A 144179-nucleotide genomic window follows, 5' to 3' on the forward strand; every position below is an offset into this window, starting at 1 on the left:
CATTACAAGGTGGGGTGGACTCAGTACATATCTTATATTACATTCTGTACAATACAAGGTGGGCTGGACTCAATCCGTATCTTATGTTACGTTCTGTATAATACAAGGTGGGGTGTACTCAGTCCATATCTTACATTACATTCTGTACAATACAAGGTGGGCTTGATTCAGTCCATATCTTATGTTACGTTCTGTATAATACAAGGTGGTGCAGACTCAGTACATATCTTATCTTACATTCGGTACAATACAAGGTGGGGTGGACTCAGTCCATATCTTACATTACATTCTGTACAATACAAAGTGGGCTGGACTCAATCCGTATCTTATGTTACGTTCTGTATAATACAAGGTGGGGTGGACTCAGTACATATCTTATATTACATTCTGTACAATACAAGGTGGGGTGGACTCAGTCCATATCTTACATTAGATTCTGTACAATACAATGTGGGCTGGACTCAGTGCATATCTTATATTACATTCTGAATAATACATGGTGGGGTGGACTCAGTACATATCTTATATTACATTCGGTACATTACAAGGTGGGGTGGACTCAGTACATATCTAAAATTACATGCTGTACATTACAAGGTGGGGTGGACTCAGAACATATCTTCTGTTACATTCTATACATTACAAGGTGGGGTGGGCTCAGTTCATATCTTATATTACATTCTGTATAATACAAGGTGGGGTGGACTCAGTGCATATCTTATATGACATTCTGTACAATACAAGGTGGGGTGGACTCAGTACATATCTTATATGACATTCTGTACAATACAAGGTGGGGTGGACTCAGTTCAGATCTTAAATTACATTCTATACATTACAAGGTGGGGTAGACTCAGTACATATCTTGTATTACATTCTATACAGTACAAGGTGATGTGTACTCAGTCCATATCTTACATTACATTCTGTAAAATACAATGTGGGGTGGACTCAGTCCATAAATTATATGAAATTCTGTACAATACAAAGTGGGGTGGACTCAGTACAGATCTTATATTACATTCTGTATAATATAAGGTGGGGTGGACTCAGTACACATCTTAAATTACATTCTGTATAATATAAGGTGGGGTGGACTCAGTACACATCTTAAATTACATTCTGAACATTGCAAAGTGGGGTGGACTCAGAACATATCTTACATTACATTCTGTACATTACAAGGTGGGGTGGACTCAGTCCATATCTTATATTACATTTTGTACATTACAAGGTGGCGTGGACTCAGAACATATCTGATATTACATTCTGCACAATGCAAGGTGGTGTGCACTCAGTACATATCTTATATTACATTCTGTATAATACAAGGTGGGGTGGACTCAGTGCATATCTTATATTACATTTTGTACATTACAAGGTGGGGTGGACTCAGAACATATCTTATATTACTTTCTGTACATTACAAGGTGGGGTGGACTCAGAACATATCTTAAATTACATTCTGCACATTACAAGGTGGGGTGGACTCAGTACATATCTTATATTACATTCTGTACATTACAAGGTGGGGTGGACTCAGAACATATCTTAGATTACATTCTGTACATTACAAGTTGTGGTGGACTCAGTACATATCTTATATTACATTCTGTACAATACAAGGTGGGGTGGACACAATACATATCTTATATTACATTCTGTACATTACAAGTTGTGGTGGACTCAGTACATATCTTATATTACATTCTGAAAAAATACCTGGTGGGGTGGACTCAGCACATATCTTATATGACATTCTTTACAATACAAGGTGGGGTGGACTCAGTACATATCTTATATTACATTCTGTACATTACAAGGTGGGGTGGACTCAGTCTATATCTCATATTACATTCTGTAGAATACAAGGTGGGGTGTACTCATTACATGTCTAATATTACATTCTGTACAATACAAGGTGGGGTGTACTCAGTGCATATCTTACATTACATTCTGTACATTACAAGGTGGGTTGGACTCAGTACATATATTACATTACATTATGTACAATACAAGGTGGGGTGTACTGAGTGCATATCTTATATTACATTCCATATAATACAAGGTGGGTTGGACTCAGTGCATATCTTACATTACATTCTGTATAATACAAGGTGGGGTGGACTCATTAAATATCTTATATTACATTCTGGACAATTCACGCTGGGGTGGACTCATTACATATCTTATATTACATTCTGGACAATACAAGGTGGAAATGACTCAGTACATAACTTATGTGACATTCTGTACAATACAAAGTGGGGTGGACTCAGTACATATCTGATATTACATTCTGTGCAATGCAAGGTGGGGTGAACTCAGTGCATATCTTGTCTTACATTCTGTAAAATACAAGATGGGGTGGACTCAGTCCATAACTTATATTACATTCTGTAAAATACAAGCTGGGTTGGACTCAGTCCATATCTTATCTTACATTCTGAAAAATGCAAGGTGGGGTGGACTCAGTCCATATCTTGTGTTACATTCTATACATTACAAGGTGGGCTGGACTCAGTCCATATCTTACATTACATTCTGTACAATACAAGGTGGGGTGGACTCAGTGCATATCTTACATTACATTCTGTATAATACAAGGTGGGGTGGACTCATTAAATATCTCATATTACATCCTAGACAATTCACGCTGGGGTGGACTCATTACATATCTGATGTTACATTCTGTACAATACAAGGTGGAAATGACTCAGTACATAACTTATATGACATTCTGTACAATACAAAGTGGGGTGGACTCAGTCCATATCTTATATTACATTTGGTACATTACAAGGTGGGGTGGACTCAGTACATATCTGATATTACATTCTGAACATGACAAGCTGGTGTGGATTCAGTACATATCTTACATTACGTTCTGAACATTACAAGGTGAGGTGGACTCAGTACATATGTAAAATTACATTCTGTACAATACAAGGTGGGGTGGACTCAGTACATATCTTGAATTACATTCTGTGCATTACAAGGTTGGGTGGACTCAGTACATATCTTATATTACATTCTGTACATTACAAAGTGGGGTGGACTCAGTCCATATCTTATATTACATTCTGTACAATACAAGGTGGGCTGGACTCAGTACATATCTTATATTACATTCTTTATAATACAAGGTGTGGTGGACTCAGTCCATATCTTATATTACATTCTGTGCATTACAAGGTGAGGTGGACTCAGTCCATATCTTATATTACATTCTTTATAATACAAGGTGTGGTGGACTCAGTCCATATCTTATATTACATTCTGTGCATTACAAGGTGAGGTGGACTCAGTCCATATCTTATATTACATTCTGTGCATTACAAGGTGGGGTGGACTCAGTCCATATCTTATATTACATTCTGTACAATACAAGGTGGGGTGGACACAATACATATCTTATATTACATTCTGTACATTACAAGTTGTGGTGGACTCAGTACATATCTTATATTACATTCTGAAAAAATACCTGGTGGGGTGGACTCAGCACATATCTTATATGACATTCTTTACAATACAAGGTGGGGTGGACTCAGTACATATCTTATATTACATTCTGTACATTACAAGGTGGGGTGGACTCAGTCTATATCTCATATTACATTCTGTAGAATACAAGGTGGGGTGTACTCATTACATGTCTAATATTACATTCTGTACAATACAAGGTGGGGTGTACTCAGTGCATATCTTACATTACATTCTGTACATTACAAGGTGGGTTGGACTCAGTACATATATTACATTACATTATGTACAATACAAGGTGGGGTGTACTGAGTGCATATCTTATATTACATTCTATATAATACAAGGTGGGTTGGACTCAGTGCATATCTTACATTACATTCTGTATAATACAAGGTGGGGTGGACTCATTAAATATCTTATATTACATTCTGGACAATTCACGCTGGGGTGGACTCATTACATATCTTATATTACATTCTGGACAATACAAGGTGGAAATGACTCAGTACATAACTTATGTGACATTCTGTACAATACAAAGTGGGGTGGACTCAGTACATATCTGATATTACATTCTGTGCAATGCAAGGTGGGGTGAACTCAGTGCATATCTTGTCTTACATTCTGTAAAATACAAGATGGGGTGGACTCAGTCCATAACTTATATTACATTCTGTAAAATACAAGCTGGGTTGGACTCAGTCCATATCTTATCTTACATTCTGAAAAATGCAAGGTGGGGTGGACTCAGTCCATATCTTGTGTTACATTCTATACATTACAAGGTGGGCTGGACTCAGTCCATATCTTACATTACATTCTGTACAATACAAGGTGGGGTGGACTCAGTGCATATCTTACATTACATTCTGTATAATACAAGGTGGGGTGGACTCATTAAATATCTCATATTACATCCTAGACAATTCACGCTGGGGTGGACTCATTACATATCTGATGTTACATTCTGTACAATACAAGGTGGAAATGACTCAGTACATAACTTATATGACATTCTGTACAATACAAAGTGGGGTGGACTCAGTCCATATCTTATATTACATTTGGTACATTACAAGGTGGGGTGGACTCAGTACATATCTGATATTACATTCTGAACATGACAAGCTGGTGTGGATTCAGTACATATCTTACATTACGTTCTGAACATTACAAGGTGAGGTGGACTCAGTACATATGTAAAATTACATTCTGTACAATACAAGGTGGGGTGGACTCAGTACATATCTTGAATTACATTCTGTGCATTACAAGGTTGGGTGGACTCAGTACATATCTTATATTACATTCTGTACATTACAAAGTGGGGTGGACTCAGTCCATATCTTATATTACATTCTGTACAATACAAGGTGGGCTGGACTCAGTACATATCTTATATTACATTCTTTATAATACAAGGTGTGGTGGACTCAGTCCATATCTTATATTACATTCTGTGCATTACAAGGTGAGGTGGACTCAGTCCATATCTTATATTACATTCTTTATAATACAAGGTGTGGTGGACTCAGTCCATATCTTATATTACATTCTGTGCATTACAAGGTGAGGTGGACTCAGTCCATATCTTATATTACATTCTGTGCATTACAAGGTGGGGTGGACTCAGTCCATATCTTATATTACATTCTGTACAATACAAGGTGGGGTGGACACAATACATATCTTATATTACATTCTGTACATTACAAGTTGTGGTGGACTCAGTACATATCTTATATTACATTCTGAAAAAATACCTGGTGGGGTGGACTCAGCACATATCTTATATGACATTCTTTACAATACAAGGTGGGGTGGACTCAGTACATATCTTATATTACATTCTGTACATTACAAGGTGGGGTGGACTCAGTCTATATCTCATATTACATTCTGTAGAATACAAGGTGGGGTGTACTCATTACATGTCTAATATTACATTCTGTACAATACAAGGTGGGGTGTACTCAGTGCATATCTTACATTACATTCTGTACATTACAAGGTGGGTTGGACTCAGTACATATATTACATTACATTATGTACAATACAAGGTGGGGTGTACTGAGTGCATATCTTATATTACATTCCATATAATACAAGGTGGGTTGGACTCAGTGCATATCTTACATTACATTCTGTATAATACAAGGTGGGGTGGACTCATTAAATATCTTATATTACATTCTGGACAATTCACGCTGGGGTGGACTCATTACATATCTTATATTACATTCTGGACAATACAAGGTGGAAATGACTCAGTACATAACTTATGTGACATTCTGTACAATACAAAGTGGGGTGGACTCAGTACATATCTGATATTACATTCTGTGCAATGCAAGGTGGGGTGAACTCAGTGCATATCTTGTCTTACATTCTGTAAAATACAAGATGGGGTGGACTCAGTCCATAACTTATATTACATTCTGTAAAATACAAGCTGGGTTGGACTCAGTCCATATCTTATCTTACATTCTGAAAAATGCAAGGTGGGGTGGACTCAGTCCATATCTTGTGTTACATTCTATACATTACAAGGTGGGCTGGACTCAGTCCATATCTTACATTACATTCTGTACAATACAAGGTGGGGTGGACTCAGTGCATATCTTACATTACATTCTGTATAATACAAGGTGGGGTGGACTCATTAAATATCTCATATTACATCCTAGACAATTCACGCTGGGGTGGACTCATTACATATCTGATGTTACATTCTGTACAATACAAGGTGGAAATGACTCAGTACATAACTTATATGACATTCTGTACAATACAAAGTGGGGTGGACTCAGTCCATATCTTATATTACATTTGGTACATTACAAGGTGGGGTGGACTCAGTACATATCTGATATTACATTCTGAACATGACAAGCTGGTGTGGATTCAGTACATATCTTACATTACGTTCTGAACATTACAAGGTGAGGTGGACTCAGTACATATGTAAAATTACATTCTGTACAATACAAGGTGGGGTGGACTCAGTACATATCTTGAATTACATTCTGTGCATTACAAGGTTGGGTGGACTCAGTACATATCTTATATTACATTCTGTACATTACAAAGTGGGGTGGACTCAGTCCATATCTTATATTACATTCTGTACAATACAAGGTGGGCTGGACTCAGTACATATCTTATATTACATTCTTTATAATACAAGGTGTGGTGGACTCAGTCCATATCTTATATTACATTCTGTGCATTACAAGGTGAGGTGGACTCAGTCCATATCTTATATTACATTCTTTATAATACAAGGTGTGGTGGACTCAGTCCATATCTTATATTACATTCTGTGCATTACAAGGTGAGGTGGACTCAGTCCATATCTTATATTACATTCTGTGCATTACAAGGTGGGGTGGACTCAGTCCATATCTTATATTACATTCTGTACAATACAAGGTGGGGTGGACACAATACATATCTTATATTACATTCTGTACATTACAAGTTGTGGTGGACTCAGTACATATCTTATATTACATTCTGAAAAAATACCTGGTGGGGTGGACTCAGCACATATCTTATATGACATTCTTTACAATACAAGGTGGGGTGGACTCAGTACATATCTTATATTACATTCTGTACATTACAAGGTGGGGTGGACTCAGTCTCTATCTCATATTACATTCTGTAGAATACAAGGTGGGGTGTACTCATTACATGTCTAATATTACATTCTGTACAATACAAGGTGGGGTGTACTCAGTGCATATCTTACATTACATTCTGTACATTACAAGGTGGGTTGGACTCAGTACATATATTACATTACATTATGTACAATACAAGGTGGGGTGTACTGAGTGCATATCTTATATTACATTCCATATAATACAAGGTGGGTTGGACTCAGTGCATATCTTACATTACATTCTGTATAATACAAGGTGGGGTGGACTCATTAAATATCTTATATTACATTCTGGACAATTCACGCTGGGGTGGACTCATTACATATCTTATATTACATTCTGGACAATACAAGGTGGAAATGACTCAGTACATAACTTATGTGACATTCTGTACAATACAAAGTGGGGTGGACTCAGTCCATATCTGATATTACATTCTGTGCAATGCAAGGTGGGGTGAACTCAGTGCATATCTTGTCTTACATTCTGTAAAATACAAGATGGGGTGGACTCAGTCCATAACTTATATTACATTCTGTAAAATACAAGCTGGGTTGGACTCAGTCCATATCTTATCTTACATTCTGAAAAATGCAAGGTGGGGTGGACTCAGTCCATATCTTGTGTTACATTCTATACATTACAAGGTGGGCTGGACTCAGTCCATATCTTACATTACATTCTGTACAATACAAGGTGGGGTGGACTCAGTCCATATCTTACATTACATTCTGTATAATACAAGGTGGGGTGGACTCATTAAATATCTCATATTACATCCTAGACAATTCACGCTGGGGTGGACTCATTACATATCTGATGTTACATTCTGTACAATACAAGGTGGAAATGACTCAGTACATAACTTATATGACATTCTGTACAATACAAAGTGGGGTGGACTCAGTCCATATCTTATATTACATTTGGTACATTACAAGGTGGGGTGGACTCAGTACATATCTGATATTACATTCTGAACATGACAAGCTGGTGTGGATTCAGTACATATCTTACATTACGTTCTGAACATTACAAGGTGAGGTGGACTCAGTACATATGTAAAATTACATTCTGTACAATACAAGGTGGGGTGGACTCAGTACATATCTTGAATTACATTCTGTGCATTACAAGGTTGGGTGGACTCAGTACATATCTTATATTACATTCTGTACATTACAAAGTGGGGTGGACTCAGTCCATATCTTATATTACATTCTGTACAATACAAGGTGGGCTGGACTCAGTACATATCTTATATTACATTCTTTATAATACAAGGTGTGGTGGACTCAGTCCATATCTTATATTACATTCTGTGCATTACAAGGTGAGGTGGACTCAGTCCATATCTTATATTACATTCTTTATAATACAAGGTGTGGTGGACTCAGTCCATATCTTATATTACATTCTGTGCATTACAAGGTGAGGTGGACTCAGTCCATATCTTATATTACATTCTGTGCATTACAAGGTGGGGTGGACTCAGTCCATATCTTATATTACATTCTGTACAATACAAGGTGGGGTGGACACAATACATATCTTATATTACATTCTGTACATTACAAGTTGTGGTGGACTCAGTACATATCTTATATTACATTCTGAAAAAATACCTGGTGGGGTGGACTCAGCACATATCTTATATGACATTCTTTACAATACAAGGTGGGGTGGACTCAGTACATATCTTATATTACATTCTGTACATTACAAGGTGGGGTGGACTCAGTCTATATCTCATATTACATTCTGTAGAATACAAGGTGGGGTGTACTCATTACATGTCTAATATTACATTCTGTACAATACAAGGTGGGGTGTACTCAGTGCATATCTTACATTACATTCTGTACATTACAAGGTGGGTTGGACTCAGTACATATATTACATTACATTATGTACAATACAAGGTGGGGTGTACTGAGTGCATATCTTATATTACATTCTATATAATACAAGGTGGGTTGGACTCAGTGCATATCTTACATTACATTCTGTATAATACAAGGTGGGGTGGACTCATTAAATATCTTATATTACATTCTGGACAATTCACGCTGGGGTGGACTCATTACATATCTTATATTACATTCTGGACAATACAAGGTGGAAATGACTCAGTACATAACTTATGTGACATTCTGTACAATACAAAGTGGGGTGGACTCAGTCCATATCTGATATTACATTCTGTGCAATGCAAGGTGGGGTGAACTCAGTGCATATCTTGTCTTACATTCTGTAAAATACAAGATGGGGTGGACTCAGTCCATAACTTATATTACATTCTGTAAAATACAAGCTGGGTTGGACTCAGTCCATATCTTATCTTACATTCTGAAAAATGCAAGGTGGGGTGGACTCAGTCCATATCTTGTGTTACATTCTATACATTACAAGGTGGGCTGGACTCAGTCCATATCTTACATTACATTCTGTACAATACAAGGTGGGGTGGACTCAGTCCATATCTTACATTACATTCTGTATAATACAAGGTGGGGTGGACTCATTAAATATCTCATATTACATCCTAGACAATTCACGCTGGGGTGGACTCATTACATATCTGATGTTACATTCTGTACAATACAAGGTGGAAATGACTCAGTACATAACTTATATGACATTCTGTACAATACAAAGTGGGGTGGACTCAGTCCATATCTTATATTACATTTGGTACATTACAAGGTGGGGTGGACTCAGTACATATCTGATATTACATTCTGAACATGACAAGCTGGTGTGGATTCAGTACATATCTTACATTACGTTCTGAACATTACAAGGTTGGTTGGACTCAGTACATATCTTGAATTACATTCTGTGCATTACAAGGTTGGGTGGACTCAGTACATATCTTATATTACATTCTGTACATTACAAAGTGGGGTGGACTCAGTCCATATCTTATATTACATTCTGTACAATACAAGGTGGGCTGGACTCAGTACATATCTTATATTACATTCTTTATAATACAAGGTGTGGTGGACTCAGTCCATATCTTATATTACATTCTGTGCATTACAAGGTGAGGTGGACTCAGTCCATATCTTATATTACATTCTTTATAATACAAGGTGTGGTGGACTCAGTCCATATCTTATATTACATTCTGTGCATTACAAGGTGAGGTGGACTCAGTCCATATCTTATATTACATTCTGTACATTACAAGGTGAGGTGGACTCAGTCCATATCTTATATTACATTCTTTATAATACAAGGTGTGGTGGACTCAGTCCATATCTTATATTACATTTTGTGCATTACAAGGTGGGGTGGACTCAGTCCATATCTTATATTACATTCTGTGCATTGCAAGGTGGGGTGGACTCAGTCCATATCTTATATTACATTCTGTGCATTGCAAGGTGGGGTGGACTCAGTCCATATCTTATATTACATTCTGTGCATTACAAGGTGAGGTGGAGTCAGTCCATATCTTATATTACATTCTGTACATTACAAGGTGGGGTGGACTCAGTCCATATCTTATATTACATTCTGTACATTACAAGGTGGGGTGGACTCAGTGCATAACTTACACAGAGGTGAATATTACACAGAGGGGAATATTTCACAGAGTGTGGGAGAGATTGAACAGGGAGGGGGAGAGATCGAACAGGGAGAGGGAGGGATTGAACAGGGAGGGGGAGAGATCGAACAGGGAGGGGGAGAGATCGAACAGGGAGGGGGAGAGATCGAACAGCGAGGGGGAGAGATCGAACAGGGAGGGGGAGAGATCGAACAGGGAGAGGGAGAGATTGAACAGGGAGAGGGAGAGATCGAACAGGGAGGGGGAGAGATCGAACAGGGAGGGGCGAGCCGCTAATTCAAACAAGAGAAAACAGTTGAGGGAAAAGCTGTTGACCTTTCGCTGACAGCAACTGACAGAACAAAAGTTGCAACAATGTCCAGAGCAGGTGTGTGCGGGGCCCAGGGACAGAAGAGAAAACACACCCAGGGGAGGGTTGGACCCTGCAGCAAACACTGAGCAGCTCAGACAGGCAGTGCGGCACCGGTTAGAGGCATTCAGAGGAAAGGCAGGGGAGAAACAAGCTGCAGACTTGGATTAGGGAGAGATTCTGTGCAAGTGGGGGAGTGTGAGAGAGGGAAAGAGGGAGGGAGAGAGACAGAGGGAGAGAGAGAGGGAGAGAGAGAGGGGGAGAGAAGGGGGGAGAGGGAGAGGGGTGAGAGGGGGAGAGAGGGAGAGAGAGAGGGAGGGAGAGGGGGGGAGAGAGGGGGGAGAGAGCGGAGAGGGGGGAGAGAGGGAGAGGGGTGAGAGGGAGAGAGAGGGAGGGAGAGAAGGGGGGAGAGGGAGAGAGGGGGAGAGAGAGGGGGGGAGAGAGGGGGTGAGAGGGAGGGAAGGAAAAAGAGAGAGTGGGAGTGGGAGGGAAAGAGAGAGAGGGAGGGAGGGGGAGAGAGAGAGGGAGAGAGAGAGGGAGAGAGAGAGGGGGGAGTGTGAGAGAGGGAGAGGGTTGAGAGGGAGGGAGAGAGAGAGGGAGAGAGACAGAGGGAGAGAGAGAGGGGGGAGAGAGAGAGAGGGAGAGAGACAGAGGGAGAGAGAGAGGGGGGAGAGAGAGAGAGGGAGAGAAGGAGGGAGAGAGAGGGAGAGTGAGGGAGGGAGAGAGGGAGTGAGAGAGAGGGAGTGAGAGGGAGGGAGGGAAAAAGAGAGAGTGATAGAGGGAGTGGGAGGGAGAGAGAGAGAGGGAGGGATGGGGAGAGAGAGGGGGGAGAGAGAGAGAGGGAGAGAAGGAGGGAGAGAGAGGGAGAGGGAGAGAGGGAGTGAGAGAGAGGGAGTGAGAGAGAGGGAGTGAGAGAGAGGGAGTGAGAGGGAGGGAGGGAAAAAGAGAGAGTGAGAGAGGGAGTGGGAGGGAGAGAGAGAGAGGGAGGGAGGGAGAGAGAGAGGGGAGAGAGAGGGAGAGAAGGAGGGAGAGAGAGGGAGAGAGGGAGAGTGAGAGAGGGAGTGAGAGGGAGGGAGGGAAAAAGAGAGAGTGAGAGAGGGAGTGGGAGAGAGAGAGAGAGAGGGAGGGAGGGAGAGAGAGAGAGGGAGAGAGAGAGGGGAGGAGGGAGAACGAGAGAGGGAGAGAGAGAGGGAGGGAGTTCTGGGCTCTTGCTGTGCCTTTTTAATCCCTTGCTTTTGTATTTTAATCAATTCCCTCTCTCTCTCTCTCCCTCCCCCCTCAGGAATCTTTTTGATGAAATGCTGCAAGGAGATGATCCAGAAAGAGACATTTTGCGAGGAGGGGGAGGAGTGGGAGAAATCCTGGGCCAAGAATCGTTCTCTCCGCTGGGGACTGACTGACTGAGACCTTCACCGCAGCCTGGACCCAATGGGGAGCACGTGAGTCATGCCTGGCTTACTCTGGGGTCACTGGGTGCACACTGGGATCACTGGGATATACAGGGGACAATGGGGGGGGGTCACTGGGACATTCAGGGGACACTCGCGGGGGGGTCACTGGGACATTGTTGTGGGAGTTCTTGTTGTTGTGGTGGTGGTCTGAACGTCAAGACCGTCACTCTGGGCTGACTGGGTTCACCCAGGCATCATTCTGGGTTCACTGCGGGATCACTGGGGACACTCTGTGGGCTACTTGCCGCCATCTGACCAAGATGGCGGCAGCGGCGCAGCCGCCATTTTTCCAAAATGTAGGCCTGGCTGTCCTCCATTTTGTCCAAGGTGGTGGCCAAGCTGGCCTCCATTTTGTCCAATGAGGTAGCCAAGCTGGCCTCCATTTTGTCCAAGGCGGGTGGCGACGCGGGCCTCATTTTGTACGGCATGGGAGCCGCGTGAGCGGCGAATTTTTTGAAAATGTTGGTCGCGCTCGCCCCCATTTTGTCCGGGACGGACTCCCCGCTGGCCTCCATTTGGTCCAAGCCCGGCTGCCGTCCCTGCAGCCGTGCTGCCCCTGTGCAAATACACTTCCAAATATACAAATACATCATAAATATACAGGTAATATATATATATTATAAACACAAGTTGTTGTTGTTGGTGGTGGTGGTCTGATGATAAAGACCGCCACTCTGGCATCACTCCGGCATGACTGGGTGCAACCTGGGAACCCTGGCTGCACCCTGGCATCATTCTGGGTTGACTGCGGGATCACTGGGGACACTCGGTTGGCTACTTGCCGCCATCTGACCAAGATGGCGGCAGCGGCGCAGCCGCCATTTTCCCAAAATGTTGGCCTGGCTGTCCTCCATTTCGTCCAATGAGGTAGCCAAGCTGGCCTCCATTTTGTCCAAGGCGGTGGCGACGCGGGCCTCATTTTGTACGGCATGGGAGCCGCGTGAGCGGCGAATTTTTTGAAAATGTTGGTCGCGCTCGCCCCCATTTTGTCCGGGACGGACTCCCCGCTGGCCTCCATTTGGTCCAAGCCCGGCTGCCGTCCCTGCAGCCGTGCTGCCCCTGTGCAAATACACTTCCAAATATACAAATACATCATAAATATACAGGTAATATATATATATTATAAACACAAGTTGTTGTTGTTGGTGGTGGTGGTCTGATGATAAAGACCGCCACTCTGGCATCACTCCGGCATAACTGGGTGCAAGCTGGGAACGCTGGCTGCACCCTGGCATCATTCTGGGTTGACTGCGGGATCACTGGGGACACTCGGTTGGCTACTTGCCGCCATCTGACCAAGATGGCGGCAGCGGCGCAGCCGCCATTTTTCCAAAATGTAGGCCTGGCTGTCCTCCATTTTGTCCAAGGTGGTGGCCAAGCTGGCCTCCATTTTGTCCAATGAGGTAGCCAAGCTGGCCTCCATTTTGTCCAATGAGGTAGCCAAGCTGGCCTCCATTTTGTCCAAGGCGGTGGCGACGCGGTCCTCATTTTGTACGGCATGGGAGCCGCGTGAGCGGCGAATTTTTTGAAAATGTTGGTCGCGCTCGCCCCCATTTTGTCCGGGACGGACTCCCCGCTGGCCTCCATTTGGTCCAAGCCCGGCTGCCGTCCCTGCAGCCGTGCTGCCCCTGTGCAAATACACTTCCAAATATACAAATACATCATAAATATACAGGTAATATATATATATTATAAACACAAGTTGTTGTTGTTGGTGGTGGTGGTCTGATGATAAAGACCGCCACTCTGGCATCACTCCGGCATGACTGGGTGCAACCTGGGAACCCTGGCTGCACCCTGGCATCATTCTGGGTTGACTGCGGGATCACTGGGGACACTCGGTTGGCTACTTGCCGCCATCTGACCAAGATGGCGGCAGCGGCGCAGCCGCCATTTTCCCAAAATGTTGGCCTGGCTGTCCTCCATTTCGTCCAATGAGGTAGCCAAGCTGGCCTCCATTTTGTCCAAGGCGGGTGGCGACGCGGGCCTCATTTTGTACGGCATGGGAGCCGCGTGAGCGGCGAATTTTTTGAAAATGTTGGTCGCGCTCGCCCCCATTTTGTCCGGGACGGACTCCCCGCTGGCCTCCATTTGGTCCAAGCCCGGCTGCCGTCCCTGCAGCCGTGCTGCCCCTGTGCAAATACACTTCCAAATATACAAATACATCATAAATATACAGGTAATATATATATATTATAAACACAAGTTGTTGTTGTTGGTGGTGGTGGTCTGATGATAAAGACCGCCACTCTGGCATCACTCCGGCATAACTGGGTGCAAGCTGGGAACGCTGGCTGCACCCTGGCATCATTCTGGGTTGACTGCGGGATCACTGGGGACACTCGGTTGGCTACTTGCCGCCATCTGACCAAGATGGCGGCAGCGGCGCAGCCGCCATTTTTCCAAAATGTAGGCCTGGCTGTCCTCCATTTTGTCCAAGGTGGTGGCCAAGCTGGCCTCCATTTTGTCCAATGAGGTAGCCAAGCTGGCCTCCATTTTGTCCAATGAGGTAGCCAAGCTGGCCTCCATTTTGTCCAAGGCGGTGGCGACGCGGGCCTCATTTTGTACGGCATGGGAGCCGCGTGAGCGGCGAATTTTTTGAAAATGTTGGTCGCGCTCGCCCCCATTTTGTCCGGGACGGACTCCCCGCTGGCCTCCATTTGGTCCAAGCCCGGCTGCCGTCCCTGCAGCCGTGCTGCCCCTGTGCAAATACACTTCCAAATATACAAATACATCATAAATATACAGGTAATATATATATATTATAAACACAAGTTGTTGTTGTTGGTGGTGGTGGTCTGATGATAAAGACCGCCACTCTGGCATCACTCCGGCATGACTGGGTGCAACCTGGGAACCCTGGCTGCACCCTGGCATCATTCTGGGTTGACTGCGGGATCACTGGGGACACTCGGTTGGCTACTTGCCGCCATCTGACCAAGATGGCGGCAGCGGCGCAGCCGCCATTTTCCCAAAATGTTGGCCTGGCTGTCCTCCATTTCGTCCAATGAGGTAGCCAAGCTGGCCTCCATTTTGTCCAAGGCGGTGGCGACGCGGGCCTCATTTTGTACGGCATGGGAGCCGCGTGAGCGGCGAATTTTTTGAAAATGTTGGTCGCGCTCGCCCCCATTTTGTCCGGGACGGACTCCCCGCTGGCCTCCATTTGGTCCAAGCCCGGCTGCCGTCCCTGCAGCCGTGCTGCCCCTGTGCAAATACACTTCCAAATATACAAATACATCATAAATATACAGGTAATATATATATATTATAAACACAAGTTGTTGTTGTTGGTGGTGGTGGTCTGATGATAAAGACCGCCACTCTGGCATCACTCCGGCATAACTGGGTGCAAGCTGGGAACGCTGGCTGCACCCTGGCATCATTCTGGGTTGACTGCGGGATCACTGGGGACACTCGGTTGGCTACTTGCCGCCATCTGACCAAGATGGCGGCAGCGGCGCAGCCGCCATTTTTCCAAAATGTAGGCCTGGCTGTCCTCCATTTTGTCCAAGGTGGTGGCCAAGCTGGCCTCCATTTTGTCCAATGAGGTAGCCAAGCTGGCCTCCATTTTGTCCAATGAGGTAGCCAAGCTGGCCTCCATTTTGTCCAAGGCGGTGGCGACGCGGGCCTCATTTTGTACGGCATGGGAGCCGCGTGAGCGGCGAATTTTTTGAAAATGTTGGTCGCGCTCGCCCCCATTTTGTCCGGGACGGACTCCCCGCTGGCCTCCATTTGGTCCAAGCCCGGCTGCCGTCCCTGCAGCCGTGCTGCCCCTGTGCAAATACACTTCCAAATATACAAATACATCATAAATATACAGGTAATATATATATATTATAAACACAAGTTGTTGTTGTTGGTGGTGGTGGTCTGATGATAAAGACCGCCACTCTGGCATCACTCCGGCATGACTGGGTGCAACCTGGGAACCCTGGCTGCACCCTGGCATCATTCTGGGTTGACTGCGGGATCACTGGGGACACTCGGTTGGCTACTTGCCGCCATCTGACCAAGATGGCGGCAGCGGCGCAGCCGCCATTTTCCCAAAATGTTGGCCTGGCTGTCCTCCATTTCGTCCAATGAGGTAGCCAAGCTGGCCTCCATTTTGTCCAAGGCGGTGGCGACGCGGGCCTCATTTTGTACGGCATGGGAGCCGCGTGAGCGGCGAATTTTTTGAAAATGTTGGTCGCGCTCGCCCCCATTTTGTCCGGGACGGACTCCCCGCTGGCCTCCATTTGGTCCAAGCCCGGCTGCCGTCCCTGCAGCCGTGCTGCCCCTGTGCAAATACACTTCCAAATATACAAATACATCATAAATATACAGGTAATATATATATATTATAAACACAAGTTGTTGTTGTTGGTGGTGGTGGTCTGATGATAAAGACCGCCACTCTGGCATCACTCCGGCATAACTGGGTGCAAGCTGGGAACGCTGGCTGCACCCTGGCATCATTCTGGGTTGACTGCGGGATCACTGGGGACACTCGGTTGGCTACTTGCCGCCATCTGACCAAGATGGCGGCAGCGGCGCAGCCGCCATTTTTCCAAAATGTAGGCCTGGCTGTCCTCCATTTTGTCCAAGGTGGTGGCCAAGCTGGCCTCCATTTTGTCCAATGAGGTAGCCAAGCTGGCCTCCATTTTGTCCAATGAGGTAGCCAAGCTGGCCTCCATTTTGTCCAAGGCGGTGGCGACGCGGGCCTCATTTTGTACGGCATGGGAGCCGCGTGAGCGGCGAATTTTTTGAAAATGTTGGTCGCGCTCGCCCCCATTTTGTCCGGGACGGACTCCCCGCTGGCCTCCATTTGGTCCAAGCCCGGCTGCCGTCCCTGCAGCCGTGCTGCCCCTGTGCAAATACACTTCCAAATATACAAATACATCATAAATATACAGGTAATATATATATATTATAAACACAAGTTGTTGTTGTTGGTGGTGGTGGTCTGATGATAAAGACCGCCACTCTGGCATCACTCCGGCATGACTGGGTGCAACCTGGGAACCCTGGCTGCACCCTGGCATCATTCTGGGTTGACTGCGGGATCACTGGGGACACTCGGTTGGCTACTTGCCGCCATCTGACCAAGATGGCGGCAGCGGCGCAGCCGCCATTTTCCCAAAATGTTGGCCTGGCTGTCCTCCATTTCGTCCAATGAGGTAGCCAAGCTGGCCTCCATTTTGTCCAAGGCGGTGGCGACGCGGGCCTCATTTTGTACGGCATGGGAGCCGCGTGAGCGGCGAATTTTTTGAAAATGTTGGTCGCGCTCGCCCCCATTTTGTCCGGGACGGACTCCCCGCTGGCCTCCATTTGGTCCAAGCCCGGCTGCCGTCCCTGCAGCCGTGCTGCCCCTGTGCAAATACACTTCCAAATATACAAATACATCATAAATATACAGGTAATATATATATATTATAAACACAAGTTGTTGTTGTTGGTGGTGGTGGTCTGATGATAAAGACCGCCACTCTGGCATCACTCCGGCATAACTGGGTGCAAGCTGGGAACGCTGGCTGCACCCTGGCATCATTCTGGGTTGACTGCGGGATCACTGGGGACACTCGGTTGGCTACTTGCCGCCATCTGACCAAGATGGCGGCAGCGGCGCAGCCGCCATTTTTCCAAAATGTAGGCCTGGCTGTCCTCCATTTTGTCCAAGGTGGTGGCCAAGCTGGCCTCCATTTTGTCCAATGAGGTAGCCAAGCTGGCCTCCATTTTGTCCAATGAGGTAGCCAAGCTGGCCTCCATTTTGTCCAAGGCGGTGGCGACGCGGGCCTCATTTTGTACGGCATGGGAGCCGCGTGAGCGGCGAATTTTTTGAAAATGTTGGTCGCGCTCGCCCCCATTTTGTCCGGGACGGACTCCCCGCTGGCCTCCATTTGGTCCAAGCCCGGCTGCCGTCCCTGCAGCCGTGCTGCCCCTGTGCAAATACACTTCCAAATATACAAATACATCATAAATATACAGGTAATATATATATATTATAAACACAAGTTGTTGTTGTTGGTGGTGGTGGTCTGATGATAAAGACCGCCACTCTGGCATCACTCCGGCATGACTGGGTGCAACCTGGGAACCCTGGCTGCACCCTGGCATCATTCTGGGTTGACTGCGGGATCACTGGGGACACTCGGTTGGCTACTTGCCGCCATCTGACCAAGATGGCGGCAGCGGCGCAGCCGCCATTTTCCCAAAATGTTGGCCTGGCTGTCCTCCATTTCGTCCAATGAGGTAGCCAAGCTGGCCTCCATTTTGTCCAAGGCGGTGGCGACGCGGGCCTCATTTTGTACGGCATGGGAGCCGCGTGAGCGGCGAATTTTTTGAAAATGTTGGTCGCGCTCGCCCCCATTTTGTCCGGGACGGACTCCCCGCTGGCCTCCATTTGGTCCAAGCCCGGCTGCCGTCCCTGCAGCCGTGCTGCCCCTGTGCAAATACACTTCCAAATATACAAATACATCATAAATATACAGGTAATATATATATATTATAAACACAAGTTGTTGTTGTTGGTGGTGGTGGTCTGATGATAAAGACCGCCACTCTGGCATCACTCCGGCATAACTGGGTGCAAGCTGGGAACGCTGGCTGCACCCTGGCATCATTCTGGGTTGACTGCGGGATCACTGGGGACACTCGGTTGGCTACTTGCCGCCATCTGACCAAGATGGCGGCAGCGGCGCAGCCGCCATTTTTCCAAAATGTAGGCCTGGCTGTCCTCCATTTTGTCCAAGGTGGTGGCCAAGCTGGCCTCCATTTTGTCCAATGAGGTAGCCAAGCTGGCCTCCATTTTGTCCAAGGCGGTGGCGACGCGGGCCTCATTTTGTACGGCATGGGAGCCGCGTGAGCGGCGAATTTTTTGAAAATGTTGGTCGCGCTCGCCCCCATTTTGTCCGGGACGGACTCCCCGCTGGCCTCCATTTGGTCCAAGCCCGGCTGCCGTCCCTGCAGCCGTGCTGCCCCTGTGCAAATACACTTCCAAATATACAAATACATCATAAATATACAGGTAATATATATATATTATAAACACAAGTTGTTGTTGTTGGTGGTGGTGGTCTGATGATAAAGACCGCCACTCTGGCATCACTCCGGCATAACTGGGTGCAAGCTGGGAACGCTGGCTGCACCCTGGCATCATTCTGGGTTGACTGCGGGATCACTGGGGACACTCGGTTGGCTACTTGCCGCCATCTGACCAAGATGGCGGCAGCGGCGCAGCCGCCATTTTTCCAAAATGTAGGCCTGGCTGTCCTCCATTTTGTCCAAGGTGGTGGCCAAGCTGGCCTCCATTTTGTCCAATGAGGTAGCCAAGCTGGCCTCCATTTTGTCCAATGAGGTAGCCAAGCTGGCCTCCATTTTGTCCAAGGCGGTGGCGACGCGGGCCTCATTTTGTACGGCATGGGAGCCGCGTGAGCGGCGAATTTTTTGAAAATGTTGGTCGCGCTCGCCCCCATTTTGTCCGGGACGGACTCCCCGCTGGCCTCCATTTGGTCCAAGCCCGGCTGCCGTCCCTGCAGCCGTGCTGCCCCTGTGCAAATACACTTCCAAATATACAAATACATCATAAATATACAGGTAATATATATATATTATAAACACAAGTTGTTGTTGTTGGTGGTGGTGGTCTGATGATAAAGACCGCCACTCTGGCATCACTCCGGCATGACTGGGTGCAACCTGGGAACCCTGGCTGCACCCTGGCATCATTCTGGGTTGACTGCGGGATCACTGGGGACACTCGGTTGGCTACTTGCCGCCATCTGACCAAGATGGCGGCAGCGGCGCAGCCGCCATTTTCCCAAAATGTTGGCCTGGCTGTCCTCCATTTCGTCCAATGAGGTAGCCAAGCTGGCCTCCATTTTGTCCAAGGCGGTGGCGACGCGGGCCTCATTTTGTACGGCATGGGAGCCGCGTGAGCGGCGAATTTTTTGAAAATGTTGGTCGCGCTCGCCCCCATTTTGTCCGGGACGGACTCCCCGCTGGCCTCCATTTGGTCCAAGCCCGGCTGCCGTCCCTGCAGCCGTGCTGCCCCTGTGCAAATACACTTCCAAATATACAAATACATCATAAATATACAGGTAATATATATATATTATAAACACAAGTTGTTGTTGTTGGTGGTGGTGGTCTGATGATAAAGACCGCCACTCTGGCATCACTCCGGCATGACTGGGTGCAACCTGGGAACCCTGGCTGCACCCTGGCATCATTCTGGGTTGACTGCGGGATCACTGGGGACACTCGGTTGGCTACTTGCCGCCATCTGACCAAGATGGCGGCAGCGGCGCAGCCGCCATTTTCCCAAAATGTTGGCCTGGCTGTCCTCCATTTCGTCCAATGAGGTAGCCAAGCTGGCCTCCATTTTGTCCAAGGCGGTGGCGACGCGGGCCTCATTTTGTACGGCATGGGAGCCGCGTGAGCGGCGAATTTTTTGAAAATGTTGGTCGCGCTCGCCCCCATTTTGTCCGGGACGGACTCCCCGCTGGCCTCCATTTGGTCCAAGCCCGGCTGCCGTCCCTGCAGCCGTGCTGCCCCTGTGCAAATACACTTCCAAATATACAAATACATCATAAATATACAGGTAATATATATATATTATAAACACAAGTTGTTGTTGTTGGTGGTGGTGGTCTGATGATAAAGACCGCCACTCTGGCATCACTCCGGCATGACTGGGTGCAACCTGGGAACCCTGGCTGCACCCTGGCATCATTCTGGGTTGACTGCGGGATCACTGGGGACACTCGGTTGGCTACTTGCCGCCATCTGACCAAGATGGCGGCAGCGGCGCAGCCGCCATTTTCCCAAAATGTTGGCCTGGCTGTCCTCCATTTCGTCCAATGAGGTAGCCAAGCTGGCCTCCATTTTGTCCAAGGCGGTGGCGACGCGGGCCTCATTTTGTACGGCATGGGAGCCGCGTGAGCGGCGAATTTTTTGAAAATGTTGGTCGCGCTCGCCCCCATTTTGTCCGGGACGGACTCCCCGCTGGCCTCCATTTGGTCCAAGCCCGGCTGCCGTCCCTGCAGCCGTGCTGCCCCTGTGCAAATACACTTCCAAATATACAAATACATCATAAATATACAGGTAATATATATATATTATAAACACAAGTTGTTGTTGTTGGTGGTGGTGGTCTGATGATAAAGACCGCCACTCTGGCATCACTCCGGCATGACTGGGTGCAACCTGGGAACCCTGGCTGCACCCTGGCATCATTCTGGGTTGACTGCGGGATCACTGGGGACACTCGGTTGGCTACTTGCCGCCATCTGACCAAGATGGCGGCAGCGGCGCAGCCGCCATTTTCCCAAAATGTTGGCCTGGCTGTCCTCCATTTCGTCCAATGAGGTAGCCAAGCTGGCCTCCATTTTGTCCAAGGCGGTGGCGACGCGGGCCTCATTTTGTACGGCATGGGAGCCGCGTGAGCGGCGAATTTTTTGAAAATGTTGGTCGCGCTCGCCCCCATTTTGTCCGGGACGGACTCCCCGCTGGCCTCCATTTGGTCCAAGCCCGGCTGCCGTCCCTGCAGCCGTGCTGCCCCTGTGCAAATACACTTCCAAATATACAAATACATCATAAATATACAGGTAATATATATATATTATAAACACAAGTTGTTGTTGTTGGTGGTGGTGGTCTGATGATAAAGACCGCCACTCTGGCATCACTCCGGCATAACTGGGTGCAAGCTGGGAACGCTGGCTGCACCCTGGCATCATTCTGGGTTGACTGCGGGATCACTGGGGACACTCGGTTGGCTACTTGCCGCCATCTGACCAAGATGGCGGCAGCGGCGCAGCCGCCATTTTTCCAAAATGTAGGCCTGGCTGTCCTCCATTTTGTCCAAGGTGGTGGCCAAGCTGGCCTCCATTTTGTCCAATGAGGTAGCCAAGCTGGCCTCCATTTTGTCCAATGAGGTAGCCAAGCTGGCCTCCATTTTGTCCAAGGCGGTGGCGACGCGGGCCTCATTTTGTACGGCATGGGAGCCGCGTGAGCGGCGAATTTTTTGAAAATGTTGGTCGCGCTCGCCCCCATTTTGTCCGGGACGGACTCCCCGCTGGCCTCCATTTGGTCCAAGCCCGGCTGCCGTCCCTGCAGCCGTGCTGCCCCTGTGCAAATACACTTCCAAATATACAAATACATCATAAATATACAGGTAATATATATATATTATAAACACAAGTTGTTGTTGTTGGTGAGAGTGAGATCACACTAATATTTGTGGTTTTGATTCACGGTGAGAGTGAGATCACACTAATATTTATGGTTTTGATTCACGGTGAGAGTGAGATCACACTAATATTTATGGTTTTGATTCACGGTGAGAGTGAGATCACACTAATATTTATGGTTTTGATTCAGGGTGAGAGTGAGATCACACTATTGTTTGTAGTTTTGATTCAGGGTAAGAGTGAGATCACACTAATGTATATGGTTTTGATTCAGGGTGAGAGTGAGATCACACTATTGTTTGTAGTTTTGATTCAGGGTGAGAGTGAGATCACACTAATGTTCCTAGTTTTGATTCACATTGAGAGTGAGATCACACTAATGTTTATGGTTTTGATTCAGGGTGAGAGTGAGATCACACTATTGTTTGTAGTTTTGATTCTGGGTGAGAGTAATCTCACACTAATGTTCCTAGTTTTGATTCACATTGAGAGTGAGATCACACTCATGTTCCTGATTTTGATTCTGGGTGAGAGTGAGATCACACTAATGTTTCTGGTTTTGATTCAGGGTGAGAGTGAGATCACACTAATGTTCCTGGTTTTGATTCAGGGTGAGAGTGAGATCACAATAATGTTCCTGGTTTTGATTCAGGGTGAGAGTGAGATCACACTAATGTTCCTAGTTTTGATTCACATTGAGAGTGAGATCACACTAATGTTTATGGTTTTGATTCAGGGTGAGAGTGAGATCACACTATTGTTTGTAGTTTTGATTCTGGGTGAGAGTAATCTCACACTAATGTTCCTAGTTTTGATTCACATTGAGAGTGAGATCACACTCATGTTCCTGATTTTGATTCTGGGTGAGAGTGAGATCACAGTAATGTTTGTGGATTTGATTCAAGGTGAGTGTGAGATCACACTATTGTTCCAGATTTTGATTCAGGTTGAGAGAGAGATCACACGAACGTTCCTGGATTTGATTCAGAGTGAGAGTGAGATCACACTAATGTTCCTGGGTGTGATTCACAGTGAGAGTGAGATCACACTAATGTTCCTGGTTTTGATTCATGGTGTGAGTGAGATCACACTAATATTTGTGGTTTTGATTCAGGGTGAGGGTGAGATCACACTAATATTTGTGGTTTTGATTTAGGGTGAGTGTAAGATCACACTAATGTTTGTGGTTTTGATTCACGGTGAGAGTGAGATCACACTAATATTTATGGTTTTGATTAAGGGTGAGAGTGAGATCACACTATTGTTTGTGTGTTTGATTCAGGGTAAGAGTGAGATCACACTAATGTTCCTAGTTTTGATTCAGGGTGAGAGTAATCTCACACAAATGTTCCTAGTTTTGATTCACATTGAGAGTGAGATCACACTCATGTTCCTGATTTTGATTCTGGGTGAGAGTGCAATCACACAAATGTTTCTGGTTTTTATTCAGGGTGAGAGTGAGGTGACACTCATTTTCCTGGTTTTGATTGAGGGTAAGAGTGAGATCACACTTATGTTCCGTGTTTTTATTCAGTCTGAGAGTGAGATTACACTAATGATTGTGAATTTGACTCAGGCTGATAGTGAGATCACACTAATGTTTGTGATTTTGTTTCAGTTTGATAGTGAGATCACACTAATGTTTGTGATTTTGATTCGGGGTGAGAGTGAGATCACACTAATGTTCCTGGATTTGATTCAGGGTGAGAGTGAGATCACACTAATGTTTGTGGTTTTGATTCACGGTGAGAGTGAGATCACACTAATATTTATGGTTTTGATTCAGGGTGAGAGTGAGATCACACTATTGTTTGTGTGTTTGATTCAGGGTGAGAGTGAGATCACACTAATGTTTATGGTTTTGATTCAGGGTGAGAGTGAGATCACACTATTGTTTGTAGTTTTGATTGTGGGTGAGAGTAATCTCACACTAATGTTCCGAGTTTTGATTCAGAGTGAGAGTGAGATCACACTCATGTTCCTGATTTTGATTCTGGGTGAGAGTGAGATCACACAAATGTTTCTGGTTTTTATTCAGGGTGAGAGTGAGTTCACACTAATGTTTCTGGTTTTGATTCAGGGTGAGAGTGAGATGACACTCATTTTCCTGGTTTTGATTGAGGGTAAGAGTGAGATCGCACTTATGTTCCGTGTTTTTATTCAGTCTGAGAGTGAGATCACACTAATGTTCCTGGATTTGATTCAGGGTGAGAGTGAGATCACACTAATGTTTGTGGTTTTGTTTCAAGGTGAGAGTGAGATCACACCAATGTTCCTTGTTTCGATTCAGGGTGAGAGTGAGGTCACACTAATGTTCCAGGTTTTGATTCACAGTGAGAGAGAGATCACACTAATGTTTGTGGTTTTGATTCATGTTGTGAGTGAGATCACACTAATATTTGTGATTTTGTTGCAGCATGAGAGGGAGATCACACGAATGTTTGTGGTTTTGATTCAGTGTGAGACAGAGATCACATTAATGTTTGTGGTTTTGATTCACAGTGAGAGTGAGATCACACTCTTGTTCCTGGTTTTGATTGGGTGAGAGTGAGATCACACTAATGTTTGTGATTTTCGTTCAGGTTGAGCGTGAGTTTACACTAATGTTTGTGGCTTTGATTCAGGGTGAGATTGAGATCACACTAATGAACCTGGTTTTGATTCATGGTCAGAATGACATCACACTAATGTTCCTGGTTTTGTATGAGGTTGAGAGTGAGATCACATTAATATTTGTGATTTAATTCAGGGTCAGAGTGAGATCAAAGTAAAGTTTGTGGTTTTGATTCATGGTGAGTTTTCATTGCACGAATATTTGTGATTTTGATTCAGGGTAAGAGTCAGATCACAATAATATTTCTGATTTTGTTTCAGCGTGAGAGTGAGATCACACTAATGTTTGTGGTTTTGATTCAGGGTGAGAGTGAGATCACACCAATGTTTGTGGTTTTGATTCAGGGTGAGAGTGAGATCACACTAATGTTTCTGATTTTGATTCACAGTGAGAGTGAGATCACACTCTTGTTCCTGGTTTTGATTCTGGGTGAGACTGAAATCACACTAATGTTTGTGGTTTTGATACAAGGCGAGAGTGAGAATGCACTAATGTTCCTGATTTTTATTCAGGGTGAGATTGAGGTCACACTCACGTTTGTGGTTTTGATTCAGGGTGAGAGTGAGATCACACTAATGTTTGTGGTTTTGATTCAGAGTGAGAGTGAGATCACACTAATGTTTGTGGTTTTGATTCAGGCTGAGAGTGAGTTCACACTAATGTTCCTGGTTTTGATTGGGTGAGAGTGAGATCACACTAATGTTCCTGGTTTGGATTCAGAGTGAGAGTGAGATCACACTAATGTTTGTGATTTTCATTCAGGGTGAGAGTGAGAGCACACTAATGTTCCTGGTTTTGATTCAGGGTGAGACTGAGATCACACTTATGTTCCTGATTTTCATTCAGGTTCAGCGTGAGTTCACACTAATGTTTGTGGCTTTGATTCAGTGTGAGATTGAGATCACACTAATGTTTGTGGATTTGATTCACGGTGAGAGTGAGTGCACACGAAAGTACCCGGTTTTGAATCACGTGAGAGTGAGATCACACTCATGTTCCTGGTTTGGATTCATGTTGAGAGTGAGATCACACCAATGTTTGTGGTTTTGATTCAGGGTGAGAGTGAGATCACACTAAAGTTCCTGGTTTTGATTCAGGGTGAGAGTGAGATCACACTAAAGTTCCTGGTTTTAATTCATGTTGAGAATGAGATCACACCAATGTTTGTGGTTTTGATTCAGGGTGAGAGTGAGATCACACTAATATTTGTGAGTTTGATTCAGGGTAAAAGTCAGATCATTCTCATATTAATTCAGGGTGAGAGTGAGATCACACTCATGTTTGTGGTTTTGATTCAGGGTGAGAGTGAGATCACACTAATGTTTGTGGTTTTGATTCAGGGTGAGAGTGAGATCACACTAATGTTTGTGGTTTTGATTCAGGGTGAGAGTGAGATCACACTAATGTTTGTGGTTTTGATTCAGGGTGAGACAGAGATCACACGAATATTCCTGATTTTGAATCAATGTGAGAGTGAGATCACAGAAATGTTCCTGGTTTTGATTCAGGGTGAGAGTGAGATTGCACGAATGTTCCTGGTTTTGATTCAGGGTGAGAGTGAGATTGCATGAATGTTCCTGGTTTTGATTCTTGTTGTGAGTGCGATCACACTAATACTTTGAGCTTGATTCAGGGTAACAGTCAGATCACACTCATATTTGTGATTTTAATTCACGGTGAGAGTGAGGGCCAGGTGATATTTGTGGTTTCGATCCAGGGTGAGAGTGAGATCACACTAATGTTCCTGGGTTTGATTCAGGGTGAGAGTGAGATCACACAAATGTTAGTGGTTTTGATTCTGGTTGAGAGTGAGATCACACTAGTTTTCCAGGTTTTGATTCACGGTGAGAGTGAGTTGACACCAATGTTTGTGGGTTTGATTTTGGGTGAGAGTGAGATCACACTCATGTTCCTGGTTTTGATTCACGGTGAGAGTGAGATCACACTAATATTTGTGATTTTGATCCAGGGTGAGAGTGAGATCACACTAATGTTCCTGATTTTCATTCAGGTTGAGCGTGAGTTCACACTAATGTTTGTGGCTTTGATTCAGTGTGAGATTGTGATCACACTAATGTTTGTGAGTTTGATTCAGGGTGAGAGAGAGATCACACCAATGTTCCTGGTTTTGAATCACGTGACAGTGAGAGCACACTAATGTACCTGGTTTTAATTGAGGGTGAGAGTGAGATCACACTAATGTTTGTGTTTTCGATTCTGGTTGAGAGTGAGATCACACTAATGTTTGTGGTTTTGATTCACAGTGAGAGTGAGATCACACTCATGTTCCTGGTTTTGATTCTGGGTGAGAGTGAAATCACACTAATGTTTGTGGTTTTGATACAAGGTGAGGGTGAGAATGCACTAATGTTCCTGATTTTTATTCAGGTGAGAGTGAGATCACACTAATGTTTGTGGTTTTGATTCAGGGTGAGAGTGAGATCACACTAATTTTTTTAAGGTTTTGATTCAGGGTGAGATTGAGGTCACACTAATGTTTGTGGTTTTGATTCAGGGTGAGTGTGAGATCACACTAATGTTCCTGGTTTTGATTCAGGGTGAGAGTGAGATCACACTAATGTTTGTGGTTTTGATTCAGGGTGAGACAGAGATCACACAAATATTCCTGATTTTGAATCAATGTGAGAGTGAGATCACAGATATGTTCCTGATTTTGAATTCAGGATGAGAGTGAGATCACACTAATGTTCCTGGTTTTGATTCTTGTTGTGAGTGCGATCACACTAATACTTTGAGCTTGATTCAGGGTAACAGTCAGATCACACTCATATTTGTGATTTTAATTCACGGTGATATTTGTGGTTTCGATTCAGGGTGAGAGTGAAATCACACTAATGTTTGTGGTTTTGGTTCAGGGTGAGATTGAGATCACACTAATGTTCCTGGGTTTGATTGAGGATGAGAGTGAGATCACACTAATGTTTGTGGTTTTGATTCAGGGTGAGAGTGAGATCACACTAATGTTCCTGGGTTTGATTGAGGATGAGAGTGAGATCACACTAATGTTTGTGGTTTTGATTCAGGGTGAGAGTGACAATGCACTAATGTTGCTGATTTTGATTCAGAGTGAGAGTGAGATCACACCAGTGTTGTGGGTTTGATTCACGGTGAGAGTGAAATCACATGAATGTTTGTGGTTTTGATTCAGGTGAGAGTGAGGTCACACTAATATTTGTGACTTTGATTCTGGGTGAGAGTGAGATCACACTAATATTCCTGGTTTTGATTCAGGGTGAGTGTGAGATCACACTAATGTTTGTGGTTTTGATTCAGAGTGAGAGTGAGATCACACCAATGTTCCTGGTTTTGATTCATGGTGTGCGTGAGATCACACTAATATTTGTGGTTTTGATTCAGGGTGAGAGTGAGATCACACTAATGTTCCTGGTTTTGATTCACATTGAGAGTGAGATCACACTAATGTTCCTGGTTTTGATTCAGTATCAGAATGAGATCACACTAATATTTATGGTTTTTTCCAGTGTGAGAGTGAGATCACAGAAATTTTCTTGATTTTGATTCAGGGTGAGAGTGAGATCACACCAATGTTCCTGGTTTTGATTCAGGGTGAGTGTGAGATCACACTAATATTTGTGACTTTGATTCTGGGTGAGAGTGAGATCACACTAATATTCCTGGTTTTGATTCAGGGTGAGTGTGAGATCACACTAATGTTTGTGGTTTTGATTCAGAGTGAGAGTGAGATCACACCAATGTTCCTGGTTTTGATTCATGGTGTGAGTGAGATCACACTAATATTTGTGGTTTTGATTCAGGGAGAGAGTGAGATCACACTAATGTTCCTGGTTTTGATTCACATTGAGAGTGAGGTCACACTCATGTTTGTGGGGTTTTTTCTGGGTGAAAGTTAGATCACACTAACGTTACTGGTTTTGATTCACATTGAGAGTGAGATCACACTAATGTTCCTGGTTTTGATTCAGTATCAGAATGAGATCACACTAATATTTATGGTTTTTTCCAGTGTGAGAGTGAGATCACAGAAATTTTCTTGATTTTGATTCAGGGTGAGAGTGAGATCACACCAATGTTCCTGGTTTTGATTCAGGGTGAGTGTGAGATCACACTAATATTTGTGACTTTGATTCTGGGTGAGAGTGAGATCACACTAATATTCCTGGTTTTGATTCAGGGTGAGTGTGAGATCACACTAATGTTTGTGGTTTTGATTCAGAGTGAGAGTGAGATCACACCAATGTTCCTGGTTTTGATTCATGGTGTGAGTGAGATCACACTAATATTTGTGGTTTTGATTCAGGGAGAGAGTGAGATCACACTAATGTTCCTGGTTTTGATTCACATTGAGAGTGAGGTCACACTCATGTTTGTGGGGTTTTTTCTGGGTGAAAGTTAGATCACACTAACGTTACTGGTTTTGATTCACATTGAGAGTGAGATCACACTAATGTTCCTGGTTTTGATTCAGTATCAGAATGAGATCACACTAATATTTATGGTTTTTTCCAGTGTGAGAGTGAGATCACAGAAATTTTCTTGATTTTGATTCAGGGTGAGAGTGAGATCACACCAATGTTCCTGGTTTTGATTCAGGGTGAGTGTGAGATCACACTAATATTTGTGACTTTGATTCTGGGTGAGAGTGAGATCACACTAATATTCCTGGTTTTGATTCAGGGTGAGTGTGAGATCACACTAATGTTTGTGGTTTTGATTCAGAGTGAGAGTGAGATCACACCAATGTTCCTGGTTTTGATTCATGGTGTGAGTGAGATCACACTAATATTTGTGGTTTTGATTCAGGGTGAGAGTGAGATCACACTAATGTTCCTGGTTTTGATTCACATTGAGAGTGAGACCACACTCATGTTCCTGATTTTGAATCTGGGTGAGAGTGAGATCACACTCATGTTTGTGGTTTTCATTCAGGGTGAGAGTGAGATGACACTCATTTTCCTTGTTTTGATTGAGGGTAAGAGTGAGATCACACTTATGTTCCGTGTTTTTATTCAGTCTGAGAGTGAGATTACACTAATGATTGTGAATTTGACTCAGGCTGATAGTGAGATCACACTAATGTTTGTGATTTTGTTTCAGTTTGAGAGTGAGATCACACTAATGTTTGTGATTTTGATTCGGGGTGAGAGTGAGATCACACCAATGTTCCTGGTTTTAATTCAGTGTGAGAGTGAGATCACAGTAATGTTCGTGATTTTGATTCTGGGTGAGAGTGAGATCACACTAATGTTCGTGATTTTGATTCTGGGTGAGAGTGAGATCACACTAATGTTCTGTGTTTTTATTCAGTCTGAGAGTGAGATTACACTAATGATTGTGAATTTGACTCAGGCTGAGAGTGAGATCACACTAATGTTTGTGATTTTGTTTCAGTTTGAGAGTGAGATCACACTAATGTTTGTGATTTTGTTTCAGTTTGAGAGTGAGATCACACTAATGTTTCCGGTTTTGATTCAGGGTGAGAGTGAGATCACACTCATGTTCCTGGTTTTGATTCAGGGTGAGAGTGAGATCACACTAATGTTCCTGGTTTTGATTCAGTGTGAGAGTGGGATCACACTAATGTTCGTGATTTTGTTTCTGGGTGAGAGTGAGATCACACTAATGTTTCCGGTTTTGATTCAGGGTGAGAGTGAGATCACACTTATGGTCCTGGTTTTGATTCTGGGTGAGTGAGATCACAGAAATTTTCTTGATTTTGATTCAGGGTGAGAGTGAGATCACACTAATATTTGTGACTTTGTTTCTGGGTGAGAGTGAGATCACACTAATGTTCCTGGTTTTGATTCAGAGTGAGAGTGAGATCACATGAATGTTCCTGGTTTTGATTCAGAGTGAGAGTGAGATCACACCAATGTTCCTGGTTTTGATTCAGAGTGAGAGTGAGATCACATGAATGTTCCTGGTTTTGATTCAGAGTGAGAGTGTGATCACAGTAATGTTTGTGGTTTTGTTTCATGGTGTGAGTGAGATCACACTAATATTTGTGGTTTTGATTCAGGGTGAGAGTGTGATCACACTAATATTTGTGGTTTTGATTCAGGTTGAGAGTGAGATCACACTCATGTTCCTGATTTTGATTCAGGGTGAGAGTGAGATCACAATAATGTTTGTGGTTTTGATTCTGGGTGAGAGTGAGATCACACTTATGTTCCTGGTTTTGATTCAGGGTGAGAGTGAGATCACACTAATGTTCCTGGTTTTGATTCAGGGTGAGAGTGAGATCACACTAATGTTCCTGGTTTTGATTCAGGGTGAGAGTGAGATCACACTAATGTTCGTGATTTTGATTCTGGGTGAGAGTGAGATCACACTAATGTTTCCGGTTTTGATTCAGGGTGAGAGTGAGATCACACTTATGTTCCTGGTTTTGATTCAGGGTGAGAGTGAGATCACACTAATATTTGTGGTTTTGATTCTGGGTGAGAGTGAGATCACACTAATGTTCCTGGTTTTGATTCAGGATGAAAGTGAGATCACACTAAAGTTTGTGATTTTATTTCAGCGTGAGAGGGAGATCACACTATTGTTTGTGGTTTCTATTCTGGGTGAGAGTGAGATTACACTATTGTTTGTGGTTTTGATTCTGGGTGAGAGTGAGATCACACGAATGTTCCAGGTTTTGATTCACGGTGAGAGTGAGATCACACGAATATTTGTGATTATAATTCAGGGTGAGAGTGAGATCACACTAATATTTGTGATTTTGATTCTGGGTGAGAGTGAGTTCACACTCATGTTCCTGGTTTTGATTCACGGTGAGAGTGAGATCACACTCTTGTTCCGGGTTTTGATTCAGGGTGAGAGTGAGATCACACTAATGTTCCTGATTTTCATTCAGGTTGAGCGTGAGTTCACACTAATGTTCCTGGTTTTGAAACTACCACCGTGCTAAATGGGATAGATTCAGAACAGATCTAGCAGCTCAAAACTGGGCATCCATGAGGCGCTGTGGGCCATCAGTAGCAGCAGAATTGTATTCCAGCACAATCTGTAACCTCATGGCCCGGCATATTCCTCACTCTACCATTACCAACAAGCCAGGGGATCAACCCTGGTTCAATGAGGAGTGTAGAAGAGCATGCCAGGAGCAGCACCAGGCGTACCTAAAAATGAGGTGCCAACCTGGTGAAGCTACAGCTCAGGACTACATGCATGCTAAACAGCGGAAGCAACATGCTATAGACAGAGCTAAGCGATTCCACAACCAACGGATCAGGTCAAAGCTCTGCAGTCCTGCCACATCCAGTCGTGAATGGTGGTGGACAATTAAACAACTAACGGGAGGAGGAGGCTCTGCAAACATCCCCATCCTCAATGATGGCGGAGTCCAGCACGTGAGTGCAAAAGACAAGGCTGAAGCGTTTGCAACGATCTTCAGCCAGAAGTGCCGAGTGGATAATCCATCTCAGCATCCTCCCAATATCCCCACCATCATGGAAGCCAGTCTTTGGCCAATTCGATTCACTCCACGTGATATCAAGAAACGGCTGAGTGCACTGGATACAGCAAAGGCTATGGGGCCCGACAACATCCCAGCTGTAGTGCTGAAGACTTGTGCTCCAGAACTCGCTGCGCCTCTAGCCAAGCTGTTCCAGTACAGCTACAACACTGGCATCTACCCGACAATGTGGAAAATTGCCCAGGTATGTCCTGTCCACAAAAAGCAGGACAAATCCAATCCGGCCAATTACCGCCCCATCAGTCTACTCTCAATCATCAGCAAAGTGATGGAAGGTGTCATCGACAGTGCTATCAAGCGGCACTTACTCACCAATAACCTGCTCACCGATGCTCAGTTTGGGTTCCGCCAGGACCACTCGGCTCCAGACCTCATTACAGCCTTGGTCCAAACATGGACAAAAGAGCTGAATTCCAGAGGTGAGGTGAGAGTGACTGCCCTTGACATCAAGGCAGCATTTGACCGAGTGTGGCACCAAGGAGCCCGAGTAAAATTGAAGTCAATGGGAATCAGGGGGAAAACTCTCCAGTGGCTGGAGTCATACCTAGCACAAAGGAAGATGGTAGTGGTTGTTGGAGGCCAATCGTCTCAGCCCCAGGGCATTGCTGCAGGAGTTCCTCAGGGTAGTGTCCTAGGCCCAACCATCTTCAGCTGCTTCATCAATGACCTTCCCTCCATCATAAGGTCAGAAATGGGGATGTTCGCTGATGACTGCACAGTGTTCAGTTCCATTCGCAACCCCTCAAATAATGAAGCAGTCCCAGCCCGCATGCAGCAAGACCTGGACAACATCCAGGCTTGGGCTCATAAGTGGCAAGTAACATTCGCGCCAGATAAGTGCCAGGCAATGACCATCTCCAACAAGAGACAGTCTAACCACCTCCCCTTGACATTCAACGGCATTACCATCACCGAATCCCCCACCATCAACATCCTGGGGGTCACCATTGACCAGAAACTTAACTGGACCAGCCATATAAATACTGTGGCTATGAGAGCAGGTCAGAGGCTGGGTATTCTGCGGCGAGTGACTCACCTCCTGACTCCCCAAAGCCTTTCCACCATCTACAAGGCACAAGTCAGGAGTGTGATGGAATATTCTCCACTTGCTTGGATGAGTGCAGCTCCAACAACACTCAAGAAGCTCGACACCATCCAAGATAAAGCAGCCCGCTTGATTGGCACCCCATCCACCACACTAAACATTCACTCCCTTCACCACTGGCGCACAGTGGCTGCAGTGTGTACCATCCACAGGATGCACTGCAGCAACTCGCCAAGGCTTCTTCGACAGCACCTCCCAAACCCGCGACCTCTACCACCTAGAAGGACAAGAGCAGCAGGTACATGGGAACAACACCACCTGCACGTTCCCCTCCAAGTCACACACCATCCCGACTTGGAAATATATCGCCGTTCCTTCATTGTCGCTGGGTCAAAATCCTGGAACTCCCTTCCTAACAGCACTGTGGGAGAACCGTCACAACACGGACTGCAGCGGTTCAAGAAGGCGGCTCACCACCACCTTCTCGAGGGCAATTAAGGATGGGCAATAAATGCTGGCCTCGCCAGCGACGCCCACATCCCATGAACGAATAATTAAAAAAAACAGGGTGAGAGTGAGATCACACTAACGTTTGTGGTTTTGATTCAGGATGAGAGTGAGATCACACTAATGTTCCTGGTTTTGATTCAGGGTGAGAGTGAGATCACACTAATGTTCCTGGTTTTGATTCAGGGTGAGAGTGAGATCACACTAATGTTCCTGATTTTCATTCAGGTTGAGCGTGAGTTCACACTAATGTTCCTGGTTTTGAAACAGGGTGAGAGTGAGATCACACTAATATTTGTGGCTTTGATTCAGGGTGAGATTGAGATCACACTAATGTTTGTAAGTTTGATTCAGGGTGAGAGTGAGATCACACTAATGTTCCTGGTTTTGAATCACGTGAGAGTGAGATCACACTAATGTTCCTGGTTTTAATTGAGGGTGAGAGTGAGATCACACTAATGTTTGTGTTTTCGATTCTGGTTGAGAGTGAGATCACACTAATGTTTGTGGTTTTGATTCACAGTGAGAGTGAGATCACACTAATGTTTGTGGTTTTGATACAAGGTGAGGGTGAGAATGCACTAATGTTTGTGATTTTGATTCAGGGTGAGAGTGAGATCACATTAATGTTTGTGGTTTTGATTCAGGGTGAGTGTTAGATCACACTAATGTTTGTGGTTTTGATTCAGGGTGAGTGTTAGATCACACTTAAGTTCCTGTTTTTGTTTCAATTGCGAGTGAGATCACACTAATGTTCCTGGTTTTGATTTCGGGTGAGAGTGAGATCACACTAATGTTTTGTCGTGATTTCCCTTCCTGCAGGGCCCAACTGGGAAGCCTGGTCTGCCTGGAATCCCTGGTGCTGATGGTCCTCCTGTAAGTATCCACAGTCGATCTATCCTACATTCAGTGAGCCCTGCACACTTTGTTGATCGACTCAGCGATAACGGGTCATTTCCTTTATGGACTGAATGGGGAGGGGGAGTGGGCGGGTTGGTCTGGGTACCGGACGTTTTAACCCTTTGAGCATCGTGGATGAGCCGACTGCTTGCCGCTCATCCTTGGAGAAGGCTTGGCTTTGTGATCATGTTGTCCCTGCGGTGAAAGGTTTGGAGCTTGGAACTGGGTCAGTGCTGTGTCGCCGTCTCCGCAATCTGAATCCCCAAGCCAGGCAAGGCTGCAGTGCCCCTGGGCACTGTTCATAATTGACCAGCCGGCTCAATGGTGGGGCCTGGAGGGGTAGGCCTGTCACGCGGGGTGGGTGGGGTGAGGCTGGTGAGAGGAGGCTGGGATCCTTTTAACTTGGCTTCAGATAGCCCTGTGAACCTAATGCGCCGTGTATTCCTGGTTGGACAAGCGGCAGACAGTGTGGTCACTGGCTGCGTCTCCTCCTGGGCCTGTCAAGGCTTGACACGGTCGAGCCAACAGTACGACATTGACATCGCAAGGACCTTCTGTTCAAGGCTCTTTTGGTGAAGTGGGAATGAAGGATCGATTTCTTGGAGCTCTCTGTGCTAAAAACCTTTCCCTGCAGTTCCATCAGGAGATTAACCGAATGGGCATTATGATGGCGTAAATTCGACACGAGGAACGAGCCAGATGGACCGAACAACCTCTTAGAGTCATAGAGTCATAGAGTCATACAGCACGGATAGAGGCCCTTCGGCCCATCGTGTCCGCGCCGGCCATCAGCCCTGTCTACTCTAATCCCATATTCCAGCATTTGGTCCGTAGCCTTGTATGCTATGGCATTTCAAGTGCTCATCCAAATGCTTCTTAAATGTTGTGAGGGTTCCTGCCTCCACAACCCTTTCAGGCAGTGAGTTCCAGACTCCAACCACCCTCTGGGTGAAAAAGTTCTTTCTCAAATCCCCTCTAAACCTCCCGCCTTTTACCTTGAATCTATGTCCCCTTGTTATAGTACCCTCAACGAAGGGAAAAAGCTCCTTAGTATCCATCCTATCTGTGCCCCTCATAATTTTGTACACCTCAATCATGTCCCCCCTCAGCCTCCTCTGCTCCAAGGAAAACAAACCCAATCTTCCCAGTCTCTCTTCATAGCTGAAGCGCTCCAGCCCTGGTAACATCCTGGTGAATCTCCTCTGCACCCTCTCCAAAGCCCTTGCTTCCTCCTCTTCTCCCTGAAAGGAACGTGGTGTCCTATAACACAGAAGGAGGCCTTTCGGCCCGTCGTGCCTGTGCCAGCTCTCTGAAAGAGCTGTCCAATTAGTCCCCCTCCTCACTGCTCTTTCCCCCTCTCCCTCAAATTTTCCCTTCTTAAGTATAAATCCAATTCCCGTTGATGGAATAAAAATTATTCCAGTGGCGTGGACAGGATTTTTTTGGCGGAGTGGTAGGGCTGGTGTTCGGAGCTTGTTAAACCAAACAAGACTAAAAATTGCTTCAAATAGTCTATTTTTCAAATCGGAATTTCATTAATCTTGACAATTCAAATAAAACAAATGAATCGAAAAACACAGTCTTGTCGGACAAATGTTCGCTGGTCTATCAGTAACTTTGCCACAAATCACTGCGATATCCCGGCGAACATTTAGATGCGCAAGTCCAGCTAATCGGCTTTGACTGGTCGAATTGCGGAACTGACTCGCTCTGGAAGAAGTTGCGATGTTTCTGCGTCCTGTCCAGTGAGCGAGGGCACGTCCTTTCAAAAGAAGGAGTTGTCCCATTTTTTTAAAAAAATAACAAACGGTGGCGATTTCAGGGTGTTCGAGCTCCCTGCCTGCGTTGCGAGTTTAACTCTTCGACTGCCAGTGGACAAGGGACATCTCAGCCTCCCTGGGCAGACCAGTTGTCAGCTCAGGCAGTGCGATATTGAAGCAAGCACTGATATTACTGTATTAAAGCCACTCAAAGATCAGGAGGCAGCTTTATGAGACTCGTGGGTTCGTGTGGAAAATTATAAACAGCATTATTAACACTTTCGTTTTCTCAAAATTAAGGGTAACCAAAAAATTAAGCTTTGACGATAAGTTTTCCAGAGTCTTCAACTGCCCCTCTTCCAGGAGCTGTGACATCATCTTATTAATTGTGGAGATTATTTACTGGTGTTACATTTTGTTTTGCTCGTGGTGGCCATGTGACCTCTGACCTTTATTGGTGATCTCTGACCCCCCCCCCCCCGACCTTTGTCAGTGCGTGCTCCTTTACCTCTGACCTGTGTTTTCATTCTTTACAGGGTCACCCGGGTAAAGAAGGCCCAACAGGTTCCAAAGGTAACCAGGTACGTCATCGGGGCTTGGCTTGGGCAAAGGAAGGGTTACTCGTTTTTGTTTACTTCACGGAGATGAGTGGAGACGTTTTTTTTTTAAATGAATCCTTGAAGGCTGTAAATTCAGACTCGTTCATGGACTGTGGGCACATAATCTATCTGACACTTCGTGCCCTGCTGGGGGAGTGCTCCATTGTCAGAGACACCGTCCTTTGGATATAAAAGATCTCACGGCCGCTATCTCGGAGAACATCAGAGGAGTTCTCCCCAGTGTCCTGGGCCAATATTTATCCCTCAACCAACATCACTAAAAAACAGATTATCTGGTTAGTCATTGATTTGTGGGACCTTGCTGTGCGCAAATTGATTGCCCAATTTGCCTACATAACAACAGTGACTGCACTTCAAAAAGTAATTAATTGGCTGTGTAGCGCTTAGGGATGCTTTTTTTTATTTGTTATTTAAAGGATGCCCTTGAGGAGGAACTTTCTCTGACTGTTATGATGGGGGAGGCTGTGTACATTTAGTTGTGATTTTGCTTTGTTTTTCGTATCAGTTTTCCAATTTTCTCCCCCACTGTCTTAGCTCCCAATTAGAGGCAGGTCCCCCAAACAGTATTATCAGAGGTCGGCCAAAGGAGGCCAACCATGGGGAATCTCACTGAAGGACACAGGGATTCAACTGCATGTGGTCCCAGGCTGTACCCAGTCAAGTCTCACGGAGGGACACAGTGCACAGTAATACCTGGGTTCTGAAGGTGTGCTCAAATGCCAAATGCATCTCATAAAGATATAATACCACTCTACTGCTGGTTGTACCAGGCTGTACGAATCCAACACAAGTCTCACAAATCTTCTTTTCTCTAGAAAAGAGAAGACTGAGAGGTGACCTGATGGAGGTCTTTAAGATTATGAAAGGGTGGACGTAGAGAAGATGTGGGGGAGTCCAAAACTAGGGGCCATAACTATAAAATAGTCACTAATAAATCCAATAGAGAATTCAGGAGAAAATTCTTTACCCAGAGAGTGGTGAGAATGTGGAACTCGTTACCACCAGGAATAGTTGAGGCGACTAGAATAGATGCATTTAAGGGGAAGCTAGATAAACACATGAGGGAGAAAGGAATAGAAGGATATGCTGATGGGGTGAGATGAAGAGGGGTGGGAGGAGGCTCGTGTGGAGCATAAACACCGGCATAGACCAGTTGGGCCGAACGGCCTGTTTCTGTGCTGTAAACTCTATGTCATTCTATGTAAACAGAAGGCATGTCACAGAGATAGTCAGACCTTCCAATTCCTGTGTTGCCAGGGTCTGTCCAATCAATTGTTCTTTTAGGTGGAAATCATGATGTTCTTTAGCTCTGCATTTCCACTATTCGATGTGAGTGTGAGGCCCCAGTATTTAAGTGTGAGGCCCCCGGACTCCCTAGTGACAGTTCTAGAGAAGTGACAATGTTAGTAACATACAAAGTGAGACAGCTCCCCCTCTTCTCTGGGCCATGGTTTGTGTAACCACCTCTCTCTTGTTTGTCTCAGGGTCCTTCAGGTCCTCAAGGTCCCATTGGCTATCCTGGACCACGTGGTGTGAAGGTGAGCATCATCATCGAGCGAGATTGCCTGTATTTGTGAGTGAGCCTGAACCTGGTTGAGCCATGGTTTGCAGTCATCGGTCACTCGTAACCGTAACTAACTGTCCTTCTGTCTCTTTTAGGGATCTGAGGGAATCCGAGGGCTGATGGGACACAAAGGTGAAAAGGTGAGAACGTTTTCATCCAATTTTTGGTCTTCTCCATTTGAACAAGGTGCCAACAAGAGTTTACTGATTGGCCATCCTTTTCTTAGTTCCATCCTCCAACCCCTTTCTCCATCGTTTCTTATCTCTCTCCTATGGTCTGTGCTCCCCTGAGCTTTCCTCTCTCATTCCTCTCTGAGATCCATCTCCCTGTCCTCACCCTCTCTTCGTCGCACGCTCACAGTGTCGGGATCGAGGCTCATCGGCACCGTCCCCTGCTCTCTAACTCGTCCTTTCCTGGGCCTCAACACTGTGGGTCTCCTCAATATTCTCCCCTTCCTACAGTCTACAGGCTCTTAAAACCCAGGCCTGGCTTCAAACAACCAGCTGTATACCCGCCTTTAGCTCGTCTTCCCGGCTACCGCCATCCTCCAGGGTGGTGCCCCGTGGGCCTCGGCGTCTCCGCTATTCCCGCACAGGAGCCAGGTCCGCCTGGCACCGACCCGAGAGCATCGCGCCTGGCACAGTGACTGAGGCACTTTCTGGACAGATGGGAATGGCACCAGTTGGCACCAACCTGACACCGCTGGCCCCAGGCCCACTGCAGACCTCAGGAGTTGCTGTTTTTGTGTCATAACTGTGCCCACGTGCGGATATTTTGCCTGGGCGCTCCAGTTGAACCTTGTGGAATGGGCCAACTAGGAGGCATGCGTCAGTGCCACTGGGAGCCAATAGCTTCACCTGGCTTCCGGCAGGGCCAGGCAAGTGTGTGAAGGAGAAACTATTGAGATGACTGTAGTTTGTGTTATCACTGGGCAACGATGGGTTTGGATAATAGCCCTGCTGGGTGATGCTGACCAGAATTGAGAGGTAAATCAAGAAGTGGTGGGGAGAGGGGTGGGGGGGGGAGTGTCACACAGGGTGAGATTGTCGTCTTTACCCTCTGGGTGATAACATCGCCTGGGCAGAGCGCAGAGAGGAGGATCTGGTGGGGAGGATGGCCTGGTCCTTATAGAACCTGCCAGTTCTTCCATTCCTTTCCATTAGTTTCACCCGTGCTCGTGGGTCAGACTCTTGCCTTGGAATCAGGAGGTCATGGGTTCACTATCCCACTCCAGAGGCTTGAGTACATATTCTAGGCTGACATTCCAGTGCAGTGCCGATGGAGGTGCTGCAGTGTCGGAGGTGCCACCTTTCAGATGACACATTAAACCCAGGCCCCATCTACCCTCTCAGGTGGATGTAAAAGATCCCATGCCGCTATTTTTGCAGGGGAGTTCTCCCCGGTGTCCTGGGCCCGATATTTATCCCTCAACTAACATCACTAAAAGAACAGATTATCTGGTGATTTGTCTCATTGCTGTTTGTGGGATCTTGCTGTGCACAAATTGACTGCCGCGTCTCCTACATTACAACAGTGACTACACTTCAGAAGTACTTAATTGGCTGTAAAGCGCTTTGGGACGTCCTGAGGTTGTGGAAGGCGCTATATAAATGCAAGTTCTAGCGATTGTTTGTCGAGAGAGGTGGTGAACTTGCTTCTTGTATAACTCTGTTTCGCTGTAACTCACTCCCAATCTGTTGTGCTGCTTTATCCTAGGGTGAAGATGGCTTCCCAGGCTTCAAGGGAGACATGGGCCTCAAGGGTGAACGAGTAAGAGCACTGATTTAATTAACTCAGCTTGCGTTTCCCAAGGACAAAGGAAAATGTAGTAGGCCATATTTTGGAGATGTTATTGGCGTGTTATTAGGCTCTGAAGTTTCACTGGCTTGAAGTTTGCAACACTTTATTTTCAGGTAAACTGAATGAGATGACCCTGACGTCACTTTGTGAGGAATCCCGACACACTGACCTGGTGATAAAGTTGGCCAACTCCATGTTGGGAATCCCGAAAGCTGGGCCCATGGTTTCTGGTTTACAGTCATTGCCGTGAAAGACAATAAAGGCCCTTTATAGGCCACACCTTTTGGGTCTTTTTTATCATACAAGGGGGGGAAGGGTGTCACCATGGAAACAGTAGCAACAGACCATAGAATGTCATCCCAATATAGAGCAAGCAAAAATTTAAATCGTCATGGGAACAGGAAGAGGCCACTCAGCCCCTCGAGCCTGTTCCGCCATTCAATTAGATCATGGCTGATCTGTATCTTAACTCCATCTACCCGCCTTGGTTCCGCAACCCTTAATATCTAACGAAAATCTATCAGTCTCTGTTTTGAAATTTTCAATTGACCCCCAGCCTCAACAGCTTTTGGGGGGAGAGAGTTCCAGATTTCCACTCCCCTTTGTGTGAAGAAGAGCTTCCTGACATCACCCCTGAACGGCCGAGCTCTAAACTTAATGTTCTGCCCCCTTGTTCTGGGCCCCTGCACCAGAGGAAATAGTTTCTCTCCATCTAACCTATCAAATCCATTAATCATCTTAAACACCTCCATCACCCGTTAGTGACTTATATTTGTGAATAACACCCCAATGCCATTGGGCCCTGCTCTGCTTTGATCAATGATTTGTTTACACCAGTGATTAGACGGAGAGTCATAAAACCAGGACAGGATAAAGGAAGTGCACTGGACTGGAAGAAAACTTCTCCAAGAAGAAAACCACGCAAGAGAATATCGAGATCCTTGAAAACCCTCAGCCTTGGGATCTCGCAGCAATCTTTCTTGACGTCTGCAGCACGATTGGACCATTGCAACTGCTCAGCAGCAACAACCGTGGGACACGAGGGTATGGTGCTCGCTTATTTATAGACCAGTGAAGACCTGGAGCATCTCCAAGCAGCAGTACAAGCTCTTCATGAGATGCGATCGCTTTTTCCATTGAGAAGTGTGAGGGGCTTTTAATGGGTTTCCATTGAAGACCGTGATGAGTGTATGGAGATGTTTCAGAGATTCCTATGAGGGACTTTATGGGACTTTATAAGATTCTTCAAGGGCTGCGCTGAGAAAACATGTGACCTGCAAAAATCTTCAGCTGTTTGATTCACTCCTGAAAGAGTTGGAACGACCGATTGCTTTCGTTGAGTTTTTCCAAAGCACGCATTCCTTTGTCCCCAAGAAGTTAATCCCAACTCCTCATTACACGGGACATACTGGGAGCTTGATAGCCACGAGGCAGCCTCACTTTTAATAGACCAAAAACCCTAGGCTGGCTCCATCAGTCACTAGCTGTCCTGCTGGCAACTCCTAGAAAGAAGTCAGATACTGCATACATCAGGTGTCAGCCATGGCTCAGTGGGTAGAGCTCTCACCTCTGAGTTAGCAGGTTGTGGGTTCAAGTCCCCACTCCAGAAACTTGAGCATATAATCCAGGCTTACACTCCCAGTGCCGTACTGTGGGAGTGCTGCATTGTTGGTAGGTGCCGTCTTTCGGATGAGATGTTAAACCGAGGACACGTCTGCCCCTCTCAGGTGGATGTAAAAGATCCCATGGCTGCTATTTTGCAGCGGAGTTCTCCCCAATGTTTATCCCTCAACCAACATCACTAAAACAGATTATCTGGTCATTATCACATTGCTGTTTTTGGGACCTTGCTGTGCACAAATTGGCTGCCGGGTTTCCTACATTACAACAGTGAATACACTTCAAAAAGTACTTAATTGGCTGCAAAACGCTTTGGGATGTCCTGAGGTCGTGAAAGGTCTATCTACATATCTACCTTCAGCTCCTGGATATGTCAGCTCAAGGAAGGGTCCTTGGGTTGAGATGTTAAAATGAGGCCCTGTTTACCTTTTCAGGTGGACGTTGAAGATCCTGTGTCAAATTTGGAAGACAAGCAGGGAATTCTTCCCGGTGTCCTACCCAACGCTCGTCCCTCAACTAACGACACCAAAACACAGATTAAGTCTCTTTGCTGCTTTTGTGGGATCTTGCTGTGTGCAAAATGGCTGCCACCTCTTGCCTACATAACAATGGTCACTGCACTTCAAAGCAATTCATCGTGTGAGGCGTTTCAGGATACAAGGGCTAATCAGGAATATTAATACCGAGGCTGCCCTTTGACCTCTTGGGCTGAGTGTAATATGGGAAACGAGTCAGTAATTGGGAATTCCTGGGAAACGAGTCTGAATGAAGATAACTCTCAATAAGACACTGCCTTTCGGATCACTGTTTATACTGAGCATCCTCATACTGGCAATGCTCTTCCTCGAAGATCCTGAAAGTCCCCCAACAAATATTTTTCACCGGGGAGGTGCAGGGAGGGGTGATGAAAAGCCTCGGCCCCTCTCCGTTGTGTCCCATTGACCGGTGACCTCTGTCACTGGAAATATCTCGTCTGAAAAGATTGCGATAGTGACGTATTTTTAATTGTCTTTTCCTCTCAGGGTGAGCTCGGGCCAAGTGGTCCTCGAGGAGAGGATGGACCTGAAGGTCCCAAAGGGCGGGTGGGACCTCCAGGTGACCCGGGACCATTGGGTGCGACAGGTGAGAAGGTGAGAGACACTGTGGTACGGTGCACCCCAACTGGGTGAAGCATTCTTGTCAAAGTTAATGTCACGTGAGAGGGTTCTCTTCCCTCTTTCTTTTTCTTTCTTTCCTTTCCTTACTTCCAGGGTGATCCCTTCCCATAGATGATGAAATTGACCCTGAGCAGGGTGTTGTAGATGGATTGGAATTGGAGTTGGATCACTATTTCCTTCTGACCTCATATCCCCTCCATCACAAAGTCCGCCTACTTCCTGCTCCATAACATTCGACTCCTCCTCCCCTCCCTCAGCTCATTCTGTTGTTGAAACCTGAAGCCATTCCTTTGTGCCCTCCAGACTCGACTATTCCAATGTTCTCCCGGCCGGTTTCCCATCCTCCCCCCTCCTTAAACTCTGCTGCCCGTTTCCTATCTCACGCCAAGTCCTGCTCGCCCGTCACCCCCGTGCTCCCCATCTCCCCACCCCACGCTTCCAATTTCAAATTCTCATCCCTGTATTTAAATCCCTTCATGGTCTCGGCTCTCCCTATCTCTGTAACCTCCTCCAGCCCTCTGAGAACTCTCTGTTCCTCTGACTCTGGCCTCTTGTACATCTTCTGTTCCTCTGCTCCACCATTGGCCACCGTGCTTTCAGCCACCTAGGCCTTAAGCTCTGGAATTCCCTCCCTAAACCTCTCCGCCTCTCTCTCCTCCTTTAAGATGCTCCTTAAAACCTACCTCTTTGACCAAGCTTTTGGTCACCTGTCCTAATATCTCCTTAGGTGGCTCGGTGTCAAATTTTGTTTGATAATTGCTCCTGTGAAGCGCCTTGGGACGTTTTACTATGTTAAAGGCGCTATATAAATGCAAATTTTTGTAGTTGTTCATGGACAATGAATGTACAAGTCATATATATAACACGGGGTACTCTGTGTGTTGTGATTATTACTGTTTAACACCAACTATTTTCCTGTTTTTAGGGTAAACTCGGAGTTCCTGGTCTTCCTGGTTATCCCGGACGTCAGGGCCCCAAGGTAAGAACATCAATCTATCCCCAACAGTCCAGCACTGAATTACACAACACTTACAATGATCAATATATATTACATTCTGTATATATGTCATCTATTTAGGCATGTCTTTGAGTAATACTTGTTCCTTTGTATATGCGAGTACATATGTGTGTACATGCCTCTGTTTGTGTTTGGTTATGTGTGTATACGTCTTCTTTATGTGTGTGTCTCTCTGTATGCCTCTGTATATATGGGAGTGTGTGCATTTCTGCACTTTAGTATATCTCTTTGTGTGTCTGTATGTGCCTGTGTGTGTATGTGTGTCATTATGTGTGTGTGTGTGTCTATGTGTTTGTGTGTATGCATGTACCTATTTGTGTGTGTCTATGTATCTGTCTCTGCTTGTCTATGTACGTGTGTGTGTGTGTGTGTGTGTGTGTACCTGTATTTGTATAACTGTATGTGTATATACGTGTGTGTGTGTGTGCGCGCGCATATACCTGTGTGTGTCTTTGTACATGTGTGTGTGTATACACCTGTGTGTGTCTTTGTACCTGTGTATGTGTATGTGTGTGTGTATACTGTGTGTGTGTGTGTGTATATACACCTGTGTGTGTCTTTGTACCTGTGTATGTGTATGTGTGTGTATACTGTGTGTGTGTGTGTGTGTGTGTGTGTGTGTGTGTGTGTCTGTCTATGTACGTGTAGGTAGATAAATGGGGAATAATTAATGGACCAAACATCGTGAGTTCCTGACACGAGTGACCGACAGGTGCAACTCGCTGCTGATAGCGGGTACTTCTAAAATCAGTCCTTTGTGTGTACCTCTAGATGTATTTATAATTGTGTGTTTATCTGTGTATTTTCACCTGTACCTCTGTGTGCACAACTGTTGTGTGCCTGTGTGCACCTTTGGCATCAGCCGTGGCTCTGAATCAGAAGGCCATGGGTTCAAACCCCACTCCAGAGCCTTGAGCACATAATCCAGGCTGACAGTTCGTTACTGAAGGAGGTGCTGCACTGTCGGAGGTGCCGTGTTTTGGATGAGACGTTAAACCGAGGCCCCGTCTACCCTCTCAGATGGACGTAAAAGATCCCATGACACTATTTTGAAGAAGAGCAGAGGAGTTCTTCGTGTCCTGGCCAATATTTATTCCTCAACCAACATCACCAAAACAGATGATCTGGTCATTATCTCATTGCTGTTTGTGGGATCTTGCTGTGCACAAATTGGCTGCCACATTTCCTACACTACAACAGTGACTACATTGGCTGGAAAGTGCTTTGGAGCATCCTGAGGTAGTGAAAGGTGCAACATAAATGCAAACCTTTCAAGTGCGTATGCTGTGTATGTGTCTCCCTTAACCTGTGTACGTACCTGTGCCTGTGTGTTCTTGCACTGTGCACATATCTATTACCTGTGTGTGTACCTCTACCAGTGTTGTTCCTGTATTACTATGTGTTCCAAACCAGAGCGTGTACCTCTACCTGTGCATGTTCCTGTGTGTGTGCTCCTGTACCTGTGTGTATACTCCTGTACCTGTGCATGCTCCTGTACCTGTGTGTGCTCCTGTACCTGTGTGTGTGCTCCTGTACCTGTGTGTGTGCTCCTGTACCTGTGTGTGCTCCTGTACCTGTGTGTGCTCCTGTACCCGTGTGTGCTCCTGTACCCGTGCGTGCTCCTGTACCTGTGTGTGCTCCTGTACCTGTGTGTGTGCTCCTGTACCTGTGTGTGCTCCTGTACCTGTGTGTGCTCCTGTACCTGTGTGTGCTCCTGTACCTGTGTGTGCTCCTGTACCTGTGTGTGTGCTCCTGTACCTGTGTGTGCTCCTGTACCTGTATGTATGCTCCTGTACATGTGTGTGCTCCAGTACATGTGTGTGCTCTTGTACCTGTGTTTGTGCTTCTGTACCTGTGTGCATGCTCCTGTTCCTGTGTGTGCTCCTGTACCTGTGCGTGTGTTCCTGTACCTGTGTGTGTTCCTGTACCTGTGTGTGTGCTCCTGTACCTGTGCGTGTGTTCCTGTACCTGTGTGTGCTCCTGTACCCGTGTGTGTGCTCCTGTACCTGTGTGTGCTCCTGTACCTGTGTGTGTGCTCCTGTACCTGTGTGTGTGTTCCTGTACCTGTGTGTGTGCTCCTGTACCTGTGTGTGTGTTCCTGTACCTGTGTGTGCTCCTGTACCTGTGTGTGCTCCTGCACCTGTGTGTGTTCCTGTACCTGTGTGTGTTCTCCTGTACCTGTGTGTGCTCCTGTACCTGTGTGTGCTCCTGTACCTGTGTGTGTGCTCCTGTACCTGTGTGTGTGCTCCTGTACCTGTGTGTGTGTTCCTGTACCTGTGTGTGTTCCTGTACCTGTGTGTGTGCTCCTGTACCTGTGTGTGTGCTCCTGTAACTGTGTGTGTGCTCCTGTACCTGTGTGTGTGCTCCTGTACCTGTGTGTGTGCTCCTGTACCTGTGTGTGTGCTCCTGTACCTGTGTGTGCTCCTGTACCTGTGTGTGCTCCTGTACCTGTGTGTGTGCTCCTGTTCCTGTGTGTGCTCCTGTACCTGTGTGTGTGCTCCTGTACCTGTGTGTGTGCTCCTGTACCTGTGTGTGTGCTCCTGTACCTGTGTGTGTGCTCCTGTACCTGTGTGTGTGCTCCTGTACCTGTGTGTGTGCTCCTGTACCTGTGTGTGTGCTCCTGTTCCTGTGTGTGCTCCTGTTCCTGTGTGTGCTCCTGTACCTGTGTGTGTGCTCCTGTACCTGTGTGTGTGCTCCTGTACCTGTGTGTGTGCTCCTGTACCTGTGTGTGTGCTCCTGTACCCGTGTGTGCTCCTGTACCTGTTTGTGCTCCTGTACCTGTGTGTGCTCCTGTACCTGTTTGTGCTCCTGTACCTGTGTGTGCTCCTGTACCGGTGTGTATGTTTCTGTACCTGCGTGTGTGCTCCTGTACCTGTATGTATGCTCCTGTACATGTGTGTGCTCCAGTACATGTGTGTGCTCTTGTACCTGTGTTTGTGCTTCTGTACCTGTGTGCATGCTCCTGTTCCTGTGTGTGCTCCTGTACCTGTGCGTGTGTTCCTGTACCTGTGTGTGCTCCTGTACCTGTGTGTGCTCCTGTACCTGTGTGTGCTCCTGTACCTGTGTGTGCTCCTGTACCTGTGTGTGTGCTCCTGTACCTGTGTGTGCTCCTGTACCTGTGTGTGCTCCTGTACCTGTGTGTGTGCTCCTGTACCTGTGTGTGCTCCTGTACCTGTGTGTGTGCTCCTGTACCTGTGTGTGCTCCTGTACCTGTGTGTGTGCTCCTGTACCTGTGCGTGTGCTCCTGTACCTGTGTGTGCTCCTGTACCTGTGTGTGTGCTCCTGTACCTGTGTGTGCTCCTGTACCTGTGTGTGTGCTCCTGTACCTGTGTGTGCTCCTGTACCTGTGTGTGTTCCTGTACCTGTGTGTGTTCCTGTACCTGTGTGTGTTCCTGTACCTGTGTGTGTGCTCCTGTACCTGTGTGTGCTCCTGTACCTGTGTGTGCTCCTGTACCTGTGTGTGTGCTCCTGTTCCTGTGTGTGCTCCTGTACCTGTGTGTGTGCTCCTCTACCTGTGTGTGCGCCTGTACCTGTGTGTGTGCTCCTGTACCTGTGTGTGTGCTCCTGTACCTGTGTGTGTTCCTGTACCTGTGTGTGTTCCTGTACCTGTGTGTGTTCCTGTACCTGTGGGTGTGCTCCTGTACCTGTGTGTGCTCCTGTACCTGTGTGTGTGCTCCTCTACCTGTGTGTGCGCCTGTACCTTTGTGTGTGTTCCTGTACCTGTGTGTGCTCCTGTACCTGTGTGTGTGCTCCTGTACCTGTGTGTGTTCCTGTACCTGTGGGTGTGCTCCTGTACCTGTGTGTGTGCTCCTGTACCTGTGTGTGCTCCTGTACCTGTGTGTGTGCTCCTGTACCTGTGTATGTTCCTGTACCTGTGTATGTTCCTGTACCTGTGTGTGTTCCTGTACCTGTGTGTGTTCCTGTACCTGTGTGTGCTCCTGTACCTGTGTGTGTGCTCCTGTACCTGTGTGTGTGCTCCTGTTCCTGTGTGTGCTCCTGTACCTGTGTGTGTGCTCCTGTACCTGTGTGTGTTCCTGTACCTGTGAGTGCTCCTGTACCTGTGTGTGTGCTCCTGTACCTGTGTGTGCTCCTGTACCTGTGTGTGCTCCTGTACCTGTGTGTGTGCTCCTGTACCTGTGTGTGTGCTCCTGTACCTGTGTGTGTGCTCCTGTACCTGTGTGTGTGCTCCTGTACCTGTGTGTGTGCTCCTGTACCTGTGTGTGTTCCTGTACCTGTGTGTGCTCCTGTACCTGTGTGTGTGCTCCTGTACCTGTGTGTGTGTTCCTGTACCTGTGTGTGTGCTCCTGTACCTGTGTGTGTGCTCCTGTACCTGTGTGTGCTCCTGTACCTGTGTGTGTGCTCCTGTACCTGTGTGTGTGCTCCTGTACCTGTGTGTGCTCCTGTACCTATGTGTGTTCCTGTACCTGTGTGTGTGTTCCTGTACCTGTGTGTGTGCGCCTGTACCTGTGTGCGTGCGCCTGTACCCGTGAGTGTACCTATACCCTGACTGGTGTTTCCCTTCCCTAGCCTGTGGCCAATTGTCATGTCCTACCCCGTGAGATCAACAAAATCAGCCCAGACCAGCAATCGCACCTTGCACCTTCCAGGTCAATATGGCTCCATACCACACGGGGGCAGTGAAGTCAATGGAGAGAAAAATCAGTCGGGGAGTAAAACCAGCGTTGGGCCCGAGCCCGTCAGTTTCCCACTGGGCAGGTTAGATTAAAATGTCCCCCCCTAAGAATTGAAAAGGCCCCTGCAGCGCTGGTGGGAGTGCGCTGGAAGATCAGTAACACCGCGCTGTCTGCTCTGTCTAACCATCCGCTTCCTTTTCCCAGGGCTCCCTTGGTTTCCCAGGATTCCCAGGTACTAACGGAGAGAAAGGTGCTCGGGTAAGTTTTGAGAGATGGGTCTCAACGTCTCACCATCAGAAAACATGTCAACAAATTCTTCAGCATCTTATTGTTAACAAGGAAAGCCACGTACAGCGATTGGAACTGATCATCTGTCTGTCTTTGTCTCTCGTTCTTTCTCTCTCTGTCTCTCTCTGCCTATCTCTCTCACTCTTGCTCTCTTTGTCTTTGTGTCTCTCACTTGATCTGTACCCTTTTCTCTATCTCTGTCTTTCTCACTATCTCTGCATCGATATGTACCTCTCCCTTTCTCTGTATTTCTTTCTGTGTATCTGTCTCTCTCTTTCTCATTCTCTATCTTGGTCTCTCTCTCTCTCTCTCTCTTTGCTCTCCTCCAACTCCCTCTCTTTTTCTGTATGTTCTCTCTCTGTTCTCTATCTCTATCCATCTCTCTCTCTGTCACTTTATCTCTCTTCCGATCCCTCTGCTCTCTACTTTCCATCTCTGTCTCTCTTTCTCCCCCTGGCTCTTCTCTCTCTCCTCAACCTGCTCTTTCTCATCCATTTATTTCTCTCCTGCTCTCTGCTCTATCTCTGTCTCTTTGTCCTCTATCTCTGTCTCTCTCCCTCTCTTTCTCTGCTCCTTCCCCTCGGGCTCTGTCTCTCTTTCTCTTTCTCCTTTATCTCTGTCTCTCTTTCTCTGCTCGTTTTCCTCTATCTCTGTCTCTCTCTCTTTCTCTTCTATCTCTGTCTCTCTCTCTTTCTCTGCTCTTTCCCATCCACCTCTGTCTCTCCCCCTCTTTCTCCTCCAACCCTGTCCCTCTCCTTCTCTCTTTCTCCCTCTGTCTCCTCTCTTTCTCTGCTGTTTCCCCTCTGCCTCTGTCTCTCTCCCCTTCTTTCTGCTCTATCTCTGCCTCTCTCCCTCTCTTTCTCTGCTCTTTCTCCTCCATCCCTGTCTCTCTCCATCTCTATTTCTCCTCTCTCCCTCTCTTTCTCCGCTCTTTCTCCTCCATCCCTGTCTCTCTCCATCTCTCTTTCTCCCCCTGTCTCCTCTCTTGTTCTGCTCTTTCTCCTCCATCTCTTTTTTTTTTGCTCTTCCTTCTATCCTCCCAGGGTTTGCAAGGCAAGTTGGGACCAAGAGGACAACGTGGACCAACGGTACGTCAGCTTTAAGAATTTGAATTGAATTCTTTCTCGATTTAGTAACTGCTCACAAAATGTAACCCAGGTTAACGGGAGTGAGAGGAAGCATAACAGCCGGCCGCCCAATGGGAGTGTGAGATAGAGCAGACATGGTCCCCCAGCTCTACTTTTACATTGGACCATTAGCGGCCAGGCTTGGGCGGTCACTGAGTGATTAATAACTTTGGTTTTCTCTCCCAGGGCCCAAGGGGTCAACGAGGACCAAGAGGCTCAACTGGAAAACCAGGGGCAAAGGTGAGTCTTTAGGAAAAGGGGGTTATCATGGTGGTCCGGGGGGAGTGGGAAACACTAAAGAACATGAGCTGGAATTCCTAACATCGTCAGATTCATATATTAATCATACTGGTGTATGATATTATAACACAACTGTATACTGAGAGTGGGGTGTGTAATAGAGGGAGTATTGCAACTGAGAGCCTTGTAATGGGGCCTGGGTATGTAATAGAGAGAGTATTACAACTGAGAGCCTTGTAATGGGGCCTGGGTGTGTAATGGAGAGAGTATTACAACTGAGAGGCTTGTAATGGGGCCTGAGTGTGCAATAGAGAGATGTTGTAACTGAGAGCTTTGTAATCAGGACTGGGTGTGTAATAGAGAGCGTGTTATAACTGAGAGCCTTTATAACGGGGCCTGGGTGACTAATAGTGCATTATAACTTTAGAGCCTTGTAACCGGACCTGGGTATGTACTAGAGAGAGTGTTGTAACTGAAAACGCTTGTAATAGGGCCTGGGTGAGTAATAGAGAGAGTGCTATAACTAAAAGCCCTTGTAATGGGGCCTGGGTGTGTAATAGAGAGAGTGTTATAACTGAAAGCCCTTGTAATGGGGCTGGATGTGTAATAGAGAGAGTGTTATAACTGATAGCCCTTGTAATGGGGCCTGGGTGTGTAATAGAGAGAGTGTTATAACTGAAAGCCCTTGTAATGGGGCCAGGGTGTGTAATAGAGAGAGTGTTATAACTGAAAGCCCTTGTAATGGGGCTGGACTGGGATGCTGATTTGCAGTGTTTTGGGAGGGTGCAGGTTTATTCCGTGTAATAAAGCATTGCAGCTCATTGTATTTTTTGCTCTCTCGAACAGGGAACCTCAGGAACTGATGGGCCTCCAGGTCCTTCTGGTGAAAGGGTGAGTCTGTCCAATTATATCAAACTGTAACCAGAACAGCCAGTGCCTTCAGAACAGGAAACACCCAATAGGTCTAACAGATGGTTGGGGTACTGGGGGGACCAGATTCAGTGGGAAAGTTGGGGTACTGGGGGGACCAGATTCAGTGGGAAAGCTGGGGTACTGGGGGACCAGATTCAGTGGGAAAGCTGGGGTACTGGGGGGACCAGATTCAGTGGGAGAGTTGGGGTACTGGGGGGACCAGATTCAGTGGGAAAGCTGGGGTACTGGGGGACCAGATTCAGTGGGAAAGCTGGGGTACTGGGGGACCAGATTCAGTGGGAAAGCTGGGGTACTGGGGGGACCAGATTCAGTGGGAGAGTTGGGGTACTGGGGGGACCAGATTCAGTGGGAAAGCTGGGGTACTGGGGGACCAGATTCAGTGGGAAAGCTGGGGTACTGGGGGACCAGATTCAGTGGGAAAGCTGGGGTACTGGGGGGACCAGATTCAGTGGGAGAGTTGGGGTACTGGGGGGACCAGATTCAGTGGGAAAACTGGGGTACTGGGGGGACCAGATTCAGTGGGAGAGTTGGGGTAATGGGGGGACCAGATTCAGTGGGAGAATTGGGGTAATGGGGGGACCAGATTCAGTGGGGGAGTTGGGGTAATGGGGGGACCAGATTCAGTGGGAGAGTTGGGGTCCTGGGGGACAAGATTCAGTGGGAGAGTTTGGCTAATGGGGGGACAAGATTCAGTTGGAGAGTGAGGTTGTGGGTCCTCACCTTATGCATGGTATTTGTGAGTCTGGGATCTTTAAGTGAAATATAAATATTTGTTGATTGGGGAGTCCTCAGCTCACTGCCCTACACAGTGTTAGAGAGTTGAGGTGCTCAGTTCAGACCTGCCCTCAGCATCGTTTCAATTAAACAAGCTTTTTCTTCTTCTTTCCTTTTCAATGTAGGGCCTTCCAGGACCTCAAGGTCCCACCGGCTTCCCAGGACCGAAAGGACCACCCGTAAGTGAATTTAAAACACTTCCGTCATTTACCGACTCCGGCCGCGAGCCCCAGTCTCTCGGGACCGTAATGTCCCTGAGAGCGTCCCTGGGGGCATGAGGATCTAGAGACGGTCGCGTACACTGGCTGAAAGATGTGCGTAACACACGGGTCAGTGTGATCGGATAAACTAAACAGGCTGAGATAGTCAGCAGAGGGGATTCACACCAACACATAAACCGATAAGATACCAAAATCAGACTGCAGGTCTTTAACCTCCCTGTGCCTTCTTTGGATTAAACGTCTCAGCACGGATCCATTGTAGAGGTGCTGAGAACAGGAGCCAGTCCTGGTCAGAGCTCAGGAGTGAAGGCTGAGAGTGAGTGTTATGGGGCACAGTTACAAGACATGTACTGGTCAGAGCTCAGGAGCGAAGGCTGAGAGTGAGTGTTATGGGGCACAGTTACAAGACATGTACTGGTCAGAGCTCAGGAGCGAAGGCTGAGAGTGAGTGTTATGGGGCGCAGTTACAAGACATGTACTGGTCAGAGCTCAGGAGCGAAGGCTGAGAGTGAGTGTTATGGGGCTCGTGAGATGCTCTTTCGGACAGACTGGTGAGTGTACCACCGTGTGAAACAATTTCCGGGCCTGTCTGCGGGACCAGGCACCGGGCGAACATCAAACGCAGACTGGCAGTAAAAGCGCTGGACTCTTTGGAAAGGACACCTCTCTCCCCCGATGGGCTTTACCGGCCCAGCTCCTGGCGAGGCAGTGCCAACCTCTGACTCCGCGCCCGGATCGTGCCATAACTCCAGCCTGTACCCAGCCTATTGGTGAGGGATCCATGCCTGCGGCTACAACACGCTGGCACAGTCGATCGGCAGCCTGACTCCGGAGTCCCGCGATTGCTGCGCCGTTGCCGTGGGAGGCAGGCAGAGATCTCCCTGACTAACTCCGCTTTCTTCTGTTTCCAAATGGTAGGGACCGTCAGGAAAGGATGGTCTCCCAGGACACCCTGGACAGAGAGGCGAAGTGGTGAGTAGATCCATCCGAAAGAGATGACAAAAGACAGAACTTGCATTTATATTGGGTCTTTCACGGCCTCAGTACATCCAAGAGCGATTCATTGGGAGAGCTAATGTACTGGAGGGATCGGGTTCATTGGGAGAGTTAATGTACTAGAGGCATGGGGTTCATTGGAGGTTTAATGTACTCGAGGGATCGGGTTCATTGGGAGAGTTAATGTACTAGAGGCATGGGGTTCATTGGAGGTTTAATGTACTCGAGGGATGGGCTTCATTGGAGAGTGAATGTACTAGAGGGATTGGGTTCATTGGGAGAGTTAATGTACTGGAGAGATAGGGTTCATTGGAGGTTTAATGTACTGGAGGGATGGGGTTCATTGGAGGTTTAATGTACTGGAGGGATGGGGTTCATTGGAGGTTTAATGTACTGGAGAGATGGGGTTCATTGGAGATTTAATGTACTGGAGGGATGCGGTTCATTGGAGGTTTAATGTACTGGAGGGATGGGCTTCATTGGAGGTTCAATGTACTAGAGAGATAGGGTTCATTGGAGGTTTAATGTACTGGAGAGATAGGGTTCATTGGAGGTTTAATGTACTGGTGGGATGGGCTTCATTGGAGGTTCAATGTACTAGAGAGATAGGGTTCATTGGAGGTTCAATGTACTGGAGAGATGGGGTTCATTGGAGGTTCAATGTACTGGAGAGATAGGGTTCATTGGAGGTTTAATGTACTGGAGGGATGGGGTTCATTGGAGGTTTAATGTACTGGAGAGATGGGGTTCATTGGAGATTTAATGTACTGGAGGGATGCGGTTCATTGGAGGTTTAATGTACTGGAGGGATGGGCTTCATTGGAGGTTCAATGTACTAGAGAGATAGGGTTCATTGGAGGTTTAATGTACTGGAGAGATAGGGTTCATTGGAGGTTTAATGTACTGGTGGGATGGGCTTCATTGGAGGTTCAATGTACTAGAGAGATAGGGTTCATTGGAGGTTTAATGTACTGGAGAGATAGGGTTCATTGGAGGTTCAATGTACTGGAGGGATGGGGTTCATTGGAGGTTCAATGTACTGGAGGGATGGGGTTCATTGGAGGTTTAATGTACTGGAGGGATGGGGTTCATTGGAGGTTTAATGTACTGGAGAGATAGGGTTCATTGGAGGTTTAATGTACTGGAGAGATAGGGTTCATTGGAGGTTTAATGTACTGGAGGGATGGGGTTCATTGGAGGTTCAATGTACTAGAGAGATAGGGTTCATTGGAGGTTTAATGTACTGGAGAGATGGGGTACATTGGAGGTTCAATGTACTGGAGGGATGGGGTTCATTGGAGGTTCAATGTACTGGAGGGATGGGGTTCATTGGAGGTTTAATGTACTAGAGAGATAGGGTTCATTGGAGGTTTAATGTACTGGAGAGATGGGGTACATTGGAGGTTCAATGTACTGGAGGGATGGGGTTCATTGGAGGTTCAATGTACTGGAGGGATGGGGTTCATTGGAGGTTTAATGTACTGGAGGGATGGGGTTCATTGGAGGTTTAATGTACTGGAGGGATGGGGTTCATTGGAGGTTTAATGTACTGGAGGGATGGGGTTCATTGGAGGTTTAATGTACTGGAGAGATAGGGTTCATTGGAGGTTTAATGTACTGGAGGGATGGGGTTCATTGGAGGTTTAATGTACTGGAGAGATAGGGTTCATTGGAGGTTTAATGTACTAGAGAGATAGGGTTCATTGGAGGTTCAATGTACTGGAGGGATGGGGTTCATTGGAGGTTTAATGTACTGGAGGGATGGGGTTCATTGGAGGTTCAATGTACTGGAGGGATGGGGTTCATTGGAGGTTCAATGTACTGGAGGGATGGGGTTCATTGGAGGTTTAATGTACTAGAGAGATAGGGTTCATTGGAGGTTCAATGTACTGGAGGGATGGGGTTCATTGGAGGTTTAATGTACTGGAGAGATAGGGTTCATTGGAGGTTTAATGTACTGGAGGGATGGGGTTCATTGGAGGTTTAATGTACTGGAGGGATGGGGTTCATTGGAGGTTCAATGTACTGGAGAGATAGGGTTCATTGGAGGTTTAATGTACTGGAGAGATAGGGTTCATTGGAGGTTTAATGTACTGGAGGGATGGGGTTCATTGGAGGTTTAATGTACTGGAGGGATGGGGTTCATTGGAGGTTCAATGTACTGGAGAGATGGGGTTCATTGGAGGTTCAATGTACTGGAGAGATGGGGTTCATTGGAGGTTCAATGTACTGGAGAGATAGGGTTCATTGGAGGTTCAATGTACTGGAGGGATGGGGTTCATTGGAGGTTTAATGTACTGGAGGGATGGGGTTCATTGGAGGTTCAATGTACTGGAGGGATGGGGTTCATTGGAGGTTTAATGTACTGGAGGGATGGGGTTCATTGGAGGTTCAATGTACTGGAGGGATGGGGTTCATTGGAGGTTCAATGTACTGGAGGGATGGGGTTCATTGGAGGTTTAATGTACTGGAGGGATGGGGTTCATTGGGAGAGTTAATGTATTAGAGGGATGGGCTTCATTGGAGAGTTAATGAACTAGAGGGAGAGACTATGATGGGAGGATTAATCTACGAGTGGGATTATCTTCGATCGGAGAATTAATGTATGAGAGGCTTTGATGGGTGGAAAGCTTTTTCTCATCCCTGACTTGTCTCATGTTTCCACATGTCCATGGGTAATGCTTGCTAATATATCGATTCCTGTCTCCAGGGTTTCCAAGGGAAGACTGGCCCTCCAGGCCCACCTGGTGTAGTTGGACCTCAGGTGAGTCCATGTTTTACAATTCACTGACCCCCCCCCTCCTGTCTGTACCAGGCTCTTCTTTTCCAAGTTCTGATCTTATTACAGCTCTTTGACTTTTACTCTAGGGTTCTAGTGGTGAATCGGGACCAATGGGGGAGAGGGGACATCCAGGACCTCCTGGGCCACCTGGGGAGCAAGGACTATCAGGCCCATCTGGGAAAGAAGGCACAAAGGTGAGTGAATCAACAGTCTGGATCATCTGTCCTTGGTTGGGTGGTGGTGCTGTGTTTGGATATTTACCAGGCTTTCCCCAGCTATCTGTCTTGCTCACAGTGTAGCTGTCTGCCCTTCTTTGTGGCTACCTAATTATTGGGCTTCCTGTTTGGGTAACTGTAGTTCTCTGCCTGCCCGTGTTCTTAGCAAGTTGTGTCTCCCTTTCTGTTGGCCTGTTTAGCTCTCCAGCTACCGGCTTGTCTGAGTGTTGATTTGGATCGCTGTCCAGCTGTCTGTCTGTGTCCCTAGAACCCCCCCGATTACCGTTGCAACACATTCCTGTGCTGGTGAGAGGTAGCAAAGGGAGACCAGTGAGAATGTCGTCAGCAAATCTGGTTTTTAAATTGTGCCTTTTAAGGTGGTAGGAACTGGTACTTGAGTGCCAGGATCGGTCGGGCCTGTACCGTGCCGGCTCTCAACAGAACGTGTTTTATAGACAGACCCAGCTCCGACTGAGCTCCAGCTGGTAAACGTGGCAGCAAGTGGGGCAAACACCTGCGTATCTCAGGTGGGGATTCCTGAGGTCAAAGTGTGCCAGGGGTAGCACACCCACCATGGGTGACAAATGGGTAGTTTTGCTTTTTGTTTTATGTGTGTGTCTCTCACTCTCACTCACTCTCACTCTCACTCTCACTCACTCTCACTCTCACTCACTCTCACTCTCACTCTCACTCTCTCTCACTCTCTCTCACACTCTATCTCCCTCTATCTCTCTCACTCTCGCTCTCACTCTCTCTTACACTCTCTCTCACTCTCTCTCGCTCTCTCACTCTCTCTTACACTCTCTCTCTCTCTCACTCTCTCTCGCTCTCTCACTCTCTCTTACACTCTCTCTCTCACTTTCTCTCACTCTCACACACTCTCACTCTCACACTCACTCTCTCTCACTCAATCTCGCTCTTTCTCACTCTCACTCTCTCACTCTCACTCTCTCACTCTCACTCTCTCACTCTCACTCTCTCTCCCTCTCACTCTCTCCCTCTCACTCTATCTCCCTCTATCTCTCTCACTCTCGCTCTCTCCCTCTCACTCTCTCTCTCCCTCTCACTCTATCTCTCTCGCTCTCTCACTCGCTCTCTATTTCTTCCTCTTCTACATTCTCTCCTCTCCCCACCTGCTCATGTCCATCTGTTGCTCGTTCTCTTCACTGAATTGTGCTGGGCCTATCTGAACAAGCCCTCGTCTTGCATGGACCATTGTTGAACCATTGCCCCCCTCTTGTCTACCACAGGGTGACCCTGGCCCCCCTGGATCTGCAGGCAAAAATGGACCCCCGGGACTGAGAGGATTCCCTGGTGAGATTGGATTGCCTGGAACCGCGGTGAGTAAATTGACACAAAAGTGCAACTCCAATAGTCTTAACGGGACAGGAATTAGGGAGGAACTCGTTCAACCGATCTGCGAGACTCTTTTTGATAGTTCCGGGTATCGGGAATTGACGTTACGAGGAAATATTAAGGAAGTTGGGCTGATTCTCTCTAGAAAAGAGGAGAGACTTTGAGGCGACCCCCTCCTCCTTCATCCTCCGGTTTGAGGTTTTCCAGATTTTGAAGGAAATTGATGAGCTGGGCAAACTTTACAAATCCCAGGATGTCTCCCGTTAAACATCGCAAACTTGGGAATAAGACGGGAAGTCAGCGGTGTTGGAGAATACACACATTTGCTTTTGTTGTTTTTAACACGGCACGAACGGCCAATGGAGGAATTCTGGTTGAACAGCATGAATTGGTTTAAACTGCGTGCTCGCAAATCCTATCTACGATCAGAGTGACACTCCTGAGTAAAGTCATGGTTCGGGAGGAGCAAAGACAAGAAGCAAAGGTTACTGGGATAAGATTGGAATTAGACAATGGAACGGGATATTGATACGGATAGGGCCCCTATGCCTGTGCGTATTCAGCAATCTGATCATTGACCCAAGGGTCATTAAGATGCCCAACAAAGTTAAACTCAATGACTTAAGGATCACAAGCTAAGTAAATTGTAAAAGTTACATATGTGACGTTTTACGGGCAATGAAGTGACTACAAAGTGGGGGACAAAGCTCTTGATATTGGTCACTTTGGGAGAGCAGGAGATAGCATCCGAACCCAGCCGCATGTCCCAAGCGTGTAAATCTGTAATCAGCTACTTTAATGCTGCTTGTATCAGAGTAGGTCTGAGAGACTCTTGTTAACTGTCGATTAATGTAATGTCCAATTAAGTTCACATGGGCTTTAATTACGAAAGCAATATGTCGAACTGACATCTCGTGAGTTAATTAGAACCCAGAACTTAACACATTGTATGTAGAGGCTTGTGTTTTATTATCTAATTGACTTGATTTAATAAGAATATTAAGCAGAGGTTTCAGTGTTTCCCAGTCTTTGCTTGTATTAAAGGTAAAGGATATATGACAATATCCTATAATATCCCACATAAGGGCAATAGGATATATGACAATACCCTATAATATCCCACATAAGGGCAATAGGATATATGACAATACCCTATAATATCCCACATAAGGGCAATAGGATATATGGCAATACCCTATAATATCCCACATAAGGGCAATAGGATATATGGCAATACCCTATAATATCCCACATAAGGGCAATAGGATATATGGCAATACTCTATAATATCCCACATAAGGGCAATAGGATATATGACAATATCCTATAATATCCCACATAAGGGCAATAGGATATATGGCAATACCCTATAATATCCCACATAAGGGCAATAGGATATATGACAATACCCGATAATATCCCACATAAGGGCAATAGGATATATGACAATACCCTATAATATCCTACATAAGGGCAATAGGATATATGACAATACCCTATAATATCCCACATAAGGGCAATAGGATATATGACAATACCCGATAATATCCCACATAAGGGCAATAGGATATATGACAATACTCTATAATATCCCACATAAGGGCAATAGGATATATGACAATACCCTATAATATCCCACATAAGGGCAATAGGATATATGACAATACCCTATAATATCCCACATAAGGGCAATAGGATATATGACAATATCCTATAATATCCCAGATAAGGGCAATAGGATATATGACAATATCCTATAATATCCCACATAAGGGCAATAGGATATATGACAATATCCTATAATATCCCAGATAAGGGCAATAGGATATATGACAATACCCTATAATATCCCACATAAGGGCAATAGGATATATGACAATACCCTATAATATCCCACATAAGGGCAATAGGATATATGACAATATCCTATAATATCCCAGATAAGGGCAATAGGATATATGACAATACCCTATAATATCCCACATAAGGGCAATAGGATATATGACAATACCCTATAATATCCCACATAAGGGCAATAGGATATATGACAATACCCTATAATATCCCACATAAGGGCAATAGGATATATGACAATATCCTATAATATCCCAGATAAGGGCAATAGGATATATGACAATATCCTATAATATCCCACATAAGGGCAATAGGATATATGATAATACCCTATAATATCCCACATAAGGGAAATAGGATATATGACAATATCCTATAATATCCCACATAAGGGCAATAGGATATATGACAATACCCTATAATATCCCACATAAGGGCAATAGGATATATGACAATATCCTATAATATCCCACATAAGGGCAATAGGATATATGACAATATCCTATAATATCCCAGATAAGGGCAATAGGATATATGACAATATCCTATAATATCCCACATAAGGGCAATAGGATATATGACAATACCCTATAATATCCCACATAAGGGAAATAGGATATATGACAATATCCTATAATATCCCACATAAGGGCAATAGGATATATGACAATACCCTATAATATCCCACATAAGGGCAATAGGATATATGACAATATCCTATAATATCCCACATAAGGGCAATAGGATATATGACAATATCCTATAATATCCCACATAAGGGCAATAGGATATATGACAATATCCTATAATATCCCACATAAGGGCAATAGGATATATGACAATATCCTATAATATCCCAGATAAGGGCAATAGGATATATGACAATATCCTATAATATCCCACATAAGGGAAATAGGATATATGACAATATCCTATAATATCCCACATAAGGGCAATAGGATATATGACAATATCACATAATATCCCACACATAAGGGTAATAGGGATATATAATATCCTGTATAAACCCGACAAGTGGAACGTACTATTTATAATCACTATGTCAGGCTGCGCTCACACATAGAAGCCCTGTGGCCTGCTCCTCAGGTTTGGTTTTAGCCTGCGATATATCACACGATGGTCTTTAATTCTCCCTTTCTCCTTTCTCCGCAGGGTGGATCAGGATTGAAAGGTGGTCAGGGTCCTCCAGGCCCACCCGGCCCAGCAGTAAGTATCTGACCTCACGATGCGGACGGGGTGAAGTGATCTGGAAAAGGTCGGTTGGTAAACGTGCCTTTCGTCTGATAGAGGGGATAAAAGAGCCTGGGTTGTTCATCAAGGACATTTTGGGGGCTGGATTTCCCTGATCCCGCTCCCCCTGCAGGGAATGGGTGGGACTTCCGCCCGCAGCCCCGGCCAATTTTCCTGTGTTTGAAGGTCACTATCGGATCATGGTGGGCTCCCGAGGGGACTGCTGCCAGTGGCCCCCCCGCCCAGGAAGCTGCAGGCTGTGTCAGGACCACTGCTGTAATAACCAAAGAGGCCCGGGGAAGACTTGAAAGGGATAGCAGGCCCCGAGGACTCCCAGGAGTCATCGACTGTAGACCACGGCCAGGCCTGAGGCCTTCAGCGGGTAAGGCGAGCTGTGCGGAGAGGAAGCCGAAACTGGGCCCTCACCATCCATTGGGAACATTGGGAACTGGAGGAGGCCACTCAGCCCCTCGAGCCTGTTCCACCATTCAATTAAATCATGGCTGATCTGTATCTCAACTCCATCTACCAGCCTTGGTTCTTTCACCCTTAATACTCTTGCCTAATAAAAATCTATCAATCTCAGTTTTGAGTTTTTCAATTGACCCCCAGTCTCAACAGCTTTTTGGGGGAGAGAGTTCCAGATTTCCACTCCCCTTTGTGTGAAGAAATGTTTCCTGACATCACCCCTGAATGGCCTAGCTCTAATTTTAAGATTATGCCCCCTTGTTGTGGACTCCCCCCATCAGAGGAAATAGTTTCTCTCTATCTACCCCATGGAATCCTTTAATCATCTTAAATACCATCAGATCACCCCTTATTACCCGTTTGATTGGCACCCCATCCACCACCCTAAACATTCACTCCCTTCACCACCAGCGCACAGTGGCTGCAGTGTGTACCATCCACAGGATGCACTGCAGCAACTCGCCAAGGCTTCTTCGACAGCACCTCCCAAACCCGCGACCTCTACCACCTAGAAGGACAAGGGCAGCAGGCACATGGGAACAACACCACCTGCACGTTCCCCTCCAAGTCACACACCATCCCGACTTGGAAATATATCGCCGTTCCTTCATCGTCGCTGGCTCAAAATCCTGGAACTCCCTTCCTAACAGCACTGTGGGAGAACCGTCACCCCACGGACTGCAGCGGTTCAAGAAGGCGGCTCACCACCACCTTCTCAAGGGCAATTAGGGATGGGCAATAAATGCCGGCCTCGCCAGCGACGCCCACATCCCATGAACGAATAAAAAAAAATCTTCTATACTCGAGGGAGTACATGTCCTCGTTATATAAGCCTTTTAGCCCTTTTAACATCTGAGGTCTTTCCCATCGCTACCCCGGGCCTTCTGTTAGGGTTCACCTGACAGTCCCGGGGACAGGGACTGACGGGAGGGAAACGGGCCGTAAACCTGCCCCTCCCCTCACCCCCTTCTACCCCGGAATTTGCGAGGAAGGAACGTCGAGCAGCGGTCCCAGAGGGGGCAGGGGTGGGGGAGAGAGAAAATCAAGCAGGCCACACTGTCCAATTTCTGCCCCTTTTCCCGCCGCGGCAAGGACGGAAGAGGAAAATCAAGCTCTTGAGGGCATCGCGATGCTGGCGCTCTCGCCCTGGATTAAGCCGCACGCTTCAGGGCAAGGGTGCCCAAGCTTTGGTCGTTGCCAAGCTGCATACCACGGACCCTCGGGGGAAGGGCGTAAAGTTTACCTCCACCTTCCCATTCGTCGGCAATTAGCTCCAGTTGCCGACGCTAACAGATGCCAATGTCGTGATTGAGGATTTACCCACTCAGGCGGCGACATTAAGAACCGCCCATTTCCAAATGTCTCCGGCCCACATGATTCAAACAGGAGGAACCAGCAAATAAGAAATAGGATGAAGGGCCTGGCTGCTAGGGTCTGGGGGCCGCCTTTGACTCCCGGGCTGCAGGTTGGAGACCCCTGCTGTTGGGGACGGTGTTGTGGGGGGGGTGGAGTTTAAATAGTCGACTCCTGTCTTTTCATTCTTCACTCACTCTGGAATCCCCTCTCTCACTCCTCAGGGCTCCCCTGGTACGAGAGGAAAAGCAGGTCCAGGAGGTCCCATCGGTCTCCCGGGTCGACCAGGCCCTCAAGGACCACCCGGCCCTGCCGGAGAGAAAGGAGTGCCGGTAAGTGTCCCCATTAATTCAGGGGGGGGGGAGTGTGCTCGTTGGTTCGGGGGGTAAGTGTGTGCCCATTGGTTCAGGGGGGTGAGTGTGTGCCCATTGGTTCAGGGGGTAAGTGTGTGCCCATTGGTTCAGGGGGGTAAGTGTGCCCATTGGTTCAGGGGGGTAAGTGTGCCCATTGGTTCAGGAGGGTAAGTGTGTGTCCATTGGTTCAGGGGGGTAAGTGTGCCCATTGGTTCAGGGGGTAAGTCTGTGCCCATTGGTTCAGGGGGGTAAGTGTGTGCCCATTGGTTCAGGGGGGTAAGTGTGCCCATTGGTTCAGGGGGTAAGTCTGTGCCCATTGGTTCAGGGGGGTGAGTGTGTGCCCATTGGTTCAGGGGGGTAAGTGTGTGCCCATTGGTTCAGGGGGGTAAGTGTGTGTCCATTGGTTCAGGGGGGTGAGTGTGTGCCCATTGGTTCAGGGGGGTGAGTGTGTGCCCATTGGTTCAGGGGGTAAGTGTGCCCATTGGTTCAGGGGGGTAAGTGTGTGTCCATTGGTTCAGGGGGGTAAGTGTGTGCCCATTGGTTCAGGGGGGTGAGTGTGTGTCCATTGGTTCAGGGGGGTAAGTGTGTGCCCATTGGTTCAGGGGGTAAGTCTGTGCCCATTGGTTCAGGGGGGTAAGTGTGTGCCCATTGGTTCAGGGGGGTAAGTGTGCCCATTGGTTCAGGGGGTAAGTCTGTGCCCATTGGTTCAGGGGGGTGAGTGTGTGCCCATTGGTTCAGGGGGGTAAGTGTGCCCATTGGTTCAGGGGGTAAGTGTGTGCCCATTGGTTCAGGGGTGTAAGTGTGTGTCCATTGGTTCAGGGGGTAAATGTGTGCCCATTGGTTCAGGGGGTAAGTGTGTCCCCATTGGTTCAGGGGGGTGAGTGTGTGCCCATTGGTTCAGGGGGGTGAGTGTGTGCCCATTGGTTCAGGGGGGTAAGCGTGTGCCCATTGGTTCAGGGGGGTGAGTGTGTGCCCATTGGTTCAGGGGGTGAGTGTGTGCCCATTGGTTCAGGGGGGGTAAGTGTGCCCATTGGTTCAGGGGGGTAAGTGTGTCCATTGGTTCAGGGGGGTAAGTGTGTGCCCATTGGTTCAGGGGGGTGAGTGTGTGCCCATTGGTTCAGGGGGGTAAGTGTGTGCCCATTGGTTCAGGGGGGTAAGTGTGTGCCCATTGGTTCAGGGGGGTGAGTGTGTGCCCATTGGTTCAGGGGGGTAAGTGTGCCCATTGGTTCAGGGGGTAAGTGTGTGCCCATTGGTTCAGGGGGTAAGTGTGTGCCCATTGGTTCAGGGGGGTGAGTGTGTGCCCATTGGTTCAGGGGGGTAAGTGTGTGCCCATTGGTTCAGGGGGTAAGTCTGTGCCCATTGGTTCAGGGGGGTAAGTGTGTGCCCATTGGTTCAGGGGGTAAGTGTGTGCCCACTGGTTCAGGGGGTAAGTGTGTGCCCATTGGTTCAGGGGGTGAGTGTGTGCCCATTGGTTCAGGGGGGTAAGTGTGTGCCCATTGGTTCAGGGGGTAAGTGTGCCCATTGGTTCAGGGGGTAAGTGTGTGCCCATTGGTTCAGGGGGGTAAGTGTGCCCATTGGTTCAGGGGGTAAGTCTGTGCCCATTGGTTCAGGGGGGTAAGTGTGTGCCCATTGGTTCAGGGGGTAAGTCTGTGCCCATTGGTTCAGGGGGTAAGTCTGTGCCCATTGGTTCAGGGGGGTAAGTGTGTGCCCATTGGTTCAGGGGGTGAGTGTGCCCATTGGTTCAGGGGGTGAGTGTGCCCATTGGTTCAGGGGGGTAAGTGTGTGCCCATTGGTTCAGGGGGTGAGTGTGTGCCCATTGGTTCAGGGGGGTAAGTGTGTGCCCATTGGTTCAGGGGGGTAAGTGTGCCCATTGGTTCAGGGGGTAAGTGTGTGCCCATTGGTTCAGGGGGGTAAGTGTGCCCATTGGTTCAGGGGGTAAGTGTGCCCATTGGTTCAGGGGGGTAAGTGTGTGCCCATTGGTTCAGGGGGTAAGTCTGTGCCCATTGGTTCAGGGGGTAAGTCTGTGCCCATTGGTTCAGGGGGGTAAGTGTGTGTCCATTGGTTCAGGGGGGTAAGTGTGTGCCCATTGGTTCAGGGGGTGAGTGTGTGCCCATTGGTTCAGGGGGGTAAGTGTGCCCATTGGTTCAGGGGGGTAAGTGTGCCCATTGGTTCAGGGGGTAAGTCTGTGCCCATTGGTCCAGGGGGGGAGTGTGCCCATTGGTTCAGGGGGGTAAGTGTGTGTCCATTGGTTCAGGGGGGTAAGTGTGTGCCCATTGGTTCAGGGGGGTAAGTGTGTGCCCATTGGTTCAGGGGGGTAAGTGTGCCCATTGGTTCAGGGGGCAAGTGTGCCCATTGGTTCAGGGGGGTAAGTGTGCCCATTGGTTCAGGGGGTAAGTCTGTGCCCATTGGTCCAGGGGGGGAGTGTGCCCATTGGTTCAGGGGGGTAAGTGTGTGTCCATTGGTTCAGGGGGGTAAGTGTGTGCCCATTGGTTCAGGGGGGGTAAGTGTGTGCCCATTGGTTCAGGGGGGTAAGTGTGTGCCCATTGGTTCAGGGGGGTAAGTGTGCCCATTGGTTCAGGGGGTAAGTGTGCCCATTGGTTCAGGGGGGTAAGTCTGTGCCCATTGGTTCAGGGGGGTAAGTGTGTTCCCATTGGTTCAGGGGGGTAAGTGTGCCCATTGGTTCAGGGGGGTAAGTGTGTGCCCATTGGTTCAGGGGGGTAAGTGTGTGCCCATTGGTTCAGGGGGGTAAGTGTGTGCCCATTGGTTCAGGGGGGTAAGTGTGCCCATTGGTTCAGGGGGGTAAGTCTGTGCCCATTGGTTCAGGGGGGTAAGTGTGCCCATTGGTTCAGGGGGCAAGTGTGCCCATTGGTTCAGGGGGGTAAGTGTGTGCCCATTGGTTCAGGGGGGTAAGTGTGTGCCCATTGGTTCAGGGCAGTTAACGTTTCATTGGTTCCCGACTGAACTCACAGACCAAGCAAGGTCCTTTCGTCAATAACAATCGAGGAGCTCCTCTTACAGTATCGATTCATTCTCTTGGGCCCTGTTTCAATTAAATCTATGTGAAGATACGTGTGGATGATACATTAACAATAAGCTACAGGGTGAACTAGGCTCCATTGATTCAGCCTTCTTAATCACCAGGTAGCCTAATAGTTGTGACGGACAATGAAATAATGGGTTCAAATCCCACCACAAGATGTGAAATTGAATTCAATAAATCTGGTTATTTTTGGGCTGGGACCAGAAGAATGACCATGAGAGCTTCCAGATTATAAAAACCCAGCGGGTTCGCTCATGTCGTTCGTGGGAGGGAACCTGTTACCCCCGACTCGATCTGGCCTACACCTGACTCCAGTCCCATACTACATGGTTGATTGACTCTTAATGCCTCCGTGGGCAACTAGAGATGGGCAATTAGTCCTGCCTCACCAGTGTCGTGCTCATCCCGAGAACAAAAGGTTCAGTGCTACCCTGGTGTGCAACTGGGAAGCCAAACACACACTTCACCTCGCGGAAAGGCTTTGGTGACGTTCCTTGTGTGAACGTAGGAGGGGGGCAGCGTCCGGTGTACCACTGGTCGGTTTATGGGTCGATTGACCGGCGATGATTTTTCTTATTGAGCCAAGCTCTCACCATTCACAGTTTGTCTCTTTCGTCTCTGATTGTAGGGTGAGAAGGGCCCGATAGGTCCGGCTGGTCGAGATGGTGTCCAAGGTCCCGTTGGTCTTCCAGGACCTGCAGGGACACCAGGAGTTCCCGGTGAGGACGGTGACAAGGTAGGGCCCACTGCGGACGCAGCCACCCTTCTACGAGGAAGAAATCGATTCGAATTCTACGGGACCCTGAGAATCCCACGGGGGTTTTGGGGCGGGGATGGGATTGCGGTGGTTTGAGGGAAGAGGGGCGGTCTCTCCTGGTCTCCTGCCAGAACCTCGGCTGGAGGCCAACACGAACACCACAGTGGAGGAGTGTAAACGCCTGTTAGCGTTCACTGTGTATGGTCTCCTGCCAGAGTTACGGTCGGAGACTGGAGGCGGGCGGTGGGGTGGGGGGGTGGAGAGAACCCATGCGTGATTTCAGGGTCCGTATGTTTAGGGGACCATGTGTTATTCTGACCTGTTGTGTGATGCGTTCGGCAGCATTATAACTTGCCATCCACTTTATAGTTTGGTTCTGAGCAACGGTTCGGTTTAGCTCAATTAGATATTTAGAACTGAAGTGTTACCCCGAGTTAGGCACTTAGCGATGGGGCGAGATCACGGTGCCTGGGAATATTCACAGTGCAGAAAACAGGGCTCGCAGGAGGTCTCACTGAGGAGTTCAAGATTCCAAGGGGTATAGATAAACTGAAGCTTAGTAGTCTGTTTGATGTGATCACTACGGCAAGGGAATGGGGCCTCATGGATTTGATAAGATAAATAGAGAGAAACTATTTCCTCTGGTGGGGAAGCCCAGAACAAATTAGAGCTAGGCCGTTCAGGGGTGATGTCAGGAAGCACTTCTTCACACAAAGGGGAGTGGAAATCTGGAACTCTCTCCCTCCAAAAATCTGTTGAGCTTGGGGGGGTTCAATTGAAAATTTCAAAACTGAGATTGATAGATTTTTGTTCGGCAAAGGTATTAAGGGTTACGGACCAAGGCGGGCAGATGGAGTTGAGATACAGATCAGCCATGATCTAATTGAATGGCGGAACAGGCTCGAGGGGCTGAATGGCCTCCTCCTGTTCCTAATGTTCCTCAATCTGAGAGGAGGGAGGGTGAACGGATTGGACTGTTTTGTACAGGGGAAGGTGAATATATGGAGGAGTCTGCGTGGGGAGGCAGATGTCCTTAGCAAATTCAACAAGGAACTGGATAGATATTTGGCAGAGAAAGCGATTGAGGGGCACGAAAGCTGAAGTAGTGTTATGCGAGTATTTGCTCGAAGGTAAAATAAATTAGAGTTGGGGGTCCTTGTGGCGGACTGTACCTGTGAACAGGAAGTATTTGTTGGAGGTCTCTCCTATTAACGAGAATTAATTGTGGTGCAAAATTTCACGCAAACACAAAGTTCAGGGATCAGTTGTAACAGAAAGATCCCGACCATCACCTTGGGTCACAGAGTGGGTTTGGGTGTGGAGCACAGGATCTGTTCACAATATAAATACATATTGAATTATTGCAGCAAACTGATGGGTTTTCTGGTTCAATTATTATGCAAGTCACTGGTAAATGTGTTACCCTTTGTTTTTCAGGGTGAAGTTGGTGAGGCGGGTCATCGGGGAAGGAAGGGCGACAAAGGTGAACATGTGAGTACAACTTTTAATTCACCAGCCTTCGTTACAAACGGACGCCAACAAACAGGGAGGGGAACGGTGTGGGTGCCTGAGGCCTTATCCGCGTGAATCTCCAGATGCCAAGCTAACCATGGGAATCGGAGGGAGGAGGGTCACTAAATGGACATTATCCTAAACCTACCCATGTCTACACCCTCACCAAACTATGGGATGGGCCTTGACGTCCAGGGGCCTGTGGAATTTCAGGGTCTTGGTGTCCCGGCCTACACGTGAATAATGTAGACTTGAGAAAGTACCAGGGGGCAGCTTTCACCTGTAGGGCTTACTCCAGAGAAGAGTCTGTGCCTTCAGGAGAGCAGGCCGGAAAACTAACAGCAAAATATAATCTGAACGTTGGTATTTAATTAGTAATATATATCAATCAGGATCTCACCATTGTCTCTGGCCTCCTCCCCACCTCTGGCCCAATACAATTTAGAGCTTCCAACAGCCACCACTATAATTTTAAATTAAATTAACTCGTTGGAAATAGAAATCCAGTTGGGTCATAAATATAAATTTACAGAAATGTGTGAAATGTTGAAGTGTCCTCTGCAATCTAAACATAACTGGTAAATCATTGCTGTGTTTCGTCACATATTTTTGATCATTTTGGTGCACAGATTTGTAACAGTTTCTCTGTGTTTGTATCTTGTTCAGGGCCCACCAGGTCCTCCTGGTCCCATCGGTCCAGTCGGTCAGCCAGGTCCTTCTGTAAGTATCCACCGTTATTGGAATTTTGTGATCTTTCAGGACCTTTTACCAATAGACAATCGGCTGCATTACATCGAATTTACATCGAGTTTACAGCACAGAAACAGGCCATTCGGCCCAACCGGTCTGTGCCGGTGTTAATGCTCCACACAAGCCTCCTCTTACCACCTCATCATCTAACCCCATCACCATATCCTTCTATTCCTTGCTCCCTCGTGTGTTTATCCAGCTTCCCCTTAAATGTATCTATGCTATTCGTCTCAACTACTCCCTGTGATAGTGAGTTCCACATTCTCACCACTCTGCGTAAAGAGGTTTCTCCTGAATTCCCTATTGGATTTATTAGTGACTCTCTTATATTTATGGCCTCTAGTTTTGGACTCCCCCAGAAGTGGAAACAATTTCTCCACATTTACCTTATCAAATCCCTTCATGATTTTAAAGACCTCCATCAGGTCACCCCTCAGCCTTCACTTTTCTGGAGAAAAGAGCCCCAGCCTGTTCAGTCATTTCTGATAGTTGTATCCTCTCAGTTCTGGTATCAGCCTTGCGCCCTCTCCAATGCCTCTACGTCCTTTTTATAATATGGAGACCAGAACTGTGCCCAGTGCTCCAAGTGTGGTCTAACCAAGGTTCTAAAGTTCAACATAACTTCTCTGCTTTTCAATTCTATCCCTTTAGAAATGAACCCCAGTGCTTGATTTGCCTTTTTTATGGCCTTGTTAACCAGCGTCGCTACTATTAATGATTTGTGTATCTGTACCCCTCGATCTCTTTGACTTTACCCCATTTAGACTCTATTATCCAAGCAGTATGTGACCTCCTTATTCTTCCTACCAAAATGCACCACCTCACACTTACCTATATTGAAATTCATTTGCCAATTGATTCACATCGATTACAGTGGATATCAGGGCCCCGGGTACAGCTGAATAATAGGATATTTGGCAGATCACAAGGTTCACAGTTCAGATAGTATTCTTGTTCCTGTAGAGACTAGCTACATACTGACATCTTTGAACAGCACTCTCAGATATGTACAGATCATTAAAATCGGTGTTTATTGCCTGAGGTTTTATTTTCAGTGTTTAAAAAGATGGAGAATGTCAGCGGGGGATTAAACATTGAATCCCCTGTATAAAAAGTGGGGTAATTTCAGAAAAAGTCAGCAAAGACACAGGGGGTAATTTTAAGCTAACTCGCCCGTCGGGAAACTGAGGGATTGGGAGTGATGCTGGTTTTACATCCTGCCATGATTTTACTGTCCGTTAAAATCTGTGGAGAGTGATATTGGGAGAGGGGAGGGGGGGAGAGGGGGAGAGGGGGAGAGGGGGAGAAGGGGGCGGTGAGTAGGGAGGGGGGGAGAAGTGGGAGGGGAGAAGTGGGAGGGGGAGAAGGGGGAGGGGGAGAAGGGGGGAGGGGGAGAGGGGGAGAAGTGAGGGGGAGAGGTGGAGAAGGGGGCGGTGAGTAGGGAGGGGGAGGAGGGGGAGGGGGAGAAGGGGGAGGGGGGAGAAGGGGGGAGGGGGAGAAGGGGGCAGTGAGTAGGGAGGGGGGAGAATGGGTGGGGAGGGGGGGAGAATGGGTGGGGAGGGGGGAGAATGGGTGGGGAGGGGGGAGAATGGGTGGGGAGGGGGGAGAATGGGTGGGGAGGGGGGGAGAAGGGGGCGGGGAGAGGGGGGCGGGGAGAGGGGGGCGGGGGAGGGGAGAAGGGAGAGGAGTATAATGGGAGGGGAGAAGGGGGAGGGGGAGAAGGGGGAGGGGGAGAAGGGGGCCGGGGAGGAGGGAGGGGAAGAAGGGGGTGGGGAGAAGGAGGCGGGGAGAAGGGAGAGGGGGGAGACGAGGTCAGGGAGACGAGGTCAGGGAGAAGGGAGGAGGAGAAGGGAGGGAGAGAAGGGAGGGTGGGAGACGGGGGGCGTAAAAACCAGCGTTCCGCCTGGCTCGTTAGGTTAAAATTACCCCAGAGTTTCTACTTTGAATTTGGTTAAAATGCGAGCAAGAGTTCGGCAAAAGGTCGAACGGGACTCACGGACTAGCGACGATTATTCGCAGTTGGCGCACAACACTTGTTTGAGGCTCACCACCGAACAGTCGTTTAACCCCTGGACGGTTGATGAGAAATACATTTGCGGCACTTGTCTGGCCCCTGCAGTCCACGGGACAGACGCAGATGGCCACTTAGAATCACGTTGACCATTGTGGCCTGAGGTGACCCCTCAGTTGTATGACAAGGCTCAACACTGACCAGTAGCGTGTGGCCAAGGCGGACAGCCCCCACTCGGAGGCCATCTTGGTACTTTTCTGATTTACTAAACGGTTGGTAAGTATGTGGAACAGATTCCTTGGTGGACCAAGAAACCCTAATGAGTTTCCAGAAGGAACCAGGTGGGTTCTTGCCCACAAATGGGGTTCAGGCTTATTCGAAGGAACTCTGTGGATAGGTGGGCTCGATGGGCCGAAGGGCTTCTCCTGCCTGAAACTGTTACTGTGTCATCGCTCACTGTTGATTGTGTCTCCTTCTCAGGGTGCTGATGGAGAGCCTGGGGCCAGAGGTCAGCAAGGCTATTTCGGACAGAAGGGTGACGAAGGTCCAAGAGGATTCCCAGGGTCACCTGGTCCGATCGGTCTGCAGGTGAGGGTCCGATCTCCCTCGAAAGAAAGTCGGAAAAGAAAGGGGCGATCCTGAAATTCCTGGGTCTGGGAAGGCGGAATGGTGACACACGGCAGGCCGGGGGGAGGGTGGAATGGTGACACACGCCAGGCCGGGGGGAGGATGGAATGGTGACACACGGCAGGCCGGGGGGAGGATGGAATGGTGACACATGCCAGGCCGGGGGGAGGATGGAATGGTGACACAGGCCAGGCCGGGGGGAGGGTGGAATGGTGACACAGGCCAGGCCGGGGGGAGGGTGGAATGGTGACACAGGCCAGGCCGGGGGGAGGGTGGGAATGAGGTCTCTGACCCTTGTTTTGATGCGACCCCCCCCCCCACTTCTCCCCGACCCCCCCCTTCCCCCCTTCTCCCCGCCCCCCCTTCTGCCCGCCCCCTTTCTCCCCGCCCCCCCCTTTCTCCCCGCCCCCCCTTTCTCCCCGCCCCCCCCTTTCTCCCCACCCCCCCCCCTTTCTCCCCACCCCCCCCCTTTCTCCCCACCCCCCCCTTTCTCCCCACCCCCCCCCCTTTCTCCCCACCCTCCCTGGTTACCCTGCTCTTAAATATAGTGGATGTCATCAATCAGCGGTTTGAAGTTTGTGTAACCCAGTCTACCCCCCACCTTACGACCCCTCCCCCACAGTGCTGCCTCACCTTACGACCCCTCACCCACAGTGCTACTTCACCTTACGACCCCTCACCCACAGTGCTGCCTCACCTACGACCCCTCACCCACAGTGCTACTTCACCTTACGACCCCTCACCCACAGTGCTGCCTCACCTTACGACCCCTCCCCCACAGTGCTGCCTTACCTTACGACCCCTCCACCCAGTGCTGCCTTACCTTACGACCCCTCACCCACAGTGCTGCCTTACCTTACGACCCCTCACCCACAGTGCTGCCTTACCTTACGACCCCTCACCCACAGTGCTGCCTCACCTTACGACCCCTCACCCACAGTCCTACCTTACCCTACAATCCCCTCCCCCCACAGTGCGACTATGTTTTGTACAGTGTATTGGGTGAATCGTATCGGAGTGTGTTTTATGGTTGAGAGACTATGATGATGAATTGACTGATATTGTTTGATATTCCAGGGCATGCCTGGGCCTTCGGGAGAGAAGGGTGAAACTGGTGATGTTGGTCCAATGGTGAGTTCCTGTCCTTACTTGTCGAGGTCTCTCGGCTTTTAATAGTATTGTGTTATTACTAACAATGAGATTACAAGAGAGACCCCCTAACTTCAATCCGCGTGAGCTTAATACCAAAGGGACAGGTGGATATTTTTCTTTACGTTGTTTGTGAACGAGCAGTGGTCAGAAGAAAAAGCTTCGGCTTCACACTGTGCTGTTACCTCCTCCTGTACCGTCCTAAGATGCTGTCCCTAATGATTCTCTTTGTCTTTCCCTTCGCAGGGTCCACCTGGCCCCCCAGGTCCAAGAGGCCCGGCTGGTCCTTCCGGAGCAGATGTAAGTCCGCCTTCCTTTGTTAGTTTGAATTCGCTGTTTGCAAACCCGTGGCCGTGCTCACCTCTGACCCCGTTCTTGTCGTCTTGTGTCCGCAGGGTCCCAAGGTCCCCCCGGAGGTCTCGGTAACCCAGGGTCTCTCGGCGAAAAGGTGAGCTGTCAGAAAACCTCACCCAACGCAGGAAAGAGTTGACGCTATCGTCATGTACAACTCAACGGTTTATCATCAGCAAAGAGAGGGCAATTCGATCAGCACCAATTCTGGGTCATAGAGTTACTTGAACATTTAGTAAACTGGACTGAGAGACACTGAAAGTATCATAGTAGGTACAGCACAGGAGGAGACCATTCGGCCCATCGGGCCTGTGCCAACTCTTTGAAGGAGCTCTCCAATTAGTCCCATTCCCCTGCTCTTTCCCATAGCCCTGCAATTTTTTCTTTCCCTAGTAGCCCTCTTATCTTTCTTTTTGGAAACCTTAAGTGAAGGGGCCAGAGTGCAGATTGAAAAGAGTAGAGAAGAGTGGACTCGAGAGGCAATGGTTAGATGATGCCAAGCTTGGAATTTCGAAGCCTGTAGATTATTGGAAGAAGGGAAAAGCAACGCAGGAAAGAATGGACCTGGTTTTGAGGTCCTTGGAAAGTCTGACTTGAAGACATTAGGGGGTGATTTTAAACCCCCAAGAACGGGTGGGTTGGGGACGGGCGGGAGTTGAAAATAATTGTTTTTTCGGGTGGCAAAATTTTCGGACTTTGCATTTCCCAGTGAGAAGCCTGGACTTTTCCGCCCCGACGTTGATCCCGGAAATAAAGCCGGGTTGCGGTCGCGACCCAAAAAACAACTATTTTCAACTCCCGCCCGCCCCCAACCCACCCGTTCTCGGGGGTTAAAATCACCCCCGTTATGTCGAATCTTGATTTCAACAGAGAGAGGACGGTATATAGTGAGTTAATGATCAGTAAATCAGACTGAGAGAGACTCAGTGACCATATGTATAGTGAGTGGCTGGATGGCCAGTCAACTGGGCATGGAGACACAATAGATGATGGGTCTTTTTAATAGAATGGATATTTCAATTGTCTTGACGACATTTACTCTTGGATTTTCGAACTCCGTCGCAAACAGGGGGAGGGGTAACCTTCGGTCTTTGTTGTAAATTGATCCGGATTATCGAGAACATTTATTGAGCTGCTGTAATTGTCGTTCGCCTCATCCTCACCCGAAATGTCGTCTTCCCTTCAGGGCGAATCTGGTGAATCTGGAGCTCCAGGAATTCAAGGCGTTCCCGGACGAAGGGTACGTACAACGCCCGGGGTCCTCACCAGAGTGGGGCTGCGGTCGGCGGGAGGAGCATCTCGGCCCTGCCACGTCGGAAGGGTTAGGGAATAAACCTCGAGAGCGGGCAACAGGCAGCAAGCCGGATTGGAAGGGAGAGAGGGGACTGTCTGGGCAGGGTGGGGAGCGGCAATGATCTGGCGCCCAGTATCATCCACCCTAATCAGAATCTCCGACTGGGCCGGCTGAGTCGCACTGATCGCAGGCTGATTTATTCCTCAATCGGGTGACGGAGAGGGGAGGAGGTAATAAGTGACACCAGTCTGTTCATGCCACACTTAGGGTTATCCTGAGCTGATTAACACCGATCCAATCCAAGGTAATGGTTCGAACTTTCAACCATCCCTTCTGCATGCCCCCCCCGCTTCCCTTCGGCCCACCATTGGCCGTCCCACCACATGCCTTCAGCCGCCTTGTTCCCTCGCTGTGGAATTCCCTCCCCAAAACCTCTCCGGCTCCCTCTATTCATTGAGGACCCTCCTTAACACCCACCCCTTTGACCAAGTCACCCCCCCACCCCCACCGAATAACTTTCTTCGCTGGCCGTCCATTTTTGTCTGGTCACGCCTCTGAGATCCAACTCGGGACATTTTTTTTCGACATTAAGGTGCTGTATGAACGCAACCTGTTTCCGTCTCAATTTAAGAAAGCAAAAGTGAGCACCCATCCTGCTGGGGAGCTCGACTTGCCACCTCACGATCGCTGTCGGGATGGTGCAGACGCGTGGAAGTTGGGTGAGGGCACGTCCAAATTGGGCACGGAGCAAACCGTCGCTCTCTGTCCAGGCCCTGACGCCAAGAAGGGCCGCTCGGGCGAGTCGCTGAAGGCTTGGCAGGTGGCCCATTGGAACGGTAGCTCAGCCAGAGTGGGGGGGCGTCGCTGGGAGAGGAGGCCAGAGGAAACCGGGAGCGAAGCTAAAAGGAGACTGTCGATCCAACAGGCAAGAAATAACCTGCCCTTTCTCATGTGGTTCTTTTTTATTTAAAAAACAGGGTCCTAAAGGTGAAAGAGGAGAGAAAGGAGAGTCTGGACAGCCGGGCACTGCTGGACCTGCAGGCACCAAAGGACCCACCGGTGACGATGGACCCAAGGGCAATCCTGTAAGCCGGCCGCAAATCTGCCTCGCTGCTATATTTTCAACTCTTTCTGCGACTGCAGCGTTCAGCTTTCAGAGAGCCGATGATTGAGAGGTTTCGCTCAGTTATCTCCGGGAATGGGGTTAATTGGTTCAGAATCCCATGTACCAGCCCGAGGGGAAGGCCTGGACTTGAGTTGAGATGCGCCCTTCCTGCGTAGACTATGGCTGTAGTTCTTACGCTATTGGCTGCCGTATGCTGAGTTCTGCAACAACCAGTGCAGGGAATCCGATTGGTGCAAGTGGGTTAGATGGTGACCTTTCACCTGCGGGCCTTGGGTTTGATTCCAGCCCAGACCAATGGGATGTCAGTCTCCTCTGTCTGCTGGCTGTAAGGCCGCTATGTGAAAAGGACTCGGGCCGTCTCAACCCAGTTCCGCGTGGCCATTGGCCTCCAGCACACAATGGCACCAATTGGCAGTCTCATTGAGAGAGGCCTCGGGTGCTCATGGGATCCATGTGATTTATATCAATTAGTGTTAATTGTATTCAGGCGGTGCACATCAATTGGGGACTCTCTTGTATCCATTGAAAAGAGAGCTGATCTAGGGGGTGTTGTGGGTTTAATGTGGATCTCTGTGAATAAAGGCTTGGAAGCAACTGAAGACCAGGCTCTCGTATTCCATCATTCACCACCAGTTGTAACATCGGGCTGGATGATGTGAGGAATGTGATGGCTGGAGGTTGGGGCAGAGTAGTGGGAGCTTTACTCTGCACCTACTCTTGTGGCAGACTTTGTCTGGACAGAAATTGATACTTGTTGACGTGGCAACCAGATTTGAAGTGTTAAAAATATTAAAACAATCTTAAAATTAAAGCTAGGCCATTCAGGGGCGAAATCAGGAAGCACTTTTTCACACAAAGGGCAGTGGGAATCAGGAATTCCCTCCCCAAAAAGGCTATGGATTCTAGGGGACAATTGGACTAAGGTCAATAGATTTTTGTTAGGTGAGGGTATCAAGGGATACGGAGCAAAGGTGGGGAAATGGAGTTGAGGCGCAGATGAGCCATGATCTAACTGAATGGCCGAGCAGCCCTGAGGGGCTGAATGGCCTACTTCTGTTCCTAATTTCCCTATGTTCATTGAAAGGACGGACGGAGAGGACCATCATGTATAAATAAAACCTTCTCCACCGTCTCTGGAGTAAGGTCATGATACGAATGTCCTGGGCAGGTTGCCTTCTCTCTGCTGATGGTCAGTAAGCAGGGGGTTTCCTGATGTCCTGTGCCCTCTGTGTTGGGTCTGTGAGCAGAGGACCCATTGACCGTCCGAACCCTTTGCTGTAGCTGGGCGTCTCTTATTGTGCGGCGGTGATGCTGCAGGTTGACTGACCTGCCATTTATTTCACCTCTCTTTCTCCCCGCAGGGTCCTGTTGGTTTCCCTGGTGATCCCGGCCCGCCTGGTGAACTTGGACCACGCGTAAGTGTCAACGGACTTTGCAGAACTTCTCATCCTCGTTCTTAAAAAATGTTATTGGTGCTATTGTCGCTCGTCTGAACTTTGCTCCCCTGTTCCTTCCACTCTGTCTTTCTGTTTCATTCACGGGATGTGGGCGTCGCTGGCGAGGCCGGCATTTATTGCCCATCCCTAATTGCCCTTGAGAAGGTGGTGGTGAGCCGCCTTCTTGAACCGCTGCAGTCCGTGTGGTGAAGGTTCTCCCACAGTGCTGTTGGGAAGGGAGTTCCAGGATTTTGACCCAGCGACGATGAAGAAACGGCGATATATTTCCAAGTCGGGATGGTGTGTGACTTGCAGGGGAACTTTGAAGTCTCCCTCCTTCCTGTGTTGAATCAAAACTCACTACACCGTTTCCCACTCCAACTCGATCCTTTCCCAGGACCTCAAACACTTGAAACTCGTCCCCTCCCACAATCATCCCTTCCTGCTACATTCGACAAGCTTTTCAAAGCCAAGCTTAGCATCACCTTATTTGGAGAGAGCCTTTGGCTCAGTGGTAATATTCCCACCTCTGAGTCAGAAGATGCAGGGTTCAAACCAGGGGTGGGTGGTGACCTGGAGCTCCGGCTCTGAATTCTGGGTTGACGTCCAATGGGATCCTGTGTGTTCTTTCCCCCCTCCCTGTATCCTCATGTTTTCCTGCTCGAACTCACTCTTTCTCAGGACCTCAAAACCTCTGGAGCTCCTCCCCTCCCTTGGTCTTGCCTTCTTTCTATGAACTACAAGTTCTTGGGCGTAGCTTAGACGTTCTCCATTTATCTAATCCATAACTCTTTTCAAACTTGGTGACGTCCTGCACTGTAGGCCTCGGCCCTTCACCTGACCCCGTCCTACACTGTAGGCCTCGGCCCTTCACCTGACCCCGTCCTAGACTGTAGGCCTCGGCCCTTCACCTGACCCCGTCCTACACTGTAGGCCTCGGCCCTTCACCTGACCCCGTCCTACACTGTAGGCCTCGGCCCTTCACCTGACCCCGTCCTACACTGTAGGCCTCGACCCTTCACCTGACCCCGTCCTACACTGTAGGCCTCGACCCTTCACCTGACCCCGTCCTACACTGTAGGCCTCATCCTTTCACCTGACCCCGTCCTACACTGTAGGCCTCATCCTTTCACCTGACCCCGTCCTACACTGTAGGCCTCATCCTTTCACCTGACCCCGTCCTACACTGTAGGCCTCGACCCTTCACCTGACCCCGTCCTACACTGTAGGCCTCGACCCTTCACCTGACCCCGTCCTACACTGTAGGCCTCGGCCCTTCACCTGACCCTGTCCTAGACTGTAGGCCTCGACCCTTCACCTGACCCCGTCCTACACTGTAGGCCTCGGCCCTTCACCTGACCCTGTCCTACACTGTAGGCCTCGGCCCTTCACCTGACCCCGTCCTACACTGTAGGCCTCGGCCCTTCACCTGACCCCGTCCTACACTGTAGGCCTCATCCCTTCACCTGACCCCGTCCTACACTGTAGGCCTCGGCCCTTCACCTGACCCTGTCCTAGACTGTAGGCCTCGGCCCTTCACCTGACCCCGTCCTACACTTTAGGCCTCATCCCTTCACCTTGCAGCTAAGAATCTGTGCAACTGAAATGTGAGCCAGAAATTACTCTTATGAGCTACTTGTTCTCCTGTTTAAAATTGGAGCCCACCATTACGTGGCCCCTTTTCAGAAGGGATTCAGTTGGGCCCGTCAACCAGAGCTGTTTGATTGTAGTCAAGCTTAGACTTGTCTTTCTTTTCTTCCCGTTTTAGGGTCAAGATGGTGCCAAAGGTGAAAGTGGAGAGGACGGCGAGCAAGGACAAGCTGTAAGTAGTGATGGAGCTCTGATCCCACAGGTTTTGTTTGGGTGTCTCTGAAGGTTCATTGACTCCTTTCTCTCCGTTTCCTTCTCACGCAGGGGTCTCCAGGTCCAACTGGTGAAGTGGGCCCACCAGGTCCTCCCGGAAAGAGGGTAAGCAAACATTTGCGATAAGGTTATTCATACGGAATGCTTAGGGGCTTTATTCGGTGAGTGCCTGACGCATACAGACCAGCAAGGCCTTAGGTTTGATACCTGCTCTGTGCTGATTCAACTCATCAGGAGCCCAGGAGCCGTGAATTCTAAATCTCAGGTCTAGGGGCTGTGTTAGGTCTATATCTGGGGTCTAGGGGCTGTGTGAGTCTATATCTGGGGTCTAGGGGCTGTATGGGGTCTATATCTGGGTCTAGGGGCTGTGTGAGTCTATATCTGGGTCTAGGGGCTGTATGGGGTCTATATCTGGGTCTAGGGGCTGTGTGAGGTCTGTATCTGGGGTCTAGGGGCTGTATGAGGTCTATATCTGGGTCTAGGGGCTGTGTGAGGTCTATATCTGGGGTCTAGGGGCTGTATGGGGTCTATATCTGGGTCTAGGGGCTGTGTGAGGTCTATATCTGGGTCTAGGGGCTGTATGGGGTCTATATCTGGGTCTAGGGGCTGTGTGAGGTCTGTATCTGGGGTCTAGGGGCTGTATGAGGTCTATATCTGGGTCTAGGGGCTGTGTGAGGTCTATATCTGGGTCTAGGGGCTGTGTGAGGTCTATATCTGGGGTCTAGGGGCTGTATGAGGTCTATATCTGGGTCTAGGGGCTGTGTGAGGTCTATATCTGGGTCTAGGGGCTGTGTGAGGTCTATATCTGGGGTTTAGGGGCTGTGTGAGGTCTATATCTGGGTCTAGGGGCTGTGTGAGGTCTATATCTGGGGTCTAGGGGCTGTATGGGGTCTATATCTGGGTCTAGGGGCTGTGTGAGGTCTATATCTGGGTCTAGGGGCTGTATGGGGTCTATATCTGGGGTCTAGGGGCTGTGTGAGGTCTGTATCTGGGGTCTAGGGGCTGTATGGGGTCTATATCTGGGGTCTAGGGGCTGTGTGAGGTCTATATCTGGGTCTAGGGGCTGTGTGAGGTCTATATCTGGGGTCTAGGGGCTGTGTGAGGTCTATATCTGGGTCTAGGGGCTGTATGAGGTCTATATCTGGGTCCAGGGGCTGTGTGAGGTCTATATCTGGGGTCTAGGGGCTGTATGGGGTCTATATCTGGGTCTAGGGGCTGTGTGAGGTCTATATCTGGGTCTAGGGGCTGTGTGAGGTCTGTATCTGGGGTCTAGGGGCTGTGTGAGGTCTATATCTGGGTCTAGGGGCTGTGTGAGGTCTATATCTGGGTCTAGGGGCTGTGTGAGGTCTATATCTGGGTCTAGGGCCTGTGTGAGGTCTATATCTGGGGTCTAGGGCCTGTGTGAGGTCTATATCTGGGTCTAGGGCCTGTGTGAGGTCTATATCTGGGTCTAGGGGCTGTATGGGGTCTATATCTGGGTCTAGGGGCTGTGTGAGGTCTATATCTGGGTCTAGGGGCTGTATGGGGTCTATATCTGGGTCTAGGGGCTGTGTGAGGTCTATATCTGTGTCTAGGGCCTGTGTGAGGTCTATATCTGGGTCTAGGGACTGTGTGAGGTCTATATCTGGGGTCTAGGGGCTGTGTGAGGTCTGTATCTGGGTCTAGGGCCTGTGTGAGGTCTATATCTGGGTCTAGGGCCTGTGTGAGGTCTATATCTGGGTCTAGGGCCTGTGTGAGGTCTATATCTGGGTCTAGGGCCTGTGTGAGGTCTATATCTGGGGTCTAGGGCCTGTGTGAGGTCTATATCTGGGTCTAGGGCCTGTGTGAGGTCTATATCTGGGTCTAGGGGCTGTATGGGGTCTATATCTGGGTCTAGGGGCTGTGTGAGGTCTATATCTGGGTCTAGGGGCTGTATGGGGTCTATATCTGGGTCTAGGGGCTGTGTGAGGTCTATATCTGGGTCTAGGGCCTGTGTGAGGTCTATATCTGGGTCTAGGGACTGTGTGAGGTCTGTATCTGGGGTCTAGGGGCTGTGTGAGGTCTATATCTGGGTCTAGGGCCTGTGTGAGGTCTATATCTGGGTCTAGGGCCTGTGTGAGGTCTATATCTGGGTCTAGGGCCTGTGTGAGGTCTATATCTGGGTCTTGGGGCTTTGTGAGGTCTATATCTGGGTCTAGGGCCTGTGTGAGGTCTATATCTGGGTCTAGGGCCTGTGTGAGGTCTATATCTGGGGTTTAGGGCTGTGTGAGGTCTATATCTGGGGTCTAGGGGCTGTGTGAGGTCTATATCTGGGTCTAGGGGCTGTGTGAGGTCTATATCTGGGTCTAGGGCCTGTGTTAGGTCTATATCTGGGTCTAGGGCCTGTGTGAGGTCTATATCTGGGGTTTAGGGCTGTGTGAGGTCTATATCTGGGGTCTAGGGGCTGTGTGAGGTCTATATCTGGGTCTAGGGCCTGTGTGAGGTCTATATCTGGGGTCTAGGATCTGTGTTAGGTCTATATCTGGGTCTAGGGGCTGTGTGAGGTCTATATCTGGGGTTTAGGGCTGTGTGAGGTCTATATCTGGGTCTAGGGCCTGTGTGAGGTCTATATCTGGGGTTTAGGGCTGTGTGAGGTCTATATCTGGGGTTTAGGGCTGTGTGAGGTCTATATCTGGGGTCTAGGGGCTGTGTGAGGTCTATATCTGGGGTCTAGGGGCTGTGTGAGGTCTATATCTGGGGTTTAGGGCCTGTGTGAGGTCTATATCTGGGGTTTAGGGCTGTGTGAGGTCTATATCTGGGGTTTAGGGCTGTGTGAGGTCTATATCTGGGGTTTAGGGCCTGTGTGAGGTCTATATCTGGGGTTTAGGGCTGTGTGAGGTCTATATCTGGGTCTAGGGGCTGTGTGAGGTCTATATCTGGGGTCTCGGGCCTGTGTGAGGTCTATATCTGGGGTCTAGGGGCTGTGTGAGGTCTATATCTGGGGTCTAGGGGCTGTGTGAGGTCTATATCTGGGGTCTAGGGGCTGTGTGAGGTCTATATCTGGGGTCTAGGGGCTGTGTGAGGTCTATATCTGGGGTCTAGGGGCTGTGTGAGGTCTATATCTGGGTCTAGGGGCTGTGTGAGGTCTATATCTGGGGTCTAGGGGCTGTGTGAGGTCTATATCTGGGGTCAAGGGGCTGTGTGAGGTCTATATCTGGGGTCTAGGGCCTGTGTGAGGTCTATATCTGGGACTAGGGGCTGTGTGAGGTCTATATCTGGGGTCTAGGGGCTGTGTGAGGTCTATATCTGGGGTCTAGGGGCTGTGTGAGGTCTATATCTGGGGTCTAGGGGCTGTGTGAGGTCTATATCTGGGGTCTAGGGGCTGTGTGAGGTCTATATCTGGGGTCTAGGGGCTGTGTGAGGTCTATATCTGGGGTCTAGGGCCTGTGTGAGGTCTATATCTGGGACTAGGGGCTGTGTGAGGTCTATATCTGGGGTCTAGGGGCTGTGTGAGGTCTATATCTGGGGTCTAGGGGCTGTGTGAGGTCTATATCTGGGGTCTAGGGGCTGTGTGAGGTCTATATCTGGGGTCTAGGGGCTGTGTGAGGTCTATATCTGGGTCTAGGGGCTGTGTGAGGTCTATATCTGGGGTTTAGGGCTGTGTGAGGTCTATATCTGGGGTCTAGGGGCTGTGTGAGGTCTATATCTGGGGTTTAGGGCTGTGTGAGGTCTATATCTGGGGTTTAGGGCCTGTGTGAGGTCTATATCTGGGGTTTAGGGCCTGAGTGAGGTCTATATTTGAAGCCCCCTGCCCTCGGTCACTCAAACGTTGTCTGGCGTTGCCCCGCGCTCCTGCCCTTGTTGGGCCTCCTGGAGGCTCACAGTGCAGCCCCTGAACGATGATGAAGAAACTGTCGAATGCAATGAGGGGTTGTTGGGGGAACACAAGTACTAATGAGCGTGGTGGACATAAATGGGGAAGTCTTCTTCACCGATGAAGGTTGATAGAATGGCGGAATAAGTTGCCGGGGAGGCCCACGGGGGTGGGCCCTGTAAACCGGTTGACTGGGGGGTGCGTCAGGGCGGATGTGGCGAGGTGGAGTTGACCTGCCATCACGGGACGTCTTGTTGGGGCCGAAAGGCCTTCTCGCATTTTCTGACGTCACCTCCCCATTCTCAGGTTTCCAGTGCTGGTGATGGTCCCTGTCCTTCTCCACCTCCGGGTGTAACATCTCGTTCTCTCTCTCTGTTTGTTTTCTCGCAGGGTCCGGCCGGAGCACGCGGTCCCGAGGGGCGAGAGGGAGAAAAAGGAAGCAAGGTAACGGGTTTCTGAGACCCCCCCCCCCCATCCTGGGGCCGTTCGCTCGAGTCGGTGCGGAGGTAGGGAGGGGACACGGTGCTGGGGTCGGGGAGGGTGGGCCATGCGGTGGAGCCTGCCACAGCCGTGCCCGTGGAGTGCAAGGCCTACCACTGGGAAGTGGTCCAACAGCCATTTCAAGAAGGCGAGGGGCAGCATCTGGTGCCCGAACGGTTTGCCTGGGCGCCCAGTCGGTAGACCAGCCTCCCGGCACCTCGGAGAGGCTTTGGTGAATGGAGGGAGAGGAGGCGACGTGGGGTGGACATCTGGACACCCTGGCCTTCAAGAGGACGGAGCAGCTGAAAACCAGCTCCCTTTCAGCAGCGGAATAATACCGAGTGCACTCTGAGGCTCCTGTTGCGCAGCTGCTGTAACCAGGAGCAATGCCACGGGAGACCCGCCGGTATGTCCGAGAGCTGGAGAGGGGTGAGCCTCAGGATGATTCTTTCCTGATCCCGGTGGATGAATCAGTGGCCGGTCGGTGTGACGGGCCTTCCCCTCTCGAATCTCCCTCTGGGGTGTTCCGTTTGGCCTCAGTGATCCCTTGTTCGGATCGAGGGGGGGAAAAAAACCCAACTCTCCGCCCCCCCACCCCGCCGAGCTCACTGCCCCCCGTTGTGGGAGTGCGCGGATATTGGCCGTGGACAGGGTGGGCTGTGCCTCACCCTTCTGGTTTATTTACAGGCCCACGTTTACGGTCGGGGTTGGCGTACGGAAGAATGGGCGACACAGCAGAGGTCGGGGGTGGGCGGCGGGGGGGTTCCAGTCACCTGGCCAGGAGCCAGCGGCTCGAGGAGCGGAGAATGGGGGCGGGCGGGGGGGGGGGGAGGGAGGGAGGAGAGGAGAAGATGGCTCCAAACCGTCCGATTGGCCATGTCGCGGGGCGGCCGAGCGGCCGTGGGACCTGATGCTGCAGGTTTCCATTCGTTAACCTGTTGGCTGTTTCTTTGCTTTTATTTCAGGGTGAATCTGGTGCAGCAGGACCTCCTGGGAAGGTTGGTCCTGTCGGCCCGCAGGGCACCCCAGGGAAACAGGGTCCCGAGGGTCTCCGGGGCATTCCTGGTGCTGTGGTGAGTCCTGTTGGTCGGTGAGGAGGGAGGGGGTTTCAGACATCGGTTGTCACGCGTGTGCGTTCTGACAGGGAACTGCTCAGCGAACCTCTTAAAGGTGTCCCCTGAGCCGCGACTGACAACAGTTTAACTGGTGGAACGGTGAGGGATGTCTCGGTGGGTTTTTGCGCTCTGGTGAGACAGCGATAAAGACCCTCGTCCGTTCCTTAACTCAAAGGCTGCACCCCAGAACACGATAGAAGTTTCTCTTTCACCTTTCTCAGTGACTGCCTCAGTGATTCAGCTCATTGAAGTCACGGAAGGAGGCCATTCGGCCCACCGTGCCTGGGCCGGCTCTTTGAAAGAGCTTTCCAATTAGTCCCACTCCCCTGCCCTTTCCCCGCAGCCCTGCGTTTTTTCCTTCTCAAGTATTTATCCGATTCCCTTTTGAAAGTTATGATTGAATCTTTCAGGCAGTGAATTCCAGATCAGAACAACTCGCTGCGTTAAAAAAAAAAGACTCATCTCCCCTCTGGTTCTTTCGCCGATTGTCTTAAATCTGTATCCTCTGGTCACCGACCCACCTGCCAGTGGAAACTGTTTACATAGAACTACATGGAATGTACAGCACAGAAACAGGCCATTCGGCCCAACAGGTCCATGCTGGTGTTTATGCTCCACACGAGCCTCCCCCCTCCCGACTTCATCTCACCCCATCACCATATCCTTCCATTCCTTTCTCCCTCATTTGTTTATCCAGCGTCCCCTTAAATGCGACTCACCTCAACCACTCCTTGTGGGAGCGAGTCCCACATTCTCACCACTCTCTGGCTGAAGACGTTTCTCCTCAATTCCCTATTGGATTTATTAGTGACTCTCTTATATTTATGGCCCCCTGGTTCTGGTCTCCCCCACAAGTGGAAACATCTGTACGTCTACCCTATCGAACCCCTTTCATAATCTTAAAGCCCTCTATCAGGTCGCCCCTCTGCCTTCTCTTTTCTAGAGAAAAGAGCCCCAGCCTGTTCAATCTTTCCCGATAATATATCCTCCCAATTCTGGTATCATCCTAGTAAATCTTATTTGCACCTTCGCCAGTCCCTCGGGATAGTTTCTCCCTCTTTACTCTCTCAAAACCCCATATTATTTTGAACGCTTCTATTAAATCTCCCCGTAACCTTCTCTGCTCTAAGGAGAACAATTCCAGCTTCTCCAGTCTCTCCACATATCTGAAGTCCATCACCCCTGGAACCATTCTGGTAAATCTATTTCTTGGAATGTGGATATTTACCGTTTGCCGTACATCAGTCAGGGATCAGTACCGAGCGTCCGCTGTACAAGTTGAGGCAGGACGGGGTGCACTTCCTCTACGAGTCTGTGAGGGTGGAGTGTGCGCAAACCCTCACGCACAGGAGGCGTGCGCGGCGTCTCATGTACGCGATGAGCCCCCGCGTTGGGGGAGGGAGCTGAGCTGCGTGGGTCAGAACAGGTGCCCGCCCTGTGTGGGTACACGAGGTGGGGACAGAGGTTCACGCGATGGGACAGCCCGCCCCAGAGTAGGAGACCAGTGCGGCACGGAACCCTTCCGCGCCGCTGAACGCGGCGGAAGAGCTGTGAATCCTGCCCGACTGCTTGAGGTGGGAGAGGCGCCCAAGGGTGCTTCTCCCCGGCCTTCGCTACTGCTGATCTACCGCAGGTGGCCTCTCGATCAGCCTCTGCGTTCCTCGATACAGGAGTGTGCAGATCCGGTACAAGTGCACGAGGTGGGGAGGACGTTTCCCAGAGGAGTCTCCATCAGGTGGAGAGGTGTGTGAACCCATGAGTACATGGGATTGAAGAGGTGCAGCCACTGCGCAGGGGAGGTGTACACGCTATCAGTTTGAACAGTGGAATTCTGAGTTCTCGCGCTCACACTCTCTCCCTCTCGTGCTGTCTCTTGTGTCCTCGCTCTCTCTCCCGTACCCTCGCTCTCTCTCCCGTACCCTCGCTCTCTCTCCCGTACCCTCGCTCTCTCCCTCTCGTGCTGTCTCTCGTGTCCTCGCTCTCTCTCCCGTACCCTCGCTCTCTCTCCCGTACCCTCGCTCTCTCTCCCGTGCCCTCCCTCTCTCTCCCGTGCCCTCGCTCTCTCTCCCATACCCTCACTCTCTCTCCCGTGCCCTCGCTCTCTCTCCCGTGCCCTCCCTCTCTCTCCCGTACCCTCGCTCTCTCTCCCGTACCCTCGCTCTCTCTCCCGTACCCTCGCTCTCTCTCCCGTACCCTCGCTCTCTCTCCCGTACCCTCGCCCTCTCTCCCGTGCCCTCCCTCTCTCTCCCGTACCCTCGCTCTCTCTCCCGTACCCTCGCTCTCTCTCCCGTACCCTCCCTCTCTCTCCCGTGCCCTCGCTCTCTCTCCCGTGCCCTCGCTCTCTCTCCCGTACCCTCGCTCTCTCTCCCGTACCCTCGCTCTCTCTCCCGTACCCTCGCTCTCTCTCCCGTGCCCTCCCTCTCTCTCCCGTACCCTCGCTCTCTCTCCCGTACCCTCGCTCTCTCTCCCGTACCCTCGCTCTCTCTCCCGTACCCTCGCTCTCTCTCCCGTACCCTCGCTCTCTCTCCCGTACCCTCGCTCTCTCCCTCTCGTGCCCTCGCTCTCTCCCTCTCATGCCCTCACTCTCTCTCCCTCGCGCCCTCACTCTCTCCCTCGCGCCCTCGCTCCCTCTCTCTCGCTCCCTCGCTCTCGCGTCCTCGCTCCCTCTCTCTCGCTCCCTCGCTCTCGCGTCCTCGCTCCCTCTCTCTCGCGTCCTCGCTCCCTCTCTCTCGCTCCCTCTCTCTCGCATCCTCGCTCCCTCTCTCTCGCTCCCTCGCTCCCTCTCTCTCGCTCCCTCTCTCTCGCTCTCTCTCTCTCGCTCCCTCTCTCTCGCTCCCTCTCTCTCGCTCCCTCTCTCTCGCTCCCTCTCTCCTCTCTCTCGCTCCCTCTCTCTCGCGCCCTCGCTCCCTCTCTCTCGCTCCCTCTCTCTCGCTCTCTCTCTCTCGCTCCCTCTCTCTCGCGCCCTCGCTCCCTCTCTCTCGCTCCCTCTCTCTCGCTCTCTCTCTCTCGCTCCCTCTCTCTCGCTCCCTCTCTCTCGCGTCCTCGCTCCCTCTCTCTCGCTCCCTCTCTCTCGCATCCTCGCTCCCTCTCTCTCGCTCCCTCGCTCCCTCTCTCTCGCTCCCTCTCTCTCGCTCTCTCTCTCTCGCTCCCTCTCTCTCGCTCCCTCTCTCTCGCTCCCTCTCTCTCGCTCCCTCTCTCTCGCTCCCTCGCTCCTCTCTCTCGCTCCCTCTCTCTCGCGCCCTCGCTCCCCCTCTCTCGCGCCCTCGCTCCCTCTCTCTCGCGCCCTCGCTCCCTCTCTCTCGCGCCCTCGCTCCCTCTCTCTCGCGCCCTCGCTCCCCCTCTCTCGCGCCCTCGCTCCCCCTCTCTCGCGCCCTCGCTCCCCCTCTCTCGCGCCCTCGCTCCCCCTCTCTCGCGCCCTCGCTCCCCCTCTCTCGCGCCCTCGCTCCCCCTCTCTCGCGCCCTCGCTCCCCCTCTCTCGCGCCCTCGCTCCCTCTCTCTCGCGCCCTCGCTCCCTCTCTCTCGCGCCCTCGCTCCCTCTCTCTCGCGCCCTCTCTCGCGCCCTCGCTCCCTCTCTCTCGCGCCCTCGCTCTCCCTCTCTCGCGCCCTCGCTCCCTCGCTCTCGCTCCCCCTCTCTCGCGCCCTCGCTCCCTCGCTCTCGCTCCCTCTCTCTCGCGCCCTCGCTCCCTCTCTCTCGCGCCCTCGCTCCCTCTCTCTCGCGCCCTCGCTCCCTCTCTTGCTCTCTCTCTCGCGCCCTTGCTCGCTCTCTCTCTAGTGCTCTCTCTCTCGCAAACTCTCTCATGCTCTCCCTCACACTCTCTCACACATTCTCTCTGTCTGTATCTGTCTCTGTCTGTCAATCTCTTTCTGTTTCTCTGTCTGTTTCTCTCTTGCTCTCTCTCTATCTCTGTCTGTCTGTCCCTCTGTCTGTCTGTCTCTTTTTCTCCTCTCTCTCTCTGTCTGTCTCTTTTTCTCCCCCCTCTCTCTCTGTCCCTCTCTTTTTCTCCCCTCTCTCTCCATCTGCCTGTCTCTCTTCTTTTCTTGTCTCTCTCCTTTTCTCCTCTCTCTGTCTCTCTGTTTTATCTCCTATTGTTACTGATGACTTTCTTCCTTTGACAGGGTGAACAAGGATCTCCTGGAATCTCTGGACAGGCTGGACCTCCTGGTCCAATGGTACGTAAACTATGCTGGCATTTCACCTCTGGCCCATACTGCCTGTTGGGACATCCAGGCCAGTCAGGGATACAGAGATAGGTTTGATACATGAAGCCACTGGTTGTGAACAAGATGTAGCTCTGAGCTCCATGAATCCAATGAGATGGTTCTGTGAGCATTAATTCTTAGGGTAATCTGTCAGTCTCTGAGTAGGATTGTGGGTCTTGTGAATGTATCTGGGTGGGCTTATGGGGCATGTGGATGTATCTGGGCGGATTTTCAGGTACCTGAGTGTATTTGGGTTGGTTGTCAGGTATATCAATGTATCTGGGTGGATTTTCAGGTACATCAATGTACTTAGGTTGGTTTTCATGTATATCGATGTACTTGGGTGGATTTTCAGGTATATCAATATATCTGGGCAGATTTTCAGGTACCTGAGTGTATTTGGGTTGGTTGTCAGGTACATCAATGTACTTAGGTTGGTTTTCAGGCATATCGATGTACTTGGGTGGATTTTCAGGTATATCAATATATCTGGGCAGATTTTCAGGTATATCCATGTATCTGGGCAGATTTTCGGGTATATCCATATATCTGGGCGGATTTTCAGGTATATCCATGTATCTGGGCAGATTTTCAGGTATATCAATGTATCTGGATGGACTTTCATGTATATCAATGTATCTGGGTTGGTTTTCAGGTATATCAATGTATCTGGGTGGATTTTCAGGTATATCAATGTATCTGGGTTGGTTTTCAGGTATATCAATGTATCTGGGTTGGTTTTCAGGTATATCAATGTACTTGGGTTGCATTACTGTGTTGTGCACCATACTGTAGACTTATGATGATAATTGTTCTCCTGTTTGATTCCTCTGTTCTGTAGGGACCACCGGGTTTACCTGGCTTGAAGGGAGATGGTGGTGCTAAGGGAGAGAAGGTAAGACTTCCCAGTCACACCTGCAGTGTTCCAAAGGATGGGCAGATTTCATTGCGGGGGGGGGTCACACAGGTTATGAACACCAGCCTCTCACTCATCTCATACTGAAATCTAGAAAGATGGGCCTTTCACTTCCCCTGTTGGGAAGTGTGCTCCCTAAGGATTGGTCATGGACCAGGAAGTACCAGCAAGTATCTGGAATGTCAGCTCATTCCACGGCGATTGGTGTGATCTCGAGGAATCAGCACGGCGTCCCCTCAAAAACCGGGCTGAGGGTCCAAAACGCAGCAATGCTGCCACCTCTTGACACTGGATGTGCGGCAAATGCCCTGTGAGGTAATTTGACACATTCTACGTGTGATCAACAACAACTTGCATTTATATAGCGCCTTTAACAAAGTAAGACGTCCCAAGGCGCTTCACAGGAGAGATTATCAGACAAATACGGAGATTTTAGAACAGGTGCTCAAAAGTTTGGTCAAAGAGATAGGTTTTAAGCAGTGTCTGAAAGAAGGAGAGAGAGGTGGAGAGACGGAGATGTTTAGGGAGAGAATTCCATAGCTTAGGGCCTAGCCAAACACGGCCACCAATGGTGGAGCGATTAAAATCGGGGGTACATAAGATGCTAGAATTTAAGGAGCGGAGAGATCTCGGAGGGTTGTAGGGCTGGAGGAGGTTACAGAGACAGGGAGCAGGGGCGAGGCCATGGAGGGATTTGAACACAAGGATAACAATTTTAAAATGGAGGCATTGCCGGACCGGGAGCCGATGTATCTGAGTCTATGTTTGTCCCTCTCTGGTCCCTGTATCTGTGTCTATGTTTGTCCCTCTCTGGTGCCTCTATCTGTGTCTATGTTTGTCCCTCTCTGGTCCCTGTATCTTGGTCTATGTTTGTCCCTCTCTGGTCCCTGTATCTGAGTCTATGTTTGTCCCTCTCTGGTCCCTGTATCTGTGTCTATGTTTGTCCCTCTCTGGTCCCTGTATCTTGGTCTATGTTTGTCCCTCTCTGGGCCCTCTATCTGGGTCTATGTTTGTCCCTCTCTGGGCCCTCTATCTGTGTCTATGTTTGTCCCTCTCTGGGCCCTCTATCTGTGTCTATGTTTGTCCCTCTCTGGTCCCTGTATCTGTGTCTATGTTTGTCCCTCTCTGGGCCCTCTATCTGGGTCTATGTTTGTCCCTCTCTGGTCCCTGTATCTGAGTCTATGTTTGTCCCTTTCTGGGCCCTCTATCTGTGTCTATGTTTGTCCCTCTCTGGTCCCTGTATCTGTGTCTATGTTTGTCCCTCTCTGGGCCCTCTATCTGGGTCTATGTTTGTCCCTCTCTGGGCCCTCTATCTGTGTCTATGTTTGTCCCTCTCTGGTCCCTGTATCTGTGTCTATGTTTGTCCCTCTCTGGGCCCTCTATCTGGGTCTATGTTTGTCCCTCTCTGGGCCCTGTATCTGTGTCTATGTTTGTTCCCCTCTGGTCCCTCTATCTGGGTCTTCGTTTGACCCTGTGTGAATCATATATTTGTCGTTCTGCAGTTCTGTATTGACCAGTTTGTGATGCTACTTTTACTCCCTTTAATTTCACATGTTCACCCCTCTGTGTTTCTGTTTCAGGGTCACCCTGGTCTCATTGGATTAATTGGACCTCCAGGAGAGCAGGGAGAGAAGGGAGACCGAGGTCTCCAGGGTCCTCAGGGAATAGAAGGTCATAAAGGAGACAATGTAATTACCCACATTCTCCAGGGTTCAAAACTGGCACCAGTTTCCTGCAGCATTTTAGTAACAGTATTTATTACCGTGTCTGTGTTGTGCTATTACAGAATGAAATCGTTACAGCTCCCCGAAGGTCCCAGGTTCAATCCTGGTCTGCGCTGTGTCAGCTGGTATCAGCCACTTGGCCTCAGTGCCGCTGGGCAAGGGTGGAGTGAAATTGCTTGTTGAGTGTGTGTGGGCCTTGGATCCATGGTGGGCTGCGATACCTCGACACTCACTCAGCTCTCACAGGAAGAACGGCCATTTGCTTGAGTTCCTGAATGACTGTCAACTCTTGTGTGAAGGTGTCGGTCCCTCGCGGGGTCGGGGTCCCTCGCAGGGTCGGGGTCCCTCGCGGGGTCGGTCCCTCGCGGGGTCGGTCCCTCGCGGGGTCGGTCCCTCGCGGGGTCGGGGTCCCTCGTGGGGTCGGAGTCTGTCGTGGGTTCGGTCCCTCGCAGGGTCGGGGTCCCTCGCGGGGTCGGTCCCTCGCGGGGTCGGTCCCTCGCGGGGTCGGTCCCTCGCGGGGTCGGGGTCCCTCGTGGGGTCGGAGTCTGTCGTGGGTTCGGTCCCTCGTGGGGTCGGGGTCCCTCGTGAGGTCGGTCCCTCGTGGGGTCGGGGTCCCTCGTGGGGTCGGTCCCTCGTGGTGTTGCGTTTTTACAATGTTAGACTAAGTGTTCTACTATTAGAGCAGTATGCTGTGACTGTGTTACGCTGCAGCATTGGACTATTTACAGTGTTTAGAGTATTACAGTGTGAGGCTATTACACCAAAACACTATTAGCTTTAGACAAGTTTGATACTTGTATATACTGGTTGGTTCTGGGAGACATTTAAAGACATGGAAAGAGAGGCTTACAGACAACTTGGGAGATGTACAGAACAAAAATGAGAGCAACACAGAGAGTGACAGTGAGTGTGAGTGACAGTGAGTGTAAGTGATGGAGGGGGGGAATGATGGAGGGAGAGAATGATGGAGGAAGGGAGTGATGGAGGGATAGAGGGAGGGAGTGACGGAGGGACGGAAGGAGGGAGTGACGGAGGGACGGAAGGAGGGAGTGACGGAGGGAGGGAATGACGGAGGGAGGGAGTGACGGAGGGACAGAGGGAGTGAGTGAGTGACAGATAGCAAGAGAGTGAGTGACAGACAGAGAGGGAGTGAGTGACGGACAGACAGACAGACAGACAGAGAGAGAGAGACACATACACACACACAGAACCAAGTGCAGAAAAAGGGAGACAGAAAGAATAGAAATTGAGAGAGAAGCAGAGAAACATTTTTCCATGAGCCCCACCACAGGGATCACCAAGTTACCTAAAGCAGTAAAGAGCTTCCCTCGTGCTCAATGGCGTGTTTATTTTTCACTTTTTCTTCTCCTTGACCCTAGGGTATTTCTGGTGGGAGTGGCCCTTCGGGTCCTTCAGGTCCTCCTGGTTTACCGGTAAGTTTAACCACCGCTCGGAGATAACGCTGTTTAATGGCACTGAGCTCAAGAGCATCACCGTACCCGGCAGTAACTTAGCCCGGCAGTAACTTACCTCCTCCCACCCTACTTCATCTCACCCTATCAGGTTAGTCTCAGCTTAGATTCTGCCGAGACTTGCCCTGGTCCAGTGGGCCTGGGTCCCCAGGATCAAACTGCTGATACTTTAGGTACCAGCTGGCAACCTCAGTCAGAGGGGATATTGGATGGTTGCCGTGGGAAATGGGAAAACGCCTCTCTGCTGCTGGAGGGGGCACTCTTCTAAAATTGGGGCTGGGGCACATTGTTGAGACAGTGTAGAGGGAGCTTTACTCTGCATCTAACCCTGTACCTGCCCTGGGAGTGTTTGATGGGACAGTGTAGAGGGAGCTTTACTCTGTATCTAACCCGTGCTGTACCTGCCCTGGGAGTGTTTGATGGGACAGTGTAGAGGGAGCTTTACTCTGTATCTAACCCATGCTGTACCTGCCCTGGGAGTGTTTGATGGGACAGTGTAGAGGGAGCTTTACTCTGTATCTAACCCGTGCTGTACCTGCCCTGGGAGTGTTTGATGGGACAGTGTAGAGCGAGCTTTACGCTGTATCTAACCCGTGCTGTACCTGCCCTGGGAGTGTTTGATGGGACAGTGTAGAGGGAGCTTTACTCTGTATCTAACCCGTGCTGTACCTGCCCTGGGAGTGTTTGATGGGACAGTGTAGAGGGAGCTTTACGCTGTATCTAACCCGTGCTGTACCTGCCCTGGGAGTGTTTGATGGGACAGTGTAGAGGGAGCTTTACTCTGTATCTAACCCGTGCTGTACCTGCCCTGGGAGTGTTTGATGGGACAGTGTAGAGGGAGCTTTACTCTGTATCTAACCCGTGCTGTACCTGCCCTGGGAGTGTTTGATGGGACAGTGTGGAGGGAGCTTCACTCTGTATCTAACCCGTGCTGTACCTGCCCTGGGAGTGTTTGATGGGACAGTGTAGAGGGAGCTTCACTCTGTATCTAACCCGTGCTGTACCTGCCCTGGGAGTGTTTGATGAGACAGTGTAGAGGGAGCTTTACTCTGTCTCTGACCTGCGCTATACCTGCCCTGGGCGCGTTTGACAGGACAGTGTAGAGGGAGCTTTACTCTGTATCTAACCCGTGCTGTTCCTGCCCTGGGAGTGTTTGATGGGACAGTGTAGAGGGAGCTTTACTCTGTCTCTAATCTATGCTGTTCCTGCCCTGGGAGTGTTTGATACTGACACGAGCGGTCGATTGTCCTGTTCCTGCCTCCGAGGCTGTCGGTTTGCCCGGGAGCCTTGAGTACAGGGACATTGGACAGAGAGTTCATGTCCACAAGGGAGCCTGCCCGATTCCCCGACATTCCCTGTGCCCAGGTGATCCAATATCCACAGGAACAGGAGAACCTGCCGCGGGTACACGAAATGGAAGTGTGTTTCGTTCCCCTGCACCGATATCCCTTCACCTCTTTGTGAAAGTTTCTACCTGGAGAAGCACAAACTTGACAAGAAACATGGAGGTTGTCTCCTACCTGCTGATACAGAGGCGTCAGTATTTCTAAACCTAGGTACACGTGGTGATGTCATCCACGATGCAATGGTCCATATTGGAGTTCCTTCAGTTGGTGCTGCTGCGCCCTTTAAAGTGCGGGACTTTGCTGACGGGCAGGCACTCAAACTTTCACTGCAGTCTCCCTCACTTTGTGTTCCTTTTCTCTCCTCCTCTTCCAGGGTCCCGCTGGTCCGAAAGGTTCGAAAGGTTCTATGGTGAGTCGACCCTCTTCACAGTTACATCCTGAGCCAGTTGTTGAAAGCAAAACGCGATCGCAGATCTAGAGGACGCAAACGGAAAAGGAGAGTTTCTTGTTTGGGGAAGAATGTTTCCCTCCACGGAATACTGGACTCCCAGGAGAAGCAATCAGTTGATATTGCGTCAATGAAGCTCTTTGAAAAAAAAGAGATGGGTGAACGAGACTGAGGGTTTGTAGTGAGAAGTGTAGATGGAGACGATCGTGTACTCGATAGATCACTTCAGTAAAGTACTGAGGGAGGTGCTGCACTGTCAAAGGTGCCGTCTTTCGGGTGAGACGTTAAACCGAGGCCCCGTCTCCCCTCTCAGGTGTTCGTAAAAGATCCCATGACACTATTTCGAAGAAGAGCAGGGGAGTTCTCCCCAGTGTCCTGGCCAATATTTATCCCTCAACCAACATCTAAAACACATGGTCATCACCTCATTGCTGTTAATGGGATCTTGCTGTGCACAAATTGGCTGCCGCATTTCCAACATTACAACAGTGATCACACTTCAGAAGTACTTCATTGGCTGTAAAGCGCTTTGAGACGTCCTGAGGTCGTGAAAGGCGCTATATCAATGCAAGTCTTTCATGATCACAATGGTTCCAGTTCATTCAGGGGCCATGGGAATGTGATCTGTGGATTGCGGCTTGCCGAGATTGGGCAGTGTTGTTTCTAATGTTAAGACTGTTGCCCCGGAGTTTTCACCAAAGTTAACTGCTGTCACTCACCTCGCTTGGAGTATTAAGCAGGCTGGGGGGAGCCCATGATGTGCGAATTGTACATGATCTATTGGAGAAAGTAGCCGAATGGCCTTTTGCTCATTCAGGCTTCCCTCTTGTGTCTCATATGGATGTATTCGCCCAATAAATTCATTGGCTCCACTCTCCCCTCACATTCAGAAGAATCCATCCAAAGCTTCAACGTTCGCGGGAGGCTCACATGTCACTTTGAGCAGGGATTGGAGTTATACCGTGAACTCGCAGCTGCGTGAGGCTGGCCTTTGTGGGTGGTGCGGGCGAGGCAGGGGAGAGGAAGAGAGGGGAAGGGTTCTCAAACTGCCTGGTTTTCATCTGCTCGGGAGCCAGATGGGAACCGTCCCTGCTGAGTTACACTGCGATGTCCCCCTTTTTATCCGTGCAAGAGCAGTGGGCGTGACCACAGCCTGGGTCTGGGTGAGGGTGAGTTTTGGGAGGTAATCGACACGGGACTCTCTCACCGCTCGTTGAGATGAGTTTCACTCGTGCTCAGGCACGCTGCCGCACGAATCACTCTGCAGAGGAATCTCGGTGCCGAGACTCGGGAATGAGGTTTCCGATGATGCCGGAGCGTCTTGGCGTCCAGTTCCTGCAGGAGGGTTCTCCCGATCCCTCGCCGTTTTCTCAGGGCTTTCCACCGGGGTTACGCCGGGAGATCGGGAGGACGCCCTGGTCCTGGTTCTGTCAGTTTCTGAGGGGCGGGCGCTCGACTAAACGATACTTGTAACGTGTTTGTGTGAAACTCATTCACCCGGGTTCACACGTTCGTTGAAATGGGGAGCAGAGGCACTTCAGGTGCAAGTGTTGACCAAAATGTTCCAACTATGACAGCACCTCAGCCCCAACGTTGAAGAGCAGTATTGTACGACCAAGGGAGCGCTTATTAAAGGGAGAGTGACCCACTGTTCTCCTCCTCCATCTCTTGCCTTTGTTTTCTCCAAGATCTCTGCACTCCTCCAATTCTGGCCTCTTGTGCATCCCTGATTTTAATCGCTGCACCATTGGCGGCCGTGCCTTCAGCTACATGGGCCCTAAGCTCTGGAATTCCCTCCCTAAACCTCTCCGCCTCTCTCTCCTCCTTTAAGACGCCCTTTCAAACCTACCAGTTTGACCAAGCTTTTGGTCACCTGTCCTAATATCTCCTTATGTGGCTCGGTGTCAAATTTTGTTTGATAATCACTCCTGTGTGGCGTCTTGGGACGTTTTACTGCATTAAAGGGGCTATATAAATGCAAGTTGTTGCTGTTATGTTTAAATGTGTCTTCTCTCCCTCTGATTTATACAGGGTAATGCTGGTCCAAAAGGCGAGCGAGGTGTTCCTGGTCCTCCTGGTATTCCTGTAAGTCGGACTTTCTTACGTTCTCTGCCCTTTCACTCCTACACATGAAGACAGTGCCGTAGTAGATAGCTGTTGCGATGAGGTTTGACCCAGCTGAGAGAATCTGGGGAGAGGCGTAGTCTCCGATGGGTCGGACCGTCTCCTGGTGCAAAGGTAGACGTCAGGATGGCCACTTTTCTCCGCTGTGTCGTACTCTCCAATTATCCATTCCCACCTCGTCCGGGGCTGCCCACCTACCTCCGGTGAGGACAAAGAGCAGAAATCTACAGTTTCCAGACAGCCTTTCCTGTATAGAAGTGAGATTGGGGCAGGCTGGTACAGTGGGTGAGACACTGTCGTTTCAGTTCACGGCTCTGGGTTCAAATCCAGCCCAGAATGATCTGATGAAAATCTCCTTCCAGAGACCAGCAACTCACTCAGAGATGCCACAAAGACGGCTGATTCTAAAAATAGATATTTCACTAGCGCAATTAAGAATGCTGCACAAACTCAACTGGGACAGTGTAGAGGGAGCTTTACTCTGTATCTAACCCGTGCTGTACCTGCCCTGGGAGCGTTTGATGGGACAGTGTAGAGGGAGCTTTACTCTGTATCTAACCCGTGCTGTACCTGCCCTGGGAGCGTTTGATGGGACAGTGTAGAGGGAGCTTTACTCTGTATCTAACCCGTGCTGTACCTGCCCTGGGAATGTTTGATGGGACAGTGTAGAGGGAGCTTTACTCTGTATCTAACCCGTGCTGTACCTGCCCTGGGAGTGTTTGATGGGACAGTGTAGAGGGAGCTTTACTCTGTATCTAACCCGTGCTGTACCTGCCCTGGGAGTGTTTGATGGGACAGTGTAGAGGAAGCGAATTTTTGTCTCCGTATTACAGGAAAGAGGTAGAATTATTGGGGTCCAGTGGATGGATATGAGGCTGTTCCCCGAAGTTAGAAGGCTGAGTTATGCGGAAAGATCATCCGCCCCGGGACTTGTCTCTCTGGTTCGTAGCATGATTGGGGGGCGGTGGAGAGCTTGACAGTGGTCTGGAGAACTTGGATCTAAGAAAGTTGTCCCCTGTTGGGCAAAGGATTCAAGGAGGAGGGCAGGGGGTTAGGGTGGCACAGTTAAAAGTATCGGGTACCAAAGACAGAGGGCTGCCTTCGAGCGAGGATCTGTGCTGGGAGTGCCGGGTCGCTGATTAACTCTCAGATCCCTCTCGTGCTATCGATGCTCTGGGCATCTCCTCAGGGTTTCGAGGGGACAAGTCCGCCCACCAATTGTCACCTGCCGCCCACGTCGCTATCTCTTCACCGTCTCGTCTTCCTCAGGGTCCCTCAGGCGAAGTCATTCAACCACTGCCCATCCAGAGGCGCAAGAAGAGCAAGCGATCGGTGCCCATCGATGGAAGCCAGATCATGTCGGACGAGCTGATGATGGGAGACCAGATTCTCGACTATGCCGATGGAATGGAGGAGATATTCGGATCCCTGAACTCGCTGAAAGTGGAGATCGAGCAGATGAAACACCCCATCGGAACAAAGGAAAATCCAGCCCGTACCTGCAGGGACCTGCAGCTCTGCCATGAAGACTACAAGGATGGTGAGTACCCGTGAAATAATAAATCTCACTGTCCTGTTGGGCAGGTTCACCCGGCCTGAAACGGAAGGCGGTGGGACAGCACAGCCACTCCACCAAGTTCACACTTCCGTCCCTGGGAATCACAGGCAGTGGGTGACTGAGAGTCTTAGGACTCACGGAGACTGGGACTCACGGAGACTGGGACTCACGGAGACTGGGACTCACGGAGACTGGGACTCACGGAGACTGGGACTCGTGGAGACTGGGACTCACGGAGACCGGGACTCGTGGAGACTGGGACTCGTGGAGACTGGGACTCGTGGAGACTGGGACTCACGGAGACTGGGACTCGTGGAGACTGGGACTCGTGGAGACTGGGACTCGTGGAGACTGGGACTCACGGAGACTGGGACACACATACTCTGGGACACGCAGACTCTGGGACTCACGGACTCTGGGACTCACATACTCTGGGACTCACGGAGACTGGGACTCGTGGAGACTGGGACTCGTGGAGACTGGGACTCACGGAGACTGGGACTCGTGGAGACTGGGACTCACGGAGACTGGGACACGCAGACTCTGGGACACGCAGACTCTGGGACTCACGGACTCTGGGACTCACATACTCTGGGACTCACGGAGACTGGGACTCACGGAGACTGGGACTCACGGAGACTGGGACTCACGGACTCTGGGACACACATACTCTGGGACTCACGGAGACTGGGACACGCAGACTCTGGGACTCACGGACTCTGGGACTCACGGACTCTGGGACTCACGGAGACTGGGACTCACGGAGACTGGGACTCACGGAGACTGGGACTCACGGACTCACGGAGACTGGGACTCACGGAGACTGGGACTCACGGACTCTGGGACTCACGGAGACTGGGACTCACGGAGACTGGGACTCACGGACTCTGGGACTCACGGAGACTGGGACTCACGGAGACTGGGACTCACGGAGACTGGGACTCACGGAGACTGGGACTCACGGACTCTGGGACTCACGGAGACTGGGACTCACGGAGACTGGGACTCACGGACTCTGGGACTCACGGAGACTGGGACTCACGGAGACTGGGACTCACGGAGACTGGGACTCACGGACTCTGGGACTCACGGAGACTGGGACTCACGGAGACTGGGACTCACGGACTCTGGGACTCACGGAATCTGGGACTCACGGAGACTGGGACTCACGGAGACTGGGACTCACGGAGACTGGGACTCACGGAGACTGGGACACACGGACTCTGGGACTCACGGAGACTGGGACTCACGGAGACTGGGACACACGGACTCTGGGACTCACGGAGACTGGGACTCACGGAGACTGGGACTCACGGAGACTGGGACACACGGACTCTGGGACTCACGGAGACTGGGACTCACGGAGACTGGGACACACGGACTCTGGGACTCACGGACTCTGGGACTCACGGAGACTGGGACTCACGGAGACTGGGACTCGTGGAGACTGGGACTCGTGGAGACTGGGACTCACGGACTCTGGGACACGCAGACTCTGGGACTCACGGAGATTGGGACTCACGGACTCACGGAGACTGGGACTCACGGACTCACGGAGACTGGGACTCACGGACTCACGGAGACTGGGACTCACGGAGACTGGGACTCACGGACTCTGGGACTCACGGACTCTGGGACTCACGGACTCTGGGACACGCAGACTCTGGGACTCACGGAGACTGGGACTCACGGACTCACGGAGACTGGGACTCGTGGAGACTGGGACTCACGGACTCTAGGACTCACGGACTCACGGAGACTGGGACTCACGGAGACTGGGACTCACGGACTCTGGGACACGCAGACTCTGGGACTCACGGACTCTGAGACTCACGGACTCTGGGACTCACGGACTCACGGAGACTGGGACTCACGGACTCTGGGACACGCAGACTCTGGGACTCACGGAGACTGGGACTCACGGACTCTGGGACTCACGGAGACTGGGACTCGTGGAGACTGGGACTCACGGAGACTGGGACTCACGGACTCTGGGACTCACGGAGACTGGGACTCACGGAGACTGGGACTCACGGAGACTGGGACTCATGGACTCTGGGACTCACGGAGACTGGGACTCACGGAGACTGGGACTCACGGAGACTGGGACTCACGGAGACTGGGACTCACGGAGACTGGGACTCATGGACTCTGGGACTCACGGAGACTGGGACTCACGGAGACTGGGACTCACGGAGACTGGGACTCACGGAGACTGGGACTCACGGACTCTGGGACTCACGGACTCTGGGACACACGGACTCTGGAACTCACGGACTCTGGGACTCACGGACTCTGGGACACACGGACTCTGGGACACACGGAGACTGGGACTCACGGACTCTGGGACTCACGGACTCTGGGACTTATTGCCTCGGTTGGGTTAGTCTCAGGACTGCCTGTAATCAGAACTCATTGGGATAGATTTTGACTTTGGAATCAACGGAAATAAACATCGGGAGTGATATAAAACGGGCTGCCAATCCGCTATCACCCGCTTTACGCTGTCGCACAAAGTCAAGATCTACCCCATTGACTCGTGGACGCGTGGACTCTGGGACTCGTGGACTCTGGGACTCCTTGCCTCAGTTGGAGCTGAGCTGGATCTGGCCCTCATTGAGAGTGAAGTGCTCTGATCCTAGTGATGAGGGTAACCTGATAGCATCTGCCTTTTACTGTTGAGGTCACATTGGCGATCCCTCGGGAAAGCACTTAAAGTGCCAGCCTGGATTATGGGCTCAAACCACTGACGGTGGATAAGCAATGGTGAACATTTAAAGAAATAATTCATAATTCTCAACGAATATACATTCCCTTGAGGAATAAAAACTCCACAGAAAAGTGATCCAACCGTGGCTGACTAGAGAAGTTAAGGATAGTATTAGATTAAAAGAAGGTGCTTACAATGTTGCCTGAGGATTGGGAGGGTTTTAGAAATCAGCAAAGGATGACCAAGAAATTGATAAAGAGGGAGAAAGTTTAATATGAGAGTAAAGTAGCAAGAAATATAAAAACAGATTGTAAAGAGCTTCTACAAGTATGTAAAAAGGAAGAGAGCAGCGAAAGTAAACGTGGGTCCCTTAGAGGCAGAGACAGGAGAAATTATAATGGGGAATAAGGAAATGACAGAGACGTTAAACAAATATTTTGTATCTGTCTTCACAGTGGAAGACACAAAAAAATACCAGAAATAGTGAGGAACCAAAGGTCTAATGAGAGTGAGGAACTTAAAGTAATTAATATTAGTAAAGAAAAAGTACTGGAGAAATTAATGGGACTAAAATCTGATAAATCCCCTAGACCTGATAGTCTACACCCTAGGGATTTAAAAGAGGTGGCTGTAGAGATAGTGGATGCATTGGTTTTGATCATCCAGAATTCCCTAGATTCTAAAACGCTCCCCGTGGATTGGAAAGTAGCAAATGTAACCCCACTATTCAAGAAAAGAGGGAGAGAGAAAACAGGGAACTACAGGCCAGTTAGCCTGACATTAGTCGTAGGGAAAATGCTAGAATCTATTACTAAGGACGAAGTTACAGGGCACTTAGAAAATCATATTATGATTAGGCAGAGTCAACATGGTTTTATGAAAGGGAAATCGTGTTTGAACATTCTATTAGAGTTTTTGAGGGTGTAACTAGCAGGGTGGATAATGGGGAACCAGTAGATGTAGTATATTTAGATTTTCAAAAGGCATTCGATAAGGTGCCACATAAAAGATTGTTACACAAGATTAGGGCCCATGGGATTGGAGGTAATATATTAGCATGGATAGAGGATTGGTAAAGGGACAGAAAAAAGGAGAGTAAAAATAAACGGGTCACTTTTGGGTTGGCAGGCTGCAATTAGTGGGTTACCGCAAGGATCACTGCTTGGGCCTCAGCTGTTTGCAATGTATATCAATGACTTAGATGAGGGGACCAAGTGTAATGTATCCAAGTTTGCTTATGATACAAAGCTAGGTGGGAGAGTAAGCTGTGAGGAGTCTGCAAAGGAATATGGACAGATTAATTGAATGGGCGAGAAGGTAGCAGATGGAGTATAATGTGTGGAAATGTGAAATTATCCACTTTGGTAGGAAGAATAGAAAAGCAGAATATTTTTTTGAAAGGTGAGAGACTAAGAAATGTTGGTGTTCAGAGGGATTTAGGTGTCCTTGTACATGAATCACAGAAAGTTAACACAAAGGCACAGCAGGCAATTTGGAAGGCAAATGGTATGTTGGCCTTTATTGCAAGGGGGTTGGAATATAAGAGTAAGGAGGTCTTGCTGCAATTATATAGGGCTCTGGCGAGACCACCTGGAGTATTGTGTACAGTTCCCATGTCCTTACCTAAGGACGGATATACCTGCCTTAGAGGCAGTTCAATGAAGGTTCACTAGATTGATTCCTGGGATGAGAGGGTTGTCCTATGAGGAGAGATTGAGTAGAATGGGCCTATACTCTCTGGAGTTTAGAAGAATGAGAGGTGATCTCATTGAAAGATATAAAATTCTTAGAGGGCGTGACAGGGTCGTTGCTGAGAGGCTGGTTCCTCTGGCTGTTTTCCGCTGGAGAATCCAGAACTAGGGGTCATAGTCTCAGGATAAGGGGTCAGCTATTTATGACTGAGATGAGGAAAAGTTTCTTCACTCAGAGGGTTGTGAATCTTTGGAATTCTCTACCCCAGAGGGCTGTGGGTGCTCAGTCGTTGAGTATTTTCAAGACTGAGATCGATAGATTTTTGGACACTAATGGAATCAAGGGATATGGGGAATGGGCGGGAAAGTGGAGTTGAGGTTGAAGATCAGCCATGATCTTATTGTAAGGAGTCGCTCAACACCAGGTTATAGTCCAACAGCTTTATTTGAAATCACAAGCTTTCGGAGCTTTGCTCCTTCATCAGGTGCAGTGCACAAGCTGTTGGACTATAACCTGGTGTTTTGCGACTCCTTACATTTGTCCACCCCAGTCCATCACCGGCATCTCCACATCATGATCTTATTGAACAGCGGAGCAGGCTCGAGGGGCCGTATGAGCTACTCCTGCTCCTGTTTCTTGTATTCTTAACCATCACTACCAAAAACAGATTGACTGACCATTTGTCTTCTGTGGCTGTTTGTGGGACCTTACTGTGTGCAAAATGGCTGCCTGGTCTGTCCACAGTGATTGTCTCCAGGTTTTTCTGTCTCCAGGGTTCTTTAATTGGATGTGGTTTTTACACTGTGTTCTCTCCCTCCTCCTCCCCTCAGGTGAATATTGGATTGACCCGAACCAGGGCTGCTCAGCCGATTCCTTCAGGGTTTACTGCAACTTCACAGCTGGTGGAGAGACCTGCCTCTTCCCAGACAAGAAATCCCAAGGGGTGAGTGAAGACTCTGCATCATCCTGGACAAATCTCGGTCCATCACACGCACACGTACACGTACACAAACACACGTACACAAACAAACATACACATACCTCCACAAGTACACACACACACGTACACAGATACACGTACACACACACAGACGCACATGTACACATATAAAAACATACACGTGCACACACTTAAACACATACATGTACACACACATGTACGCCTACACATGCACATGCACACACTCACACATACACGCGTATACACACACACACACACACACACATGTGTACACAAAATTATGGGTCAAAATCCTGGAATTCTGTACCTAACAGCACTGTGGGAGAACCTTCACCACATGGACTGCAGCGGTTCAAGAAGGCGGCTCACCACCACCTTCTCAAGGGCAATTAGGGATGGGCAATAAATGCCGGCCTCGCCAGCGACGCCCACATCCCATGAATGAGTTTTTAAAAATGCATATGCACATGCACGTGCGCACACACGTACTCAAACACACACAAAAGCATACACATATATACAGGTACGCACATGCACACACACATGTAAACACACACATGTATTCAAACACACATTAACACACATGTGCGCACACACATGAACACACACACATACATTCATGTACACACACATATTTACACACACGCACACAGGAATGCGCGCACACAGGTGCGCAGGCACACACACACCAAGTCACGCCCACGAGCACACAGCAAACACACACGTCCACATGTACACCAACACATACCCAGACACACGCCTACACATGCCCACCCACAAACGTGCCCACGCCCACCAACACAAGCACATGCCCACCAACACACATGCACATTCACACACCCACTCACACCAACGCACACACCCACTCACACCAACGCACACACCCACTCACACCAACGCACACACCCACTCACACCAACGCACACACCCACTCACACCAACGCACACACCCACTCACACCAACGCACACACCCACTCACACCAACGCACACACCCACTCACACCAACGCACACACCCACTCACACCAACGCACACACCCACTCACACCAACACACATGTCCACTCATGCCAACACACGCGGACATGCACACACCGACACACGCGTCCACACACACCAACACACAAGCACATGCCCCCGCAGAAAACAGACACACCAACACACACACCCACTCACACCAACACACAAGCACATGCCCCCGCAGAAAACAGACACACCAACACACACACACACACACACACACTTTCTCTTTCTCACTCTTTCTCTTTCTCTCCCTCTCTCTCTCTCGCTCTCTTACCCACAATCTGGTACCATGTGGTTCATGGGGAATACTGGGTGGGGAATCCTCACACTTGTACTGTTGGTTCTGACTCTGACTGAGACTTTGAAAGTCCATCAGACTGCCTCACTTTCTGATTGTGATCTCCAGGTGAAGATGTCCTCGTGGAACAACGAGTACCCTGGGGCCTGGTTCAGTGAGTTCAAACGAGGGGCACAGGTAAGGAATGGGAACTAAGCGGGGCAGGTGAGGGAGACCGGGCCACAGTGGTATGTGTATGTACATGTGTGGATATGTTTATATGTGTGCGTGATGTGTGTGTATGTAATGGGCATCTGGGTGAGGTAGGAGAGGTCACATCAAGACAACCAAACCACGGGGATGAATTAATCATCAGGACAAGAGGACGGCAGCATAGAAAATCATAAGATGAACACCCAAGGCCCAATTTTACACATCAATCAGAATATTAAATCCCGGACCTGGGTCCAGCCTGTTACCCCATTGGCCCCATTATTTCCTCTCTTTAATCAGATCCCGGAGGTCCTGTTCCAATCTAACGTTAGTTTCATTCATTTTCTAACTGACGCGTTCAATGGTGAACTTATTTTCCTCATTTTGTTTGTCCTCAATTTCAAATCTATTTACCTGGAAAGTGTGGCTTCTGATAGGCGAGCAGCACTCTCACCTCGGGGTCAGGAGGTCGTGGGATCAAACCTCACCCCCGGATTGCTGACATTACAGTCAGGTCTGAGGGAGTGTAGTGCTGAGGGAGTGTAGTGCTGAGGGAGTGTAGTGCTGAGGGAGTCCTATTTTGTCTGAGGGAGTGCAGTACTGAGGGAGTCCAGTATTGTCTGAGGGAGTGCAGTACTGAGGGAGTCCTGTATTGTTTGAGGGAGTGCAGTACTGAGGGAGTCCTGTATTGTCTGAGGGAGTGCAGTACTGAGGGAGTCCTGTATTGTTTGAGGGAGTGCAGTACTGAGGGAGTCCTGTATTGTTTGAGGGAGTGCAGTACTGAGGGAGTCCTGTATTGTTTGAGGGAGTGCAGTACTGAGGGAGTCCTGTATTGTCTGAGGGAGTGCAGTACTGAGGGAGTCCTGTATTGTTTGAGGGAGTGCAGTACTGAGGGAGTCCTGTATTGTCTGAGGGAGTGCAGTACTGAGGGAGTCCTGTATTGTTTGAGGGAGTGCAGTACTGAGGGAGTCCTGTATTGTTTGAGGGAGTGCAGTACTGAGGGAGTCCTGTATTGTCTGAGGGAGTGCAGTACTGAGGGAGTCTTATATTGTTTGAGGGAGTCCTGGATTGTTTGAGGGAGTGCAGTACTGAGGGAGTCCTGTATTGTCTGAGGGAGTACAGTACTGAGGGAGTCCTGTATTGTCTGAGGGAGTACAGTACTGAGGGAGTCCTGTATTGTCTGAGGGAGTACAGTACTGAGGGAGTCCTGTATTGTCTGAGGGAGTGTAGTACTGAGGGAGTCCTGTATTGTCTGAGGGAGTGTAGTACTGAGGGAGTCCTGTATTGTCTGAGGGAGTGCAGTACTGAGGGAGTCCTGTATTGTCTGAGGGAGTACAGTACTGAGGGAGTCCTGTATTGTCTGAGGGAGTACAGTACTGAGGGAGTCCTGTATTGTTTGAGGGAGTACAGTACTGAGGGAGTCCTGTATTGTCTGAGGGAGTGTAGTACTGAGGGAGTCCTGTATTGTCTGAGGGAGTGCAGTACTGAGGGAGTCCTGTATTGTCTGAGGGAGTGCAGTACTGAGGGAGTCCTGTATTGTCTGAGGGAGTGCAGTACTGAGGGAGTCCTGTATTGTCTGAGGGAGTGCAGTACTGAGGGAGTCCTGTATTGTCTGAGGGAGTGCAGTACTGAGGGAGTCCTGTATTGTCTGAGGGAGTGCAGTACTGAGGGAGTCCTGTATTGTCTGAGGGAGTGCAGTACTGAGGGAGTCCTGTATTGTTTGAGGGAGTGCAGTACTGAGGGAGTCCTGTATTGTCTGAGGGAGTACAGTACTGAGGGAGTCCTGTATTGTCTGAGGGAGTGCAGTACTGAGGGAGTCCTGTATTGTCTGAGGGAGTACAGTACTGAGGGAGTCCTGTATTGTCTGAGGGAGTGCAGTACTGAGGGAGCCCTGTATTGTCTGAGGGAGTGCAGTACTGAGGGAGTCCTGTATTGTCTGAGGGAGTGCAGTACTGAGGGAGTCCTGTATTGTCTGAGGGAGTACAGTACTGAGGGAGTCCTGTATTGTTTGAGGGAGTGCAGTACTGAGGGAGTCGAGTGATTTGAGACATCCTGAGGTGGTGAAAGGCTTGATGTAAATCCAAGTTCTTTCTTTCCCACACCCTCTCCTCCAGCTCTCCTACGTGGACTCTGACAGTAACCCCATCGGCGTTGTCCAGATGACCTTCTTGCGACTGTTGAGCGTGGCAGCCCGCCAAAACTTCACCTATCACTGCCACCGCTCAGTCGCCTGGTACCAGCTGGCAGCCGACAACTACGACAAAGCCATGCGCTTCCTGGGCTCCAACGACGAGGAGATGTCATTCGACAACAACCCCTACATCAAGGCCATTGTGGACGGCTGTGCGGTCAGTCTCTGCTCTTTCCCGAGTAACGCTCTCCTGTTTGTCTGTAGAACATTGTTACGGAATGTGAAATGAATTTGGGCAGGTTCCGCATTGAGTGCGTGGCCAGGGAATGAACCTGTCCCGTTTTCACCAACAAACTGACACTGGGAGTGTTTGATGGGACAGTGTAGAGGGAGCTTTACTCTGTATCTAACCCGTGCTGTACCTGCCCTGGGAGTGTTTGATGGGACAGTGTAGAGGGAGCTTTACTCTGTATCTAACCCGTGCTGTACCTGCCCTGGGAGTGTTTGATGGGACAGTGTAGAGGGATCTTTACTCTGTATCTAACCCGTGCTGTACCTGCCCTGGGAGTGTTTGATGGGACAGTGTAGAGGGAGCTTTACTCTGTATCTAACCCGTGCTGTACCTGCCCTGAGAGTGTTTGATGGGACAGTGTAGAGGGGGCTTTACTCTGTATCTAACCCGTGCTGTACCTGCCCTGGGAGTGTTTGATGGGACAGTGTAGAGGGAGCTTTACTCTGTATCTAACCCGTGCTGTACCTGCCCTGGGAGTGTTTGATGGGACAGTGTGGAGGGAGCTTTACTCTGTATCTAACCCGTGCTGTACCTGCCCTGGGAGTGTTTGATGGGACAGTGTAGAGGGAGCTTTACTCTGTATCTAACCCGTGCTGTACCTGCCCTGGGAGTGTTTGATGGGACAGTGTAGAGGGAGCTTTACTCTGTATCTAACCCGTGCTGCACCTGCCCTGGGAGTGTTTGATGGGACAGTGTAGAGGGAGCTTTACTCTGTATCTAACCCGTGCTGTACCTGACCTGGACGTATTCGGTGATGACCCCGATCTCCCATCGTGCAGTCTGATCACTCAACATGATGTGTACAGAATATCCGCGAAATGTAGAAAGGTTTCACCGTCTAACACATGAAGAGCAGAAGGTCCATGGACACGAATCCAAACTGGATTCCCCGTCACAGGGGCCTGGGTTACAAAAGGGCGAATGAGCCAGGGGTTTCCTTCTGATCGCTATGCAGTCAATCACTGCTGGAAAGTGTGGGCACTGAGGGAGGAGTGGATCGGGCTGGGCTACGGTCATCGTAGAAAGTGGGCACTGAGGGAGGAGAGGATCGGGCTGGGCTATGGTCATCGTAGAAAGTGGGCACTGGGGGAGGAGAGGATCGGGCTGGGCTACGGTCATCGCAGAAAGTGGGCACTGAGGGAGGAGAGGATCGGGCTGGGCTACGGTCATCGTAGAAAGTGGGCACTGAGGGAGGAGAGGATCGGGCTGGGCTACGGTCATCGTAGAAAGTGGGCACTGAGGGAGGATAGGATCGGGCTGGGCTACGGTCATCGTAGAAAGTGGGCACTGGGGGAGGATAGAATCGGGCTGGGCTATGGTCATCGCAGAAAGTGGGCACTGGGGGAGGATAGGATCGGGCTGGGCTACGGTCATCGTAGAAAGTGGGCACTGAGGGAGGAGAGGATCGGGCTGGGCTACGGTCATCGTAGAAAGTGGGCACTGAGGGAGGATAGGATCGGGCTGGGCTACGGTCATTGTAGATAGTGGGCACTGGGGGAGGAGAGGATCGGGCTGGGCTACGGTCATCGTAGAAAGTGGGCACTGAGGGAGGAGAGGATCGGGCTGGGCTACGGTCATCGTAGAAAGTGGGCACTGGGGGAGGATAGGATCGGGCTGGGCTATGGTCATCGCAGAAAGTGGGCACTGGGGGAGGAGAGGATCGGGCTGGGCTACGGTCATCGTAGAAAGTGGGCACTGGGGGAGGAGAGGATCGGGCTGGGCTACGGTCATCGTAGAAAGTGGGCACTGAGGGAGGAGAGGATCGGGCTGGGCTACGGTCATCGCAGAAAGTGGGCACTGAGGGAGGAGAGGATCGGGCTGGGCTACGGTCATCGTAGAAAGTGGGCACTGAGGGAGGAGAGGATCGGGCTGGGCTATGGTCATCGTAGAAAGTGGGCACTGGGGGAGGATAGGATCGGGCTGGGCTATGGTCATCGCAGAAAGTGGGCACTGGGGGAGGAGAGGATCGGGCTGGGCTACGGTCATCGTAGAAAGTGGGCACTGGGGGAGGAGAGGATCGGGCTGGGCTACGGTCATCGCAGAAAGTGGGCACTGGGGGAGGATAGGATCGGGCTGGGCTACGGTCATCGTAGAAAGTGGGCACTGGGGGAGGAGTGGATCGGGCTGGGCTACGGTCATCGTAGAAAGTGGGCAGTGGGGGAGGATAGGATCAGGCTGGGCTACGGTCATCGTAGAAAGTGGGCACTGGGGGAGGAGTGGATCGGGCTGGGCTACGGTCATCGCAGAAAGTGGGCACTGGGGGAGGAGAGGATCGGGCTGGGCTACGGTCATCGTAGAAAGTGGGCACTGGGGGAGGAGTGGATCGGGCTGGGCTACAGTCATCGTAGAAAGTGGGCACTGGGGGAGGAGAGGATCGGGCTGGGCTACGGTCATCGCAGAAAGTGGGCAGTGGGGGAGGAGAGGATCGGGCTGGGCTACGGTCATCGCAGATAGTGGGCACTGAGGGAGGAGAGGATCGGGCTGGGCTACGGTCATCGTAGAAAGTGGGCACTTAGGGAGGAGAGGATCGGGCTGGGCTACGGTCATCGCAGAAAGTGGGCAGTGGGGGAGGAGAGGATCGGGCTGGGCTACGGTCATCGCAGAAAGTGGGCAGTGGGGGAGGAGAGCATCGGGCTGGGCTACGGTCATCGTAGAAAGTGGGCACTGGGGGAGGAGTGGATCGGGCTGGGCTATGGTCATCGCAGAAAGTGGGCACTTAGGGAGGAGAGGATCGGGCTGGGCTACGGTCATCGCAGAAAGTGGGCACTTAGGGAGGAGAGGATCGGGCTGGGCTACGGTCATCGTAGAAAGTGGGCACTGAGGGAGGAGAGGATCGGGCTGGGCTATGGTCATCGCAGAAAGTGGGCACTTAGGGAGGAGAGGATCGGGCTGGGCTATGGTCATCGCAGAAAGTGGGCACTGGGGGAGGAGAGGATCGGGCTGGGCTACGGTCATCGTAGAAAGTGGGCACTTAGGGAGGAGAGGATCGGGCTGGGCTACGGTCATCGTAGAAAGTGGGCACTGAAGGAGGAGAGGATCGGGCTGGGCTACGGTCATCGCAGAAAGTGGGCACTTAGGGAGGAGAGGATCGGGCTGGGCTACGGTCATCGTAGAAAGTGGGCACTGGGGGAGGAGAGGATCGGGCTGGGCTACGGTCATCGTAGAAAGTGGGCACTGAGGGAGGAGAGGATCAGGCTGGGCTACGGTCATCGTAGAAAGTGGGCACTGGGGGAGGAGAGGATCGGGCTGGGCTACGGTCATCGTAGAAAGTGGGCACTGAGGGAGGAGAGGATCGGGCTGGGCTCTGGTCATCGTAGATAGTGGGCACTGAGGGAGGAGAGGATCGGGCTGGGCTACGGTCATCGTAGAAAGTGGGCACTGAGGGAGGAGAGGATCGGGCTGGGCTCTGGTCATCGTAGATAGTGGGCACTGAGGGAGGAGAGCATCGGGCTGGGCTACGGTCATCGTAGAAAGTGGGCACTGGGGGAGGATAGGATCGGGCTGGGCTACGGTCATCGTAGAAAGTGGGCACTTAGGGAGGAGAGGATCGGGCTGGGCTACGGTCATCGCAGAAAGTGGGCACTTAGGGAGGAGAGGATCGGGCTGGGCTACGGTCATCGTAGAAAGTGGGCACTTAGGGAGGAGTGGATCGGGCTGGGCTACGGTCATCGCAGAAAGTGGGCACTTAGGGAGGAGAGGATCGGGCTGGGCTACGGTCATCGCAGAAAGTGGGCACTGGGGGAGGATAGGATCGGGCTGGGCTACGGTCATCGTAGAAAGTGGGCACTTAGGGAGGAGAGCATCGGGCTGGGCTACGGTCATCGTAGAAAGTGGGCACTTAGGGAGGAGAGGATCGGGCTGGGCTACGGTCATCGTAGAAAGTGGGCACTGGGGGAGGATAGGATCGGGCTGGGCTACGGTCATCGTAGAAAGTGGGCACTTAGGGAGGAGAGCATCAGGCTGGGCTACGGTCATCGTAGAAAGTGGGCACTTAGGGAGGAGAGGATCGGGCTGGGCTACGGTCATCGTAGAAAGTGGGCACTTAGGGAGGAGAGCATCGGGCTGGGCTACGGTCATCGTAGAAAGTGGGCACTTAGGGAGGAGAGGATCGGGCTGGGCTACGGTCATCGTAGAAAGTGGGCACTGGGGGAGGAGAGGATCGGGCTGGGCTACGGTCATCGTAGAAAGTGGGCACTGAGGGAGGAGAGGATCGGGCTGGGCTACGGTCATCGTAGATAGTGGGCACTGAGGGAGGAGAGGATCAGGCTGGGCTACGGTCATCGTAGAAAGTGGGCACTTAGGGAGGAGAGGATCGGGCTGGGCTACGGTCATCGTAGAAAGTGGGCACTGGGGGAGGAGAGGATCGGGCTGGGCTACAGTCATCGTAGAAAGTGGGCACTGAGGGAGGAGAGGATCGGGCTGGGCTACGGTCATCGTAGAAAGTGGGCACTGGGGGAGGAGAGGATCGGGCTGGGCTACGGTCATCGTAGAAAGTGGGCACTGGGGGAGGAGAGGATCGGGCTGGGCTACGGTCATCGTAGAAAGTGGGCACTGAGGGAGGAGAGGATCAGGCTGGGCTACGGTCATCGTAGAAAGTGGGCACTTAGGGAGGAGAGGATCGGGCTGGGCTACGGTCATCGTAGAAAGTGGGCACTGGGGGAGGAGAGGATTGGGCTGGGCTACGGTCATCGTAGAAAGTGGGCACTGAGGGAGGAGAGGATCGGGCTGGGCTACGGTCATCGTAGAAAGTGGGCACTGAGGGAGGAGAGGATCGGGCTGGGCTACGGTCATCGTAGAAAGTGGGCACTGGGGGAGGATAGGATCGGGCTGGGCTACGGTCATCGTAGAAAGTGGGCACTGAGGGAGGAGAGGATCGGGCTGGGCTACGGTCATCGTAGAAAGTGGGCACTGGGGGAGGATAGGATCGGGCTGGGCTACGGTCATCGTAGAAAGTGGGCACTGAGGGAGGAGAGGATCGGGCTGGGCTACGGTCATCGTAGATAGTGGGCACTGAGGGAGGAGAGGATTGGGCTGGGCTATGGTCATCGTAGAAAGTGGGCACTGGGGGAGGAGAGGATTGGGCTCGACTACGGTCATCGTAGAAAGTGGGCACTGAGGGAGGAGAGGATTGGGCTGGGCTACGGTCATCGTAGAAAGTGGGCACTGAAGGAGGAGAGGATTGGGCTGGGCTACGGTCATCGTAGAAAGTGGGCACTGGGGGAGGAGAGGATTGGGCTGGGCTACGGTCATCGTAGAAAGTGGGCACTGGGGGAGGAGAGGATTGGGCTGGGCTACGGTCATCGTAGATAGTGGGCACTGAGGGAGGAGAGGATCGGGCTGGGCTACGGTCATCGTCGAAAGTGGGCACTGAAGGAGGAGAGGATTGGGCTGGGCTACGGTCATCGTAGATAGTGGGCACTGAGGGAGGAGAGGATTGGGCTGGGCTACGGTCATCGTAGAAAGTGGATACTGAGGCGAGGTGCAAGAGAGTCACCGTGGAAACGGGGCCTACTTTATCGTAATAAAATTCTCCACCTTCTCGAGAGAAAGGTAGAAACTGGAGAGTAATCCTGGGGGGAGAGAAAGGGAGGGGGAAACTGGAGAGTAATCCTGGGGGAGAGAAAGGGAGGGGGAAACTGGAGATTAATCCTGGGGGGAGAGAAAGGGAGGGGGAAACTGGAGAGTAATCCTGGGGGAGAGAAAGGGAGGGGGAAACTGGAGAGTAATCCTGGGGGAGAGAAAGGGAGGGGGAAACTGGAGATTAATCCTGGGGGGAGAGAAAGGGAGGGGGAAACTGGAGAGTAATCCTGGGGGAGAGAAAGGGAGGGGGAAACTGGAGATTAATCCTGGGGGGAGAGAAAGGGAGGGGGAAACTGGAGAGTAATCCTGGGGGAGAGAAAGGGAGGGGGAAACTGGAGATTAATCCTGGGGGGAGAGAAAGGGAGGGGGAAACTGGAGAGTAATCCTGGGGGAGAGAAAGGGAGGGGGAAACTGGAGATTAATCCTGGGGGGAGAGAAAGGGAGGGGGAAACTGGAGAGTAATCCTGGGGGAGAGAAAGGGAGGGGGAAACTGGAGAGTAATCCTGGGGGGAGAGAAAGGGAGGGGGAAACTGGAGAGTAATCCTGGGGGGGAGAGAAAGGGAGGGGGAAACTGGAGATTAATCCTGGGGGGAGAGAAAGGGAGGGGGAAACTGGAGATTAATCCTGGGGGGAGAGAAAGGGAGGGGGAAACTGGAGATTAATCCTGGGGGGAGAGAAAGGGAGGGGGAAACTGGAGATTAATCCTGGGGGGAGAGAAAGGGAGGGGGAAACTGGAGATTAATCCTGGGGGGAGAGAAAGGGAGGGGGAAACTGGAGAGTAATCCTGGGGGAGAGAAAGGGAGGGGGAAACTGGAGAGTAATCCTGGGGGGAGAGAAAGGGAGGGGGAAACTGGAGATTAATCCTGGGGGGGAGAGAAAGGGAGGGGGAAACTGGAGATTAATCCTGGGGGGAGAGAAAGGGAGGGGGAAACTGGAGATTAATCCTTGGGGGAGAGAAAGGGAGGGGGAAACTGGAGAGTAATCCTGGGGGGAGAGAAAGGGAGGGGGAAACTGGAGATTAATCCTGGGGGGGAGAGAAAGGGAGGGGGAAACTGGAGATTAATCCTGGGGGGAGAGAAAGGGAGGGGGAAACTGGAGAGTAATCCTGGGGGGAGGGGGAACCTGGAGATAATACCTGGAGTGACAGAAAAGCTAAACACAGGTGGAGTGCGGTTGATGTGGGGATGATCTTGTTTAGTGTCTGACTCCTGTGCGGCCCCACTAACTCCCCGTCTCCTTGTGTCCCGGCCCAGGTGAGGAAGGGCAATGACAAAACGGTGCTGGAGATCAACACTCCTCAGGTGGAGCAGATGCCGTTCGTCGACGTGCTGTTCACCGACTTTGCCGAACCCAACCAAAAGTTTGGATTCGATGTGGGACCCGTCTGCTTCCAGGGCTAAAAAAAACCCCCTTCTCCCCCACCTCACCACGACCAGCGTCACTATCACCGCCACTGACCCCTTTCGCCCACTCCCTCACCCCCTTATCCATAGCTGTCGTACGACCAAGCAACGCCTCGGGAAAAGAGAGAAAACCTCAGCGAGCAACTTGCCATGACGACTGTGTTCTCCGACCTGAAGACCCTCAGAGAACAGTTACATGTTTGTGTGAAGAACAAAGTGTTGAAAAATATATATCAATTTGTCTACTGCTTTCCCCCTCCGCTGTCCCTTTAAGACTTGTTTCCCTCCGCACTGTCCCTTTAAGACCCGTTTGCCTCCCTCCCCTCTCATACTGTCCCTTTAAGGCACGCTTCTCTCCCCCTCCCTGTACTTTCCCTTTAAGACCCGTTTCCCACCCCCTCCCTATACTGTCCCTTTAAGACCCGTTTCCCACCGCCTCCCCCGTACTGTCCCTTTGAGACCAGTTTCCCTCCTCCCCATATTGTCCCTTTAAAACCTGTTTCCCTCCCTCACCTCTGGTACTGTCGCTTTAAGACCAGTGTCCCTCCCCCGTACTATCACTTTAAGAGCAGTTTCCCTCCCCCGGTATAGTCCCTTTAAGAACCGTTTCCCTCCACCCCGTACTGGCCCTTTAAGGCCCCTTTCCCTGCGGTGATAGCGGCCTGGTATGACGTCGGTGTTTTTCTTGTTTAAGGAAAGCGGCAAAAAGAGAAATGTGTTTTTTTTATTAAAAATGTTCTCCATAGATTGTAATATAAAACCACAACAGAGAGAGAGACGATTTTATTTAATTCGCAAACCTGCCGTAAATTGAACCAAACAGCAAATAAAAAGATGAATGAAGTCTGTGAAGCTTTACTAGTAAATATGGTGCTCCAAAAAATTGTATTTACTCTCCTTTAAAAAAAAGGTGCTCAGAGTGTTATTATATGTTTGTAAGTATTTTTTATTTCTAATGTAAAATATATCTATAAATTGCTGCTTGTTGTGTTAATTTTCTGTATAGAAACCCCTGTAGGTGGCTCGTGTGTTTTTAACCCTCCCCCTCTCTCTCTCCCAATGCTTTTCTCTTTTCCTTCACTCTCTCACTCACTAACACATGATCTCCCCATGTCCTGCTGCCATCTTCTCTCTCTCTCTCTCTCCCTCTATCCCTCCCTCACATTTTATACTCTTGACCACAGCCCCCAGTTACAGATCCTGGACCCAGCACATCACCGAGTTACAGTCTTTCATTACAGCCCCCAGTTACAGATCCTGGACCCAGCATATCACCAAGTTACAGGCTTTCATTACAGCCCCCAGTTACAGACCCTGGACCCAGCACATCACCGAGTTACAGTCTTTCATTACAGCCCCTAGTTACAGATCCTGGACCCAGCACATCACCGAGTTACAGGCTTTCATTACAGCCCCTAGTTACAGATCCTGGACCCAGCACATCACCGAGTTACAGGCTTTCATTACAGCCCCCCGTTACAGACCCTGGACCCAGCACATCACCCAGTTACAGGCTTTCATTACAGCCCCCCGTTACAGACCCTGGACCCAGCACATCACCGAGTTACAGTCTTTCATTACAGCCCCCAGTTACAGACCCTGGACCCAGCACATCACTGAGTTACAGGCTTTCATTACAGCCTCCAGTTACAGACCCTGGACCCAACACATCACCCAGTTACAGTCTTTCATTACAGCCCCTAGTTACAGATCCTGGACCCAGCACATCACCGAGTTACAGGCTTTCATTACATCCCCCAGTTACAGACCCTGGACCCAGCACATCACCGAGTTACAGTCTTTCATTACAGCCACCCATTACAGACCCTGGATCCAGCACAAAACTGAGTTACAGTCTTTCATTACAGCCCCCAGTTACAGACCCTGGACCCAGTACATCACCCAGTTACAATCTTTCATTACAGCCCCCCGTTACAGAACCTGGACCCAGCACATCACTGAATTACAGTCTTTCATTACAGCTCTCAGTTACAGATCCTGGACCCAGCACATCACCGAGTTACAATCTTTCATTACAGCCCCCAGTTACAGACCCTGGACCCAGTAGATCACCGAGTTACAGTCTTTCATTACAGCCCCCCGTTACAGATCCTGGACCAGCACATAACCGAGTTACAGTCTTTCATTGCAGCCCCCCGTTACAGATCCTGGACCAGCACATCACCGAGTTACAGTCTTTCATTACAGCCCCCAGTTACAGATCCTGGACCCAGCACATCACCGAGTTACAGTCTTTCATTACAGCCCCCAGTTACAGATCCTGGACCCAGCACATCACCGAGTTACAGTCTTTCATTACAGCCCCCCGTTACAGACCCTGGACCCAGCACATCACCGAGTTACAATCTTTCACTTGCGCTGTTTCATTTTATCGTCTCCTTTTTTTTTGTCTGAGAAATTAAGTGTAGTCGCCATGTGGTAGGTCACTCGCTGTACTGTACTGTTTGTGTCTGAGTGGAGCGAATCTTTTAATAGATCGTAAATCACCAATATCACCCTGCCTGTCTCCCTTTTTTAAAACTTAGTGTGACTACACATCAAAGGTACTTCATTGGCTGTGAAGAGCTTTGGGACTTCCCGAGGTTGTGAAAGGCGCTATATAAATGCGAGTTCGTTCTTTCTTTACTTTGATCAGCTCACGACATGATCTGTAGCACTGGGTTTGTTACACGAGACACACACACACACACACACACACACAGACAAAACACCCACCAAGGGACCAGCACCAACACACGAAAACTTCTTATCATTTTGGGTTTGGTGACATTATGTTCCCCGCGCATTTAGATATGAGACTAATTTATTGAATGCTATTTTAAAATGTTATGCATTAAAATAACATAATATATTGATAAATAAACGCATGCTCCCCCCTCTCGCTGCAAATTTAAATGAGTGGATTCTTCCCAACAGTTGAATGTTTTGACTGGAGGAGGTTGGTCTCTGTAGTGCTGGAGAAATTAATGGGACTGAAAGCCGATAAATCCCCAGGGCCTGATAATCTGCATCCCAGAGTACGAAAAGAGGTAGCCATGGAAATAGTGGATGCATTAGTTGTCATCTTCCAAAATTCTATAGATTATGGAACAGTTCCTGCAGATTGGAGGGTGGCAAATGTAATCCCACTATTTAAAAAAGGAGGGAGAGAGAAAACAGGGAACTACAGATCGGTTAGCCTAACATCAGTAGTAGGGAAAATGCTAGAGTCTATTATAAAGGATGTGATAACAGGACACTTAGAAAATATCAACGGGATTGGACAAAGTCAACATGGATTTATGAAAGGGAAATCATGTTTGACAAACCTACTGGAGTTTTTTGAGGATGTAACTGGTAGAATAGATAAGGGAGAACCAGTGGATGTGGTGTGTTTGGATTTTCAGAAGGCCTTTGATAAAGTCCCACATAAGAGGTTAGTGTGCAACATTAAAGCACATGGGATTGGTGGTAATATAATGGCATGGATTGAAAATTGGTTAATAGACAGGAAACAGAGAGTAGGAATAAATGGGTCTTTTTCGGGGTGGCAGGCAGTGACTAGTGGGGTACCGCAGGGATCAGTGCTTGGGCCCCAGCTATTCACAATATATATCAATGATTTGGTTGAGGGAACCAAATGTAATATTTCCAAGTTTGCTGACGACACAAAACTGGGAGGGGTTCATGAGTTGTGAGGAGGGTGCAAAGAGGCTTCAAGGTGATTTAGACAAGTTGAGTGAGTGGGCAAATACATGGCAGATGCAGTATAATGTGGATAAATGTGAAGTTATCCACTTCGGAAGGAAAAACAAAAAGGCAGAGTATTATTTAAATGGTGATAGATTGGGAAATGTTGATGTACAAAGGGACCTGGGTGTCCTTGTACACCAGTCACTGAAAGCAAACATGCAGGTGCAGCAAGCAGTTAGGAAGGCAAATGGTATGTTGGCCTTCATTGCAAGAGGATTTGAGTACAAGAGCAAGGATGTCTTACTGCAGTTATACAGGGCCTTGGTGAGACCACACCTGGAGTATTGTGTGCAGTTTTGGTCTCCTGACCTAAGAAAGGATATACTTGCCATAGAGGGAGTGCAGTGAATGTTCACCAGACTGATTCCTGGGATGGCAAGACTGTTGTAATAGGAGAGATTGGGTCAACTCGGCCTGTATTCACTCGAGTTTAGAAGAATGAGAGGGGATCTTATTGAAACATATAAAATTCTGATAGGGTTAGACAGACAGGATGGGGGTCCAGAACTAGGGGTCACAGTGTTAGGATACAGGGTAGGCCATTTAGGACTGAGATGAGGAGAAATTTCTTCACTCAGAGGGTGGTGAACCTGTGGAATTCTCTACCACAGAAGGCTGTGGAGGCCAAGTCACTGAATATATTTAAGAAGGAGCTAGATAGATTTCTAGACACAAAAGGCATCAAGGGGTATGAAGAGAGAGCAGGAATGTGGTATTGAGATAAAGGATCAGCCATGATCACATTGAATGGGGGAGCAGGGCTCGAATGGCCTACTCCTGCTCCTATTTCCTGTGTTTCTATATATGGAGATCTAATCCTTCTCCCCCATTTGGCAGGAGTCTAAGGTGCCAGCTCCTGATGGGCAGTCTCCAATGGGCCCTGTTCCAGGACTTCTCGTACTGGTATTGGAGAGATGTCTATGAAGGTCGGGTCATCCCAGCGTTCATGCCTCTGGTGAATGCCCTCCATTGGATCTAAAGGGCCTGGTGTCTGAATAGAGGGGTTTCACACCCGCAGTGATTGCTGGGATAGCGCGGCCTCCATGACTGTCCCTGACTTCCTCCCGCCCTGCAGCCAGTGAAGGCGGGACAGCTTGCGACCAGTGGCCGCACCTTTACCTTGTGGTGCCAGCCGACGCCTGGGATGTCCAGATCAGACCAAGGACGGGCCCGATGACGTCCCCTCAGCCCACACTGGGGCCTCGCAGCGTTTGCTTCACAAAGTGTGCCTCCAGGGCGAGAGTGTTCACTCTGTCAAGCAGATGGGAAACATTTCCTCTGTGGATCCCTCGGGTTTGGAGACTCACAGCCGCGGTGAAGGGTTTCGGTGCGTGTGTGTCAAATACCTGCCTGACCAGAAGGATAATTCTTTGGTGCTGGCGGTCGTGTCGGGCACTGGAGAAATGTGACCCTTTTGAGCATGAGCAGACCCAGCAAACCGGCCCAACCGGTTTGAATGAAATCAATTGCCACCTGCCTGGAGGTAAAGGCTTCAAGCTTCATGTACTAGGGATGGTGTGCAACATGGATGCTGTGGTGCCTCAGTGAAGTGTGAGGGACACGGTTCTGATGAACCGGAGTTGGTGTGGTGCGGGAGCCCTGGGCTTCTCCACCACCCGGGTGTAATGTGTCTGACCCCTCCCCCTCCCCTCGAAAAGCCTGGAGGAACTCATCGACCAGAATTATTCCATGTATATATATCTGAACCCCTCGATTAGATTCCAGCCTGTAACTCACTCCCAGGTATCCATTATTCTATATATAAACCATCTGAACCCCTCGATTAGATTCCAGCCTGTAACTCACTCCCAGGTATCCATTATTCTATATATAAACCATCTGAACCCCTCGATTAGATTCCAGCCTGTAACTCACTCCCAGGTATCCATTATTCTATATATAAACCATCTGAGCCCCTCGATTAGATTCCAGTCTGTAACTCACTCCCGGGTATCCATTATTCTATAAATAAACCACCTGAGCCCCTCGATTAGATTCCAGTCTGTAACTCACTCCCGGGTATCCATTATTCTATATATAAACCATCTGAACCCCTCGATTAGATTCCAGTCTGTAACTCACTCCCAGGTATCCATTATTCTATATATAAACCATCTGAACCCCTCGATTAGATTCCAGTCTGTAACTCACTCCCAGGTATCCATTATTCTATATATAAACCATCTGAGCCCCTCGATTAGATTCCAGTCTGTAACTCACTCCCGGGTATCCATTATTCTATAAATAAACCACCTGAACCCCTCGATTAGATTCCAGCCTGTAACTCACTCCCGGGTATCCATTATTCTATATATAAACCATCTGAACCCCTCGATTAGATTCCAGTCTGTAGCTCACTCCCGGGTATCCATTATTCTATATATAAACCATCTGAACCCCTCGATTAGATTCCAGTCTGTAACTCACTCCCAGGTATCCATTATTCTATATATAAACCATCTGAACCCCTCGATTAGATTCCAGTCTGTAACTCACTCCCAGGTATCCATTATTCTATATATAAACCATCTGAACCCCTCGATTAGATTCCAGTCTGTAACTCACTCCCGGGTATCCATTATTCTATATATAAACCATCTGAACCCCTCGATTAGATTCCAGTCTGTAACTCACTCCCGGGTATCCATTATTCTATATATAAACCACCTGAACCCCTCGATTAGATTCCAGTCTGTAACTCACTCCCGGGTATCCATTATTCTATATATAAACCATCTGAACCCCTCGATTAGATTCCAGCCTGTAACTCACTCCCGGGTATCCATTATTCTATATATAAACCATCTGAACCCCTCGATTAGATTCCAGCCTGTAACTCACTCCCGGGTATCCATTATTCTATATATAAACCACCTGAACCCCTCGATTAGATTCCAGTCTGTAACTCACTCCCGGGTATCCATTATTCTATATATAAACCATCTGAACCCCTCGATTAGATTCCAGCCTGTAACTCACTCCCGGGTATCCATTATTCTATATATAAACCACCTGAACCCCTCGATTAGATTCCAGTCTGTAACTCACTCCCGGGTATCCATTATTCTATATATAAACCATCTGAACCCCTCGATTAGATTCCAGTCTGTAACTCACTCCCGGGTATCCATTATTCTATATATAAAACCATCTGAACCCCTCGATTAGATTCCAGTCTGTCGCTCACTCCCAGGTATCCATTATTCTATATATAAACCATCTGAACCCCTCGATTAGATTCCAGTCTGCAACTCACTCCCAGGTATCCATTATTCTATATATAAACCACCTGAACCCCTCGATTAGATTCCAGCCTGTAACTCACTCCCGGGTATCCATTATTCTATATATAAAACCATCTGAACCCCTCGATTAGATTCCAGTCTGCAACTCACTCCCGGGTATCCATTATTCTATATATAAACCATCTGAACCCCTCGATTAGATTCCAGTCTGTAACTCACTCCCGGGTATCCATTATTCTATAAATAAACCATATTGGGTGCCAGAATGACACACGTTTGCCAACTATTTTTATACAAGGGTCAAATATAACCATCACCTCATGAAGATTATGTTGAGCACAAAGTGCAGTAAGGAATGGTATTGCAGATGCAGTTTAACTATGAAGTGCACCATTCACTTTGGTTGCTTCCTGTTGGTCTGTGGTTGTTGGCAGGTTATTTATCTGTGGGGGGATAGAATAATTGGGCTGTGACAGGAGATCCATGGAGGGTGGGGACCCACGGAGGGACAAAAAGGACCAGGAGAAATTTTGTGTATTTGTCAAGGATGAAATTTTTGAACATTATACTTCATAGTAATGGAGATGTGGAGACACAGGTACAATGAAGAAACATTACTTCCCATGTAATACACATTCCTGCTCCCATTTAATATACATCCCTGCCCCCCCCATGTAATACACATCCCTGACCCCCGTATAATACACACCCCTGCCCCCAATATAATACACATCCCTGACCCCCCCCCATGTAATACACATCCCTGACCCCCGTATAATACACACCCCTGCCCCCAATATAATACACATCCCTGACCCCCCCCCCCATGTAATACACATCCCTGACCCCCGTATAATACACATCCCTGCCCCCAATATAATACACATCCCTGCCGCGCAAATAATACGCATTCCTGCTCCACGTGTAATACACAACCCTGCCCCCCCCGTGTAAAACACACCACAATCCCCGTGTAGTACGCACACCCCAACCCCCGTGCAATACACATTTCTGCCCCTTATAATACACATCCCTCCCAGTGTAATACACGTGCCTGCCCCCCGTGTAATACACATCCCTGCCCCCCCCGTGTAATACACACCCCTGCCCCCCCCCAGTATAATACACATTCCTGCTCCCCGTGTAATATTCTGCCCCCAGTGTAATACACAACCCTGCCCCCCCCGTGTAAAACACACCACAATCCCCGTGTAGTACGCACACCCCAACCCCCGTGCAATACACATTTCTGCCCCTTATAATACACATCCCTCCCAGTGTAATACACGTGCCTGCCCCCCGTGTAATACACATCCCTGCCCCCCCCGTGTAATACACACCCCTGCCCCCCCCCAGTATAATACACATTCCTGCTCCCCGTGTAATATTCTGCCCCCAGTGTAATACACAACCCTGCCCCCCGCCATGTAAAACACACCCCAACCCCCGTGTAATACACATTTCTACATCTTGTAATACACATCCCTCCCAGTGTAATTCACATCCCTGCCCCCCGTGTAATACATGTTTCTGCCCCCCCCCATGTAAGACACATCCCTGCCCCCCCCTGTATTACGCATCCCTTCCCTCCGTGAAATACACACACCTGCCCCCGTGTAATAAATATCCCTGCCCCCTTGTGTAATGCACATCCCTAACCCCCCATGTAATACACATCCTTGCCCCCCCGCCGTGTAATAAACATCCTTGCCCCCCTGTGTAATATGCATCCTTGCCCCTCCGTGTAATACACATCCCCTCCCCCTCCCCCCATGTAATACACATCCCCTCCCCCTCCCCCCGGTGTAATACACATCCCCTCCCCCTCCCCCCGTGTAATACACATCCCCTCCCCCCTCCCTCCGTGTAATACACATCCCCTCCCCCTCCCCCCGTGTAATACACATCCCCTCCCCCTCCCCCCGTGTAATACACATCCCCTCCCCCTCCCCCCATGTAATACACATTCCTGCCCCACTAGGTTTAGAGAGTAGCGATTGGTCAATGCAGGTTAGATTTGAAAGACAATTGTAATCGTTGATTGCTCCCGCTCTCACACTCACGGTTATACATTCCCAGTGAAGTGTTTTTAATAATACACCGAGCTCCCCAAGAGCAGCTCGAGCTGACCAGATCTGTCGACGTTACCAAGACACATTCAACACACTGCGAGAGGAGCGCCATTGTCCCCAGTGCCATTCAAACAGGGGCAAAAGAAAGGCAACAATCTCTTGGCAAATGCCTCCATAAGCGTGTGGAGATGAGACATGTCAGCAGCAGTGTAAATGGACACTTGGCCTCCATCATAGTCCAAGTAAACCCTAATCCGGCTGGGCTTCACCCTCAGAGCCAATGTGATGACTGTCAGTGAGGTTAGAACATAAGAAATAGGAGCAGGAGTGGGCCATCCGACCCCTCGAGCCTGATCCGCCATTCAACAAGATCATGGTTGATCTTCTACCTCAACGCCATTTTCCTGCACCATCCCCATATCTCTTGATGCCTTTAATATCTAGAAATCTATCGATCTCTGTTTTGAATGTACTTAGAATGAATGTTAGAGCACAGAACCAGTTCCCATTGCTCAGGGACAATGCTTAGTCTCCATTCTTGGCCTTTAGGGCGATGCCTCCCTTCCTGTCGCTGGAATCTCTGGTCACCCCTACATCCCACTTGGTCTTGTCGCTCACCCCCACCTCCCAGTAGTGAGTCCCCACCGTGAATCCCTCAGTGGCCAGGACGGGGACACAGACGTCAAACCTCGCCGGGCTGTCGGGAAGCGGCCGCTCGGTATCGATGTCTCTCACGCTGGTCAGGTCCTCAGACAGCAGCAGCCAAGGGTTTGCTGTTTGAGGGTCCAGAGACAGGGCGAGTGGAACGGCGGAACAAAGTCCCAGGGTCACTCGAGTCCATCTGGTCGGTGGACGGCCACGTAGGACGGTGATTGAGTTTAGCGATGAGCCAACTGTTCATTTACTGGAGTGAAGCACATTCCACTTTAATGGGGACTCGGTGTGGGATGAACTGCAGGTCAAATATACACGATGTTCCTCACCTTACAGAGAGGACATCTTACAATATTACAAGCCACGTTAGAGGAAATGTTCAAAGATTCACAATCCACTGCACATAGTAAACATTTCATTCCAGATCAAAGGAGTTCCCCAGAAATCTGGGCGTGGGGCCAGAAGTCACCAGACATTTCTGCCCAAATGCTGTGACCCATTTACCCAAATGCTGACCCGGGTAGAACTGCATACGGGCCTCAGCCAAGGCGCGTTAGGACGGGAGACAAGGGCGGAGTGAAGTGGAGAGTGTGCAGGAGCAACCCCTACAGGAAACCCCTCCGTACAGAGTGGAACGGCACGGAGGGGATTTCCGAGATGCTGCCCGAGTTGTGAGGCGCAGGTTCCCGAGGGAGGTTTCGGGGCCTGGCGCCGATGAGAGATTCCGTCCGAGCGGGGATTATATCGGACGGGATCGCTCCAGACACTTGAGCCTCCTCGACGCACCTGGGGGAGTCAGGACTCATTGCGACTTTTATCGCCTGGACAGCATTGGATCTCGGAGCTCAGTTCCAACAATGATTGACAGGTGTAGCAACTTCCCCATTAACCCTTTGGTTGGAACTTTTTTGAATGGGCCACTCGGGCGGTGCTGGGATATCCCAGTGCCTCCAGCACAAAAACAATACATTGTACAAGTGCCCTCTTTCAGAGGAGGGGGCCACTGAGACAATGGGCCCAGACAAACTAAACTGATATTGGAATGTTAAATGAGGCTTTCATTCTGCCCTTTAATTCCACTGCCTGTATCCAGTAGTGCCCTCTGGTCACAGAGTATCTTGGGTTGGGGAATGAAGTTGCTGATATTGGTGCCAACTATCTGGATTACGACCACAATGAATGCTGGCACAGCACTGGCTCCATACTTGCCCCTGAGGACCCCTGTAACAGATACAGGACTGTTTCAGAACTCCCTTTTAAACTCCCTTCTAAACCCCTTTTTAAACTCCTTTAAAACCAACCTTAACCCCTCTTTTGAACATGTTTTAATCCCATTTCTAACCCCCCTTTTAAACCACCTACTCAAATCCCCTTTTTGGACCCCCCTTTTAAATGCCACCCAAACCTCTTTTTAAACCCATTTTAAAATCCATTGTTAACCCCTTTATAAACCAATTTTCGCTGCCGTTTTAAACCCATCTTTAACCCTTTTTAACTCCCTTTTAAAACCCATTTAACCTGCCTTTAGAACTCCTTTGAACCCTCCTGTAAAACTACTGTTTATGCCCCATTTTAAACCCCTCCTTAAAACCCAATTATAAACCCACTTTTAAACCTCCTTTTTAACCCCCCTTTTTATAACCCCCTCTTTAAACCCCTTTTAAACACCTTTTTAATACTCTTTTCAACTCTTTGAAAAAGCCAATTTTAAACCACTTTTAAACATCTTTTTAAACCCCCTTCTCAGCCCATTTTAAATCCCTGCAACAGTTACAGGACTCAATAAACCAGGGATATATTCTGGGCCCTGAGAGAGAGACTTGGCACAAAGAGATAGAGCGAGAGAGTCAGGGATAGAGACAGAGAGAGAGAGAGTGACAGGGACAAAGAGAGAGAGACATAAAGACAGACAGGGACAAAGAGAGAGAGAAAGAGAGAGACAGGGACACAGAGATGGAGAGAAAGAGAGACACACTGATAGGGAGAGAGGGAGAGGGTGGTACATAGAGAGTGAGAAAGTGAGCGGGAAGGAGAGAGGGAGAAAGAAGGATAGAGAGAGACAGAGATAAAAAGAGATAGGGTCAGAGAGAGATGGGAAGAGATATTGACAGAGAGAGGGAGAACGGCATAGGGAGAGAAAGGGAGAGAGAGAGAGAGAGAGTTAGGGACAGACAGAGAAAAAGACAAGGATAGGCAGAGAGACATGGAAAGGGACAGAGAGAGAGATGGGAACAGAGAGAGAAAGAGAATGCATCAGGCAGAGACAGGGAAAGGGAGAGAGAGAGAGGGAAAGGGACAGAAAGAGAGAACATAGAGAGAAAGAGAGACAGAGGCAGAGAGAGAGAGACAAAGACAGGGAGAGAGAGAGAGCAACAGGGTCAGAGAGATAGGAAGCAGAGGGGGAGATTACACAGGGGGGGGTGGGATTTATACTGGGGGCGGGTCACTGGGTGGGGGGTTAATTACACCGGGGGGAGGGCGGATTATACCGGGGGATAGCTCACAGGTGGGGTAATTACACGGAGGGACAGTTCACAGTGGGGTAATTACACCGGGGGTGTAAGTGAGACAGAGAGTTTAAAGATACAGAAACACTTACCGACCTGACTGCAGTAGCACATCCCAGGGGCAGAGAGAGGGTGGGTCAGTCTCCCTCCCCTGATGTAGTTAAGACTTATCAGCCAAAAGTCCCCTCCTCCCAGTCCAAAGCCCCTCACCTATCATGTACCTGCTTTTCCCACCTTAACTCAGCCCCCCAGTGTGAGAGAGTGCAAGGTGAGCCTGTCTGTAAACCAGAGGGGGACTGGGTCTCTTGCCCTGTGTCAGTGTCCCAAATGGTTCCTTCCTGAGGCCTGTGTGAGGCCTTTCACTGGGATCCAGGTCTATGAGCTGCTCCCTGCCAGGCTCCGTCAACCATAGAGTACAGTCAGAGACTGGGCTGATGCACCGAGGGGAGCCTCACTCAGCTGCACGGTTTCATTGTCTTGATCCATCACTGTGTCTGTCTGTATTTATCCTGCTGCCTGTCTCTCTGATACCTGTTCAGTTCTCACCTCTCATTTGGTTGATTTTTCTCTGCACCCTTTCTGTTCTTATAGTTTCCCCCCTCCTGCTGTTTTCTCTCCCTCTCTTCCTCGTTCCCCATTTTATCCCTGCGATTCCACACATTTGCCCTGCTCACTCTGTATATTCTGCAGTTGGGCCTGTTCGTGTCCCTGGGATGTATATAGTGAGCTTTGTCTGTCTGTCTCACTGGTGGGTGAGGACTCAGTGTCTATCCAGCTGCTTTTACACGGAATAGAACAGATCCCTTTAACTCACTGCACAAAATTACATCATTACAAGAGGGCCATTGCTCAGTACAATCAGCATTAGAGTGATCCCTGTGTCTGTGATTGTTCCAATTCACACCTCTCGCTATCTCCCTCTGTTGGTGTCTCTCTGTATCACTGTGCTCCATCTCCCCTTTATCGATCTCCCTCTGTTGGTGTCTCTCTGTATCACTGTGCTCCACCTCCCCTTTATCGATCTCCCTCTGTTGGTGTCTCTCTGTATCACTGTGCTCCATCTCCCCTTTATCTGTCTCCCTCTGTTGGTGTCTCTCTGTATCACTGTGCTTCATCTCCCCTTTATCGATCTCCCTCTGTTGGTGTCTCTCTGTATCACTGTGCTCCATCTCCCCTTTATCTGTCTCCCTCTGTTGGTGTCTCTCTGTATCACTGTGCTCCATCTCCCCTTTATTATCACCCTCTGTTGGTGTCTCTCTGTATCACTGTGCTCCATCTCCCCTTTATCGATCTCCCTCTGTTGGTGTCTCTCTGTATCACTGTGCTCCATCTCCCCTTTATCGATCTCCCTCTGTTGGTGTCTCTCTGTATCACTGTGCTCCATCTCCCCTTTATCGATCTCCCTCTGTTGGTGTCTCTCTGTATCACTGTGCTCCATCTCCCCTTTATCGATCTCCCTCTGTTGGTGTCTCTCTGTATCACTGTGCTCCATCTCCCCTTTATCGATCTCCCTCTGTTGGTGTCTCTCTGTATCACTGTGCTCCATCTCCCCTTTATCGATCTCCCTCTGTTGGTGTCTCTCTGTATCACTGTGCTCCACCTCCCCTTTATCGATCTCCCTCTGTTGGTGTCTCTCTGTATCACTGTGCTCCATCTCCCCTTTATCGATCTCCCTCTGTTGGTGTCTCTCTGTATCACTGTGCTCCATCTCCCCTTTATCGATCTCCCTCTGTTGGTGTCTCTCTGTATCACTGTGCTCCATCTCCCCTTTATCGATCACCCTCTGTTGGTGTCTCTCTGTATCACTGTGCTCCACCTCCCCTTTATCGATCTCCCTCTGTTGGTGTCTCTCTGTATCACTGTGCTCCATCTCCCCTTTATCGATCTCCCTCTGTTGGTGTCTCTCTGTATCACTGTGCTCCATCTCCCCTTTATTATCTCCCTCTGTTGGTGTCTCTCTGTATCACTGTGCTCCATCTCCCCTTTATTATCTCCCTCTGTTGGTGTCGCTCTGTATCACTGTGCTCCATCTCCCCTTTATTATCTCCCTCTGTTGGTGTCTCTCTGTATCACTGTGCTCCATCTCCCCTTTATCGATCTCCCTCTGTTGGTGTCTCTCTGTATCACTGTGCTCCATCTCCCCTTTATTATCTCCCTCTGTTGGTGTCTCTCTGTATCACTGTGCTCCATCTCCCCTTTATCGATCTCCCTCTGTTGGTGTCGCTCTGTATCACTGTGCTCCATCTCCCCTTTATTATCTCCCTCTGTTGGTGTCTCTCTGTATCACTGTGCTCCATCTCCCCTTTATCGATCTCCCTCTGTTGGTGTCTCTCTGTATCACTGTGCTCCATCTCCCCTTTATCGATCTCCCTCTGTTGGTGTCGCTCTGTATCACTGTGCTCCATCTCCCCTTTATCGATCTCCCTCTGTTGGTGTCTCTCTGTATCACTGTGCTCCATCTCCCCTTTATTATCTCCCTCTGTTGGTGTCTCTCTGTATCACTGTGCTCCATCTCCCCTTTATTATCTCCCTCTGTTGGTGTCGCTCTGTATCACTGTGCTCCATCTCCCCTTGATCTATCTCCCTCTGTTGGTGTCTCTCTGCATCACTGTGCTCCACCTCCCCTTTATCGATCTCCCTCTGTTGGTGTCTCTCTGTATCACTGTGCTCCACCTCCCCTTTATCGATCTCCCTCTGTTGGTGTCTCTCTGTATCACTGTGCTCCATCTCCCCTTTATTATCTCCCTCTGTTGGTGTCTCTCTGTATCACTGTGCTCCACCTCCCCTTTATCGATCTCCCTCTGTTGGTGTCTCTCTGTATCACTGTGCTCCATCTCCCCTTTATCGATCTCCCTCTGTTGGTGTCTCTCTGTATCACTGTGCTCCATCTCCCCTTTATCGATCTCCCTCTGTTGGTGTCTCTCTGTATCACTGTGCTCCATCTCCCCTTTATCGATCTCCCTCTGTTGGTGTCTCTCTGTATCACTGTGCTCCATCTCCCCTTTATCGATCTCCCTCTGTTGGTGTCTCTCTGTATCACTGTGCTCCACCTCCCCTTTATTATCTCCCTCTGTTGGTGTCTCTCTGTATCACTGTGCTCCATCTCCCCTTTATCGATCTCCCTCTGTTGGTGTCTCTCTGTATCACTGTGCTCCATCTCCCCTTTATCGATCTCCCTCTGTTGGTGTCTCTCTGTATCACTGTGCTCCATCTCCCCTTTATCGATCTCCCTCTGTTGGTGTCTCTCTGTATCACTGTGCTCCATCTCCCCTTTATCGATCTCCCTCTGTTGGTGTCTCTCTGTATCACTGTGCTCCATCTCCCCTTTATCGATCTCCCTCTGTTGGTGTCTCTCTGTATCACTGTGCTCCATCTCCCCTTTATCGATCTCCCTCTGTTGGTGTCTCTCTGTATCACTGTGCTCCATCTCCCCTTTATCGATCTCCCTCTGTTGGTGTCTCTCTGTATCACTGTGCTCCATCTCCCCTTTATCGATCTCCCTCTGTTGGTGTCTCTCTGTATCACTGTGCTCCATCTCCCCTTTATCGATCTCCCTCTGTTTTTTTTTCAAAAAATATACTTTATTCATAAAATTTGCAGCAGTACAGACAATACAGTTGTCATATCACATTCCAAACGTACACAATACAGATTATACAATTTGCAGGTTACGTCAAGTACAGTTCAATGAACACATTGGACATAATTACAGTTCATGACACTCTAGGGTGTCTCATTGCATCATACTCAACACAGATTATTGCTCACAGATTCATTTCAGGTCCATTTCAGATTCATTACAGGTACATTACAGCAATTTGAATTTTACATTCTGCCCGAGGGGGTTTCTCCCTGATTGCAGCCCCTCGGTATATAATGGCGGGAAGGCTCTAAACGGTTGCCTTTCCCCACAGAGCCTTTGCGGCGGCCGCACCCGTCCTCAGTGCGTCCCTCAGCACGTAGTCCTGGACCTTGGAATGTGCCAGTCTGCAACACTCGGTCGAGGACAGCTCCTTGTACTGAAAGACCAGCAAGTTTCAGGCAGACCAAAGGGCGTCTTTCACCGAGTTGATGGTCTTCCAGCAGCAGTTGATGTCCGTCTCAGTGTGCGTCCCCGGGAACAGCCCGTAGAGCACAGAAACCTGTGTTACGGAACTGCTCGGGACGAACCTGGACAGATACCACTGCATCTCTCTCCAGACCTTCTTTGCAAAGGCACATTCCATAAGGAGATGGGTGACGGTCTCGTCTCCACCGCAGCCTCCTCTGGGACAGCGCGCGGTGGCGCTGAGAGTCCGGGAGTGCATGAAGGATCTGACGGGAAGGGCCCTTCTCACCACCAGCCAAGCTAGGTCTTGGTGCTTGTTTGAGAGCTCTGGCGATGAGGCGTTCTGCCAAATGACATTGACAGTCTGCTCGGGGAACCAACCGACAGGACCCACCATCTCCTTTTCCCGCAGGGTCTCGAGGACGTTACGTGCGGACCACTTGCTGATCGCCTTGTGGTCAAAGGTGTTTTCCTGCACAAACCTTTCCACGAAGGACAGGTGGGGCGGAACGGTCCAACTGGATGGAGCGTTCCGTGGCAGCGTGGCCAGGCCCATCCTTCTCAACACCGGGGACAGGTAGAACCTCAGCACGTAGTGACACTTTGTGTTTGCGTACTGAGGGTCTATGCACAGCTTGATGCAGCCGCACACAAAGGTGGCCATCAGGATGAGGGCCATGTTGGGCACGCCTTTCCCCCCTTTCTCTGGAGATTTGTACATCGTGACCCTGCGGACACGGTCCATTTTTGATCTCCAGACAAAGCGGAAGATGGCTCGGGTGACTGTCGCGGCGCAGGAGCGAGGTATGGGCCAGACCTGCGCCACGTACAGCAACACCGAGAGCACCTCGCACCTGATGACCAGGTTCTTGCCCACGATCGAGAGGGATCGTTGATCCCACAGTCCCAGTTTCTGCTTAACCTTGGAGATACGCTCCTCCCAGTTTTTGGTGCACGCCCCGGCCCCCCCGAACCAGATCCCCACCACCTTCAGGTAATTCGACCTGACGGTGAAGGGGACAAAGGATCGGTCGGTCCAGTTCCCAAAGAACATGGCCTCGCTCTTGCTACGATTTACCCTGGCCCCCGAGGCCAGTTCGAACTGGTCGCAGATGCTCATCAATCTGCGGACCGACAGCTGATCTGAGCAAAAGACGGCAACGTCATCCATGTACAGGGAGGCCTTGACCTGAGTGCCTCCGCTGCCTGGGATCGTCGCCCCTCTTATGCCCGCGTCCCTCCTGATGGACTCGGCAAAGGGTTCGATGCAATACACGAACAAGACGGAGGAGAGAGGACAGCCCTGCCTGACTCCAGATTTGATCGGAAAGCTTTCTGATTCCCACCCGTTGATTGAAACTGCGCGACTGATGTTTGTGTAGAGCAGTCGGATCCAATTGCGGATTCCCTCCCCAAACCCCATTTTGGAGAGCACGTCCATCATGTACGTGTGGGATATTCTGTCAAAGGCCTTCTCCTGGTCCAGGCTGATCAGGCAGGTGTTCACCCCCCTGTCCTGTACGTAGGCAATCGTATCCCTGAGTAGCGCCAGGCTATCAGAGATCTTCCTGCCGGGTACGGCGCAGGTCTGATCGGGGTGGATCACCACCTCCAGGGCTGACTTGACCCGATTGGCGATGACCTTGGACAGAATTTTGTAGTCCACGTGAAGTAGTGAGATGGGTCGCCAATTTTTGATTTCTTCCCTCTCCCCCTTCTGCTTGCAGATGAGGGTGATGATGCCTTTCCTCATGGAGTCTGACATGCTGCCTGACAGGAGCATACCCCCGTACACTTCCAGCAGGTCTGGGCGTATCCAGTCCCACAGAGCCGAGTACAACTCCACCGGTAAGCCGTCGCTTCCGGGAGTCTTACTCTTCTCGAAGGATCGGACGGCCTTTGTCAGTTCGTCCAGAGTTAGCGGGTGATCCAGACTCTCCCGCTTGCTGTCGTCTCCCTCTGTTGGTGTCTCTCTGTATCACAGTACCTCTGTGTCACTTCTTGTGTTTAAAGTTCCTCAGCACTATTTATAAAACAGGGCTCACAGTTAATGTGAGGAGGGGGCAATCTGATATTCCACAAGACCCCAGACACCAAGGCCCTGAAATTCCACAGGCCCCACAACAACAAGAAAAACATCTTGCATTTATAGAGTGCCCGTATTGTAGCAAATCATCCCAAGGCGCTTCACAGGAACGATCATCAAACAAAATTTGAAAGTCAACCACATCAGGAGATGTTAGGCCAGGTGACCAAAAGCTTGGTCAAACAGATAGGTTTTAAGGAGCGTCTTAAAGGAGGAGAGAGAGGCGGAGAGGTTTGGAGAGGGAATTCCAGAGCTTCGGGCCGAGGCAGCTGATGGCACGGCCGCCAATGGTGGAGTTGTGGGACAAATGGGCATGGATTTACGATGCGACAACACATTCAAGGACTTCAGAGCAGAAAGGGAGTATGGAGATGGGGGCGGTAGTTTGCAAGGACTGGGGTCAAGGGTGTTTTTTTTGAGGAGGGGGGTGATGATGGCAGATTTGAAGGGGAGGGGGACAGTACCTGAGGAGACGGAACCATTAACAATATCAGCTAACATGGGGGCCAAGAAGGGAAGTTGGGTGGTCAGCATGTTGTTGTTGTTGTTGTTGTTGTTGGGACTGGTTGGGAGTGAGTGGTCAGTTTGGGGGTGGTGGGTCAGCTTAGAAGGGGAGGAGAGAAATAAGTCTGAAACTGGATTATTCCTTCTTATCTGCTGTGTGCTGTATGTGCACAGGAGTTGAAACTGAGGCAGACACGGGTCATAAAGTATCAGACGGGAGTGAATCATTCATTTTTACCTTCTGTGTCCTGTACATGTACCGAAGATTTCATTGAGACACACACACGACGTACTGTACGAGACGAAACGAGACAGGAGCTGTCAATCAGACATACACTGACCATAGAGAACGAGACAGGAATGAATCGTTCCATTTTACCTGCAGTATTCTGTACATGGTGGATCGGAAGTTAGCGAATGTAACCCTCCTATTCAAGAATGGAGGGAAATCAGGAAACTATAGGCCAGTTAACCTGGTAGCAGTAATAGGGAAAATGTTGGAATCAATTATTAAGGACGTAGCAACAGGGCACTTGGAAAATCATAATAAGATTGGGCAGAGTCAACACGTTTTTATGAAAGGGAAATGGTGTTTGACAAATCTATTAGAGTTTTTTGAAGGTGTAACTAGAAGGGAAGATAAGGAGAAACTAGTGGATGAAGTGTATTTAGATTTTTGAAGGCATTTGATAAGGTGCCACACAAAAGGTTGTTCTGCAAAATTAGGGTTCATGAAATTGGGGGTAATATATTGGCATGGATTGAGGAATGGTTAACAGAAAGAAAACAGAGATTAGAAATAGACAGGTCATTTTCGGGTTGGCAGATTGTAAGAACATAAGAAATAGGAGGCCATCCGTCCCCTCGAGCCGGCTCCGTCATTCAACAAGATCACGGCTGGCCTCTTCCCTCAACGCCATTTTCCTGCAATATCCCATATCTTTTGGTGCCTTTAATATCTAGAAATCTATCGATCTCTGTTTTGAATGTACTCAGTGACTGAGCCTCCGCAGCCCTCTGGGGTAGAGAATTCCAAACATTCAACACTCTCTGAATGAAGAAATTTCTCCTCATCTCAGTCCTAAATGGCCTACCCCTTATTCTGAGACCGTGACCCAGGTTCTAGACTCCCCATCCAGGGGAAACATCCTCCCTGCATCTACTCTGTCGAGCCCAGTAATAATTTTGTATGTTTCAATGAGATCACCTCTCATTCTTCTGAACGCCAGAGAATATAGGCCTAGTCTACTCAATCCCTCTTCATACGACAATCCCGCCATCCCAGGAATCAGTCTGGTGAACCTTCGTTGCACTCCCTCTATGGCAAGTATATGCTTTTTTAGGTAAGGAGACCAAAATTGTGCACAATACTCCAGGCGCGGTCTCACCAAGGCCCTATATAATTGCAGTAAGGCATCTTTACTCCTGTACTCAAATCCTCTTGTAATAAAGGCCAACCGTACCATTAGCCTTATTAATTGCTTGCTGTACCTGCATGTTAGCTTTCAGTGATTCATGTACAGGGACAGCCAGGTCCCTTTGAACATCCACATTTCCCAATCTCTCACCATTTAAAAAATAATCTGCATTTCTGTTTTTCCTACCAAGTTGGAAGAATTCACATGTTTCCACATTATATTCGATCTGCCATGTTCTTGCCCACTCACTTAGTCTGTCTATATCCCCTTGAAGCCTTTTTGCATCCTCCTCACAACTCACATTCCCACCTAGTTTTGTGTCATCAGCAAACTTGGAAATATTACATTTGGTCCCCTCATCCAAATCATTGATATCTTGTGAATAGCTGGGGCCCAAGCACCGATCCCTGTGATACCCCACTAGTCACAGTCTGCCAACCTGTAAAATACCCCTTTATTCCTACTCTCAGTTTTCTGTCTGTTAACCAATTCTCAATCCATGCCAGTATATTACACCCAATTCCATGTGCTCTAACTTTGTTCACCAACTTCCTGAAAATCCAAATACACCAAATCCACTGGTTCCCCTTTATCTCTTCTACGAGTTGCATCCTCAAAGAACTCCAGTAGGTTTGTCAAACATGATTTTCCTTTCATAAATCCATGTTGACTCTGCCAAATCCTATTGTTATTTTCTAAGTGTCATGTAAACACATCCTTTATAGTCGATTCTAACATTTTCCCCACTACTGATGTCAGACTAATAGGTCTGTAATTCCCTGTTTTCTCTCTCCCTCGTTTTTCTAAAAAGTGGGGATACATTTGCTACCCTCCAATCTGCAGGAACCATTCCAGAATCGATAGAATTTTGGAAGATGACCACCAATGCATCCACTATCTCTATAGCTACGTCTTTCAAAACCCTGGGATGTGGATCGTCAGGTCCTTGGGATTTTTCGACTTTCAGTCCCATTAATTTCTCTGGCACCATTTTGTTACTAATACTAATTTCTTTCAGTTCCTCAATCTCGCCAGACCCTTGGTTCTCTAGTATTTCTGGGAGGTTTTTTGTGTCTTCTTCCGTGAAGACAGACACAAAGTATTTGTTTAATTTCTCTGCCATTTCCTTATTCCACGTTATGAATTCTCCCGCCTCTGACTGTGAGGGATCCACATTTGCCTTCACCAGTCTTTTCCTTTTTACATACCCATAGAAGCTTTTACAGTCCATTTTTATGTTTCTCGCTAGTTTACTCTCATATTCTATTTTCCCTTTCTTTATCAATTTCTTGGTCCTCCTTTGTTGAATTCTAAAATGTTCCCAATCCTCAGGCTTAATGCTTTTTCTGGCAACTTTATCTGCCTCTTCCTTTGATTCAATACTATCTTTAATTTCTCTTGTTAGCCACGGTTGGACCACATTTCCTGTTGGGTTTTTGTGCCTTAAAGGAATATATATTTGTTGTAAATTATGTGTTAATTCTTTAAATACTAGCCTGTACTAGTAGACATTGACTGTCGACCATCATACCTTTTAATGTAGTTCCCCAATCAACCACAGTCAAACTTGCACCTCATACCTTTATAGAATCATTACCTTTTAAGACCCTAGTTTTGGATTGAACGACATCACTTTCAAACTTAATGAAGAATTCTAGCATATTATGGTCAATCTTCCTTAATAGCGTCTTTACAACAAGATTATTAATTAACCCTTTCTCATTGCACAATGCTAGATCCAAAATAGCCTGTTCCCTAGTTCGTTCCTCAACATACTGATCTAGAAAACCATTTTGTATATATTCCAGGCATTCGTCCTCCACCATATTAGTGCTAATTTGGTTTGCCAATCTATATGTAGATTAAAGTCCCCCATGATTATTGTATTATCCTTGTTACATGCATTTCTAATTTCCTGCTTTATACCATGCCCTACATTACCACCACTTTTGATGGCCTATAAACAACTCTCACCAATATTTTTTGCCCCTTGCTGTTTCATAGCTCCCCTCAAACTAATTCTACATCTTCATCTTCTGAGTCAAGATCCTTTCTCACTACTGTACTGATCTCATCCTTCATGAACAGTGCTACCCCATCTCCTTTCCCTTTATGGCTGTCCTTCCTAAATTTCAAATATCTTTGAATATTCAGTTACCAGTCTTGGTCACCCTGCAGCCACGTCTCCATAATGGCAATTAGATCAGACCCATTTACTTCTATTTGTGCCGTCAATTCATCTACCTCATTGCGAATGCTGTGTGCATTCAGATAAAGTGACTAGTGGGTGCCGCAAGGATCAGTGCTTGGGGCTCAGTTGTTTACAATATATATGAATGACTTAGATGAGGGGACCGAGTGTAATGTATCCAAGTTTGCTGCTGATACAATGCTAGGTTGGAAAGTAAGCTGTGAGGAGGATGCAATGAGGCTGCAAAGGGATATAGACAGGCTAAGTGAGTGGGTGAGAAGGTGGCAGATATAGTATGATATAGGGAAAATGTGAAACTATCCACTTTGGTAGGAAGAATAGAAAAGTAGAATATTTTTTTTTAAATGAGAGTCTAAGAAAAGTTGGCAGTGAGAGGGATTTGGGCGTACTTGCACACGAATCACAGAAAGTTAATATGCAAGTACAGCAAGCAATTAGGAAGGCAAGTGGTATGTTAGTCTTTATTGCAAGATGGTTGGAGTTTAAGAGTAAGGAGGCCTTACTGCAAATATATAAGGCTCTGGTGAGACCACACCTGGAGAACTGTGTGCAGTTTTGGTCTCCTTATTTAAGGAAGGATATACCTGCCTTAGAGGGCGTGCAATGAACGTTCACTAGGTTGATTCCTGGGATGAGGAGAGATATGAATAGAATGGGCGCATACTCTCTGGAGATTAGAAGAACGAGAGTTGATCTCATTAAACGTATAAAATTCTTGGAGGGCTTGACAGGGTAGATACTGGGAGGCTGTTTCCACCTGACTCGAGAGTATTGAACGAGGAGTCATAGTCTCAAGATAAGGGGTCGGCCATTATGGAGCGAGAGGAGGAAAAGTTCTTCACTCAGAGGGTTGTGAATCTTTGGAATTCTCTACCCCAGAGGGCTGTTGATGCTCAGTCGTTGAGCATATTCAAGACTGAGATCGATAGATTTTTGGACACGAAGGGAATCAAGGGATATGGGGATAGGGCGGGTAATTGGAGTTAATGTAAAAAATCAGCCATGATCTTATTGAATGGCGGAACAGGCTCAAGAGACTGTATGGCCTAGTTCTCCTCCTATTTCTTATGTTCTTACGCGCATTGAAAATAGCCACAGCGCCACTGGATTAGGTAGGGAGCCATATTCTGGGATACCAGCTACTGATTGATATTTGGGTGCATGTTGTTGAGGATTTAGAGTGTCAAGATTCTATGATATTGTTGGGACGATTCGGACATTATAATGCTTAAATTTGTATAGATTGGATAATCGCCATCTATGAATAACTTGAGTGGACTGCATCTCAAGGGAATGTCATGACCTTTATAGCAGTGATGGTCCTAACTGTGTTGAACGAATTCCCAAGTGGTAATGAAATTGTTTGTTTATATAATATCAATGAACACATAATTGTGACTGATAGGAAACACTTATCTAATGGCTCACAAATGGAGTGATGTAAAATGGACTGACGATTCGCGATCACCCGTTTCACACTATTGCACAAAATCAAATACCATACCCTTGAGAAGTGATAAAGAAGGTATGGTCCAGTGACAGGAATTGTACACCTGGCAGTTTGGAATGCTATGTTAAATATGGAAAGTGGCCTATGTTTTGAGCACGCGGTGAATATGTTTTTAGCACTCATTGCCCAACGTGTCGAATTGGTCATGATAAAATGAGGTCAAACAGAAAGCAGGGAATGGCTTTGTTGATTTTTCAAAGATAAGAGCTCATGGTGTTGGAGGTAATATACTGGCATGTATAGAGGATTGGCTAGCTAACAGAAAACAAAGAGTCGGGATAAAAGGGTTATTTTCAAAATGACAATCTGCAACGAGTGGGGTGCCGCAGGAATCAGTGCTGGGGCCTCAACTATTTACAATATATATCAATGACTTGGATGAAGGAACAGAGTGTCTTGTGGCCAAATTTGCTGATGATGCAAAGACAGGTGGAAAAGCAAGTTGTGATGAGGACACAAAGTGTCTGCAAAGGGATATTGACAGGTTAAGTGAATGGGGTGGACTCAGTCCATATCTTATATTATATTCTGTATAATACAAGGTGGGGTGGACTCAGTCCATATATTATATTATATTCTGTATAATACAAGGTGGGGTGGACTCAGTCCATATCTGAAATTATATTCTGTATAATACAAGGTGGGGTGGACTCAGTCCATATCTTATATTATATTCTGTATAATACAAAGTGGGGTGGACTCAGTACATATCTTACATTATATTCTGTACAATAGAAGGTGGAGTGCACTCAGTCCCTATCTTATATTACATTCTATACATTACAAGGTGGGGTAGACTCAGTACATATCTTGTATTACATTCTAGACATAACAAGGTGATGTGTTCTCAGTCCATATCTTATATCACATTCTGTACAATACAAGGTGGAGTGGACTCAGTACATATCTTATATTACATTCTCTATAATACAAGGTGAGGAGGACTCAGTCCGTATCTTATATTACATTCTGTACAAAACAGGGTGTGGTGTACTCAGTACAAATCTGATATTACATCCTGTACAATACAAAGTGGGGTGTACTCAGTACAAATCTTATATTACATCCTGTACAATACAAGGTGGGGTGGACTCAGTACATATCTTATATTATATTCTGTATTATACAAGGTGGGGTGGACTCAGTACATATCTTATATTACATTCTGTATAATACAAGGTGGGGTGGACTCAGTACATATCTTATATTATATTCTGTACAATACAAGGAGGGGTGTAATCATTACATATCTTATATTACATTCTATAGATTACAAGGTGGTGTGTACTCAGTACATATCTCATATTACATTCTGTACGTTACAAGATGGGGTGGATTCAGCACATATCTTAAATTACATTCTGTACAATACAAGCTGGTGTGGACTCAGTACATATCTCAAATTACATTCTGTACATTACAAGGTGGGGTGGACTCAGAACATATCTTACATTACATTCTGTACATTACAAGGTGGGATGGACTCAGTCCATAACTTATATTACATTTTGTACATTACAAGGTGGGGTGGACTCAGTCCATATCTTATATTACATTTTGTACATTACAAGGTGGGGTGGACTCAGAACACATCTTATATTACTTTCTGTACAATGCAAGGTGGGGTGAACTCAGTACATATCTTGTCTTACATTCTGTACAATACAAGGTGGGGTGAACTCAGTCCATATATTATATTACATTCTGTACAATACAAGGTGGGGTGCACTCAGTCCATATCTTATATTACATTCTGTATAATACAAGGTGGGGTGGACTCAGTGCACATCTTATATTACATTTTGTTGTACATTACAAGGTGGGGTGGACTCAGAACATATCTTAAATTACATTCTGTACATTACAAGGTGGTGTATACTCAGTACTTTTCTCATTTTACATTCTGTACGTTACAAGATGGGGTGGACTCAGTACATATCTGACATTAAATTCCGTACAATACAAGGTGGAGTGGACTCAAAACATATCTTATAAAACATTCTCTATAAAACAAGGTGGGGTGGACTCAGCCCATATTGTATATTACATTCTGTATAATACAAGGTGGGGTGGACTCAGTACATATCTTATATTACATTCTGTACATGACAAGGTGGGGTGGACTCAGTACATATCTTATATTACATTCTGTATAATACAAGGTGGGGTGGACTCAGTACATATCTGATATTACATTCTGTATAATACAAGGTGGGGTGGACTCAGTACATATCTTGTATTACATTCTATACATAACAAGGTGATGTGTTCTCAGTCCATATCTTATATTACATTCTGTACAATACAAGGTGGAGTGGACTCAGTACATATCTTATATTACATTCTGTACAACACAAGGTGGGGTGGACTCAGTACATATCTTATATTACATTCTGTATGATACAAGGTGGGGTGGACTCAGTACATATCTTATATTACATTCTGAATAATACAAGGTGAGGTGGACTCAGCCCATATTGTATATTACATTCTGTATAACACAAGGTGGGGTGGACTCAGTACATATCTTATATTACATTCTGTACAATACAAGGTGGGGTGCACTCAGTGCATATCTTATATTACATTCTGTATAACACAAGGTGGGATGAACTCAGTGCATATCTTATATTACATTCTGTATAATACAAGGTGGGGTGCACTCAGTACATATCTCAAATTACATTCTGTACATTACAAGGTGGGGTGGACTCAGAACATATCTTACATTACATTCTGTACATTACAAGGTGGGGTGGACTCAGTCCATATCTTATATTACATTTTGTACATTACAAGGTGGGGTGGACTCAGTCCATATCTTTCATTACATTTTGTACATTACAAGGTGGGGTGGACTCAGAACATATCTTACATTACATTCTGTACATTACAAGGTGGGGTGGACTCAGTACATATCTTATATTACATTCTGAATAATACAAGGTGCGGTGGACTTAGTGCATATCTAATATTACATTCTGTATAATACAAGGTGGGGTGCACTCAGTACCTATCTCAAATTACATTCTGTACATTACAAGGTGGGGTGGACTCAGAACATATCTTACATTACATTCTGTACAATGCAAGGTGGGGTGCACTCAGTACATACCTTATATTACATTCTGTATAATACAAGGTGGGGTGGACTCAGTGCATATCTTATATTACATTTTGTACATTACAAGGTGGGCTGGACTCAGAACATATCTTAAATTACATTCTGTACATTACAAGGTGGGGTGGACTCAGTACATATCTCATATTACTTTCTGTACATTACAAGGTGGGGTGGACTCAGTACATATCTCATATTACTTTCTGCACATTACAAGGTGGGGTGGACTCAGTACATATCTCATGTTACTTTCTGAACATTACAAGGTGGGGTGGACTCAGTACATATCTCATATTACTTTCTGTACATTACAAGGTGGGGTGGACTCAGAACATATCTTATATGACATTCTGAAAAATACGAGGTGGGGTGGACTCAGAACATATCTTATATTACATTCTGTACATTACAAGTTGTGGTGGACTCAGTACATATCTTATATTACATTCTGTACAATACAAGGTGTGGTGTACTCAGTACAAATCTGATATTATATCCTGTACAATACAAGGTGGGGTGGAAACAATACATATCTTATATTACATTCTGCACATTACAAGTTGTGGTAGACTCAGTATGTATCACAAATTACATTCGGTACATTACAAGGTGGGATGGACTCAGTCCATAACTTATATTACATTTTGTACATTACAAGGTGGGGTGGACTCAGTCCATATCTTATATTACATTTTGTACGTTACAAGGTGGGGTGCACTCAGTCCATATCTTATATTACATTCTGTATAATACAAGGTGGGCTGGACTCAGTGCACATCTTATATTACATTTTGTACATTACAAGGTGGGGTGGACTCAGAACATATCTTAAATTACATTCTGTACATTACAAGGTGGTGTATACTCAGTACATATCTCATATGACATTCTGTACGTTACAAGATGGGGTGGACTCAGTACATATCTGACATTAAATTCTGTACAATACAAGGTGGAGTGGACTCAGAACATATCTAATAAAACATTCTCGATAAAACAAGGTGAGGTGGACTCAGCCCATATTGTATATTACATTCTGTATAACACAAGGTGGGGTGGACTCAGTACATATCTTATATTACATTCTGAATAATACAAGGTGGGGTGGACTCAGCCCACATCGGAGATTACATTCTGTACAGAACAAGGTGGGATGAACTCAGTGCATATCTTATATTACATTCTGTATAACACAAGGTGGGATGAACTCAGTGCATATCTTATATTACATTCTGTACAATACAAGGTGGGGTGGACTCAGTACATATCTTATATTACATTCTGTATAATACAAGGTGGGGTGGACTCAGTACATATCTTATCTTACATTCTGTATCATACAAGGTGGGGTGGACTCAGTACATATCTTATATTACATTCTGTATAATACAAGGTGGGGTGGACTCAGTACATATCTTATATTACATTCTGTACAATACAAGGTGGGGTGGACTCAGTACAAATCTTATATTACATTCTGAATAATACAAGGTGGGGTGTACTCAGTACATATCTTATATTACATTCTGTATAATACAAGGTGGGGTGCACTCAGTACATATCTCAAATTACATTCTGTACATTACAAGGTGGGGGGGACTCAGAACATATCTTACATTACATTCTGTACATTACAAGGTGGGGTGGACTCAGTGCATATCTTATATTACATTTTGTACATTACAAGGTGGGCAGGACTCAGAACATATCTTAAATTACATTCTCTACATTACAAGGTGGGGTGGACTCAGTGCATATCTTATATTACATTCTGTATAATACAAGGTGGGGTGCACTCAGTACAGATCTCAAATTACATTCTGTACATTACAAGGTGGGGTGGACTCAGAACATATCTTACATTACATTCCGTACATTACAAGGTGGGGTGGACTCAGTACATATCTCATATTACTTTCTGTACATTACAAGGTGGGTTGGACTCAGAAAATATCTTAAATTACATTCTGTACATTACAAGGTGGGGTGGACTCAGAACATATC

General features: G+C 48.8%; 1 protein-coding gene across 1 annotated transcript; it reads left to right on the forward strand.

Moving 5' to 3' along the window:
- Positions 1-28465: 28465 nt before the first annotated feature.
- Positions 28466-115049, forward strand: LOC137307845 (collagen alpha-1(V) chain-like). The gene is made up of 44 exons (XM_067976931.1): positions 28466-28486; positions 35172-35225; positions 37546-37590; positions 39114-39167; positions 39289-39333; positions 40910-40963; positions 43636-43743; positions 44696-44749; positions 49627-49680; positions 50754-50798; positions 51024-51077; positions 51924-51968; positions 52910-52963; positions 53924-53977; positions 56712-56765; positions 56870-56977; positions 58249-58338; positions 61382-61435; positions 63505-63612; positions 67302-67409; positions 68868-68921; positions 69609-69662; positions 72184-72291; positions 73408-73461; positions 73726-73783; positions 73875-73927; positions 75017-75070; positions 76102-76209; positions 77612-77665; positions 79455-79508; positions 79601-79654; positions 83772-83825; positions 84827-84934; positions 89093-89146; positions 90018-90071; positions 91673-91780; positions 93196-93249; positions 95008-95043; positions 97114-97167; positions 98476-98746; positions 103997-104109; positions 105556-105624; positions 107754-107987; positions 114896-115049. Exons 1-44 carry the CDS (start codon positions 28466-28468, stop codon positions 115040-115042), a joined length of 3324 nt encoding a protein of 1107 aa, XP_067833032.1. The 3' UTR covers positions 115043-115049.
- The last annotated feature ends 29130 nt before the right edge of the window (positions 115050-144179 follow it).

Source organism: Heptranchias perlo, unplaced genomic scaffold (genome assembly GCF_035084215.1).
Source record: "Heptranchias perlo isolate sHepPer1 unplaced genomic scaffold, sHepPer1.hap1 HAP1_SCAFFOLD_113, whole genome shotgun sequence".
Lineage (NCBI taxonomy): Eukaryota > Metazoa > Chordata > Chondrichthyes > Hexanchiformes > Hexanchidae > Heptranchias > Heptranchias perlo.

Coding starts and splice junctions, on each gene's coding strand:
- LOC137307845 (XM_067976931.1), top strand. CDS start 28,466: ATGTTTGTGGTTTTGATTCAG. Junction 72,292..73,407: donor CTGGTCCGATCGGTCTGCAG/GTGAGGGTCCGA, acceptor TTGATATTCCAG/GGCATGCCTGGGCCTTCGGG. Junction 73,462..73,725: donor CTGGTGATGTTGGTCCAATG/GTGAGTTCCTGT, acceptor TTCCCTTCGCAG/GGTCCACCTGGCCCCCCAGG.